We start from the raw sequence: 140,759 nt of genomic DNA, 5'->3' as shown, positions 1-140,759 counted from the left end.
CACGACAAATCGATCATATGTTGCACCTAGCGGTTATTAATAAAAAAGGGTTATTGTTATTGAGAGGATGAAAAGAAAAAGACATAACTTTCCGTTCCGATTATTCAATATGAAAAATGTTTCATATATAAATAATAAGGAAATAAATGATAAACTCAATTTATAACCACAATTTTAATAACTGATTGTGACTTTTCACCATTTTTGTTTTTGAATTTATTTTTTAAATTATTTATTATATAATAAAATGGTTATTATTTTATTAAGGAATTTGAAAAGATATATTTTTTTAATTTATAAAATAAAAAAGTAAGCAAATTTGGATTAATGATTTGATGATAATTTTTTTTTAAAAAAGTAAATTATATGTTGCAACAATTAAATTATCTGATGCAACAGGTTCACTATGGTTGCAACAGATGATATATCTGTTGTCGCAGATGATTTATCTGATGCAACCTATACGAGTCATAACTCAATAAAAGCGGTTCTTGGAAAGAACTAATTAATAATAATAATCTGAAAGTCATGACTTATCACAATATTTCTTAATTTAATTAGTTCATTACTTTTCACATTAATAAAAAATGTAATTAATAAATGGAGGTGAACAGTTAGATTATATGTTGCAACAGATATGTTATCTGATGCAACATATTTTATATTTGTTGGAACAGATAATATATCTGTTGTCACAGATGTGTTATCTGATGCAACAGATATAGAATCTATTGTCACAACTCAATAAAAATGGTTCTTTGAAAGAACTAATTAATAATAATAATCTGAAAAGTCATGACTTATATCACAATATTAATTTTCTTAATTTAATCAAAAATGTAATTAATGTATGGAGGTGAATAGTTGCGCCTTTTTGCCTCTCATTCAAATTCAATCCTCTATAAATAGGTCCCTTTTTACTCAATCGTTCATTCAAATACACTCTATTTATTTATTGCATCTCGTTTTTCATATTACACTCTAGAAGATAAGATTATGGTTGACCCAGTGTGGGATGTTGCTTTTCTGCAAGACGCCGTGAATGAACTTCGAAATCAAGTTTGTGATATGCAATGGAAATTGGGAGGAGTTAGATCAAGAGTGCTCCGCGAGATACGAAGGATGAGGAGGGCCTTGCTACTTCCGGTTGAAGATTGGCCGGCTGGCAATGATGATGCTGATAATAATAATAATAATAATTAGACTATTATTTTTCCTTTAGTCTATTATATCTATTTTTATTTATTTTTATTTAATAAATAAATTATGTTGGATCTTTGACGTTTTAATTCATATTTAATTTTCATTCTGTCTATTATCTTCTCAACAAACATGTTGACGTAAAAAGAAATAATTTAGAATCCAGTAGCAATAACAAGATTTATCTGTTAGGTTTGTGGCAGGGGTTAATGTGTTGTTCAAAACAGATTACTCATGTTGCAACAGATAAGAAGTTGATGCAACAGATAAATAGTCTGTTTCAACAGATGACTAGTTTGTTACTTTGCTTGGCTCTAACGTTTTAATTCGTACTCCCTCCGTCTCAAATTACCCATCCCAAATTGAGATGCCACATTGATTAAGAAAAATAATTAATAACATGTCTAGTTTACCATAACCCACTGATCAGTTGGTGGGACATTAGACCTGTTTGAAATAACCATTGTTTGCTATTCAGTTGAAATTTCATAAGAGAAAAAAGCTTTTAACGTCGGTCGGCGTATAGTCCCCCTATTAGACGATGTTTTCATTTTAATTTGAAGAAAAAGTTATTAATGCAAAGGGTAAAACATGGATTTTTTTTAATCTTTTCTTGATTAATGAAAAAGACAAGTAAAATGAGAAATCGAATTAGGAAATTTGGGATGGGTAATTGGACGTAAGGAATAATTTTAAATCTAGTAGCAATAGCAAGTGTTGAAAACTTATTAGTTATCTGTTGGATTTGTGGCAGGGGTTGATTTGTATTGTTTCAAACAAATTAATTATTCGTTGCAACAGATAATTAGTCTGGTGCAACAGATAAACATTCTGATGCAACAGATAATTAGTCTGGTGCAACAGATAAACATCCTGATACAACAGGTAATATGTTTGATACAACAGATAATACGATGATGCAACAGATAAACAGTCAGATGCAACAGATAAATCTTCTGATGCAACAGATTACTCATCTGATGCATCAGATGATTGATCTGTTTAAATTGTGGGCACTTATGCTGAATTCATAATCAGGGTTCTATCCATTGTTGGAAAAATAGAAGTGTACCCAGATGACAAATACGAATAAAAATCATAATTTTACTTACCAAAGTCACCTATGAAGTAATGTCAAAGTAGAAAGTGATGTAGTAAATAAAATTTGACCAAAGAAATTGGTCAAATCGCAGTAGTAGCGCTATACCACCACCACCAACAACAAATGGTCGACAAGAAGAAGATGAAGATGATAATGAAGTAGAAGATGATGATAATGAAGCAGAAGATGATGAATAAAGCAGCAGAAACAGAAATAATTAACAACAAAAATCGCTAAGAGAGAGAAAACAACTATGCATGAGAAGAGAGAGAAAGACGCCTTTTTTCCCTTCCATTTCTCATAATTTTAGGTATACATTGGGATCAAAATGTAAATTTAAAAACTTGTGAATTATTTTCAAACTTCCCCAACTTTCTTAATCCATAATATAGTAATTGTCACCTCCAACTAATAATGAAGACTTGTGTCACCTACACCTCATTTTAAAACTCTTTTGTCACCTGTGACCCAAACCCCCAGAGTAACATATATTATTTGAAAATTACATAAAAATTATTATAAATTATAATAATTGACAACTTAAATATCTAAAAATATATTAAAAATATGATTATCTAAATTCTATTTGGCCACATTAATTGAAACAAAAGATAACATATATTGGCACGGACCTCGACATCTAGTATACTCATAAATATGCTAATGAATGGAAACGGCTTAAACGCCACCCCTAGGCCATACTTGTCTCATTGGCAAGTTTTAAAGATCAAAAATTAAAACGTACTTAATTAATAATTAAATGAAAAACGACTCCAAGGACACCCCTACTTGTCTTATAGGCAAGCTTTCAAGATTAAAACTTATTAAACTTAATAAAATAAATGAAGAACTACTCAAACGCAACCCCTACTTGTCTCACAGGCAAAAAATTAAAAATCAAAACTTATTACTAAATTTTATTTATGGAGAAATAACACTCATTTATGGAAAAATAACAAAAATATATATTTAACTTATTATATTTACACAAATTTCATTCTTACAAGGTAATTATAAAAATTCCAACTAATTATGCATCGTCATTGGATGTATCGGAATCAAATTATGTATTTCGACAGATTCAAAACAAAAAAAAAATGTATTAAAAGCTAATTATGTATTTTTGCAAAGAAAAAATATATCTTCGTTGGATGTATTATGAATCTGGACAGACAAAAAAAATGAAAGTTAATTATGTATCTTTACAAAAAAAAAATATCATCGTTGGATGTAATTATGTATATTAATATACAACAACAATAACAAACCCAGTGTAATCCCACAAAGTGGGGTCTGGGGAGGGTAGAATGTACGCAGTCCATTCCGCTACCTCCAAAGAAGTAGAGAGTTTGTTTCCGATAGACCCCCGGCTCAAGATAGAGAATAGTAAGCAAGAGCGTAATGCACCATTAAGCATGATAGGTGGCATAACATAAAAGGAATAAGACATACGAAAAATAAAATAGAAATCAGAGCAATATGAAATAAGATAAATAAGCGCAATATGAAATAAGAGATAAGAAATATGGCATCCGAAAAGTACGACCCCCACCTATGGACACAGTCCTGGGATTACTAACCCAGCTATACATGAGCTCTTCTACTTCTAGCTACAACCCATGCACGCGACCTAGCCTTCTATCCTTATCCGCGACCTCCACACTTTCCTATCTAGGGTCATGTCCTCAGTAAACTGTAGCTGCTCCATATCATGTCTAATCATTTGCCCCCAGTACTTCTTCAGCCTACCTCTCCTCCTCCGAAAGTCATCCAACGCTAGCCTCTCACACCTACGAACTAGGGCATCCGTGCCCCTCCTCATCACATGCCTAAACCATCTCAGTCTTCCTTTCCGCATCTTGTCCTCCACCGAAGCCACTCCCACCTTCTCCTGGACTATCTCATTCCGAACTCTATCCCTCTAGTAAGTCCACACATGCAATCCAACATACTCATTTCCGCCACCTTCAATTTTTGAATGTGGGAGTTCTTGACTGGCCGACACGCTGCTCCATATAATATAGCTGGACGGACTGCCACTTTATAGAATTTGCCTTTAAGCTTAAGTGACACCTTCTTATGACACAACACACCGAGCCTCCATTTCATCCAACCTGCTCCAATACGGTTAGAGATATCCTCATCAATCTCGCCATTCCCTTGAATCATATACCCAAGATACTTAAAACTATCCCTCTTACAAATATCCTGGAAATCCAGCCTCACCACCACATCATCCTCCTGCCTCAAGTTGCTAAACTTGCATTCCATATACTCCGTCTTGGACCTACTCAACCTAAACCCCTTGGACTCTAGGGTTTGCCTCCAAACCTCCAATTTTTCATTCACACCCCCTCGCGTCTCGTCAATCAACACTACATCGTCCGCAAACAACATACATCATGACACCTCCCCTTGAATACATCGCGTCAACACATCCATCATAAACACAAACAGGAACGGCTAAGAGTTGAACCCTAATGCAACCCTGTCTCGACTGAAAAATATTCTGAGTCCCCTCCCGCTGTTCTCACCCGAGCCTTTCCTCCATCGTACATGTCCTTAATAGCTCAGATGTACACCACCGGGACCCCTTTTGCCTCTAAGCATCTCCAAAAAAAATCTTCCCTAGGGGCTTTGTCATAAGGCTTATATTTAAAATTAAAATTTCAATAATTATATAAAATATGAAGATTTTGCATAATCAACCTCCAAAATGTTGAAATTTATCTTGTTTGCCCATTTATTTCGGAGTCAAAAGCTGAAGATATACAAGAACTTGGGCCCATTTCTGTGTGTGGATCTAAAGGCCCGAATAAATTGGCAGAAGGCAAAACGGGTCAGAGTCGTCCGGGTGTGGAGCTGGTTCAATGGAAGAGGAGGATCGGAAGAGAGAAGCAGCGATAGCATCAGCAGCATGTCTACAACCCAATTACAACTCTAAAAAGGGTCTCAATTCTGCTCAAATTTCCAAATTTCAAGTAACGTAATCTCTTTATTAATTTTAGAAGATAGTGTATACATACAATACGGAGAGAGCACGGGTTCACATGCCCCGTGTTTAACTTGGCCCTGTTAAATCTTTGCTAAGAGGTTAGCAACCTTGTTTTGCTCTCTGTAGTTATGCGGGAGTTCTGCATATCCCAGTTGTTGCATTAAAGACCTGCATTCGCACATTATAGAGCTAAAAGATTTAGCATCTGTTTGGATGGTGGTTTCCCATGGTATGGTATGGTAATGGTTACTGTTGATAAAAATTTATTACCTCAACTGAGTCTTTGGAGATTTCTAGAGGCATCAAGTTGTTATTATCCTTTGCAATGTTGAGTCAGTGCATAAGAGCTAGTAATAATTTTGTAGAGTATTAGTACTATTTGGAATATCCTTCATGAAGCCTAGTAGCCATTCACCTTTATTGTTACGTATAGCTCCTCCTCCAGTACCTCCTACCCTAGGGTTACCTAAGGAAGAACCATCAGTATTGGGATGAGGAGTAGTTGATTGAATGTGTCGAGGAAAACCAAGAACTGTTCATTGGTAGTTTTCCAAGCTGTATTGGAGGTTTTACAGCGGAGTTGTAAAGCGTATAACTTTGTTGTGCTTTGCAAGGACGTTTGGTTGGTTCTATCTCAAATAGAGGGAAAAAAAAAACAACCTCTGGTTGGGTGAGTGGTAATTTCTCACTAATATCGTTGTAGGTTGATGGGTTTTGGCATTCACATCAACCTACAATGATAAACCACATATGCATTCGCTGATGTGTGGTAGGGACCTGAGGAAGTAGCTATAATAGAGGTCCATAATCTTGTTTGTAGCTATTAAAAGGAAGCTGAACTGTCGCTATCATCTTCACATGTCCAATTTAGACTTTTGCTAACAGCAATATCTAAAGCATGAAGTGCAGGTTGGAAAACATTGAGTTGTTTTTCTGAAAACACTAGAATCAATAGCAGGCCCATCTGCCTCACCTCGTTCATGTAACAAGTGCAATTAAGTATTTGCGAGCTTTTTAAGAATATGAAACTATTAAGTTAAAAACATATCATGTTATTATGCTCAGAATACTATGAGTAACAGTTGGGCACTTACTATAAAGTTCTCAATCTTTATCCACATTGATGTATGATCTCGTAAACGTTCTCTTTAAGTTGTGGAGTAAAGGTTACTTTGATTTTGGACTGTATAGTTGGTTACATAGATTAAATGTCCTGAAAAAGGATATTCCAAACTTGATTAGATTAAATGTCCTGAAAAAACTTGATTGCTGAGCTACGGGTTAGGGACTACATTAATCGAGTGTATGGCATTTAGATATAAAGATATGTGCTTTAGTTTTCCCATCTTAATTTGACTGGATTGATTGTTCAGTATCATATTGTTTGGATTTGCCAGGAGTTGCACCGAAGACGCTTAAAAATAAAAGCAAAATCAAAGGTCAAGGATAAATCAAAAGGTGTGTAGTTCAATCCTTCCACACTTTGTTTACGTTTTCAATGTTTTCTTTTCACTTTCTTTTTCTGTTCATATTTTCTATTGAAAGTGGATTTGTAGTTAACATTTTGATGAGAGATTTTCAGGAACTCTTGTGGAGACTGAAAACTATAATGTTAAAGATGTCTACGCCAAATGCAAGGAGATCATGGATGAAAAATTAATTAAAACAGCTGAAGATCCAAGGATTACTACCGCGGACCTTTCATCCTCTCAAGAAGACAACACAGTGTCAAAAAAGCGGCAGAAGTTGCATTGGGGGTATGATACTTCAAAATGTTTGCAATCATTACTTTTAGCACAAACCATTAGATTTAGTCCTCAAAAAAGAAAAAGATTAGTGTCGAAGCACGGTTAACAACATGTTACCGTTAGTGTTGTATTTGGTTGGTTATGTTTCTTTATTACTGATATTTTGATTTAGTATACTGTATGTTCTTATGAAACATGTGTTTTACCTACTGCAGGCTCGACACCAAGGAGCGATGGGAAAGGAAATCCAACATGTAGAGATATCATGGAATGCTGCTAGTATGCTGGACAGCTCCAAGGAAGACAGCGTCGTTGATCTATTCTGAGTTAAGATGAGGTCTGACTAAATCATCTAAGCTTGTAAACCCAAGCTTAAGAGTGTGAAGACGTACATTGATCCCTAGGATTATGAGGAAATGGGAACTCAGCCTCGTTGATCAATCAATTACTGATAAATATCTTTAATTCTTATGGTCTTGGCCCTTTCACTTGTAAATTCAGGCGTTTCATTTGTTAATACTTTTCTTGCAAAAAAAATATACCTGGAAATTCCGGCGAAGGAGACGTAGGTTGTTGTCTCCTTCCATTATGACGATGCCTGGCTCTATTTATGCTCTATAAATCTGGTTTGTATGGGACACAGACAACTTACATGGTACTACTGATTTTCAGAGCACTAGCTCCTCTACACTTGATTAGCATTTGATAAATTATCCAGCATCGAGCAATCTAAGTTTATAGGCTGAGGTTCAGTTTGTTCTCTGGTTCTTGCTTTGTCATTTATATAATGATTCATACTTTATTCTTTAACTGGGCGATATATACACACTGTGGATTTAACTTCCGAAAAAAATAAGAAGATATAAGCATCCAGTACCCTCTCGAACTATAACCAAAGTTGCTACGATATACTCTAACTTCACATGGATCCCTTCGAACTCAATTTTAGCGTATTTTTATCACCCTTTTGTGCTGACATGACACCTTTATTACATAAAAATGGGATCCACGTTAAAGGTGTCACGTCAGCTAAAGAAGTGCCACTTCATTTCAAAAGAGTGATAAAAATATATTAAAATTGAGTTCGGGGAGGTAATAGGACCCCTGTAATAGTTAGGGGTTACTAGATGCTTTACTCAAAATAAGAAAAAAAAAACCGTACACCATTTTTGTGCTTTTTGCCAGTTTCAAACAGCGCGAGCTAGTTCGATGATTTCACAATGATCAATAAAATCACTTGTTTGTCAATTTACTACGTATATGTCAGGTGATTTAATGAACTGAGAATACTGTATTTGTGTCTGAAGTTTCTTGTTAGTAGGTGTTGAGTGTTGTCTATGGTTTCAAATTTATAGTTTTAGTATTATCTTGTGGCTAGCGTCGTTAGTTTATTTTGCATACCGTATAAGCTTATATGCATGTATGTATTGTGTTTGTTATACTGTTATTGATTCGTCTATCGAAAACCTCTCCACTTCACCTGAGGTAGTGGTTTCACCTGAGGTAGTGGTATGGACTGCGTACACTCTACCCTCCTCAGACCCCCCTAGGTGGGAATACACGGGTATGTTGGTGGTGGTGGTGGTGGTCACGTAGTTATTGATTTGGTGTTAACACTCGTACAAATGAAATTTTTAGTCGTTGCATTTTTTAATTTACGCTATGAAATGGATTACCAATTCCAACGGGTAGATGAAAGTGATAAATAGATGATTCTGTGTGTTCTAGCCAAATCTTTCGTCAAATAGCACATATCATCAGCCATGTCTTGCAACTAACAAACAGCGAAGAGCTCACAAGCAACCTTGAAAAACATGGAGATGGATTCCAAAATACTCATTTATACGAGGATCATCTTCCATAACAGTTGCATGTTTTTACAATGTTGCAAGATTCATGATGCCGGAGTACAAGACAATCAAAGAGATAGCTAAAAAGGGTAAGTTATACAACTGCAGTCTCGCCATAATAGACTCTCAATGTGGAGAATCTCTTCAAAATCCACTCCACTGGATGGCAGAAGCTGAAATTACTCTCAGCTGCTCGTGTTGTACCACTCAAACTGCTGGACTTAACTCACGCTCTATATCCTCCAGTGACCGCCCCTTTGTCTCCACGACATTACCAGCTATATACATGACAGCAAGAAGACAAACGGATGCAAATCCCAGGTACACCGTACTGATTCCAAATTTAGTTACAACGCTCAAGAAGTACAGGCCAATAAAGAAGTTCATAATCTGTTCAAGGAGAAATACGAGGCAGTATCAATAAGTAAACATGGAGTGAATGAGTGTTCAACTAATCTGTAAGTGCTGCAAATATCACCACAGTGAAGCGCAACAATCAATTCCTACCTTTTCATATTTATCTTCTTAGAGCTCATGCTGGGAAAATAATAATCAAAAGCCAAAGATACTTCTTAAACAAAAGAAGTAAACGATAACACTTAAAAAGTCGGAACCAAGGGACTATTGTCTTCGGTGCTCCAAGGATATGCATATCCCCAAAGCACCCTGGCATGTTTTGTTACCCAAGAGGTGTGGCATTGAGAAATATGCTCAAGAAGATATTTGAGCATACTTCTGTCAGCACACATTTCAGCTTATTGTGATATTAATAAGACACTGACATAAAAGTATGCTTCCAGCTAATCATGGAACACCACAAATGATGTTTATAGAAGCCATAACCTTTTATTTGAAAAAAAAAAAAGAAAGGAATATTTGACAATGTAACACTTTTAGCAGCAAAAAAAGTACAAAGGTTTAACCCTCAGGGGTTGGCCTGGTGGTAATTGGCTTGAGCTTTGGGGTGCTCCCTTTCAAGGTCTCAAGTTCGATACCCACTGGGTGCAAACAATTTCTGAGGGCCATCGGACTAGGTGAAACCCTGAATTACCCGTGGTGCACTTGCGGGAAACTCCTTGCCGAGGGCCTGTGCACCCCCGGGATTAGTCGGGGCTCGAAGAGTCTCGGACACCCGGTGCAAGTCAAAAAAAAAGTACAAACGTTTCCAAGCGATAACTCACCCAATGCATCCCCAAAGAGAGAGCCACTGCTTTTGCCCTAATTCTGGAAGCAAATATCTCTGGAAGTAGAAGAGCAGGCACAGGACCAGCACCAAGTGAAAAGGACAACACGTAGCTGCAGAGGAAAAAGGTAATCAGAAAATAATACATTTCATTTGCATTCGTTACAAGAAAAATTCATTTGCACTGACAAATGGGAAAAAAGCTGCATAAAACAGAAGAAATTGCTTCAGTTGGAAAAAAAGTAACGATCTAACAGCAAGGAAGCACATAATACTTACAGGACAGTACCAAGAACAGCCAATGTGCCAGAATATGGTGCCAGGACCTTCCAAGTGAATGACAAGGAAAGCAACATCATTGATGCAGCCTGTGAAAAGAGAATATGATGAGGAACGGAAACAAAATGGATAGAGCAAGATATAGCTAAAAATAGATTAAATCAGAAACAAGCCAAATATCAGGAGGATAAGCGCATAATGTGCCCTCAGACCTCATCATATGCATGCATGGGTTGCAGCTAAGGAACCATCTTAGCATTGACAACTGGATGCAAAAAGCATGAGCTCAACTGCCAAGGATAATTAAGGTAAGATGTTACAACTGTCAGGCAAGCTACCCCAGAGAGCTTCATGTTGGAATTCTCTCTGCTAGATGATAATAGTTGGGGAATATTTCAAAAACCTCCCTTCAAGTACCTTTATAACACTAACTTTTCTTGTAGTTTGGACTATTACACTCACTCCCTTATTTGATGTTTTCATAACAAAACTTGTCCAGATGATACAAGATTTTTATTTACTTCCAAAAGTGCTCTTCCATGATAATTGAACGGATAATTTTCACAAATCCATCTACGTTAACCTCTCTAACACTTAAATTAGTAATTGTTTGAAATATTGCCTTCACTTCCTTATTGGTACCGAAATTGAATTCAACTAATAATTTGTTACACATTCCAAAGTTGCCACCTTTTACCTTAATTATTGGGTGTTATATTTGTAACACAAAGCTCCATCCAATTAAAAACGAAAATAATTTATGCTACCTACATTGGAAAAATAAAATTACCCGTGTGCTAAAAAATAATAAGAACAAAATTCAACATGAAAATTTTAAAAGGAATTAAGAGACCCCAATATATATATATATGATGCTAGAGCTACACTTCTTTAAGTATGTCACATTCAACTCATTTCCATAATAGACTGCCCGAAGTTCGTTCAAGAGAAACAGTGTTACTTACACTGAGATGTGAAATGGCTATCAGAGTCGTAGAAATATGTAAGTGTAAAACCAATTATCAGTTGATATCATCCTTCAATATGGGTATAATAAAGTGGAGAAAAGATGAAGATTTAAAACTGAAGGTACATAACCTCTGGACCTTAGCTTCTAATTGCATTCCATCTTGCTTCTATGAAGCGGAGAAATCCTAATTGTGCGAACTACCAAAATCTTAACCTATTTTATACATTCATATACTTAAAGTTAGTCTACTTATTGGGAGAATTATATGTTTCTCCATTTTCAGTCAAGGGTACACAAGGACATTTTGGAATATTACGAATACTTTTATCATTCAAATCAATTTTGTTACAGAAAAATTAAAAAAGGGAGGTTATTGTAAAATCTTAAACTACAAGGGAGGTTTAACTTTGCAAAGGTAAAACTGGTGAGAGGCATGTGAAAATTTCCCTTATGGTTATGATTCCAAGTTTTCACATAATCATCTTAGAAGACCAAGACTCACAAGGAGGATAATCAAATTCCATGACCTTTGACGTTTGGATTAGAAAACAGTTTGGTCCTGTATATTCTGGCTTCCTTCTAAAAGAAACCAATCTTTGTGTTAGAATTTTGCATTTGGTTGTGGAAAAATTGGTTATGTGCTGGAAGAATTACTTTCTCGAAACACTGGCTTAGCCGGTTTTGGTTTCCTGGAAACAAAAAGAGTGGCTGTTTCTTTTTTAAAATCAAAACAGTTATCTCCCAACAGCCCCGAGGTAAGAGATTTAGGTATTGCTCTAAGCAAGGATTTATGTTTTCAATCTGTAATAACTAATACGCAAATGATTTGTGTTAGAATAAGAATAGGAATAGCATATTGAATTCTACTTGGAAAGGGATTGTAATATAGTGTTAGGAAATAGGATTGGAATGTAGTGTCTATAAATAGGGTCTCAATGTAATAATTTAGAGACAACAATTCAATAATATTTTTCTCCATTATTTCTCACTTCTCACATGGTATCAGAAAAGGTTAGAAATACCAGACAAGATAACTCAGTCACCGTGCGTCAATTCCGGTGACTGATTTGGGTCAATTTTTATTTTGTGGTTTGTGTAAAAAATACACCACCACCAAAAGTATCAGAAAGATCAAGCGACAAAAAGCATGACGAAAACCGTCGGAAAATTACCCTCCACGCGCCGCCACGCGCCAGCCAGAATCCAGAAATTCCGGCGAGATCTGCGTCACGCACCGGCGTGTGAGCCCATATCCGGTCGGTTTTTGAGTTGTTTCTTATTCTTAGAGCTGTCAATATGGGTTGGCCCAGCCCATCAAGGCTAGCCCACTCGGGCTTTGAGTTTGACGGGCCAAGCCGGACTGGCCCATCAAAATGGTGGGCCCAAAAACACCAAGCCCACACTATCACTCTATGGGTTGCGGGCCTCACGGGCCAGCCCGCTTTTTTAGAAAAACATTTTATAATTTAATTTTAGAATGTTAATAAACATAAATATTACCAGACAATATTACATAGTATTAATACTTATTAATCAAGTCTCCAACGCCCCAAAAAATAATTCTAATAGCGAAATTAAATAAGTTTTGACATGATATCCTTCGAACCAAATAAAAATACTAATAATCAATCTAAATAGTTGCATGTATTTGACTTACGGGCCGGTCCACGGGCTAGCCCAACCCACACGGGCTTATCTGGGTCGGGCTAAAAAGCCCTGTTCTTAAATGGGCTGCAAAAACTGAAGCCCAACTCCGTCAAATTACAGGCCGGGTCGGGCCGGCCCAACGAACCTGGCCCATATTGATGGCTCTACTTATTGTTGGGGTTGCCGGTCTATTCTGACTCCGACCACTTGCTCCTTTCCAGATTCCGACAATTACTTTGAGATTTCGACTGCCGGAATTATCAGTTTTTTTTTTCGGAGATTTTTTTTTTTTTAGAAATTCAGATCTGGTTCTTGGGATTTTCAAGTCAAATTTCCAAGATATCTTTTGGGCATAATATTTTTTTTGGCTCCAAAAATATTGAAATTGGAAGTTCAAGTCCTATGATTAAATCTGAGCCCTTAATGAGAAGATCAGAAAATCAAACATCACAATCCATGAAGAATCGACGAGGGGAAGGTCGATTTGGAAAATCTCTTCCTAGGTGTAGTTATTGTAAAAGGCTTGGACATACTCGTGGCATATGTTATTCTAGACCTAAGTGTAGTTATTGTAATAGGCTTGGACATACTCGTGGAATATGCTATTCTTTGCATGGTCGACCAACTAAAAATGCTCATATTGCTTAGTCCAACACCACAGGTGATCAACAGGTGTATTTATCTCACAAGGAATATAATGAGTATCTTTAGTATCAAGCAAGTAAGCATATATTTCTATCAATAGCCTCAACTGCACAATCTCCTACCTTTGGATCATGGGTAGTGGACTCAAGTGCTTCTGATTATATTTCTGATGATAAATCACTTTTGTCTGATATTGTTTATTCACAATCTCTTCCAGCTATTACTTTAGCTAATGGAATTCGAACAGAGCCAAAAGGAGTTGGACAAGCCAAACCCCAATCTTCTGTCACTCTAGACTCTGTTCTTTATGTCCCTGGTTGTCCTTTTAATCTTGCATCTGTTAGTCGTTTGACACGTGCCCTTGATTGTAGTATAACATTTTTTATGATTCTTTAATAATGCAGGACCACAAAACGGGACAAACAATTGGCATAAGCCATGAATCACAAGGCCTTTACCATCTTACCGCTTCAAATTCCTTCACAGCATGCTCCGCTACAGATCCTCCCAACCTTATTCACAAACATTTGAGACATCCTAGTCTATTCAAGCTACAAAAGATGGTGCCTAGTTTGTCTAGTCTATCCTCATTAGATTGTGAGTCGTGTTAACTTGGGAAACACACCCGTGCTACATTTTCACGTAGTATTGAGAGTCGCTCAGAGTCTAGTTTCTTATTAGTTAATTCTGATATTTGGGGTCCTAGTAGAGTCAGTTCACCATTAGGATTTCGTTACTTTGTTACTTTCATCAATGATTTTTCAAGATGTACTTGGGTTTACTTAATGAAAGATCGTTTCGAGTTATTCTCTATATTCAAAAGTTTTTGTGCTGAAATACAAAATCAATTTGGTGTTTCTATTCGTGCTTTTCGTAGTGATAATACCTTAGAATACTTATAATCCCAGTTTCAGGAGTTTATGACTCATCAAGGAATCATTCACCAAACATCATGTCTATACACCCCTCAGCAGAACAGTATAACAGAAAGAAAAAATAGGCATCTCATTGAGACTGCTCGCACTCTTCTCATTGAATCCCATGTTCCACTGCGTTTTTGGGGCGATGCGGTCCTCACATCTTGCTATCTCATTAACAGAATGCCATCATCTTCGATCCAGAATGAGGTTCCCCATTTCATACTATTTCCTCAGTCACATCTCTACTCTATCCCCCCTCATGTTTTTGGGAGCACATGTTTTGTTTGTAACTTAGCCCCAGGAAAAGATAAATTAGCCCCTCGTGCTCTCAAATGTGTCTTCCTTGGTTACTCTCGAGTTCAAAGAGGGTATCGATGCTATTCACCTGATTTGGGTCACTACCTTATGTCCGCTAATGTCACATTCTTTGAATCTCAACCTTACTATACATCTTCTGATCATCTTTGTCCTCTATTTCCATTCCTAAGACTACAAGTGAAGCACTTTCCCTCAGCAGAACGGTATAACAGAAAGAAAAAATAGGCATCTCATTGAGACTGCTCGCACTCTTCTCATTGAATCCCATATTCCACTGCGTTTTTGGGGCGATGCGTCCTCACATCTTGCTATCTCATTAACAGAATGCCATCATCTTCGATCCAGAATGAGGTTCCCCATTTCATACTATTTCCTCAGTCACATCTCTACTCTATCCCCCCTCGTGTTTTTGGGAGCACATGTTTTGTTTATAACTTAGCCCCAGGAAAAGATAAATTAGCCCCTCGTGCTCTCAAATGTGTCTTCCTTGGTTACTCTCGAGTTCAAAGAGGGTATCGATGCTATTCACCTGATCTAGGTCACTACCTTATGTCCGCTGATGTCACATTCTTTGAATCTCAACCTTACTATACATCTTCTGATCATCTTAATATCTCTGAGGTTTTACCTCCAGTCTTATCCACACCAATCTTTGAGGAATCTACGGTTACTTCTCCATCTCCAGCCACAGTGCCACCACTTTTGACTTATCACCGGCGCCCATGTCCAGTATCAGTCCCAGATGATTCATGTCCTGCGCCTGACGCTTCCCCTACTGCGGACCTGCCTCTTCCTAGTCAAGCAATTGCACTTCAAAAAGGTATAAGATCCACTCGTAATGCTAACCCACATTATACTTTCTTGAGTTATCATCGTTTGTCATCACCTCATTATGCTTTTGTATCATCTTTGTCCTCTATTTCCATTCCTAAGACTACAGGTGAAGCACTTTCCCATTCAGGATGGAAACAGGCTATGATTGATGAGATCTCTGCTTTACATACGAGTGGTACTTAGGAGCTTGTTTCCCTTCCTGCAGTTGTTGCTCAGGGGGAGTCTAGTAGCCTTGTATGTCGATTGCGCAAGTCATTCTATGGTTTGAAACAATCCCCTCGAGCCTAGTTCGGAAATTTTAGCACAGTTATTCAAGAGTTTGGCATGATTCGTAGTGGAGCTGATCATTCAGTATTTTATCGTCATTCTGAACCAAATCTGTGTATTTATTTGGTGGTTTATGTTGACGATATTGTTATTACCGACAATGATCAAGATGGTATCACTAACTTGAAGCAACATCTCTTTCAACATTTTCAGACTAAAGACCTTGGCAGATTGAAATACTTTCTAGGGATTGAGGTTGAACAGTCCAGCTCAGGTATTGTTATTTCTCAACGCAAGTATGCTTTAGACATTCTTGAGAAAACAGGAATGATGGAATGTCGATCCATTGACACTCCTATGGATCCAAACGCTAAACTTCTACCAGGACAGGGGGAGCCACTCAGTGATCCTGAAAGGTATAAGCGGTTGGTTGGAAAGTTAAATTATCTCACAGTGACTAGACCTGACATCTCTTTTCCTGTGTGTTGTAAGTCAATTTATGACTTCCCCTGTGATAGTTACTGGAATGCAGTTGTTCGGATTTTACGATATATAAAGTCATCTCCAGGTAAAGGACTACTCTTCGAGAATTGAGGCCATGAGCATATCATTGGATATACAGATGTTGATTGGGCAGGATCACCCTCTGATAGACGTTCTACATCTGGATATTGTGTTTTAGTAGGAGGTAATTTGGTATCTTGGAAGAGTAAGAAACCGAGTGTGGTTGCTCGATCTAGTGCCGAAGCAGAGTATCGAGCAATGGCTGCAGCAACTTGCGAGCTGGTTTGGATCAAGCAATTGCTGAGAGAATTAAAATTTGGAGAAACTGGTAAGATGAAATTTGCATGTGATAATCAAGCAGCCCTTCATATTGCATCTAATCCAGTGTTCCATGAGAGGACCAAGCACATAGAGATTGATTGTCGCTTTGTCAGAGAAAAGATACTCTCGGGAGATATTGTTACAAAATTTGTGAAGTCAAGTGATCAACTTGCAGATATCTTCACCAAGTCCCTCACCAGTCCTCGTATTAATTACGTTTGTAGCAAGCTTGGTACATATGACTTGTATGCACCAGCTTGAGGGGGAGTGTTAGAATAAGAATAGGAAAAGTATATTGAATTCTACTTGGAAAGGGATTGTAATGTAGTGTCCTATTAGGAATAGTATTGAAATGTAGTGTCTATAAATAGGGTATCAATGTAATAATTTAGAGACAACAATTCAATAATATTTTTCTCCATTATTTCTCACAATTTGCATCACATTATGACAGGGTATATCATTGCTACTTGCTAGTACTAGAGATGGATAGAATTTCTGGAAGTACAAGGTCATTTAACAAGCATATATTTGCTTGTTTCTTTTCCCATGAAGATTTTGCCTTTTTTCATATGTATATACGTGTGTGTGTGTGCGCGCACGCACGCACATCCAAATGGCTACCAAAACTTTCAAATAGAATAAAAGTATTAAAAATAATACTAGGAGTGGGGAAGGGGAAAAGGGGGAGGGGATTACAAGGTGGGGAATCGAATCCTCACCAACAAGGTGAAAGTTTGGATAGCCAACCAACTGAGCTACTAAGATTCTACTTTAATTAATCACCTAAAAGTAAAATTATGGCAGTTCAACTGCAAGTAAGGTGTAATGTTTTCGACGTAGTAAACTGCAGCAAGGATTAAAAATGACTTACCATTCCAGAAAAGCTTATCAGCAAGAGACTCTTCCTTCCTTGTTTGTCCATCAAAGAGGACGCCACCATTGTCCCTGGATAAATATGTATCCAATTAGAAAATATATTTTCTAAATTTAGCCATAGAAGTTTTAAGAAAATGAAAGAGCTTGAGGAGAAGACTAACCAAAGACGTTGGCTGATCCAACCAGAGCACTGGCTGCTACATCAGATGTAATTCCAGCACTTCGGAACACTGCAGTGGAATAATAGACAACAGCATTTATCCCGGCCAACTGCTGGAACAAGAACATAGCTGCACCAATGCTAACAACTGCAATGACGACAACAATTAGACCAATTTGGTGGTACAATTGTCATATTTTAGTTGTACAATATGGCACAGAAATATCAGGAGCTGAAAATATCAAATACACTTGCAATGATGGAAGACTGATGATAGCACATTAAGAACAAACTTAGGTGGAGAAATGTGTGCGCACAAGCAAAAACCACACAGGCTTTTATTGTTTGTACTTGTAGAACAAATTAAGTTGTCAGTAACAGTTCTCTTCCAACCAAGAAATTATTAAGGTTACAAATTGCGGAAGACAACAGAATTTAATGTCCATTACTCTACATTTTTGACCATACAAACCGAAAAACAAAACAAAGCAAAACAAAGTTGATTACGGAGGAAAAAGCAGACACATCCCAGACTAAAACCTATGCTTCAGTGATCAAGGTTTTGGAACTTAAGCAAAATAACTGAGACGCTTTTCTTTAATGCAGCAGAGCAGAACTACACACCACTGTCTGAAGTTCCTAATGATCACGGTGCAGGATAACAGCCAAAAGGCAGATGCTAACAATATGACAACATGTACAGAAATTTGAGTTCACTCTTAAGCAATATGCAGGACACTGTTATAGCTAAGGATATAAGAACTGAGCATCAGGTACTTATTAGACACACATCATCAACATTATATACAATACTGAATGATCAATTCTTATACAACATGCAGGAAACTATTAGACCTTAGGATATGTAAGAACTGAGCATCAGACACTTATTAGACACACCATCAACATTATCTACAATACTGAATGATTAAAATTCTCAAAGGTGGTAAGGTCGGCGTACATCCTACCCTTCCCAGCCCCCACTTGTACCTACAATACTGAATGATTAAAATCCTCAAAGGTGGTAAAGTCGGCGTACATCCTACCCTTCCCAGCCCCCACTTGTGGGATTATGCTGGATATGTTGTTGTTGTTTACTGAATGATCAAAGATATACCTTTCCAGTAACGGCTACTAAAAAGATCAAGCCACCCAGCATCTGGTTCTGAAGAACCCTGAGAAGCATCTTCCAGATCACCCATAACCTCAGCAACTCTTTCTTTACCATATAGCCTTTTAATAGATGTCTCAGCTTCAGAAATTCTCCCTTGCTGCAAAATAGAAGTGGATAGTTTAACTAAGACTATAAAGGGTCGTTTGCTTTTAAGAAAAGTTACGCGGGGGCTAGTTATCCATGTATTATTTGTTATTGACAGTTTGGTTTGTTGTATTAAAATAATATGCATTGCAAAATCTCTAAGAAAAAGTATTACTTGCACAAAATAGTATGAAAAGGGTTTGAGGGACCTCACGGGTGTTTTAGTCATTTTCATTGTTTTATCCCGGGATAACTTATCCCTATCCCAGTACTGTTATCCACCCTCTGACAGGAATAACTAGTCCTCGTTCTAATTAGTAATTCTGATATAACTTATCCCATAATTAGTAACGAAACAAGGGATAAGGCGGTACTAATTTTTATCCCAGGATTATTTATGCTTGTCCAGCATACCAAACGACCTCCAAGTCTCTGACATAGATTGTAGCAGTAGACAGGATACCCATACTGAGGATTTCAAACTAGAAAAGAAAGATCTTATGGAAAAACCTGATAGAGCCACCGAGGACTTTCTGGAGAAAATGCCATTCCTAGTGCAAGTAAAACAGATGGAATAAGTGATATACCAAACATTGTTCTCCACCTGACATATGAATGGCGAGACAAGTAAATTAATGGATTTAAAACCAAATCTTTAATCATTAACACGAGAACTGCAAAGGTTAGACAATGATTAAATATTATCAACAGAAGATTCATGAATTACAAATATTGAACTGCGTTCACAAATGAATAAGGTTCTACAACTAGTAGTTGCCAGACTTCAGACAAGACGACAATACAACTTCCATCAAAGAAACTAAGCAACAAACCTGACACTTTATTATCTGAACAGGGAACAAAATAAATAAACTTAAACTTAACTCACCCCACCACTGAATGAAGCTAGAGAAATACACCATTAACTGAACTAAAGTGAATACTGTATTTAAGTAGTAACATTATCAATAGAAAGATTCATGCACTACAAAGAATGAAAACTACCTAAAGGATAAAAACAACAGAAAATAAGAACAGAGAAATTAGGCACCGAAGTGTTAAACTCTGCCATCCACCACCACTTTGATCTCAAACAGGTCCAGAATTATATTAGGACCACCAAATGGGTATCCCATCGGTTCTGGACTAATCAGGCCCAGATAGAACCATTCATGCCATCTTGTTGGAATCTTCTTCTGTCAGAATCTTTTGGAAGGCCTATGGATGACTTCATGTACCAATCATTTAAAAGTTAAATTTCAAAACTGTTTTCTTCTAAGAACATACATAATGGGAAATTACCACAAAGGATTTCCAGACAAAGGCAATCCAGCCACTAATGCAGCAAGAATTCCAATGCAAATGAATAGCTGATTGACAGTTCCAAGTGTGCCGCGAATTTCCGTGGGTGAGATCTAAGCACCGAAAATTTGTTAGGATCCTATGAAAACAAAAGTAAAACCATTGAAATACTGTATAACAGATGTGACTTTGAGTGAGATATACACCTCGGATATGTAAAGTGGCACAATAGCAGATGAGATGCCAATGCCAATTCCAGTAAGTAAGCGACCAATGATCATAGCCTGAACACTCTGTGCAGTGGTACTGAAAGTTTTGACATCATATTAGATGATTGCATTAATGGTAATGAGCTGACATTGTATCTTTGACTATGGTAAGGTACGTACCATAGAAACGCACCAACTGCAAGTGGAATTGCATCCAATATAAATGTCTTTGTTCGACCAAATTGATCAGCCAGAGCTCCCCCAGTAAATGAACCAACAAAGGCGCCAGCAAGAACTGTGCTAACAATCCATCCTAATAAAAGCAATCAACTAAAAAGCTGGTACTCTTATATCTAGATAAGAAATCAAAGGAAGTAAACTGTAAGAAATATTACAACTGAACAAGGCTTGCCATATAGTTGCTTTCCCTAACACAGCCAAAACATTAACTCTGTGACAGAGCAAAAGCTTCCTAAAGAAGCTGACCCTCTATCCAGCAGCTCGGGAATCAGCAAACTAGGATAGTAGTCAATTGAAGCTATATTTCACATTAAAAAACATTCATTCAAAACTTGCCTTGAATAACAGTGTTCTCGGCAATCCCAAGATCCTTAGCTAGGTACTCAAGGGCACCATTGACAACCCTGAACCAGAAGAATGACAGTTATCATGGAACTAAATAGCACAGTATAAACCAGAGGTTACATGTATAAACTGCAGGGATTGGAATATACTGAACTAAATATGCTTATGGCTTAGAATATGCCTGAACTAGAAATGTTTGTCCAGTCTGATCCAAAAATTCAGTAGGAATCTAACTAGGACTAAACTAATTCATTTACTTCACTTTTGGAAACCTCCCCTATCACATAACAACTGTTCCATTCCGCTTTCAAAGGGTTCTCCAAAAATTGTGTCAACTTGATTAAAAAGCAATTTTTATCATTCAACTTACCATATTCTCGATAAGTTGTTATCGAGAAGGTACCACTGCCTACTTTAAGGTTCATAAAGTTGTTTGCTCTATTTAGGTCCAATTTCTTATTTATATAAGACAAAAATTCAGTCCATGGAAAGAAGAAAAATCAAAAAGTTAATAGGGAATGCAAACTACAAACGAACTTTGAGTTTCGATCACGAGAAAACAAATATTTATCTTATTCAATCAAACAGCTGAACCGAGATCAAGTAAGCAAATACTATGACTGCACTTTCTTTGGTTAAGATTTGGGTCCAAACCAGTATTAACAGTCTAATTCCAATTAATGTGTAAACCAAACCAAACCTATGGACACACCTATGAGATGTATAAACATGTTGGTGGAGAGGCAGCTATGATAACATATGTAAGATAAAATATCACTAAATGAACGTTCTTCAATCATATAATGGCATACCCTAGGTGATATCCAAATAAAATTGCTCCTAGACAAGCTACACCCACATAGGGAAGTACTGATCCAGATGATTGCCCTTGAACTTTAAGAGGTGCTGCATCCTCAATATCCTCTCCTGTCACACAGCAATAGACATGATTGTTATTAAGTTCATGCACCATGCAGGACCTTTGTTGTTATCCTATTCAAAGTGAGGCAGCCAGGTTGCAGCTTATTTAAGTTTCAATAACTTTCTTCGTATAACATACTCTGCTGATGCATAATGCACATGGCAAAACAATGAAAATATTCTTTTTTTAAAAAAAATAAAATATGAACACAATCTACTCGACAGAAAGCTCAGGTGAAAACGTGAAGTTTAACTACATGTTTTGGTTGGTCAGGAAATGAGATCCAAAACTAAGAAAAGCTAAAGAGAGAAAAGAGAGACTTTTCACTTGCTTCCTGCCCACATGATAAACTTAGCAATCTTTAACCATCTTCCATGCACTAAAACCATCTGCCGGATGTGACATCTCTCACTTGTAATCTGCATGCAATCCACCAATTCCTAAGGTTGACCACTCTCACCAAATTACAACTAACCGTACCACCATGCCAGTAGGGCAGTACCGTAGCAACTTCGCACCCAACTATTATCCACTTTTAGTCTACCCATCCTTTCCCCTGTACCAACTCGCAAATATGGTGATATACTGTTGGAGCAGACAAAAGGGAACCAGAAATCCAAACTACCAGTGAACAGTTTTTAGCCACCTTATGTTAGCACAATACCAGAATTTGAAATCGAGCCAGCGTGGAGCAGTCCCACAAACATATCTATAATGAAGACAACAATGAATTGCCCTACAGTTAGTTTAATCCAATAGAGTGAATCTTACAGGCAAGATACTGAGACAAGACTAAACTTAACCCTAAACTCGCTAAGGAAGAAAATCTTGCACGATAAGTTTTACACGTCTCACACCCATGGGTGCGGACTAGTAGACAATGAAGTGGGTTGAGATTCACGAGGTCTCATGTTCAGTCCCAACAGAGACAAAAAATATGAGGTGATTTCTTTGGACTGTCCTAGACTTGGTAGGGAGATGACAGATGTCACAGAATTAGTTGAGGTGCACCACAGCTAGCCCGGACACCACGGTTATCAAAAAAAAAAAAAAGGTTTTACACGTCTCTAAATATGATACAAAAATGTCATGTTTCTATTATGGCACAAAGAGATTCAGAAATCCACACATAAACAGAGCCCAAAGTTGAAAGCTTGACACCCCGAAAACAGTCTGATTGATACGCGTCTTTCCATATAAATCCTCTGCATCAAAAGGTACAATCCTGATTCAATATACAAATACGAAAAAAGATAAATGAAACATGTACCAGAAGCTCGAACCCTGTGTGATCTGGGCTTTGCAGACGAACCAAAAACACTTTGAACAGTCCTCCGAGCACGACCAAGTTCGATTCCCATAGAAGCAGAATCCATATTGACTCCAAAACAACTACTCCTCTCCGTCATCCGGAAACTTTTACCAGCTAAATTCCTACTACGAAAATCACAAACGCTTTGTAAAATCTGGCGATTCTGAAAGCCAAATCCTACGTTGCCTTTGACTGTGACAGTTAAAGCTTGCATTTTCGAAAGCCTTCTTATGCTTACCTGTGAAACAAAAAGTACATATACGGAAAAGTCAATAAAATAAAGCGCAATAAATAAATGAATAGTACACAATCGCCCATACTCTACACTACTATTAGCGAAACATGGTTCATTTCATCATCTACACTGTAGGAACTTGAATCGGGAAATCAACACCAGATTTGAAGCAAAATCAGAATAAATCACAATACAAAGAGCTGATTTACATGAAGAAATCAAACAAAAATGGCAATGACATTGACAATCATGAAAAAAAATAAGATGGAAGATTGGAATAATTACAGTGGAATTTTGGTAAGTAGAGTGTGAACGGTGAGATATATTTTTCTTTGAGTTGGCTTCGATGAATTACTTTCGTTAAATTTAGAGTTGAATGCAGTAGTAGTTACAAAGTGGCATTGGGGAGGTTCGATGAATTCGAAGACAGTTGGGAATTATTGTGATTGATTTGGACTAAACTGTTCGCCTTACCTTTTTATTTTTAACTCATTAAAGCTCGCTTACTAGTTAGTTTACCAACCAATTAAGTTGATGGACCATTCTCTTATTTCCTGTTATTCTCCTTTTTTTCCTTCTTGTACATGGCAAAAAATGATTAAAATTCTGATGATTTATGTCCTTGTATAGTACTGACTGGTCTCATTTCATTTTATTTGGCATCTTTTAATATTTATCATAGCTATTTATGTTATTGATTATTTTTCTTAGAGAAAATGATTTATAAAAATCATAATTGATTAAGATTTAAATTAAGAGAAGAATGAAAAGGGCAAAGAAGAAAATAGGAAGAGGGGTGCTTGTTGGATTGCAGATTAGATTTGGTTTGCGTAGGAGAGATTGCACTACACTACACGGCCCGCACGTGATGTGTTCTCTTCTGCTATGCTGATTCATCACATATATGATTATTATTCGTTTCACTGCTATATCCACCTCATCTATGGCCCAGACCCGGCCCCTCCCATTTTCAAAGACATAAAGGGAGGGACCATGTAAATTTTCATTTTTTTGGCATTTACTTTTAAATTTTTATTTTTCTTACAGTATAAATAAAAATAATTTAGATTTTCCCTTTTTCTTTTATCAACTGTCTTGTACTAGGGTGTCTTTGGTAAGGAGGGAAATACTTCTATTTTTGCTTTATTTGATTGATTGAAATTTTGAAAAAATATTTTCTTTTTACAAAATGCATCTTCTAAAATTAAAAAAAGAAAATACTCTTCTAAGACAATTAGGAAATATGTGTTTCATAAACTTCATTATACATTGATTGTATGTGAATTTTCGTAGAATTGCATTTAGTGTGTGGCCTAGTGATTCAATGAAGTTGAATTAAGCACCATAAGATCCCAAATTCAATTTTCAACAAAGAAAAGCATTCTCATATATACATTGGGTGATTTTTCCCATATGTTCTATCCTAACTTGATATTTGTTGTTGATCGGAGGTGACAGATATTCTGTGAAATTAATCGAGGTGTGCATAACCTTACTGGATAGAGTTATCTGATACATATGGGATGGTTGGAGGAGACAGATTTTTATGAAATTAATCAAAGTACGGACCAACTAATACAAACATCATGATTATAAAAAAAAAATAAAAAATTGTAAAATTATTTTCTTCTTCTCAAATTGTGAATAGATATAAAAATTATTTTCTCGTATTTTTTGGCCCTCGGAGTTAATGTTCACTTTGTATTTTGTCCATCCATCATCTATTATTGTGAAATGTTATTTCACGGTCCAACCAAAAAAGAAACTGCATTCAGTGTTAACTTGTCTAATTATTTATCAGTAATCTGGATTATTTGTCTAAAATATTAAAGAATCAATTTTTTTTAAAAAAAGTTCAATAATAATAAAAAATATTTTTGGGAGGAGTACTTACATGGTATCCGTAAAATATCATCTCTCTGACTCTATCCAAAGCTTTCATCAAGAAGCATAAATGGTGGTGCCACTGGCGGGCAAATTGAGTCTGCCTAACAGTCCTTCTTCTTAGCTTCAATCGTTTTCTCCTTCCTTTCTTCCTTCCTTCCTTCCTTCCTTCTTTCCTCTATCACACAATCAACTTAAGGTATGTTAAAGATTCCTATTTTATTTCCCTTTCTTCCCCAAGTTATGATTTTGTTTTCAATTCTAAGAATACCCATCATGTTTTATCAATTTTCTTTGTTAATTAGGTCAATGTTGCATGCAGTATATGCCCCCAAAACTTGCAGTATATCATATTCAAGAATCCCTTGTTATCAAAAGCCTTTAGCCCCAGTAAGGCTTAGAGTGTCAGCTTCACTTCCTGAGCAGTCTAATGGGGTTAAGGTTGAGTACACTCCTTGGTTGATTGTTGGACTAGGAAATCCTGGAAACAAGTATCATGGGACTCGACACAATGTAATTTACATATACCCCATAGCCTTAGTTTTTGTTTGCCTTAGTTTTTGTTTTTCCTTTCAAAGTTCAATTTTTTTTGTGTATGAATAATTGTTGTTCGTGTTTTTCCATTGTGGGGTTTTGTTAATCAGGTTGGTTTTGAGATCATTGATAGAGTTTCTCACGAGGAGGGAATCTTGTTAAACACAATACAGTCGAAAGCGTTGATTGGGATAGGTGGTTATTTGAATCTGCTCATTGTAATTATTTTTTTTTATTACCAATGTTGAGCTTTGACGGGTTCTATGTGATGTGCTCGGTGCAGGTTCTATAGGAGAGGTACCTGTTGTATTGGCGAAGCCTCAGGCCTACATGAATTTCAGTGGAGAAGCAGTATGTATACAGTAGCTATTGTTGTTTAGTTACTCAGTGTGTGGATGTGTGTACACGGACTTTTCCATAACCATTAATCTGCCTCGTATATATATGTGCGTTCAACATTGTGGAACTCTACTCAAGAGTCAGTGGACTTGTTGCCACTTTATAGATCAGCTTCTACTTGCAATGAACTGACACGTTGCCTGTTATGCTTGTGCATCTGCTTCGTAGAAAGAGTTGAAGCATGTTAGGTTCCTTGATCAACTCTCTGACTGCCTTAACATGAAAACCTTGGTGGACCAGCATTGCCAGTTAATCAGATGCCATCTCCTGCATATTGACCCTTTGCATAGGATGCTTACATTAATGTTTTACTGAAACTGATAGAAAAATTCACAGTTAGTCCCCTATCAGAATAGCAGTTCGGACATAGTTTCCTTCCATTTTTACTGAGTTTTTGTTAAACCATCTGGTTCTTTTGAACACTGGCCTTAGAATGGTTGAAAAAGAATCTTCTTTATTGATACTTCTACTTCCTAAATATTACTATTCCACAACTAGCTAACAGGCAGGCATTCTAGAGCAACTGAGTTCTACTTATTTTCTCTTCAACCTTTTATTTTGTTTGTCGTTTCATGTTTCACATAATCTTGTTTGCTTCAAAAAATTTGACGAAGGTTTCAATCATAAAAATCGTCAAATTTGCAAAAATATTTTACAAACCAAACACCAAGAAAGAATTTTTTTTCCTGTTTTTGCAAAAAGTGGAAACTTTTGAAAGATAATCAAAAGTAGTTTCTCAGTTTTTGCAGATGCAGTTGGTTGAAAACAATATTTGGAAAAAGAAATCCAAAACAAGTTGTTCAAATTTTTGAAGCAAATAGGAACTTGCTTATGTTTTTCACACGCATTGTGGAACTTTTGGGACCTTCTTTTTCTTGTGAGTTTGTCATTTGCATTAGAAGATTTTTATGAAGGTCATTTGTTTTAGAAGATAGCACGAGGTTGGATGTAGTTATTTCCTCTAGTTGGCTACATAACCAAGATTAAACATGAACGAGAGAAATCATGCTGCTGATGATTCATTAAAGTTACATGTATGATATGTGCATAAAAGATGCTTTGGTAAAAGCTTCTGGCTGTTCCTTAGTATGTCATCTGAAAGGTGCTTCCTGTATTATATCATATAGGTCTTACTTTCTTCTTTCCCTTTTTATTCTCTCATAGTTTCATAATTTTGCATCTTTTATAGTTCTAGCTTTTATTAACAAAAGTAACAAAACAATTTTTTCTTCTCTCTTTCCTTCTCCCTGTTGATTCCTTTTCCATTTAAGGTTGCTCTTATCTTTCTGGGAGGGGAGGACTCCGAATTCCTCTTTGTTATATATAGACCTAATCCAAATGTTACTTTTTATATTCTACTAGGTTGGACCGCTTGCTGCATATTATCAGGTGCCATTGCGTCACATCCTTCTGGTATGACTTTTCTTTTTCAGTTTTTGATAATCGTAGGAGATAACTTTTCTTTGCCTTTTTTAGGGTTTAGGTTAGTGCTCTTCATTGGATAATACCATGTACATATGCTCCAAATAATCTTTTCCCATGATTTGAAGTGTACAATGTCTGTACTCATCCTTGTAGGTTTACGACAAGATGAGCTTACCCAATGGTATTTTGAGGCTTCAGCCTAAAGGAGGACATGGCCATCATAATGGGTATTGTTCTTGAGTAGTCAAAATCTAAATGATACTGGATCTCTGATTGTACTGTGTGTGATATTAGCTCATTGGTTCTTTCTACTGCCCAAGTTATTAAAAGCTCTATTCAGTCAGAGGAATATTAAAAAATTTTACATTTGATTTCTTGTTTATTTGGCAGGGTGAAAAGTGTGATGGAACATTTGGATGGTCGCCGTGAATTTCCACGATGTTGCATAGGTTCCTCCTGACTGCTTATCATTTGTTGTGAAAGCATAATAATTACCAATTGAAACTGTGTGTTTGTATTCTACACAATTGCTCTATGAAATTCTGAGCTAAAAAGTATTTTTTTTTTCATGTATTTATTGTAGGCATTGGAAATCCACCTGGGACCATGGACATGAAGGCCTATCTTTTACAAAAATTCAGTGATACGGAGCGAAAACAGGTACTTGCGCTTCTTGATGCTAGTCAAAGTACTATTCATGTTATCTCATCATGAAAGGTATGCCAATGAATGGGTCAAGTCGTCTCTTAAACTTCATTATCATAAAGCTCCCATATATTTCTGTTCTTGTAAAATAAGTAAGTCATCAGAAGAAGGTGGTGCTGGATATAACTATTTATTTCTGTCTTGTATGTATGCATATGATGTGTTGCAAGGAGCTGTCAATTTGTTTCTCCTTACCCTTCATTTACCTCCGTCACTCTCCCTGCTTATCCATTGAGAAAAAAGTTATTTAAGCTAAGCAAGAATAGCAATGTGAGCTCTTGATGTTCAATAATAGTTTTGATGTTTCAATCTCTTGTTGTACCCGAACAGGTGGACGCAGCACTTGATCAAGGAGTTGGGGCTATCAGGACGGTAGTATTGGAAGGCTTTGGCACTAGAATCTCGCGATTTAATATAGGGCAGAAATACAAGTATCACAAAGTTTGATGTAATGAATCTAGAGTGAATGTATGAAAGACCACAATAGTTACATAGTAACTCAAGTCTAACTAGTTGAGCGTCTCATGCTGATCATGCAGCGTCTGTAAACACTTGTAGAATAGACTTATTTAGAGTTCCATTTTGCAAAGTTGTTATTGAGCATGTTACAAATGTGTATCCACATCTTATAAGTAATTCTTGCTTTTCCCTTCTCTTCGTAACATGGAGATTGCATGTAACCTTGGAAGAACCTCTATCAATGGATAACAAGAGCCCAGAACTTGTGCTGCGCAACTAGATCCTCATCTATGAGTGGGTTGTTTGGAAATGCAGTTCAACTAGGTGGTTGAACTCCATCCAATGCTAAATAAGAGCGAAAGAGTGATATAGCAAACAAGCATCGGGAGGAAAAGATGCAACAGGATTTTGGAAAAGGAAGAAAATAAAAGAATGATTGAAATTGTTGATGATAATGCTTTCAGTTACTTCTTCCATTTGGGGTTGTAAGTTCATTTGCATTATATATTATGATGTCCAAAGTGGCTTACACAACACAACCTAGAGCTTGTGTTATGCATATCTAGATTTCGACTATTGGTTCTTACTATTATTACACGAGGAGCTATTTAATATATTTTGCACTTGATGAGAATAACCTAGAATACTATTTTGCATTATAAATAACAATTGACTGACATTTTGTCTTTGCAGCTATTATTAGTTTCATGATTTTCCTGGATGATATCGGTTGAAAGTAGTATATAAAATCAACAGCAATTTAGAACAAATGGCACAAAAATCATGCTACTCACTTAAGTGGGAATATTGTAATATTGGTATATCCATCCACATGTGATGCTGAAAATTTGCCGTCTCATTTGCAAAATTTTATACGAGGAAGAAAAGATCATTTCTCTGCCTTGGAATTTCCTCCTCATTTGGCATAGGATTCCAACGTTCAAGGGAGTTAACATAACACCACCAAAGAGTGACACAAGGGTCATCGGTTTTGGCTCAATCAGTGCCTGATTTTTCATCAGCATAGAGGAAGGAGAATCAAAAGCCGCCACCTACTATGCTGCCGATGTTGAAGGAGAAGTAGCTAGTTAGCTACTCCCCCTCCGTCTGGTGCAAAAAGTGGCAAGTTTTATGGGGTGTTGGAGGTAGCAAAGTGGCAAGTTTTATGAGGGTGTTGGAGGTATCAAGTCTACGTGGGACTCCTTGCCCCACCGAATTGGATTTGCCTACACTCAGTTTGAACTCTGACCCACTTGCCCCACTGAATGGGATTTGCCTACACTCAGTTTGAACTCTGACCCACATCGACAGGGCTGATATAGGAGCGGCTCTGATACCATTCTGTCACGACCCGACCCGAGGCCCTGACCGCGATGGGCATTCCGAACCACACAGGCCCGAGATGCCCATGTCTCTGCCCAACCCACTAGTGATATTATCCGCTCTGGGCCCAGACCCGCACGACTAAGTTTTCTTACTTATATATTTTGCTGATGTGAACTCGTTGCTAAGTTGGGGTGTTACACAGTCATTCTAGAGCAACTGAGCTCTACTTATTTTCTCTTCAACCTTTTATTTCGTTTGTCGTTTCATGTTTCACATAATCTTGTTTGCTTCAAAAATTTTGAAGAAGGTTTCAATCATAAAAATCGTCAAATTCGCAAAAATATTTACAAACCAAACACCAAGAGAGAAATATTTTTTTTTTCTGTTTTTGCAAAAAGTGGAAACTTTTGAAAGATAATCAAAAGTAGTTTCTCAGTTTTTGCAAATGCAGCTGATTGAAAAACAATATTTGGAAAAAGAAATGCAAAACAAGTTGTTCAAATTTTTGAAGCAAACACGAATTTGCTTATGTTTTTCACACGCATTGTGGAACTTTTGGGACCTTCTTTTTCTTGTGAGTTTGTCATTTGCTTTAGAAGATTTTTATGAAGGTCATTTGTTTTAGAAGACAGCACGAGGTTGGATGTAGTTATTTCCTCTGGTTGGCTACATAACCTCTGATGATTCTTCTCTCTTTCCTTCTCCCTGTTGATTCCTTTTCCATTTAAGGTTGCTCTTATCTTTCTGGTAGGGGAGGACTCCGAATTCCTCTTTGTTATATATAAACCTAATCCAAATGTTACTTTTTATATTCTACTAGGTTGGACCGCTTGATGCATATTATCAGGTGCCATTGCGTCACATCCTTTTCGTATGACTTCTCATTTTCAGTTTTTGATAATCGTAGGAGATAACTTTTCTTTTGACTTTTTTAGGGTTTAGGTTAGTGCTCTACATTGAATAATACCATGTACATGTGCTCCAAATAATCTTTTCCCATGATTTGAAGCAATGTCTACACTCGTCCTTGTAGGTTTACGATGAGATGAGCTTAACCCAATGGTATATTGAGGCTTCAGCCTAAAGGAGGACATGGACATCATAACTATTTATTTCTCTGTTTTGTATGTATGCAAGGAGCTGTCAATTTGTTTCTCCTTACCCTTCATTACCTCCATCATTCTCCCTACTTATTTATTGAGAAAAAAGATATTTAAGCTAAGCAAGAATAACAATGTGAGCTCTCGATGTTCAATCAATAGTTTTGATGTTTCAATCTCTTGTTGTACCCGAACAGGTGGATGCAGCACTTGATCAAGGAGTTGGGGCTGTCAGGACGGTAGTATTGGAAGGCTTTGGCACTAGAATCTCGCGATTTAATGTAGGGCAGAAATACAAGTATCACAAAGTTCGATGTAATGAATCGAGAGTGAATGTATGAAAGACCGCGATAGTTACATAGTAACTTAAAGTCTAACTAGTTGAGCGTCTCATGCTGAACATGCAGTATCTGTAAACACTTGTAGAAATGACTTATTTCGAAGGAAAAAGAACACTGTTTTAGCATGTTAGAAATGGGTATCCACATCTTATATGTAGTAGTACTTACTTTTTCCTTCTCTTCATAACCTTGAGGTTGCATGTAACCTCAGAAGAACCTCTATCGATGAGCCCAGAACTTGTGTTACAGAACCAGACTGCTGATCCTCATCTATGAGCGTGTTATTTGGAAATGCAGTTCAAACTACGTGGTTAAGTCCATCCAATGCTAAATAAGAGCGAAAGCAAACAAGCATCGGGAGGAAAAGATGTAGCAAAATTTTGGAAAAAAAAGGAAAAAGGTTAAAGAACGATTGAAATTGTTGGAATGGAGTGAATGGGAGAGTTGATGATAATGCTTTCAGTTACTTGTTCCATTGGAGGGTTGTAAGTTCATTTGAATTATATGTTATGATGTCTAAAGTGGCTTACACAACCTAGAGCTTGTGTTATGCATACCTAGATTTCTACTATTGGTTCTTACTATTATTTACACGAGGAACTATTTAATATCTTTTGCACTTGATGAGAATCTTTGCATATGTTGCATTATAAATGACCATTGAATGACATGTTGTCTTTGAAGCTTTGCAAGACAATTTCTCATTATTTATCACTTCTTTAATTGCGGCGTTATTATTATTATTATTAATGACATGATTTTCGTTGATGATATCGGATGAAAATAATGCAAAATCAACAACAATTTAGAACAAATGGCACAAAAATCGTGTGTGGGAATATGGTAATTTTGGTATATCCATCCACATGTGATGCTGAGAAATTGCCGTCCCATTTGCAAAATTTTGTACGAGGAAGAAAAGATCCTTTCTTTTCCTTGGAGTTTTCCTCCTCATTTGGCATAGGATTCCAACGTTAATCATCATATGCTAATTTCATTCCTTTGATTCGTAGAATCCCAAAAATATACTCCTTCCTTCGTATTTTATTCGTCCCAAATTTTCTAATTTGATGTTCCGTTTTACTTGTCCTTTTTTTACTTATCAAAACAAGATAATTTTTTTTTTTATATTTTACCCTTTGCATTAATTACTTCTTTTTTAAATTAAAATGTAAATATCATTTAATAGAAATAGTATAATAAATTAACCATGTTATTTATTATTTTTTTAATAGCTGTGTCATGGGTAAAATGGGAGGGAGGGTCCTAAAATCTTTCATTTAAGTTTGACTTTTGGACCCACCTTTTTCCAATAAGAACGTTAGAAAAGAAAACCAAAAGAGAGAAAAAGTAGAGTTAAAAGAAAAGAAAAAAAGTGGTAACATATCCAAGTCCTATTGGCTTCATTTTTTGACCGTTATGGAGACTCAAAAATCTTTTGAAAACAACAAAAAATTTCACCAAATCCAACTTCAAACACAAAACTCCACAAGCATTCACTGTCTAGGCACAACATTCGCCATGGCTGGGCGTGGGACCAGTGAATCTTCAATTCAAACTCAAACGCTTCATTCTCTGTACGCAGCACTCGACCCCAAGTCCTTAATTCTCTCACAATTTTCAAATTCTGATCAACCCCAGTTCCTTCAACTCACTACTGATTGTTTACTGATGGAAAGAGGTCCTCGTTACAAAGCGTATGCTGATCTTAGAGAGAAAAAACTGCGAATAAAGCACATGAAACAATCGATCCCCGAAGAAGAGGAGGAGGAAATGGATTACCAAGCGGAGTTTGTTGTTACTCCTCCGAAGAAACAGGTGAAATTTCAAGGGAGTTTTGTAACACCACCAAAGAGGACAAAAGGATCATCGATTTTGGCTCAATCAGTCCCTGATTTTTCATCGGCATTGAGGAAGGAGAATCGAAAGCCGCCACCTACTATGCTGCCGACTTTGAAGGAGAAGTCAGCTACTCCGCCTCCGTCTGGTGTAAAAAGTGGCAAGTCTTATGGGGTTGTTGGGAGTATTGGAGGTAGCAAATCGGTCAATTCAGCGGAGAAGAGGATTGGGGGTTTGATGACTAGGAAGAGTTATGCTAATGTGGAGGAATTGAAGGGATTGACGTCTGTTGCAAGGAGTGCCATTAATGGTGATAACAGAGTAGGAAGAACTAACAGAGTTGCTGGCAGGACTCTTCTTGGTTACAGACAATTATGATTCTCACCTTCTGAAGAATGGAGGAGAATCATTCTTCATGTGGTTTTGATTCTTCAATCTTTTTTACATTTGATTTGTTGACAAGGTAGTTTGGTGTAACCGTTAAAGTTGCTACCATGTACGAGGATGTTTCAGGTTCAAGCTATGGAAACACAATCTACTTACAATACACCCTTGTGGCCCAGCCCCCCCCTGCACATAGCGGGAGTTTACTACACCGAGTGGTCCGGTCCTTTTTACTTGCTTGAAAGATTGGTCTTTGATTTACATTTTCTTTTTACAGAAGATTGATTTTATAAATTTGTCTTAAGTGTTGTATAGAGCAATAGGTTTGAATCGGACCGACTCATTGTAACCTACTGGGAACTATAGAAAGTAATTTGCTTATGGATTGATGAACATTGAATATCATAATAATGCATATGCATCCATTTAGGCTTATTGGGTTTCCCTTCAAATTGTTCTTACATTTCAACCATTTTTCATTTTGTGCTTGTAATGTTCTACTTCAAACAATGTTCACGAAGGGATTGTTCTTAATGTTCATCATAAATGCAAAAGCGCAAGTAGAATAAGTAGAATCAGATGCAGAATCAATGATTTGTACAAAATACTTTGCTTGACATTATTGAGGCAAGGAGTTATCACATGAGAACAGCACTGATAGGATAGGCTTGCAACAAAGTCTCAAAAAGAGGAGCTACTAACAGTTCCATCCAAATTTAGCTAGAACTATAGAGGTCTAAAACAACTTCATCTACTAATTCTTGGAATACTAGACAACAGCATTTATCCCGGCCAACTGCTGGAACAAGAACATAGCTGCACCAATGCTAACAACTGCAATGACGACAACAATTAGACCAATTTGGTGGTACAATTGTCATATTTTAGTTGTACAATATGGCACAGAAATATCAGGAGCTGAAAATATCAAATACACTTGCAATGATGGAAGACTGATGATAGCACATTAAGAACAAACTTAGGTGGAGAAATGTGTGCGCACAAGCAAAAACCACACAGGCTTTTATTGTTTGTACTTGTAGAACAAATTAAGTTGTCAGTAACAGTTCTCTTTCAACCAAGAAATTATTAAGGTTACAAATTGCGGAAGACAACAGAATTTAATGTCCATTACTCTACATTTTTGACCATACAAACCGAAAAACAAAACAAAGCAAAACAAAGTTGATTACGGAGGAAAAAGGAGACACATCCCAGACTAAAACCTATGCTTCAGTGATCAAGGTTTTGGAACTTAAGCAAAATAACTGAGACGCTTTTCTTTAATGCAGCAGAGCAGAACTACACACCACTGTCTGAAGTTCCTAATGATCACGGTGCAGGATAACAGCCAAAAGGCAGATGCTAACAATATGACAACATGTACAGAAATTTGAGTTCACTCTTAAGCAATATGCAGGAAACTGTTATAGCTAAGGATATAAGAACTGAGCATCAGGTACTTATTAGACACACATCATCAACATTATATACAATACTGAATGATCAATTCTTATATAACATGCAGGAAACTATTAGACCTTAGGATATGTAAGAACTGAGCATCAGACACTTATTAGACTCACCATCAACATTATCTACAATTCTGAATGATTAAAATTCTCAAAGGTGGTAAGGTCGGCGTACATCCTACCCTTCCCAGCCCCCACTTGTACCTACAATACTGAATGATTAAAATCCTCAAAGGTGGTAAAGTCGCCGTACATCCTACCCTTCCCAGCCCCCACTTGTGGGATTATGCTGGATATGTTGTTGTTTACTGAATGATCAAAGATATACCTTTCCAGTAACGGCTACTAAAAAGATCAAGCCACCCAGCATCTGGTTCTGAAGAACCCTGAGAAGCATCTTCCAGATCACCATAACCTCAGCAACTCTTTCTTTACCATATAGCCTTTTAATAGATGTCTCAGCTTCAGAAATTCTCCCTTGCTGCAAAACAGAAGTGGATAGTTTAACTAAGACTATAAAGGGTCGTTTGCTTTTAAGAAAAGTTACGCGAGGGCTAGTTATCCATGTATTATTTGTTATTGACAGTTTGGTTTGTTGTATTAAAATAATATGCATTGCAAAAGTTCTAAGAAAAAGTATTACTTGCACAAAATAGTATGAAAAGGGTTTGAGGGACCTCACGGGTGTTTTAGTCATTTTCATTGTTTTATCCCGGGATAACTTATCCCTATCCCAGTACTGTTATCCACCCTCTGACAGGAATAACTAGTCCTCGTTCTAATTAGTAATAATTAGTAATTCTGATATAACTTATCCCATAATTAGTAACGAAACAAGGGATAAGGCGGTACTAATTTTTATCCCAGGATTATTTATGCTTGTCCAGCATACCAAACGACCTCCAAGTCTCTGACATAGATTGTAGCAGTAGACAGGATACCCATACTGAGGATTTCAAACTAGAAAAGAAAGATCTTATGGAAAAACCTGATAGAGCCACCGAGGACTTTCTGGAGAAAATGCCATTCCTAGTGCAAGTAAAACAGATGGAATAAGTGATATACCAAACATTGTTCTCCACCTGACATATGAATGGCGAGACAAGTAAATTAATGGATTTAAAACCAAATCTTTAATCATTAACACGAGAACTGCAAAGGTTAGACAATGATTAAATATTATCAACAGAAGATTCATGAATTACAAATATTGAACTGCGTTCACAAATGAATAAGGTTCTACAACTAGTAGTTGCCAGACTTCAGACAAGACGACAATACAACTTCCATCAAAGAAACTAAGCAACAAACCTGACACTTTATTATCTGAACAGGGAACAAAATAAATAAACTTAAACTTAACTCACCCCACCACTGAATGAAGCTAGAGAAATACACCATTAACTGAACTAAAGTGAATACTGTATTTAAGTAGTAACATTATCAATAGAAAGATTCATGCACTACAAAGAATGAAAACTACCTAAAGGATAAAAACAACAGAAAATAAGAACAGAGAAATTAGGCACCGAAGTGTTAAACTCTGCCATCCACCACCACTTTGATCTCAAACAGGTCCAGAATTATATTAGGACCACCAAATGGGTATCCCATCGGTTCTGGACTAATCAGGCCCAGATAGAACCATTCATGCCATCTTGTTGGAATCTTCTTCTGTCAGAATCTTTTGGAAGGCCTATGGATGACTTCATGTACCAATCATTTAAAAGTTAAATTTCAAAACTGTTTTCTTCTAAGAACATACATAATGGGAAATTACCACAAAGGATTTCCAGACAAAGGCAATCCAGCCACTAATGCAGCAAGAATTCCAATGCAAATGAATAGCTGATTGACAGTTCCAAGTGTGCCGCGAATTTCCGTGGGTGAGATCTAAGCACCGAAAATTTGTTAGGATCCTATGAAAACAAAAGTAAAACCATTGAAATACTGTATAACAGATGTGACTTTGAGTGAGATATACACCTCGGATATGTAAAGTGGCACAATAGCAGATGAGATGCCAATGCCAATTCCAGTAAGTAAGCGACCAATGATCATAGCCTGAACACTCTGTGCAGTGGTACTGAAAGTTTTGACATCATATTAGATGATTGCATTAATGGTAATGAGCTGACATTGTATCTTTGACTATGGTAAGGTACGTACCATAGAAACGCACCAACTGCAAGTGGAATTGCATCCAATATAAATGTCTTTGTTCGACCAAATTGATCAGCCAGAGCTCCCCCAGTAAATGAACCAACAAAGGCGCCAGCAAGAACTGTGCTAACAATCCATCCTAATAAAAGCAATCAACTAAAAAGCTGGTACTCTTATATCTAGATAAGAAATCAAAGGAAGTAAACTGTAAGAAATATTACAACTGAACAAGGCTTGCCATATAGTTGCTTTCCCTAACACAGCCAAAACATTAACTCTGTGACAGAGCAAAAGCTTCCTAAAGAAGCTGACCCTCTATCCAGCAGCTCGGGAATCAGCAAACTAGGATAGTAGTCAATTGAAGCTATATTTCACATTAAAAAACACTCATTCAAAACTCATTGTAACCTACTGGGAACTATAGAAAGTAATTTGCTTATGGATTGATGAACATTGAATATCATAATAATGCATATGCATCCATTTAGGCTTATTGGGTTTCCCTTCAAATTGTTCTTACATTTCAACCATTTTTCATTTTGTGCTTGTAATGTTCTACTTCAAACAATGTTCACGAAGGGATTGTTCTTAATGTTCATCATAAATACAAAAGCGCAAGTAGAATAAGTAGAATCAGATGCAGAATCAATGATTTGTACAAAATACTTTGCTTGACATTATTGAGGCAAGGAGTTATCACATGAGAACAGCACTGATAGGCTTGCAACAAAGTCTCAAAAAGAGGAGCTACTAACAGTTCCATCCAAATTTAGCTAAAACTGTAGAGGTCTAAAACAACTTCATCTACTAATTCTTGGAGAATATGCCTAGCAACTTCAGTGCCACATTCAAATTCTTCAATCTCGAAATCGGTCCATTTACCCAAAGAATGGCTCATATCCCATTCTATTAGCTCGTCTGGGATCAAACCAACAAATTCTGTCCACTCTTTGACCTCTTCAATAATATCAGCAATCAGAATCTCTTTGGTCATACTTGATGGTAGTTTGGTCCAGGTTCTGAAACCAGAATCAGAGTATCGAGCAAATTTTGAGTCTAGGTACTCTAATAGACAATCAAAGGCGAATCCTTTAAGCTGATTCATTTGTTTTGGGTCGTTACAGCCAAGCAGCTGACTGAAAGTCATCCACAGAAGACTCGATAGCATTTCAAGTTCATTGAGGAGAAAATGGCTCACAGAGAACCCATCCTCTACAGGTAGAGCCTGCTGTTGAGGTGTAGTTCTAAATATGAGTTCAGTATTCAAAATGACCTCTTTTGCATAACTGAGTTTGCTTCCTTTTAACTGATCAATCTTGCTTAGCAATCCAGAAACGTTGTTAAAATGGTCAGTGATCAGTGCTCTGCAACTCCTGGTGGATAATGAGGTCTCACAATCCGAAAGATCTCTATCAGGTTCTGGAAAGAGTGGTTCATCATCAATAGAGTCCACTGATCCAGCAAGCACTTTGTCCTCTGGAAGTAAACAAGCATCATATTTATTAGAAGCATGAAATCCAAGTTCAGAGTTGTGTTACTTTTTTAATTTATGTATTTGAGGGAAAGAAAGGAAGTATGAAGTATGCAAATAGTAAAATGTCGAATCGGGGACCATACTTGAGCTACTATTGGGACTGCTGGAGAGGTAGCTGTCAGTTGAAAAGGCAGCTTCAAGAACACATCCCGGACTATGGTGATCAAGTGAATTCCCAACTAAATCTGTTGCTGCTGAATCTGGTATGGCCTGAGCACGAATTCAAAAGCAATAATAAGATTCAGACAAATAACAATAGGTTCATAACTGAAGCAAGACACACTAAGAAATTTTTATGCACTTGAAAAGCAAGGGCGGGGGAAAATGCTGAATAATAGTACAATAACTAAACCTTTAACTAACACTCTTTGGCTGAGTGAGGAAAGAAGAAAAGGACTTCTCAAAAGCCTAGTCTACGTGATGACAATCGAAAAAGGTTTCATTTGATCTTGGGTGTCAAAATTTTGTGAGGCAGCTGCTAAAAATTTTACTATCATGAATCAGGTGCCTAACCTGGGTATATAAACTTAAAGGAAACACAGATACACTGAGTTTTATGCATTAAGGAAGACAGTAAGAACCGTTAGCATCCTGAAATGCTATTTCCCGACTACTACTAGTACAGTTCCAATGGTTGCCTATGTTTCAAATTTAAGCCAAAAGCACTTAATATTCTAGCTTTGAGCCAGATGATACATGGCCATAAGAAGAAATATACTTATAAAAAACTGGTCACAGTAAATGATGTGGATTCCCTGATAGAGATGATGCTAAATTTGCGTAATCTGTAACTTTTGATGCACTAGGCTTTGCTTGATTTAGTCTTTCTAAATTTTATCAACCATTGGCTTTTTCTCTGTGCTCTGGTTACATATTATAAACCTAATAGAAGTGTTCTTCTGTAACATAGTGTGCTGTATAAGTTATCTTGACTGCACATGCACCTAGTACTAGTTTAGTATGATATGATGCACAAAGGCAGGAAGAGAACCAATTTCATCAAATGAATTTTATGACTATCCAGAAGTCCAAAGATGTTTACCCTCTTAAGAAATCATAGATAATTAAGTTGCTTCAGCTTTAAAAGGGAATATATTTCACAAGAGGTCATTCAGTATTTTATTCGCTGCAACTTCAGATAGCTAACATTTAAGTAACTGTTACCTGGAAATTCATGCAAGTATTTCTAGAAGATACATCACCATCATCACACAAATCTTCTTTCCTGCTAGGTCTAACGGGCGAACTGTCCAGATGAAATTGTTTCTCTTCATTTAAAGCCGTTATTAGCTCCTGAAGGATCGTTGCAGTGCTTTTTCTAGGTGCAGCGCCCCCTTCTCCGAACTCTTCTTCACTAGTCAATTCCTTTAGCTTTTGCTCCAGAAGTGCTCCTAAAATGTCCCCTTTCAAAGGAAAGGATTTATGCAAACATGGTGCTTCATCATTTCCTTTAAAGAAGGATCTCCCCCGAGTAGCATCAACACTTGAGTAATTCTGAGACTTCCTTTTTGTGACTTCTGCATGAGTGCCAGCTTTCTGCTTCATTGCAGATTTAAATGTAAATGAAACAACGTTACATCCCTCAGAACTATTATTGGTTGTAACACCCTCTCGCAAACATGGCAACTTTGGTTTAGTGGAGTGACTATCAACAGAACAAATTGGAAAAGCAACATCTTTTCTACTTGTTTTGTCAGAAGAGGGACTTGATTCTCCTCCCATATTCGCATTCACAAAACTAGAACTGTCTCCTTGTCTAGAGACATTATTCAATCTCTTCTTCCGCACCGGAGAGAAGGAATCACTTCTACTCGAATAAGGTTTTCTTTCCGTTTCAAACTTGCAGCCATCGGCTGTGGCTGGCATCCTCAATCGGGTAGATGCACCTAGCCTTCTGTTCTGTGCAACAAAATTTTTGGTATTATTCATAGATTCTGCAGCTGCTAAAATTCTGTTGCTCTGCAAACTACTTGGCTTAGACTTCATAAGGCCCCTCTCTCTATTCTGAGATGTTTGATTTTGTTTCTGATTAAGCACATGAGTGACAGGTGATGCATCCTTCTTCACATTGTTCCCTTGGCGGGTGCCATGCATCTCCATTCGACTTCTGCTAATAGATCTTTTGCCCAATATGAGTTCTGCACAGTATGATACATCATCTATTTCAGCAGTGGCGTCTGAGGACGAACCCTCAGAAACTCTCTCTAGTTGATCCCTGCTACTGAAAATGGGCAACTTTGGAATATTTCTTCCTGGACCGTGACAAGGAGGTCCAGAGTAACTAGAGATAGGTGACGAGACAGACGATGAGTGTTCTTCCACATTTGGTATACCGTTCTTACTATGAAGAAAATAACCACAATTTTTACATGAAGGCACAGATGTTCCTTTCAAAGTTTTTGAATCCACACAAGGATTGGGGCCTTCCAAATGATGAGGTGCTAAATCTGCTTTATCTTCCAAAGGGGAAAAATATCTAGTAGGATAAGTGAGAGCACATTTCACTCTACTCTTTTGCAAACCCGGTTCTAAAATCCTAGTTGCAGCGCCAATCAACCTAGATGCATTTCTACCAGAGACATTTCTAGGACTTTTTACTGGAGAAACCAATTTAGGCTGATGTTTCCTTGGCCTTGACAATACAGTCCTCAACTGCAATGCTTCAGCACTAAATCTGCAAACTGAACGTCTCTCGCTAAGCCCTATCTTCTGAAGCTTTTGAGGCCTCAATTCACGCTTTATTTCGGCCTTCTCGAAATCCATATCTTCTTTATCAGATCCGCCAGGTTGACCACCGAGTTTCTCTGCCACATTGCTCCCAATTTCAGAACCTGAAGCCTTTTTGGGCTTACTGCCTGATGCTGCTGGCATCGATTCCAAACCCATGAGCCTAGCAACCAAACTTGGAGCTTTCATTTTGCGCTTGCTTTCACAACATGTATTGGTCATTCCATTGTTCTTTACATTTGGAAAACCCCCACTGTTCTCATTAGCAATCTACATTGTTCATGCAAGAACCAAAAACAATTAAAACAAAAACTTTCCTGTCAGGTTTACATCTGAGACAAGAGGGAAAAAAAGAAAGCTAAATGTGGGAGTATAGTTCAAGAAATGAGTACCAAACGAATCTTTGGCTGCTTCTCATCCCCTCCAAACTTTTTTGAAGCTTGTTTCAAGCGATCTATAAGAATGCAGCACAAACAAAGAAAAAATTTAGCCCTCTAGCTAGAATCACCTTCAAGAAAGTAACCGTTCTGCTTAAAGAAATGAGTGGAATGTCGAAGTAGCTAACCTGGTGAAAGCAGTTTCTTTGGAAACAACTTCTTCTTGGCAAATCTACGGTTCCAATCAAAGAGCTGAAAGAAAATGCCCACACAACCACCAGGCCTTTGAGGTTTTTTCTCAGTAATGGCCAATGATGATGCTGTTATGGCTAAACTATCATTCATTTCTCTAGCTGAACTAACATTCATCCTTCAAAATCCCTTCTTGATTTTCTTCACCTTTTTTCCCACACTCTGTTGAATGTGATTCACATACTTTGGCTTCCCAACAATAAGATTCTATCAAACATTATCTTCACCATTAATTGAAAAAAAAAAAAAACCCACTGGCCCCCTCTGCCCACCACATCACTCACCCTCCTTGGCCCAAAAAAACAAAAAGAAAATGGGGAAAAAGAAGTTACATTTTCATGACAGAAACAAACCAAAAACCCAACAAGATATCAGAAAGAAACAAGAAAATGGCAATGAATAGTAAAACCCTGAGCTGTGTTCAATTATGACAAACTTTTCACAAGAAACCACAGTCAAACAAAGTAAACACAGAACAAGAAAATACAAACAGCAATACCCAGAATATCTTTAACTTACACCAAATGTGCTACTGTTCAAGAAAACTGCTAGAACTAGTAACAGTACACTCTAGTAAGCTAAAAAGGAAAAGAAAGGAAAAGGGTATTGACTGAATCTTGGATTACCAGATTCTTTTCCTTTTTTAATCTTCTTTACGGCAGTGAAAAGAGCAGAATTATTTGTACCCTACAGGCACATGCTAACTCACCCACGCAGAAAATAGAATAAAATTCTCTTCTTTAGGCTAGTGAGGAACCCCAGAAGGTGCTGTTGGAAGTGATGAAAACGGCTCATCCCTTTGCTTTATTCAGAGTGTGAGGAAAAAGGGATAAGTTTTGACGCGTAGCATAACAAAGAATGGACAAAGTAAGCAACCCCACGCTCTCTGTGGGATGTTCAACATGCCATGATACCCAACATCTTCGTTCATTGTTTTCAATATCATACTATTATATAAACGGTGTTTATTTTCTATTCATATTTACTCCTATCGATCATGAAAATTATAATTTTTTAGAGTCTAAGTTGAGTTGTATTTCATTATAAATATAAATTAAATTTATTTTTAAAATTTTATGAGTAAAAAAAATAAAAATATATCAAACTTGTATCATTTATTTTTACTTTTTCAAATATAATTATGAGATTATATTCAAAATTTTCATGTCAAGTACTTACAGTTCTATTTTTTTCACTAAAATAAAATAATTCTTTAATGAAAAATAAAAAAATTTCACGGTCAAAGGCTCCTTAACTGTGTAGTTATTTGTAACATTGTAGTTTCAATTTAAAAAGTATTTATAAAAGATCTGACATGATTAGTTTATTCTATTTAAATTGTACTAATAGATAGTAATCCTTTCGTTTTATAATAAATAAATTGTTAAATTTTAACATATATATTAAGAAAAAAATATTAAAAACATAAATTTAACATAACTTTTCATTTTTACCAAAAAAAAAAAAATTGACCTTGTAATATATTTTCAAAAGTTAATTGGTTGTTAAATCATAAGGGCAAATTTGAAAAAAAAATTCAATGATTCACTTATTTTAAAACATCAATAAATACCTCAACAATTCACTTATTCCGAAACGAAGGGAGTATATTAGAAGACCATTTCCTCCTCGTTTTGAAAGATACTAGGTAGGCGTTTGGCCATAAAAATTAAATTATTTTTTTTTGGAATTAGAGTTGGAGTTGTGTTTGGTTATGGCTTTTTAAAAGTTTTTTTTAGACTTTTAAAAGAAAAAATTTAAATATGATTTTATGCCCTCAACTTTTAAAAATTATCAAAATCACTCAACTACTAATTTACCTATTAACATACAACCAAATGTTGAGAAAATAATTTATATGCCTTCAATTGATAAAATAATTAACAACAAACTAATTATTATGATTGTTATTCTTCTAAAATTTGAATAAAAACATCACAAGCACGAGCTAAATAGGTTTATCTAACCATAATCGATTGAATAAAATAAATATATTTTGATAAATATGATTGATATATATAAATATATTTTATATATTCTTATATTTGTTGATGAAAATTCTTAATTACTTTCACTTGAATTAATTATTTTATTGAATGTGGTATTTTTAAAAAAAAATTACGAATGAATTATTTCTGAATAGGTTAGTTTTGATTTTTTTTCTTTTTCTTTATTAATCATATTGATTTTCCTTGAATATTATTGTATCGTAAATATCGATCGTTACGTTATGTTTGATATACAACTTTATTGACCACTTTTTAATAATTTATTAGAATCATAATACTCATTATATGACATATACAGAAAATTAGAATAGCAAGAAAAAAATATTAAATTTCTCACTTTTAAATAACATAATGTACTAAGCCTTATATTTCTATGATATAGTTCATTCAAAATAATGTTGATATATTTCTGCCATAGATTGTCATTTATTATTTTTTACTTCACGTTAGTAAATTTTGGTTAAAAGAAGAAAAAATATATTAGAATATTTGTAACAATTAAAAATGATGTTGTACTATAGAAAACAAATAATAGTTTTATTTTTTTTGTGGTTGGTTGTACGTTATAAAAGGTGTTTGTGAAAAAATTTAAAGATTGGGGTTATATGTAAGAATAATGAAAGTTGAAAATGAAAGTGGAAAATAGTGAAAACAATAATTTCACTTTTTTGAATCCAACTCCAAAATAATTTTCTGATTTTTCATAACCAAATACCATAATTTTCGGAAAAGTGAAAAAAATCAAAAAAAAGGGAAAAAAATTTATGGCGAAACGGGACTAGGATTAAGGATTCTCTGTCACCTATTTTGTATGCTGCATGAATTTATGGGATTTGTTCGATTGTCCCTTATTAATTTTAGATTTTAGATGATGAAAAAATTATTTATACACTGCATTCGGATCTATCCCGTGTATTGATGAATTGTGATGATTCCGAGAGTCATTGCTTATGAAAAGATTTTGCTATTGAGTGCATACATGAAAATAGGCTATGATTCAGAGAAGTGAGTGATTTTTGAATCTGTTGAGATAATTTTAAAAAAAAAATTTACTATTTTGATTTTGCTAATCATTGAAAATAGCTTAGGAATACCGACAACAATTCAGTGTATTTCCACGTAATAAAGTTTTGGGGATAAAATATACATAGTGCATATAGCTATTTCCAAAAAAGTATAGGGTCGTTTCCGATAGACCCCGACTCAAGACAGAAAATTATAAATAAAGTCGTAGTAAAACATGAAATAAAACGAAATAACAGAAATAAGACACCTACAAAGTAATATCTTATACTAACAAACTAAAGACACCCACCACCTCATATCCTCCTACTAGCAGCTCCAACCTATAGACACAACTCTAAGACTACCACCCCGGCTATCCCACAACTCTCTTAACCATTGGCTATAACTCACTCGCATGCACTAGCCTTTTAACTTAATTCACGCCCTCCATATCTTCATATCTTGGATCATGTCCTCAGTAAGCTGAAATTGTTTTATATCATGCCTAATCACCTCTCTTTAGTATTTCTTCGGCCTACTCCCATCGCATCTAAAACCATCCAAAGCTAGTCTCTCACACCTATGAACAGGGGCATTCGTGCCCCTCCACGTCACATGTTCGAACCAGCTCAGCCTCATTTTCCACATCTTATCCTCCACCGAAGTCACTTTCACCTTCTCCCGGATAGTCTCATTCCTAACTCTATCTTTCCTAGTCAGTCCGCACATCCAACACAACATCTGTATTTCCGTCATCTTTCAATTTTTTGAATATAAGAATTTTTGACTGATCAATACTTCGCTCCATCTAATATAACCGAACTAACTGTCACTCTATTGAATTTATCTATCAGCTTAGGAATGAATAATTAAAAAACCAGAATAGGTCTTATAAACTTCTGTTAATTCTAATAATGTATATCTGTCAGCTTTACATGTTAAAATTTTACACATAACATCCTACGCAACTAATAGCACTATACATTTGATTTAGGCTTCAACGAGTCAAAAACTCCAAAAGAAAAAATTATTGAGCTTTCTTTTCAGTTATATTAAACTTAACCATTTATCGTTCAACAAATTACAAAAGATTTCATCAAAAACTGTCTAGAAAGTGTAATTACATGTACAAAGCATTTCGTATGAGCAAAATTTATGAAAATTATAAAAAAATATTAGTAATTACTTTTACATCTCAAAACCCGACATACAAATCATGGGAAAATAACTTTACTAACTATTAGCACATTTGTTTTCTTTGTAAAAAATGGGTGTAAAAGGTGAGCTGTATTTTCAACCTTTGATCAGCACGCAGTACCGTCGAGTCTACGTCTGTCTGTTACATTGTGCTGTCTTGACATGGTGGTTGGGAACGTAAAATTTGAATAATGTACTACTGTTTTATACTACCCGCTGCGTGTACACACGCACTCCTTTGGAAGGACCCATATGGTAGTTGGATGAAGCGCGTGTGGTTGTACTTGGTAGTCTCGAGAGTAAAATAGAGGGACCTCGGGTAAGTTACCGACACGTGAATGTTCAAGTGCCGGCAATGATTTACCGGTCCAAGGATATTGCTTCACCTTCGACTATGTTGTTGTCTAATCTTTCTGTATTATGACAAAACTACCATTAATTAAATTGCTAAGTACATACTTACTCTGTTCCAAATTACTCGTTCTAAATTTTTTAATTTAATTTTCTCATTTTACGTATCTTTTTTCATTAATAAAAAAAAAAATCCATATTTTACTCTATACATTAATTATTATTTTTTTCCAATTAAAATATAAACATCATTTAATAAGGGTATTATGATAAACTAGATATGTTATTCATTATTTTTTTAATCAATGTATCATCTCAATTTAGGATAAATAATTTGAAACGGAGGAAGTACATATGTTAAACACCCATAAATCACCTTTGGGTCCCTAATAATAATTATTAGATCCCTCCACCAATTGTTTGAAAATAGTTCTTGTTTTACCAAGAAGGGGAGTTTTAGCATTACTAATAAAGTTGTTGTTATTTGATTCAAAGGTCACTATACGATCAATGAAAATATGACCTTGTAAAAATGCAAATTGAATATGATAAATCTTTGTCGTTTGAATTTTGATTGAATTCTACGCATAGCGAAAGCTTACTGCACATATTTATCTTTTTCTACAATTATCGACCTAATAAATTACTAACTCCCTTTAAGTGTATGACAAAAATAAATATTTCATTTTGCTTGTTCAATTGAGAAAACTAAGAAAAATTTATTATTCTTTTAAATAATTATGTAGAGCAGTCATAGTCAAATATTTAGAATTTTAAAATATTATTAATAAAATTAATTTAGTAAAATATATTATTACTAGGAAAATATTAAACGTTGTATCAAATTAACATCAATCAAGTAATATAAAATAGATAAGTAGTACGCTTATTAACTATTTCTTGTGATAATTTATTCTTATCAAATTGTTTGATATAATTTATTTCAATTTGAAGCTAGGGACTTTCTAAAAATAAAATAAAAAACATATTACATTATTTTATGATTACAAAAGAAAATCAATTTGAAATATTAAACATGATATAACATTTATCTGATTATTTTTTAGAAAATAAAATTATTTATGCTTGATTTATTAAAAAAACAATATCAATCAAAATGAAATAGGGGGAGTATTCTTCACTATTATCGTTTGAAAAAGAGATAATACATCAAAACACTCTTAAACTTGTAGCCAAAACTTACTTTAGACCCTAAACTAATTGGACAATTATTTACCTCCTTAACAACTTTTAAGTTAATTTTTTTCCACCCTAAAAAAATTATACCACTCTCAATACGGAGAGTGAAGTGCACGCGTCCCACGTAATTGTCAAATCAGTGCCACATCAATGTCATGTCATTGCCACGTAATAAGTTGTAATTTATTTTTTTAAAAAATAATCCAATAAACATATTATTTTTATATATTTTAAAAAAATAAAAAATATATTTGTACTTTATATATATATAATATATATTTTTAAAAATATATATATTATTTATATATTATTTTATATATATATATATATATATATCTACCCCCCCCCCCCGCGGCCCGTTCCTCCTCCTTCAACTCTTTAATAACCCCCTTTTCTCCTCCTTCTTTAATTTCTTTTTCACCATTAACACCATTTTTTACCACTAACACCAATAACTTGGTTCGAATTTAACAAGAAATTGATAAATAACTTATTCATATAGATTAAGCTATGTCTCCTCTGTCAACATTTAGAAATCAACAATTGCAAGTAGAACAAAATTTAAACTCATCCACAATAATTCCAGATCTACCAAACGATTTAGCAGCAAAATATTCGTTCCTTTGTTTCAATATGCCGTGAAAATACTTCCTACTTTATTTTTTTTTCACCATTAACATCATTATTTCAACCTTTCTCAAATGTTCCAATAAGCACATGACGAGAAAATGATAAATTGTCATACGTTATTTATCATCACAAATTGGATGTAGTCATCTGAAAAATTAAAAAAATAATGAAAGGTGGGGTTAATGGAGCTTAGTAATGGTGTTCTTGAAAATAAAAATGTAGCTTAAATGAAGAATATGAAGAAATGGGGTGGGGGGTACGAAGAAAATGAAGATATGGGGGTGTTGGGGGCGGGGGCGGGGGTGGTTATGAAGAAGATGATGATGGAAGTGAATTTTTGATTTTTTTAATCTAATATATATATATATAAAGAAAACTTGTAAAATTAAAAGGTGAGACCCATTATTTTTCATGTTTTTAAAGCAAATTACGCGTTGATTTTTAAAAAAATTGTCATGTCAGCAATTAGGGTTGAAAAAAATTTATTTGAAAGTTGTTAAGGGGGTAAATAATTATCCGATTAATTTAGGATCTAAAGTAAATTTTGACTACAAATTTAGGGGTGTTTCAATGTTATCTCTTTGAAAAATAAACTCAAAAGATTGACAACTAAAATGGAAAAGGACAAAGGATTTTTAAAAAATAAAATAAAATTTTAAACATATTACATTATTTTATGATTACAAAAGAAAATCAATTTGAAATATTAAACATGGTATAACATTTATCTGATTATTTTTTAGAAAATAAAATTATTTATGCTTGATTTATTAAAAAAATCAATATCAATCAAAATGAAATAGGGCCCTTTTACCAAAAAATAAAAAAGAAATAGGGGGAGTATTCTTCATTATTATAGTTTGAAAAATAAACTCAAAAGATTGCCAACTAAAATCGAAAAGGACAACTAAAAGAAAGCCTGAAAAGGTATTCATCATAACTAGTCAACATGTACTCACGTCAAATTGATTCTTGCTTATCAACATGGTGCACTAGATCAAACTACTTTATACTTAATTAGAGGTTGAATATTCGATTTTGGGTATGGAGAAAACTCTGTTGGAAGCGTTATCAATTTAATGGATCCTGTAACGCATAATTCAAATTAGTCGGAACTCCAATACAGATACTGAATGAAAAAACAAAAAAAAAAACTGAATCTCACATTCTACCACTTTATTTATTCATTTCATTCGATTAAGACACTGTTTTTGTTATTAATTTTAAAACACTAGTTTTCTAAATTTAAAATTGGTTAACTTATTTTTATTCATTTTATCTCTAATGATAAATTCTCACAAACATTGTAAAATATTTTATTATAAATTTTACAAGCACATAAATAATATTTTATATTAAAGATTATAAATCCGAAAGTTCTTTTTTACTTTTATAAATTTCATAATTTTTATTCATTCTATCTTCAATGATAAATTCTCACAAACATTATAATAGATTTGATTATAAATTCAAAAAATTTTACAATCACATAAATCATATAAAATATTAAAGACTATAAATTCTAAATTTTTTTTTTCTTAAAAAAAAAATTCATATTCATCAAACTGCATAAAATTGAAATGTATACATCGATGGAGACATTAGCCAAGAGTAGCATTTAATATGTTGTAACACGACAATACTTCAAGCTATGAAGTCCAACTCATTGCCAACATTTTTCTTTGCCCTTAGCTGGATGCTGAGTGAATTCACAATTGTTAGACAAAAGAATTAATAGAAAAAATAAAATAGAGAGAAGAAAAACACAAGGGGAGAGGAAAGTAACGCAAACGGGGTCCATCATCATGAGTTATGATGGGATGATAAAAAAAATGACAAAATTAGTACATGAATAACTAAGCCTTGAGTAATTAACACATGCTCAATTCATATATGTACAATTAATTTCTGCATTATTAATATAATTGCATGCTTCATATCGACCAAACGACACGTTAAGAAGGGTTTTTTAAAATCTTAATTGTGAGTACGGGTTTGCCTAAGTTATTCCTTAAGCCTCTCAATTGATTGACACTTCACAAATTTAAATAAATAATAAATTTGAGAAAAAAAAAGTACCTCAATTAATGAAATATTATATTTTAACGCGCAAAATACTTTAAAATAAATTTAATCATGTAATGATAAAGTAATATTTTCAAGTTATATATGTATATGTAGCAAACCATAAAAGAATTTAAGTGAAGTTGGGCCAAAAGAGTACTACATTTTTCTTAGGTTGCAGACTATGCTCATTTGGTCCTCAGTCTACTATGCTGGAATACTTGTATCATCACATAAGTTCTAATATCCTTTATTTAATCAGTAGCCAAATTTCTTTCTTGGGGGGTACATAACTAATAGCCAAATTTCTAGTGACACCAAAAGTCACATTGACTGACAAATGGATAACATTTTTAACTGACAGACAAATGGACAACAAGATATTTTACTAGGTGTCCTTTTTTATTTTACTACTTGTGACAATGTCCTGGTAAAATACTTAAGACTTGTGGCGAAGAGGTTTTTGCCATTCATCTGAAAATCTGAAGTTATTAAATACTTTATAGTATTTAATTTCAAGTGATACGCTGGGATTTGTGGCGAGACAAGTCTCTGCCAATTCCTTGAGACGGTGGGGTAACCCGTCAGAATTATCAGGGGCGTATCGAGATAGGGTTACCGGATTCACATGAATTCACAGTGTTTTGTTCTTTCTAAAAATATTTAAATATAGCTATGTGAATTCAAGTCTGAAATATTTTCATAATAGTGCATCCATCCTATCGAAATCCTGGATACGCCTTTGAGGATTATGTAGCCAAGCTCATATGCGTAAGCACCAAATTCTGATACGTAATTTATTTTTACTGAACTTTCTAAATGAGTGCAAACTTAAATAGTGACGTGAAATAAGCCTAGTTGTGCAAATCTCCTATTGAGGTAAGGATCTTTCGTTGTGCAAATAAATAAATCTTGGAGACTATGATGTGATAAGTGCAAACAGAATGGAAAATACGCTACAACAACACACTCAATGTACATCCATAAGTAGGTCTGGAAGGTGGGTTGAACATACAATCTTATCGTATTTTATGAAGTTAGAGAAATTATTTCCAATCTTATCGAAGTGGAACTATATCTCAATCTTCAAATCCCGTCGAATTAAAAAACTTTATTGATCAATTTTTAGTCCTCATTTTGAATTCTCAAAAGTCAAGAAAATTTGACTTAAAGTGGAGATTAAGTTCCCATGTTCTAATAGATTCCATATTGTTGTAACCACATAACTACCAGTTGCTATTAGTCCTGCCATCCCAAGCAAGAACAACTAAAAAGTAAACCCATTATTGTCAAAAAAGGCCAGAAAAAATAAAAGTAAACCCACGTAATTCATCAATCAATTTCTCATAAGGAACAATTAAATACATTTCAGAATAAGTCATAATTAACAAACTACAACTACTAAAACTTTTTGTCACAGCCTTTTGACAGAATCAAAAGAAATGGAACCAAATTCGAAGTACATAGAATCCCAACATGTGCAAGCAACCAAAAGCACCAAAACAAAATTTTAAAAGCAGAGAATGCGACACACTCTGATAGCAAATTTTACCTGTTTTTATTAAAAAAGAAGCATGGGGCATGAAAATGAATTTTGTCCATTCTCTGGCCCCAATTATTCTTTCCTCAATCTAAACAATGGTAATGTAATTGAAAACAGACTAATTAAGGAACATTTACTACTACTTAAAAATAGTACTCTTTACACTAATCAATCACCATTCAAGTCGTAGAAACAGTCTCGGGCAGAAATATAAGGTAAGGCTGCATGCGATAAAACCTTGTGGTCCGACCCTTCCTTTAATGCACTGGGGCTGCCTTTTACGGTGCATTAAAGCTCCGGTGATCACCTCTTCTTGTTCTTTTCCTTGCGACTTGAAAAGATAGAGCTCAAACCAAACAAATTTGAGTTGATTTTTATTCCACTGCTGTAAGGATTATTTGGAATCTTCCTTAAAGGAGGCTTTTGATAATAATAATGACCATTAGAAACTGATGAAGATGACTTCTGGTAATGCTGTTTGTGCTTCACACTTGGAGTTGAACCAGTTGAATAACTTCGAGGTAGAAGCGGTATAGGGCATAAAGTTCTTGCATAACTAGAACTACTATTACTACTACTTCCACAATTCAAACTATTACTACGCTTGAATCTCCAAAATGACTTTGAGTTCTGGTTTTCATTCGAACCAAGATTCCCACTTTTCGGCATTTCCATCAGATTTTCATTGGGGGTGATCGACGTCTTTTCTGCCTTGTTAGGTGGAAGAGTTGGCGGAATCTTTCTCTTCATTTCAATAGGGAGAATTTTGCCGTCAAAGAAAAGCTCATCGGCTGACGAAGATTCAAGATCAAAGCTTTGATGGAACACACAAAAACCAAAATCAGGACTAGAGGAGGATGAGTAATCTGTTGATCGAATATACGGTTCGACAGGCATTGTATCAGATTGAGAAATATCGTGAGAGAAAGAAATGCGAGGACTAGAATCATCTGAACATAGTTCAATTGCCATTGTAATTGGCTCAAAGAACAACCCGACAAGGAGATGGCGGAATCCAGGTGCAACACTGAACTTGAAAAATTCTTTAAGCACAAGTTGTAGAAAAGATTAATTTAAACAGATGAGGGGCCTAGCTAAGTTTGAAAAGTCCAAACCTAACTACTAATAAAAATTTGCAACCGTCAAAGTGACCCCATGCCCATGCATTGGGAAAACAAGTTTGATTAATTTATTTACTAGGGAAAATTAAGTGGTGGACTATTCTTTAATAGTACAATTCAATTTTGCTACACGAAAGCTTGGAGAATGTGATGAAATAAAAACAAAAAGTGAAGAAATGAGGACTCTTGGAGACTTCATAATTCAAACGATTTGACTGTCATGGATCTCTGTACTCTGATTCATAGCATAAGATTTGACACATCATTTTAACACGTTCAAAGTCGTACATTTGGACTTGTCATTTTTTGCACGACACAATCAAAAGTTTCTAAATTTGCACATGCGATGACATTTTTCCAATTGGAGAAGCTATGTAATGAAACATGACACGAAGTTCTATTACACAAAGCAATGAAACATGACACATGAAGTAATATTTCCCAAAGCTGTGCATGAGACATGGCTTGATGTGCAGGATTATCCATAAAGCTTAGTTAGGTTATTTCAAACAATCCCTACACACGACCGAACGAGCAGAAGAGGATTCTAAAAAGATGAAGCGACCTTTTAGTTTTAGGTTAGAAGTCCTCCAACTTCATATTTAAATTGTAAGTGTAACTTCTGACTTTAAGCCCTGTTTGGTCATGAAAATCATAATTTTTTGGAGTTAGAGTTGGAATTGGATTTAACCATGAAAATCATAATTTTCGAAGTTGGAGTTGTGTTTGACCATGAATATAAATTAAAGTTATTTTTGAAATTTTGTGAGAGAAATATGAGTGAAAATATAATTCTGAAATTGTGTTTGAAATTTTCATGGCCAAACGCATCTTGTTTTCACTTTTTTCACTAAAGTAAAATAATTTTTCGAAAAAAAAAAAGAATAATTTTTATGATCAAACGGCTGCTAAATATCAGCGATTAGAAATTGCCAACTTGAGACATTTGGATCTAAAATTACCCTTGGCATTCTATAACTTCAAATTCCGACATGACTATCTAGTACTTTCTCCGTTCAACAACATTTATTCAGTTTGAATAATTTATTATTTTTATTCATTTTATTCTTATTATTAAATATTATTTATCAGTCTACGTATTTTTCAAGAGATTAATTTTAGAATAATATAATAAAACTATTTTTATTATTTATTGTTTCTTAGTAATTTAAATGTCAAGGACAACTATTGTTGACGAGCGGCTACAAAAAAAGTTTTGCTCGTCAATGTAAAATGAGTGAGAGACAAAAGAGGGAGGTGGAGGAAAGAGTTGGAGCAGAATGGACCAAAGAAATAAACGCGGGAAAAGCGGAATGCTGATTCCAATTTCTTACTGCACCACCAAAATCCTGACCCAAATTAAGCAACAAAAAACTCTGCCGCTCTGTAAATCCACAAGTCGGAAAAAAAATCATCGGCGCCGCCGGCCAGTAGGAGGAGCTCCACCAACAACCGCCGTCTCCTCCTCCTTCTGGCTTCCTTCCACGTGTTTCTCTCACTCCCGTATATGCACAAAACGTAACCAATTTTCAACAAAAGCCTCTTCCGCCTGCCAATTGTGAGATTGAAAATTCAATTTGGATATACATATATGTAATTTAAGAAAAATGAAGGTGAATTGGGAGGTTGAGGAATGTTGTAACCACGATCAGACTATCTTCCTTGTCACCATTGGTGTCTACACCGTCTGCATTTTTATCGTAACCCTTCTTTCTCTTTAATATCTTTTTTCTAATAATGCTTTACTATCATGGAAAATGACACCTTTCTTTTTATAGACGATCCAATAAGTTTTTTCATTTCAATAACTCTGTTATTCTGTGACTTTTTTTTCATTTCAATAACAACTACTAGGTCACATCCTTGTATGTCAGACAATCTAATAATTGACAAAGCATAAGTTAGCTCATTTATTTTATCATTTGGAAAACTTACTTATAAATACTAGAAAGACACTTTTTTCCAACATACCAAGAAGGAAAGTTAATTGAGACGGGGGAGTAGTAAATTAATGATCCCTGTGGGTTTCCATGGATTTCTTCAGCAAGAATTTCAATTGGCTGACACCCTATCAAAACAAAATGTGGTAGAAGACACATGCTCTATTTCATCTTTGTGAATATGACTTCTGATATGGATAAGAATACATGTTAGAACTTTGAGTTGATAATTTCCAGAAGAGGAAAGAACTTGATGTGTCTATAAGGTTATAAAGCATCAGCTTGTCTTTTCCACTCGTTGCTGGTCTTCTTAAAAGTAATATAAAATGCCAAAGTTTGCATATATTCAAAAATGTAATACCATGTCATTTGCAAATAATCTAACAAGATTTCTTTACATATGCAACTTATCAAAAGTTATCCAGATAGAAACTAACCAATTGTTGTGGTTTTGCTGTGAAGTATTTTTTGTTTGCTTCTTCCTTCAAGATTTTCATATTCATTTTGCTTGTTTCTTTTTAACAATCGAAACAGTTATGGAGAACATTTATTATAACTCCTTTCAAGCTCATTACTGTGTTTCTTCATGAAGTAAGCCACGCGATTGCTTGTAAGATCACATGTGGTGAGGTAATCTCTCCTTGTCACTTCTGTAGATGTAAATAATTGAGGAATTTCATCAAAACCATCTGTACTTTAATACCAATCCAATTCCATTCTACAGAAGTAACAGTCTTTGGCTTCACTTCAATGTATATGTCTTGCAATTTAGTAGGATTTCGTTAGTTGTTTTGCTCTTTGGTGTTCGGAAAAAGAGATTTAAGATGTCAGTTGTTTCAGAACTTCTTAAGTCAGGCTTAAGATGTTGATATTTAATTTGAACTGTTGTTCAAGTCAAGTTGAACCTAGACATTGTTCCCACAGGGTACTTGTAGATGAGTTTGATGAACTTTACAACTTCTTAACTTGAGAAGCCCTTTTAGCGTTAATCTTGCAGGCCTTGTCCAGTTCCTGAATTTCTCAAGAAGTCCTATCTACTTTAGAAAACTTACTAATTCACTACGAGAAATTTAGAGAAAAATATTACGACAGGATAAGTAAGATTCAAAGAGAAAAGTATGCCCTCTAAAGTTAAATTGGACTACTAAAATGAGACAGAGCTAGTAATTCTCTATAGTGCAGCTCATGTTATAGAAATTTCATCTTCAGAAAGGTGCAAATGACTTTCAGATAACCTTCCATAAAGGAGAATAGAATTCTTAAAGGAATATGCTTTTAGAAATGTACTAACATGGTTCAACCATAGTCACTAGTCAAGTCAGAAAAATTATTTATACGACATGAGATTCACGCCAAATGTGTAAATGGAAAGAAGTGAAGCCTTAAACCTTGGTGTCATGTGGCTTGTGGTGACTGACAAGGCATGGTTCGAGTGCTGCTTCATGCTAGTTTGTTACATGCAGAAATGGTTTCCCAGACCAATACACGTTGATAATGTAATAAATAATTTTTACATTAGTCTTAATATATTCTGAACAACTCTTTTTCTGGTTTACTTGTAAGGTGGTCGGCATCAAAGTTCATGCCAATGAGGGGGGAGTGACACAAACGCGTGGTGGTCTTACTTGGGTGATATTGCCTGCTGGATGTAATTACCCTTGATTCAATATCAAATACTAGTATAAACACTTGGCTTGATTTTCTAAAAGACAAAATGAAGTATCTTCTTCAATTCCAAATTGATATGCATTTCAAGTTAGCTTCTCTGCTGTAGTTTGCTTTATCTAAACCTTTTCTTTCACTGACGATTGTTGTGCTCTTTCTTCTTCTTCTTCGCCTAAAGATCTGGGTTCATCATTTTGGGGAATGGTTCTCATACTCTCATCGACGTATGTTCTCTCTGCAATGATAGCTGCTGGTTGTTTTATTGCTGCTTTGCTTATCGTGCTCTGCCTTGCAAAAAATGTATGAAGCTTCATAAGAAAAACTTGCATTTTTTATGTTGAATAATGGTTGCACAATCAGGTCTTTAAATTTATTCTATCTCAAGTTTTACTTGTTACCTGTGTAGTCTAACTTGTTTCACTTTCTTGAACAGTGGACACTTCGCGGACTTTGCATCGGTTGGTACATTCAGGATCCTGATAAGTTTTAGTACTTGATATACAACTGCTATTTTGTCTTCAATCGTTGAATTACCACAAACTGTATTTTCCAGGTTTTATCATTTTCATTGGTGGAATTTGGGCTCTGCAAATTCAAACGGATGTTCGTTTGCTCCGTTACGTAATTCTTTTCATAGGTATGAGCTTATCTTCCTTCCTCTCTTTCTCTTTTCTGTAATGTTTTGCTGCTTATAAGGGTTCTCCATTTACTACAGGTGTTATGAACAGCTTGTTTTCCGTATATGGTATGAAGTATCCTTTCTATTTGTGAAATAAGAATTTTTCCAGTGAAGATGTGACGTGACCTAATGAATATGACAATGCAGATATCTATGATGATTTAATATCTCGAAGAGTGAACACGAGTGACGCTGAGAAATTTGCTGAACTTTGTCCTTGCTGTTGTGCTGGTCCTTTTTGGGGAGTCCTCTGGTTAGTCATAGTTTTAGAGTGGGGCTGATTCTTCTCATCATTTTGTGTTTACGTATTATTCACTTATTGTGGACAGTTTTATAGGGGAATGATATCTTTTGCATTTCTTTTTGGAGCTATGTACCTTGGACTTGCCCTTTTATCTTGAGGTATTTTCTTCGCTGCAAACTTCCTCTTTTTCTCTCTACGGTTTTATTAGTTCTCTCTGACGGATGTTTTTTGTTCTGAACCTGGTTTGTTCTTAGGTTCCCAGTGACTTATATTGTTCTATATTCTTCTTATCGACCAAAGGAGTTAGACTTATGTGCATTATGAAGCTTTTAGCTTTGGGTTTTTCCTCTGAATCTGTTGCTTTTAACCTTTTTAGGTCTTTTCGGATGGGTTTAATGGCCTTACAATATTGCAAAGCAGAGTTCTGTCATCTCATAAGTCTTTTGATTCTTCAAATGGCTGTTGTATAGTATATCATCAACCTTAGATGCTATTTGCACAGGGGTGCATTCTCATCATTGACTGAGTGGGCACATTTTTTTTATCCCTATTAGATGGGGTAAGTACATTTATGACTTGTATTTGTATAGCAAAATCAAATACCATGGTTTCCAGTTCAGCTGATTCCTGTGCCAGAACTTTTCCAGACATTTGTAATTCATGGTCTAATTAGACAAAATCTTGCTTCGAACATGGGGAGTTTGCTAAGAGAAAATTCAAGAGAAAGAGCCGATTATGTGGAAAATCCTACAAAGAAGTTATGCAAATACAAGCACTCTATATACAGGCATTCCAGCCCGTTTAATGAGGGGGGATGCTCTTTGTTTACATCCATTAGTTTGTAAATTGGGAAACAAAATTGTTTTTAGAGTTTGCAAGTCTTCATTTCACTGTAAATCAACGAGTACAGTGGGTTGTTTGATGCCTGTACATGACTTGGAGAACTTGGTTAGTTTTCCGCTGCTGCTTTGCTTGCACATGACTTTTAACAAACAAAAGTGTGACTTTGGGGTTATTCGAAGTAGTTGAAATCTCACCTGGAGTGTATTTCTCCAATTGATTCTTTCGAAATGCTACCTGCAAATTCTTCCATGATCTGATAATTTCATGTTTTAACATATCTTAGAATAGCCATAACTCTGTTTATATATTGGTTAAACAAAGGACTGAAACCAAGCATTCTTATTCTAACAATCATATTCTAGTCGAGAGATGCATCAAGGAACTTGTTCCATTTAGAAATCCTTGGGTTTCTCAGGGTCCTTGTTCCACCTTCACTCTCCAAGAATTGGTTACAACTTACAGAAATTTTAATGTAGCTTCTCATTATCGCTAGTTTGCTTTCAGAAAACGCATCAAATCAACTCTCAGATTTGTCGCAGCACTGGACAAATATATACCACTATGCAAAGAGAAAGGCAATTGGGACAGATAAAGTAGCACACACCCAAAAATATGTAACAAACTAATGCATGGACAAGTCATACAAGTTACAAAGATGTTGGACAATTGTATGTATGAGCAAAATTACTCCATAGTAATCCCACCTGTAATCTAGTAGGGAACCTACTAAACAAACCTACCACCTTACAACTGGCTTTGTTCATTCTACTACTAGTCGACAACCCATTGTATATAAGAGTGGTTAATGGCTACCTACAGCAACAACAGTGCACACTACTACTTAAAGGTAAGTTGCACTAAAATACTTGCAGGGGATCAGTTAACCTACTACTTAGCTAGCTGGTCATGCCAGTCAACATATAAACTTAGTGAGGTCAAGAATATTCCCTTTCACCGATTTGTATACTGCCAGCAAAACATTTGGGCCATGGACTTGGTAAAGTGGTCAAAAGAAAGCCTTCATCTTATAAATCTGGTATCATGATGCTTAAAAGTAACAATACACACAATCATATGTCCAAATCATCATCAGGGTCCTCATCTGAATCTGGCATCTCGTCATCTGAATCCCGAAAATATATTATTTCACCCCTCCCAGAATCCTCCGGTGTTTGTGGTTTATCAACTGAAGCTTGTTTCTCCTCAGTTTCGCTTTCATTAAGAGATTTGCGACCATCATAGATCTGAATGGGTTTACCAGTTCCTGAGAAAGGCAAACCAACAATTTTTACATCCAAACTGAAAGATGAACAAACCACAAGGGACGAAAAAGTATGTTTCTGGGCTGAGTTTTCATTTTATCTTCACCACCGAGGACTGAATCTATGATAACAACCTAAACTTGAAGGTCCATTCATACCTTGGTGTTCAAATGGGAGTACGACTTTCGCTCGGTCCAATTTCTCCTTCTCTGAAAGCTCTAAATTGAATTGCACCTATCACAAAAATTATTTTTCACATAAATGTAAAATGATCTGACTTGTAATTTCTCCCAAAATCTGTGGATGTATCATAAAAGTAGCCCACTGCAACTGTATGTTTGCATCATTGAAAGAAAAAGGAAAAAACTAATACTTTTATCAGTTTTGAACTGCAAAATATCTCACCTTGGGAACAAGACCTTGGGCAGTGAGTCCATCTGCAGATGAAACTTCTGTAAATTTGATGCCTGATCCCTCAACATAAAGCTCTTCCCTCTAAGAAAAGACTTTTAACAGTGTAAGATAAGGGTTCATACTATCCTATGGGAGGGGGTGGGCTGGGGGTTACAAGGAGGTTACCATCACTTTGACACGTCCATTTCTGCGTTTAAAACGAACATGAAACTTCCCTCTTTTAAAGCACTGTTCCACCATTGGGAGGTCCTCTGAGGTGTTTCTCTGTCCATTTGTTCTTTGAACTATTGGTTCCACATCTGCATGCATAGTGGACAAATATTCAAGAGTGGCAGCCACCTTGGCCTCATGAAGGTCCACATGCAACAAGCAAAATATGCATGAGACCTGGTCTGCAAGCAAAATAAATTAGTTAAGGCAACTCCTCCCAATGCATATAAGAAGAAGCCAGGAGTATTTTGGCTATGTTTGACGGCATAAACAAAGCTTGTTGACTTATTGTTTCAACTTTCTCAATGTGTTATACATCGTGCTTATGCCAGGTAGACAAAAATAACGGAATAAGCATCTCCAGAATAATATACATCCAGGAAAAGTAGGCAGTGACAAGAACAAATTACCATTTGCTATAGATTGAAGGGGCACCACATAGAAATCAGAACAAAGTTATTAAGGCAGCATGACATCTCCTAAGACTTACCACAAGGAGGGCTCTGCATACACCTAGCATAAAGAAAATTTTGGTGCCCAAATCTGGGAGATGCAGATATCATGAGTTTTCTAGCAGGAATACCCAGTTGTTCAAGTTAACATATAATTGTAGCGAGGAGTTTATAAAAGATGGAAGCCAAAGCTGGCATAACATTTGCACCACAGAATTTTCATTACTAAGCTACAACACATGATGGACAAAAACAACTGTGCCTACCATGACTGCGAAGATGACTTAAGATTCTTGCAACGGAAGGTGGAGATGAATGTCTTAATATCTCACTAACCTGGAAAAAGAATTACAGAGTTATTATGATGGTAAAAAGAGACCTGGAGGAAGCACAAGAAGGGAGACATTTGCTTCTTTGAAATGAACACTAATATGCAAATCTTCAAATTGAATTCTATGGATTTCTTAGTATTAAAAAGTTGTGCATGCCTAAATCTTACTGGGATTCAGTTAAGTCTCTTTCAACAACTGAAGCTTATAGGTAGTTCGCTTCTTCACTTTATCATCATAGCATTCAATTTTTCGTGTCTTAGTATCTATTTTATAATGATAAAACATTTAAATAGCTGATTCACTGCAAAGCTGTAGCCTTTGAAGTGATTAAGTACAGCTAAGGATGCTGATTGTCAAGCTTTTATGTGATTGATATTTCTTTAGAGAAATGAATAGAATAAATTTTTATCCTTTGGTAGAAATTGATGACTAAAGGCGTAAGTGCTTTTTGTAGGTCAGGCGTCCCATTTTGCAGAATAAAAAGAGCAGAGAGCCTTTTATGTGAGCAGGACCAAAATTGCTAACACGGCTCCTGAGAAGTTTCCTTCAACAAACAGTAACTAGGACAATCTACTTTCTGGTTGCTCACTATATAGTGATCACCACACATCTTCGCAACAAACAACAGTTTCCAAATGTGAAATAAAATCAATGAAGGAATCACTTGACACATAACTAACATCCATTTTCAGCTCATGGAACCAAAACTGACATTACGTAGCATTACCGAGTCAATTGCAACTGCAAATCTCCCGTTTCCCTCTTCAACAATTTCTGCAACAATTACGAATAATTTGAATTTTACCAAAAATAGGACAAAATTTATTATCGTAAACTCTGCTAGATTAACAAAAATGCTCAAAGGCCTACCTTTTCCAAGTTCAATAATGGAAGACAAAGCCTTGTCCAATTCTTTCAAGTTCTTACATAAACTAGTTTTCAATATGGTCTCTTCGTATGGATTTCTTACAGTTCCTCTCTCCATCAACTTGCTTTTCCATCCAAGAGGATCGGAATAGCAATCTAAAACTCTTAGCCTGATTTGTCAGCAAAATTCAGTACATACAAAAAAATCATGCATTTCATTCTCATAATTAAAATTCACTCACTAAAACAAGGAAAATTCTAACCATTTACTTGATGAAGTAACATCAAAACCTTTACTCTTCAACAATTCAACATAGAACGATGGAGGCCGGGATAAAGCAACCAGCACAACACCTCTGTATCAACCATAAGTCAACGAATTAATCAAGTTATCACATAAAAAAGTTTGATAACTATTCCCCCTCCGTCCGAATTTATGTGGCAACTTTCAGGTTTCGAGATTCAAAAGTCTATCTTTGAAGGTAATTTTTCATAAATCTTTTAAATATTTTGAATTGTCGATCATTGTAATTTATAATAATCTTTACTTAGTTTTCAAACGTATAAATTTTGTTTCATAAAATTTGAAGATTCCTTTCCCCAATTCACGGTCAAAATTAAACGGTTTGACTCTCAATTTCGAACTGTGACACGTATATTGGTACAGAGAGATTAGTGAATTTCGCGAAGAAGTGACTGTGAACTGACCGAGCTTGTGATTTACCGGCGAGAATGTTGGAAGTGAGTTGCGTAAGAATATGGTTGAAGACGAAGGAACCGAAAGGTGTGTTGATAGTATCCTTTATAGTTAGAGCGGGAGCGTGTTCTCCTTCGAATGCTCCGTCACGGAGAGCTCTGCTAATTGTTTCCGCCATTGTTGAATACTGCCAATTCTGGGAAAGGGAAAAAATGGCGGCGAAAAACCCTGGGGTTTGACGAAAGTATGAAATGTTCATTTTGGCCCCTTGGGTTTTGATATCATTCGCTCAACACCCAATCCTTTTTTCCTTTTTCTCCAACAGACCATTGCGAGTTAAAAGTCATGTTTGGCCATCAAAATTGGAGTATTTATTTTTTCTCCAAAATTTTACTTTGTTAAAAAATAAGTACTTAGCAATGAAAGTTTTAAATATTTTTATATAAATAAAAGAAGATTTTACAAGTTCTATCTTTTTTTTTTATTATTTGGTTTTTCAGCTTTGGCAAGTGAAGATAAACTCGCCAAATCTATGAATAGAAATTAAAAAATTTGGCTCGTTAAGTTTTTTTATCATAATTGAGTAATGCATGTCTTTTAGCAATTAATCATACAATTTTTTGAGTCGATAGTCCAAATATCCCTCAGAATAACAACTATTTATGAACTTCCACATTTTCTATCCTATAATTAATAATAGAAAGAAATTCAGCTGTTCATATCTACAGAGAGTAGAACAGACTAGCTGATAGACTAGTAAAAAGAGTCATCTCTACTGTACAACCATCCGTTTCAACTACTGCAAAACCAGCAATGGATACTACTACTTTTTGGTCTCCTCCACAGGATTTGTTGATCATTTTGGATGCTGATAAAAGATGAGATATTGTTACTAGGCGTGTTAGGACTTTAGGAGTTTTACCACCTAATGCATCTATAAATATTCCTACTAGTACTATGTTTAGTGAAAACGGATGGTCTGTAAATATTGCACAATGTACATATACTACGGTAACAGCGCTATCAAATTCCCCTCTGTAGACTTTTTGTTATGATGTCAATATACTATCCTACTTACCAAAAAAAAAATCAGCTTATAATGATGTAATTATATCAATTTCAAACATTATATATGCACTAGTAAATGTTGTAAATGTTAATAAAATCCAACACAATTTGAGAAAATAAGTAACATTCTCAACGATTCACAATTTTTAGCTGGTCTATGAACTACTTTACGAGGAGTCCAGAGCCTAAAAGGCAAATTTTTTAAAGTCAAAATTCCAAAAGGGCACCCCAATACTGAAAAATTTCAAAAGGGACGTTTACCTTGTCTATTATAAAGTTAACACCGTTAGTTCAAATGTTAGAATGCAAGGTAAGACTGTCAAACGGGCCGGGCCGGTCCAACCCGAAACCGGCTCTTCTACTTTAATCCGGATTGAGGGCCGGTTAAGGGCCGGGTTTGGCGCTAGCTGGGTCGGGTCGGGTCGGGTCGGGCCCAACAGTAAAAAATTAAAGCCCACCCGAACCCGATCCGCTTAACCCAACCTGATCAAACCCACCAAAATCCGATCAAACCTGGTTAAAAAAATGATCAAACCCGATAAAAAATATAAAAAAAAACAACAACTTTCTTTCAATATACATTACATAGAGTCATATACCCACCTATATACTTTATAAATACGTTAAATAATATATATACACTATATATATAGTATATACTACATTAGAATTTAAAAAATATATACACATATACACAATTAGTCAATTACTCATATATACGCATCATTCAATGTATATATACTACTACTTATAAAATATACTACATTATATATACATTACAATATATATAGATATAGTTATATACTAATTAATAAAACATATACACATGTATACGTTAAATATACACTTCTATAGAAGATATATACACGTGTATACTCACCATTCAATGTATATATACTACAACAACAACAACAACAACAAACCCAGTATATTCCCACCTAGTGGGGTCTGGGGGGTAAGATGTACGCAGTCCATACCTCTACCTCTAAAGAAGTAGAAAGGCTGTTTCCGATAGACCCCCGGCTCAAGGCACGAGATACCACTCAAAATGTATATATACTACTACTTATAAAATATACTACAATATATATACATTACAATATATATAGATATAGTTATATACTAATTTATAAAACATATACACATGTATACGTTAAATATACACTTCTATAGAAGATATATACTCATATATACGCACCATTCAATGTATATAGACTAGTACTTATAAAATATACTACAGTATATATACATTACAATATATATAGATATAGTTATATACTAATTTATAAAACATATATACATGTATACGTTAAATATACACTTCTATAGAAGATATATACTCATATATACGCACCATTCAATGTATATATACTACTACTTATAAAATATACTACAATACATATAAATTACAATATATATAGATATAGTTATATACTAATTTATAAAACATATACACTTGTATGCATTAAATATGCACTTCTATAGAAGATATACACACGTGTATACGCACCATTCAATGTATATATACTACTACTTATAAAATATACTACATTATATATACATTACAATATATATAGATATAGTTATATACTAATTTATAAAACATATACACATGTATACATTAAATATAAACTTCTATAGAAGATATATACACGTGTATACACACCATTCAATGTATATATACTACTACTTATAAAATATACTACATTATATATACATTACAATATATATAGATATAGTTATATACCAATTTATAAAACATATATACATGTATACGTTAAATATACACTTCTATAGAAGATATATACACAAATATACAAAACATATGCTACTTAATATAATCAATTAATAATATTTGGTAGTAAATTAATAATATATTAGAAGTGAGTTTTTTTTTAAAGTAGAAAACTAGAAATTTAATTTAAAATTTTAAATCGTTAAATGAAAAAATATAAAAAGCAAGGACTAAGGAGTGAAAGAATTTGGGGAATTTTATTAATTGCAAAATAATCCGAAATTTATAATTTACATGAATAAAAAATCTACAAATTATGCATCATTTTTTTCAATTCATCCATGTTTATATTAACAAGAACTTGCATAGGATAATCGAAGTCAACGGGAGCAAAATCATGCATTGGACTTGATTTTGCTGAGTTCTCCCGTGAAGACATAATTTCTTCAAGTTTCAGCTCGTCGCTCGGCTCCGGTTCCATTCCTTGGTTTCTTATTTCTGCTCTAATCCAATCCCTGAGGCAAACTAGAACATTCATTATATTGCTTCCCAATGAGTATCGGTTGTCTCCAAGCTGCTGCCGTCCCTGACTAAAGGCGTTCTCTGATGCAACGGTTGACATTGGAACATTCAAGATATCTCTAGCTAATCTTGAAAGCACAGGATATTGTGTTCCATTACTCCTCCACCATTCCAACGTGTTGATTCATCGTCTGCGATCCTCTGGTGCCGACCGAAGATAATATTTCAGCTCTTCCCGATAAGTTGATAAGTAAGTTCTCTCATCAACATTGTTCCAACAATTTAAATAAAAAAAATCAAGAAAACCACTATGTGTCGGCCTTTTAGAAGATGATGGCTCATCGGGAGGATGAGGAGCGACAATTGAAGTGATATTTGTAGGTATGGCTAAATCAAATATATCAGCTTAGTGATTATATAATTTTTCTATGTAATCTTTTACATCATTCGTAGCCGTCCACAAATCAGGTTGTACTTGTTCAGAATCATGGTTAGTATTTATTTCTAAATTAGTATAAATAAGAGTACTAAAGTGGCACATATTATTATATTTCATACACGGATTTAGCATAGCACCAACCAAGTAAATAGGGGGAATCGGAATTTTTTTAAAAAAAAATTTCGTAAACATGGCACTAACAGCTTCTTTATAACCTTCTTTATTTTTATATTCTTTGAGCAAACCAGAAATATCGGTTATATATGCCAAAATATTACAAACAGTAGGATAATAAGCATTGAACAATTCAACCGTAGCTACATAAATTTTTTTTAAAAACTTAACAAGATCATTAATTACAAACCAATCAGAATCATGTAGCATGCAATCAGCAGAATCATCAAATGAACCGCAATGTTGGTTAAAAGCTAGTGTGATAGAAAATCTATATTTATAACAAGTTTTTAAAAATTCATACGTAGAATTCCATCTAGTATTAATTTTCTCAGGCATCAAAATCGGTGTAAGTCCATTTTCTTGACATTTAATTTTAAATTCTCTAATTCTTGATCTACGATTATTTCCTTGAATAAAACCAATGGCAAGACGATTTTTTTCAATATAAAACTCAAAAAACTCAAGACCATTTTTTACAATTAAATTATATACATGACATGCACACTTAATATGAAAAATTTTCAGCAAGGGCGAAGATAGCGTAGATTTAAATTTTATTATAGCACTCTTGTTGTTAGAAGCATTAGCAAAAGCAATACATAAAATTTTATTTTCGATACCATAGTATCCGGCAATTTTAACAATAAAATCAGCAATAAATTGTCCAGTATGTTTACGATCTTCATCATATAAAAAAACAAGAATACGTTTTTGCATCACAAAATTACTATCCATCCAATGACAAGTAATGGTTAAATAATCATTTTTATTTACAGCACGACCAAGATCAGAAGTTAGAGACAATCTACATTGAAGATTTTTTAACAATGTTGATAAATAAAAACAATATTGTGAATGAAGTCTAAAAATATCAGACCGACAAGTAGTTCTAGGAATACCGTTAAACATAGGATTATAAATTGCTTGTATATAATGAATAAATGCATCAGAAGAAGGAAAACTGAAAGGCAAACAACCCAAAGTTATCATTTTAGCTATTTATTCCCGGTCCCTCAATTTATTATACTTCTTCGCTACGTGACCCGTTGCTGGGTCCATTCTAGTTTGCGTTGGCCCACCAACATCCCCACCACCTTTTGCAATATTTAACTCTCTTTTGTGATCTTCAGCTATATGTCTCATTAACGTACCTGTACCCCCTTACTTGCCTCCACTTCTATGCTTATATATTTGTTGATAAATATTGCATTGCACCTCATTATCTGATATACGTTCAAAAAATTGTCATGCAACACTAGTTTTTTTTACGAGGTCTTGGGACACTGGGAGAACGGGGAGGGAGATTAACCGATTCAGATCTAACGTTAGCATTTCCTACTGCGGGTGTCTCAGCAATATTTTTATTATCTTCGTCTAAATTAACCGCATCTACTTCATTTTCTTCTTCTATACCGTAATTTTCCTGAGCTTCTACATAATCCATATCGTGAGCACCTACACCTATTTCTTCCTCAAAAGGTGTACCAAGCGGTACCGGAGGCGAAGGCACACGAGTATATCTACTACTTGAACTACCTCTAGTAATTCGCTTTTTACCACCACTACCTCTTCCGGGACAAAAAATTTTAACATCTTTAGTAGCGAGGTTTCTTAATTTATCCATAATATAAATTAAATTAAACTAAAAATATTCAAAATACACAAATATAATAAAATTAAATATTAAACAATTAATACAATAAATAAAAATTAAACGTAATAGATGGAACGGCAATACCAAATTTTAGAAGTATCCGAAGGTTCCGACTTTGAAAACTTTCGCTCGTACTTTGTAAACGAAAAATTAAAAAATTAAAGTGAACACTTTAAGAAATTAAATATATTGAATATTTGAGAATTGAGAATTGAGATTTGAGAGAGTGAAAAAATGTGTGAAAAATGATTTGAAGTTGTAGGGTATTTATAGAATTTTTTTTGGGATTAAAAAATAATTTTTAATGTAATTTGTTTTTTTGAATAAATGGGCCCAAAAGGGCAATATAGCCGTTGGGCCGACGGCTAGTTTGGCCCAAAATCTATTTTTTTTAAAAGGTAACAGGGCCGAGCCGGTTAATCGGCAGGCCTGGACCAGGTTAATCGGGCCCAAATTAAAAAAAAATTAGTCCGGGACCCGAAATTCTAAAGCCCTTGGGCTTATCGGGCCGGGTCAAACTGGGCCGATTTATTATGTAGGCGGATTTGGGCTGGTTAAAACCGACCAGTTTGACACCCATAATGCAAGGTAAAATGGTGAGTTTACCTTATAAGGTAAAGTAGTGAGTTTACGTTATAAGATAAACTGTGTCCCTTACCTTACAAGATAAACTGTGTCTCTTACCTTACAAGGTAAACCGTGTTCCTTACCTTATTAATTTTCTTTTATATACCGTTATTTCGTTCATTTTTTCACTTCACTAGTTTCATCTATATTAGATGTGTTTATTTTTGCTCAAAGTCTACTTTCTCAATAAATTTGCACTTTAGGTATAATACTTTAATCACTTTTTTATTTAATATTTTTCAATACCTAACAAACAAGTATGCAGTATAATATTATTAATCATTTTTTTAGCTTACTAGTTTGTCAAATATTGTTGTTATCATATCAGCTGATTAAGCCTAAACCTACGTTAAGTTAGTATTGTCATGCATGTGTAAAAAGTTTGCCCTTTAGTTGTATGCTCAGAACTAATTTTAATCTTCTTTCTGTATAGATATGGAATATCAACACTTTGTGCATCCAGGACCATCACAGTATGACGCATATGCCACGCAAAATAAGTATCGGTCTGAGGCTATTTGGAAAGACACATTAAAAGGAGAAAAGACATATTTGATAGTGCGGCGTAATGATAATGATTTTTGGCAACATGTTAGAAATCATTCATTTCATCCTCGTCTTCTTAATTATTTTAATATTTATGGTTTTAGAGGCGTTATAGATGTTGGATTCGTTCCCTGTGATTTTTTCCTAATTACTGCACTTGTTGAAAGGTGGCAACCAGAAACGCATACCTTTCACCTGAGAACGGGTGAAGCGACTATAACCTTACAAGATATGAAACTCATCTTTGGAATGGTCGTAGATGGAACTCCCATTCTTCATCCAGGTATTGCTCAGATGTTGCCTATTAACAGGTAACAAATGTTTGCCGAATTAACAGGTGGGATACCTGGCCTAGACTTTTTTCAAGGAAATATTTTTATTTTAATAAGATTAGAGAAATATATGGCAAATCTAAATGAAATCTAAATGATCCTCGTTATATTTATCCGGATTACAAGTATGCTTAATTATTTTTTCCGCCTTCCACATACCACTAGAAACTGCTCTAAAGCGTATCATCCATTCACACCCCGATAAATGTTGCTTGCAAATAACCTTCCAACTGTCTCTTTTAGATCGATTACAAAGAAATCATGTACCCTTGATTAGATTATACTTTCTCACAACCGATTTCATTTGCTTTTTGTTATTGAATAACATATCTAAATGCAGATACAAAATATATATTAATAATAATACTGAATGACTAAAAAATTTTAGTTTACTAGTCTATGTATTAAAATACCAACCTGACTTAATATGTTCAGGATTATTTTAATTCCAAAGTGGAGTTCGAAAATAATTTCATTAACCATGCACCTCAACTCTTCTAGACTTTCTTCAGTATGATCTAAATATGGAATTGCTATGGAAGAATGATTGCCAGTGTAGACACCAACAAATGTAGACTCTCCATTAACATTTTCATCATTATTATCATCATCATCATCACCAGAAGATTGATCATCATCTGACTATTCATATCGGGAAGGTTCATCACTATCCAACTCCCCTTGTACATCGTCATTGTTGTTCACAATTTCTGTGAGTTGAGTGAGCGTAAATCCACAATCATTAAATCTGCAAAATGGATAAATCATTTCATTAATTATAAGGAAAAAAAATTACTTAATTAAATAAAATGGATTGTTCATTACCTGTCAATTACCTCCACCGATGAAGGATATTGTGGACCACTTGAATTAAAATTTTTCAAATTCATACTCGCATTGCTAAGTCCCCCCATATCAAAATTATTCACAAGTCTGGGTGAATTTTGATAATATGTTTCAAACCCACCATCAAATTGTTGTTTCATTGCCATTCTTGAAGAATCAATATTCGAATTCAAAGAATTTTGACTTACTCGCACATCAAACTCACTGTCCGTTGGTTGTTCAACAATAGGAGAATGTCCCACACACGCATACATGTCAAGCGTTTGTAAATTAAGGCGATTACCAAAAACTTCAATTGTGTGAAGAAATAAAGATAAAGAATCATCATTCCAAATAGGCATTTCACCAGATATTGATTGCCCGTTGGACTTAAAATAATTCGGATATCGTCCAGAAATAACCACATCATCTTCCGGATTAGTAATACTCATTTTACTCCTAAACAACCTTTTCAAACGATCATATTTGAGAGATAAAGGAAATAATTGAACCACTATAGGACGCCGACTATATCGCACCGAATCTCCATCATGCAAAACTTCACCACCCCAATGTAAATTTACTCTTACCTTATCCATTTTAAAGTAAGAAATGAATAAGGTTCAACAAATTTTTTAGTTATGAAGTTTAACATTTTTTTTGAGTTGATGCAAGAAATAAACCTCAGCTCACACTCTCTTTATATAGCATCGAGAAGTTGTTACAAGGTAAACATGGGATCCTACCTTACAAGGTTAACGACTCCATTTACCTTGTAGCTTTGCAGACACTTTCATATAGATAATATATAATGTAAACTCACCATTTTACCTTATAAGGTTAACTCATCATTTTACCTTATAAGGTTAACTCGTCATTTTACCTTATAAGGTAAACTTACCACTTTACCTTATAAGGTAAACTCACTATTTTATCTTACATTCTAATATTTGAACTGACGGTGTTAACTTTGTAATAGACAAGGTAAAAACCTATGTTTACCTTGTCCCTTTTAGAATTTTTCAGTATTAGAGAGTCCTTTTGGAATTTTGATTAAAAAAAACTTGTTTTTTAGGCTCCGGACTCACTTTACGAGACCTAAAGAATTGCTTTATGTGTCCCAAAATTACCTTTCTAATCTTGCAGAATACTACTTTTTTTGTTGCGACAATAAAACTTATGTATACGTAAATTACATTGGAAGTACCATAATTTTTAACAATACAAAGGGGTGATTAGGAATCATAATACAAAAATGAGTCTTCAAAGAGCAACGAGTATCCTATTTAAATTAAAAGAGGAAAATTTGTCCCCAAAATGTGTAATTTTAGCTAAAAAAAAATTTGCTAGCATGTAATTTTTGACACATATGTCAGACGGACAGCGTGGTGCACTAAGCTTTCGTTATGCATAGGATTCAGAGAAGGGCCCGACCACAAAGGTGACGTGATTTACTTGTGCTAAAGTTAATTAAGGCAGCGGACAAAAATGACGCAAGATTGGCAGTAATATGCCATTTTGAAAGTTAATTAGTTCAATGGATTTAGAATATTGAAAGTCAAGAACTCCGATCAGGTAAAATGTACCTGTCAACTGCTTCAATCTGTGTGAAACCTCACCAAACAAATTACTTAATCAGGAAAGTGAAAACAAACTAACTAATTTTTTTGAATTAGATGATCTATCTATTTGGTCGACATAATGTTGGTCTAATTAATGAAGACCCTATCTGCTTTGACCCTTAGGGTTCGTTTGGTAGGCCAACGATCTCATGATAAAATAGGAAATATTTTTATTTCGTGTTAATTAAGTCACTAATTAAGAGACAAGTGATAATCAGAGTGATCGAAAATTAAAATATATAGGTTAAACTGCAATCACTTTTAAATTCAGTACTGTCACTAAACTCCGAAATGTTTTCCACAATGTGCATAATCATAATGTATGAATGAAGGTAATATCCAGCGTGAAGCTACTTAATTTATTGTGATATTATTGTCTTCGAGAAATTCTTTCACATGTATTTGTAGCCTTTATATATATTATTACTGATATGTACGTGCTAAACATGTTTTAAATGGAACTCAGGAGTAATTTTATACCAGCAAGTGATTAAAATAGCGCTGTACTACTTAGATTAGCTCATCCCTGTACAAGTAACATTAATTTTACACTTGATGTAAGAATCAAACTGATAACGCATGCTCCTTTTAGAAAGAAACATTAGGGATGAAAGAAGAATATGTTGCTAAAGCAAAGATGTAATGTACATTGGCTGCATTTTATTTTTTTTAAGATTAAGACATCTGAATCTGAATAATGATTAAGATGTTGTTTCTACATCTGAATAATGAATGATTAACACTGTTTGTTTTTTTAACATCTGAATATATAAAAATTTATTTTTCAGATGTTATGTTGCTAAAGCAAAGATGTAATGTACATTGGCTGAATTTTATTTTTTTTAAGATTAAGACATCTGAATCTGAATAATGATTAAGATGTTGTTTCTACATCTGAATAATGAATGATTAACACTGTTTGTTTTTTTAACATCTGAATATATATAATTTATTTATCTGTAATAAATATGTAATTCAAATTTAAAAAGCAATAAAATATTATATGAAATTTTTTTTTAGATAAAAGATTAACTTAAACAACAAACATTATTTGAGTGGTAACTAAAATATTTAAAAATATAAATAAATAAATTATGTTAAATATAATTATTGAACTATCTAAATTATTAAAAAAATATATATCGATTAAAAATTATTGTGATAAGATGTAATTATAAAATAAATTACTACAACAGTGAGAGAGTTTTGAGGTGTAAGTTATAATTACTAGAATAACTCAATATTTTTAATAACAAAGTGAGAGGAAAATAAATAATTGTCAAATGAGAGAGGAAAATAAATAATTCAATACGTGAATTACTAGTATTATAATCCATTACATTATAATTCATTTGAAAATAAATTAAGTTATTTTAATTCATTTTACACGTATATAGAGAGGAAAATAACAAAGTGAAAGAGTTTTGAGGGAATATATCATGTTTTAAAAAGAGCTCTTTTTTATATCTGACTGATTCAGAGGATTTCAGACACATGAAGAGGCAGTTATAAAAATAAATAAATAATACACTTAATGAACTGAAGTTTGAACCATTCAAATTCAAATCTCCATTAAGTGCAAACAAATGAGGCCTTAGATTTGCCAGAATTATAAAACATCAAACAAGGTCTCTTAGGAAAAAATATATGTGGTTGGAAGAGATAACCATGAAAATATGATCCTTTCCACATCTATATTTATATCTATATCTATATCTATAATTTATAATCTATAATCTTTATAATATATTAAAAGTATAAAAACCTTTGTAAAAGTGATTTGAACTTTTTGTTCTTCATTAAAACACCCTCATTTAGACAAAACTGTATTTTCACAATTTTTTTAAATTTATTATTTTATTATTTTTATTATATTAACTAAACTCCTAAAATATATGGGCTTAACTAGACTCTTAAAATATATAGAAGGAGAATCAATTAATATTTTTCTTTGTAGTGAACAATTAGAAAAATACTCCTAAAATAGGTCCCTATTAAAGAAATGCTTCTCTAAATATTGAGATGCACGTTAAACTAAAGAAAAAATCGGTTTACTTACTGAAAAAATATGTTTGATGCTCATCTAACTTGATTCGGTTGCATTTCTAGATTGGTGGATGCTTAATTTTCTAACCCTCAATTTCTTCACTGTTTTTGTCAACATAATATAATTCAATGTATGTGTGTGTATATATATATATATTCTTTGTTTTCATTCAAGTCATTCTGTAGGGTCAAATTTTTCGCTCAGACAAGAATTATTTTCATCAAAACAGAAGATTTGTGATCACTATTATATTAGTTTGTTGTAGTTTACAGGTCGTAGATGAATTTACAAGTGGTAGATGAATGTCGGTCGGTTTTGAGGTATTTTTTAACGTAAAGGTTAGGTTTAATTGTACTGTTTTTATATCTCCATTTTGAGAAATTTTCTTGTGTAAAGGTAAAATTTAGTTATATTATTTTGATATATCTATTAGCGTATTATTTTGTTATAGTTTACAGGTGATAGATAAGTGTCAAACGACTTTGAGAAGATTTTTGTGTAAAGATTAGATTTAATAATATTGTTTTGATGTCTCTATCATCGTATTGTTTTATTGCAGTTTGTAGGTGGTAGATGAATGTCATCGACTTTGACAATTTTTTTTCGATAAAGGATAGGTTTAATTAAATAAATTCTTCAAAAGATGTTGAATTTAATTATTGTATTCAGCTTTATTATTTAAACAAATATCCTATTTAGTATAACGTTTAAACTCAATAAAGTGAGGTACATATGCGAGACGCGTGCACCTAAACTAGTACACCCAAAAGTGAGAGAATCATTCTTCTTAAAATGACATGGAGAAAAAGAGAAATGAAAATGATTAAGATAATTTCAAGAATTTATCTTATACTTCATATTCACATATACATAATTTCCTAACTGAATGTACGTAGAGAGAGAAAGTAATAGAATAAATCTTATTTATGATCAAGATTTGTGCAATTTTGCTGTATATATTTGTCTCATAAAACAGAGCCCGCCAGAAATTAGTCCACGTCATAAGTTGTTGTTTTAATTTTCTTTTTTTTTTTCTAAAAAATTAAATTAAATTGTTACTCTTTAAGGGTGTGTTTGGTATCAAGGAAAATGTTTGTCTTGGAAAATATTTTTCAGGAAAATATTTTCCTAAAAAACAAGTTGATTTCTTATTTGTTTTCTTATGTTTGGTTGATGAATAAAAAATAGTTTTTGAAAAATAATTTTTAGTATTTAGTTGGTGAATAAAAAAATATTTTTCAAAAAATACATTTTAGTGTTTAGCTAAAGCGTAAAAATACATTTTAGAATCCTTTTTTAAAAAATAAATTTTAAAAATTAAATCCATTTTTGGGAAGGGGTTAGTAGGCGGGTGGGTGGGGGTGTCAGAAAATTAAAATTGGCCGGGGGGGGGGGGGGGTTAGTAGGAGCTGGGAGGTCAGAGTAGGAGAGTGAGGGGGGAGAAAAAAATTTAAAAATTTTTAAAATAATTTTTTTTTTCTTTTTGAGGTTGGGGGAGTGGGGAGGAATGGGAGAGGGAGCTGGTAAGGGGGAGGGAGGGTAGAGGTGTGGGGTAAGAGAAAAGTTTAAATTTTTTAATAAAATGTAGTTAGTGTTTTTGAAAGGGGGCTGATTGGGGTAGGGGTGGCGTGGAGATAGGGGATGGACTAAGAAAAAATTTTGAAATACTTTTTAAAACAATTGAATTTTGGGGATGGGGATTTCAGACTCAAAATTAATCTTCTGCAGGTTTGCTCAATGTTCAATTTAAGTCGTTTATAGTATAAAATAATTCTTTTCAAATTAATACATATGGATCGGAGTTATATTAATTTTGTACTTTACTATGCATTTAGACATTTGAATTTCTAATTCTTTTTCCCTAACACAAATCATAGGATACATTTCATTTTTGTAGTGTCACGCCCATATAATACTATTAAAGTAAAAAATTAACCGCTGCATCAAATTGATGCGTAATAAATAAGATGAAAATATACGTTAATTAAACAGAATCAAATCTTTCTAGTTTAATTGCTCGTTTGGAAATCACGACATCATGTTAAGGTTCCTTGAAAATGTATGTTGCTAGCTAAATTCTGTTGGGAGCACTATCTCCATAATGGACCGTGCAACACACGATCTGAATTAGTTGGGCTCGAATGGAGAGACGGAATGGGAAACATGAGATCATGTTAATAAGGTCACCTTCAAGCCAATTCCAAATTCCAATCAAACGCCCACTTGAAACCAAATTCCTACTATCCATCGACGTGGAGCATTAGATGCACACTGCTTGCTAACTGTGAGGATTTTGTGTATGGCATCTGTCCATTGATGCTTAAATGCCAATACTTTGCCAACCATATTTCCTTATCATTTTTCTCACCTTTAGCATAAGCATATTTTAGCATCTCACATCTCAAGAAGGCACATTCTTCTATGTCTACATACTCACTCCACAAACATTTGACGTCACGTGATATTTAAGCTGCAAAAATCATTGCTAACCCAACGTTTGTTTCCCTTAGATATAGTTAAGCAAAGCACTATGAGTAATATAAAACGAACTGTTGTATGAACAAAACGTATACTAATCTTATCTTATTTAGTAGGTGTTTTATCATGAAAATTAAAATTTTTTGAAGTTAAAATTGAAATTAAAATTGTGTTTGATTATGGATATAAATTGAAGTTGTTTTTGAATTTTAGAAAAATAAGAGTAAGAATAAGTGAAAATAAGTTTTACTTTCATTTTTTCAAATATAATGTAAATATAACTCTAAATTATATTTAAAATTCTCATGAACAAATACCAACTTAATATTGTATTCAAAAAATAAGTAAAAGAAAATAACCAAACGTAAAACTCCCCACAAATCAAACGAAATCATGGATGCCGTGTGATGTTTCCTCTGTATTTGGACAGCTAACTAAGAAAGGAAATACTACTCATCGATTCAAAAATAATAGTATGTTTAAACATGAATGGATGTTATGTTTTAATTTCAATTTTCTATATAATATATTTAAGATTATAAAAAGAGAAATGACATTTTTTTTCCTCGAACTTGTCCTCCAAACTCTCTTTATCATTTAAACTAACCTTCTGTTTATTTACCCCCTTAACATCTTTAAAATTTATTGATTTCACCCTTCAAAATTGAATACCACTCTCACACCGGAGAGTGTGTTACAACTTACACTCGCCCACACGTCAGTGCCACGTCAATACCACGTAAGCAAAATATTTTTTAAATATATATAAAATAAAAATAAATATATATATAAATATAAATATTTTTTATATATATAAAAAATATTTTATATATATATATATAAATATTTTTATATATATATATAGAAAATATTTTAAATAAAAAATTACAACACCCTCCCCCTTTTCATCCTCTTCAAACCTGCAGATTATATACAAATAGAAGGAAAAATCATGAACAAGAAATTGAAGGAGGGGCATGAACGGACCTAGCTCTAACTTCCTCCACTTTCACTTTCCCATCAATCCTCCAAACTCAGCACCTCTGGCAACCACCACCGCTGTCACCACCACGATGGCTACCACCACCAAAATTACACTAAAGAATTTCATAAAGATCCTTGAAAAAAGGTAAAATATGTATTAAAATTAAAATGTATAAATTATGTAAATTTAAGTACAACCCAATTCAAGAAACACTAAAAAGATTGAATTTTTGTAAAAAAAATTGATGAACAAGAACAATAACAATAATCTTTATTTTGTTCATTGACGCAAAATTGACCCCCACATCCCTTGATTTCACCCGTAAACATCAGAAACAACATTCGAAATACTCCGTCCATCACAAAAATTCACTATTTCGGTGAACCATGTTGCAAGCATTTCAAGAAATTTGTTTTCTTTATCAAATGAAAAATTAATTTGAATTAACTTGAGCAAATTCAACAATAGACTATATACAAATACATGATCACAAAACCACATCAATACACAAAATCTCAAATTCAAATTCTTTCACATTAACCAAAACCCAAAATCCCCAAACTCCCAAATTTTCAATCTTCTACTCAAAATGTCTACAGAAATGGCATAAACAATCCCAAATTCATAGATGACATAGATGATATTCGCATGACATGAAATTCTTGGCCAAGAACCAAACCTGTTCATCAATTTTGAAGCCTTTTTTATTGTCGAAAAATGAAATTTTGAATCAATTAGGACTTGATAGGAAGAGGATTACGAAGAAACGGAATGAAGGTATGAAGAAATTAAGTGTTGGGGGTGTAGATGAGGAAGGGGAATGATGAAGAAGATGAAAATGTCTTCATGAAGAAAACATGCCCTTTCTTGATCTTCTTTTAATTATATACATACATACATACATACATACATATATATATATATATATAATAGCAATAAAGTGGTCCTTTTAAAAAATAAATAAAAATTCACTCGTTTTATTTTTTGGCCACGTCAGCTATAGGGGTGAATTTAATTCACTTGAAAGTTGTTAAGGGAGATAAATAAACGAAAGTTAAGTTTAAGTGTTAAAGTGAGTTTGGAGGACAAAATGTCTTTTCTCTTATAAAAATAAATAGTATTTTCGATACATTTAACATATTTTTAATTTAATATCATAATTTTTTTTTCTAAATTTTCTTCAATGAAATAAGTATTAACCATCCTTCAAGCTTAGGACCTGTTTAACCATAAATTTTCCCAAGTAAAACTTGAGAAAAAACTTGACAAATAATATTTGATCATACAATTCAATATTTGATAAACCTTTTTAATAAATAATTTAAATTTTTAAATATTAAAAAAAATATTCATTATTTATTGATCTCAACTAATATGTGTACGTAAATAATAATACAACTATATTTTTGTACGTATATATAGGTGGATGTTATATTAGTATTGTGGCTGCTTTATGCAACACGTGCGTGTATAAAACAATACAACTTATACAAAAAAAATTTAGTATATTTGATTTTCTTCTGTCTTCTAAGAAAATATTAGATATATTTTTTATTTTTAAAAATATAAACTTATGATTAGTTTAATAATTTTTAAAATTTATAAATATAAATTATATTTTTTAAAAAAGTAAAGTATATTTTTAAAATACTATATAGAAATATATGTTAAACTTTTACTCAAACTTTCATTTAAATATTATTTAATAATATTATTTAAAACTGTATGAATTAAATAGTGATGAAGCTTAAGAAGTTAAAAATAGAAAAAGAGTATTACGTATAAATAACTTAAAAGGCAAAATCTATACGCAACCGCTTTAAGTACGCACCATTTTTTATTTAGACATCTCAAGTGGAAATTGTTCCATTTTGGCACATCAAGCAGCCATCAAGTGTGTCACTTTGACACGTTTTGCTGAATCAACAAAATAATTTTAGTGCGTGAGTTACACGCGCCACTGAGGTGGAAAATGCCGAATAAAATATGGACACGTATCATTTTTGAAGGCCGCTTGAGGTGCCAAAATGAATCAATGTCCGCTTGAGATGCCTAAGTGAAAGATGACGCGTACTTAAGGGGCCTGGCGATGGATTTTGCCTTTAATAAATAAATAAAAAATAGCCCCACCCCTACCCCACCCACCCCACCAGTCCACCCACCCACCCGCCACCCCCCCCCCTTTTTTCTTAACCCCCCCCCCCCCTTCACCCCCACCCCACTCACCCCGCTAATATTTTCTTCAAGCACCCACTCACCTCGCCACTCTTCTTCCCCTCTTTATCTTCTTCAAAGATCCCACACTCCTTCCCCACCCCTGTACCCATGTCATTTTTAATTTTTTCATCGATTTTGCTTCGAGTTTTAATTTTTCTTCACTGATTTTAGTTGATTTTTAGATTTTCTTCATGAATTTAATTTCATTTTTTTTTTTCAGATTTGCTTCATCAATTTTGCTTCAATTTTTAGTTTTTTTAATTGATTTTGTTTGATTTTAATTTTTCTTCTTGAATTTAGCTTTATTTTTAAATTTCTTTCATCAATTTTGCTTCGATTTTTAATTTTTCTTCACTGTTTTTCCTTATTTTTTATTCTTCGATTTTAATTTTTTTTATTGATTTTGTTTAAATTCAATTTTTCTTCACTGATTTAGCTTTATTTTTAAAATTTTTTTCATCTATTTTGTTTGATTTTTAGTTTTTCTTCATTGATATTGCTTATTTTTTTATTTTTCTTCATTGATTTTACCCTTAATGATTAAAAAAAAGGTGCTTATTATTTAATTTTCACGAACCTTTAAATGCGTATATAAATTTCTCTCAATAATTCTTACCGTTAAATAAATTAAGATTGATAAAAATAACGGATAAAAATGTGAAAGAAGTATAGATTAATGGGCGTTGAGTTAATATATTATTTTTTGCAAGACAAACTCCTAAATATGTATCTAATTTTAAATCTTTTCTAATAATTTTCATCATTAAATAATCTTAAAATTGACAAAAATAATGGGTAAACATAAGAAAAAAGGTATAAATTAATGAAAATGAGTTAATATATTGTTGGTAGGCTAAATTGGGCACTACATCAGAAAAAAATGATTTTCACACGCCTTCACAGAGGTGCCATACACACATCTGACCAACTCAGCAAAAAATATCACAAGTATATATTTTATGGCTACTTAAGATGTCAAAATGAAACAATATCTATTTAAAATGACGCGTTTAAAGAGGACTGCTTATGGGTTTTGGCAAATTAAAATAAAGCAGAGTGGGAAAAAAGAAAAGTGCTGACCACATGATGACTTAAGGAGGAGGATCGATCTTCACCGACCCATGAATGGAAATTTCTCCTTTTTTGTATTCTATATTTCTTACATACAAATGCATACGAGAGTGACACCAATTCTTCGATAATCTCAACTTCCTTCATTCACTCACTGTCATCATCGTCACTTGTTTTGTCCACCCCCCCCCCCCCCCCCCCGGTCCGCCTTCAAAAAGCCTCCTCGAATGGAAAGTAGTAGCAGCAGCATTCAATTCCATACATTCTCTTTTTCTTCTTCCTTTATTTACATATTTCTACTTCTTTCTTTCTCTTTCCATGGAGGCTGATGCTCTCTCAATTACAACTATGCAAGACAGTTTTAAGGGGTTACTCAAGTTACTTGGTTCTGTCAAGAATTACGATTGGGGTTGTCCCGCTAAACAATCTTGTGTTGCACGTCTCTATAGCCTTAATTCTGGTGGAAATATTGATGAGAATCAGCCGTATGCTGAGTTTTGGATGGGGACCCACGAGTCTGGACCGTCGTACGTGGTGGAAGGAGGAGGAAGAACTGAGAATGGTTATGCTGATGGCGAGGGAGTTAGAGACAGGTGTACTTTGAAGGAGTGGATTGAAAAGAACCCTAGTGTTCTTGGTGAAACTGTTCTTACCAAGTGGGGTACCCAACTCCCCTTTCTCTTTAAGGTGGTTTCTTCACTTCACTGCTTGTTAATTTGCTCAAAGTTTTCATTTTTATTGTGATGTCAGTGCACTAGTGTTAAATAAGTACTGTGTTGTCGGCAAATTTTGATTTTGACTAGATTGTTTTTCTGAACTGCATTGAACTGTTTTTTTTTTTTTAACTTGAGCCGAGGGTCTATAGCTACTTTGTGGGATTATACTAAGTATGTTGTTGTCGTCCTTGTTGATATTTGGACTAGATAAGGAACCGGGTGTTTTCCCCCTTAACTATTGATCAATTCAAGGTTTTGTGTTATAGGTACTCTCTGTTGAGAAAGCTTTGTCTATACAAGCTCATCCGGACAAGGATCTTGCAATTCTTCTGCATAAGGAGCAGCCACTAGTATACAAGGATGATAACCACAAACCTGAGATGGCTTTGGCTTTGACCAAATTTGAGGCCTTGTGTGGCTTCACAAGTCTTGAGGTACTTCACAAGTTGTTCTTGTTTTTAATTCAATTCCTTGCAAAAAATTCCCATAGAGCTAAGCAACTTGTTTTACTGAATCTATGTAGTAATTGGTGGTGCAATCTTGAGGCACTAGAGCTGTAGTTATAGATCCTAGAAGATCACTTGGTTTGTTGGTTTAAAACCGTTAAAGAGAAATAACGCAGGAATTCGATTCAAAAGCTATCCGACTAAACAAAGATGGAGTTTGTAGAAGAGAATATGCAGTGAGATTGATTATTTTCTTGTAAAAGCCGTCTATGATTGATCATCAAAGATAGGACCTATAACTACAGCTCTAGTGCCTCAAAGATAGGACTCCTAATTTAACTAGGATTGTATGTAAAAAACAGGAGAGAAAAAAAATAAAGACGTGCATTCTTAAAGCAACTCTCAACACTCCTCCTTGCTTTATGAAATGCAAACTCTAATTTTCTGTCTGAGAAGCTCGAATTTGCTGACCAGTAAAGGCTTAGTGAATATATCAGCCCATTGTTCTTCCGTCTTGCAGTAGACAAGAATCACATCTCCATCTTTTTGAACTTCTCTCAGGAAGAAAAACTTGATTTTGAAGTGCTTAGATTTTCCATGAAACACAGGATTGTGAGAAATAGCTATTGCTGCTTGGTTGTCCACGAGCACTTTAATGCTTCCTGTTGTGTCCATATGCAGATCAATCAGAATTTTCTTCAGCCACAATGCTTGATTTATCGCTGCTGTAGCTGCCACAAACTCAGCTTCGGCAGTAGATTGAGCGGCAATGTCCTGTTTCTTACAACTCCATGAAAAAATCCCAGAACCAAGACTAAAACAGTGCCCTGGAGTACTCTTCGAGTCATCCTTGGAACCTCCACAATCACTATCAGAGTACCCAAAAAGCTTCACAGATTGACTCCTTCGAAACATGACTCCATAGGTGATAGTTCCTTTGATGTATCGCACAATTCTTTTGGCTGCCTTCAGAAGTACTTTACTCTGACAATGGATGAACCTTGACAGAATACTTACACCATACAACATATAACATATTGGGTCTTGTTGCTGTAAGATACATTAAACACCCAATGAAACTTCTGAAGTATGTTTCCTCCACCTTTTCGGCTCCATCATCTTTGCTTAGTTTCTCTTTTTGGTTCATGGGAGTATTCATCTCTTTGCAATTTTTCATTTTGAATTTTTTGAGAATTTCCTTCGCGTACTTCTTCTGGCAAATGAAAAACTCATCTTTTTCCTGTGTAATCTCCATTCCAAGGAAATAAGTCATCAGACCAAGATCAAACATTTCAAAAGCTTGCATCATAGCCTGAGCTTTGCACTGCTTCCTGTAATCAAAAGGTCATCGACATAAAGAGAAACAACAAGAATCCCACTGTTATTGCATTTAACATAAAGTGTGAATTCTGAAACACTTTTCTCAAAATCGAGGCTAAGCAAATAATCATCTATTCAACTATACCAAGCTCTTGGTGCCTCTTTTAGGCTATAAAGAGCTTTATGTAGTCGGTAGACTCTCTCTCCTTTTCCATCTACAACAAAACCTTCAGGTTGCTCGATATAGATTTCTTCTTCAAGAACTCTATTAAGAAATGTGGATTTGACATCCATCTGGTGCACTTTCCAGCCACGTCGTGCAGCAATAGTAAGAAGCAACCTGATTGTGTTGAGCCTAGCAACTGGAGCAAACGTGTCAGAATAATCAACAACAACAACAAACCCAGTGTATTCCCACTTAGTGGGGTCTGGGGGGGGTAAGATGTACGCAGTCCATACCTCTACCTCTGATGAAGTAGAAAGACTGTTTCCGAAAGACCCCCGGCTCAAGTCACGAGATATCACACAAACACATAGTACAGCACAGAAGCAGATGACATAACATAGATACGGCACCCATAAGGAATATAAAACAGAGTAAAGCAGGAATGCAGGAATATAAAGCAGAGGAAAGCACACAGATTCGTAATAAACATGGAACACGGAACACGAAACACTGAATACGGAATCATAACAGGAATACACCCCCACCAATTAGTTCCCTACACTAGCGACCCGAACTGGCCCTAATCCTCTGCCGTAATTCGCATCTTCCAGACCTTCCTATCTAGGGTCATGTCCTCGGTGAGCTGTAACTGTTCCATGTCCCGCCTAATCACCTCACCCCAGTACTTCTTCGGTCTACCCCTTCCCCGTCTAAAACCATCCAACGCTAGCCTCTCACACCTACGGACCGGGGCATCCATGCCCCTCCTCTTCACGTGTCCGAACCATCTCAATCGTGCTTCCCGCATCTTACACTCCACTGAAGTCACACCAACCTTCTCCCGGATAGTCTCATTCCGAACTCTATCCCCTCGGGTCAGTCCACACATCCAGCGCAACATCCGCATTTCTGCCACCTTCATTTTTTGGATGTGGGAGTTCTTAACTGGCCAACACTCCGCTCCATACAGCAAGGCCGGACGGACTACCACCCTATAGAATTTGCCTTTAAGCTTGGGCGGCACCTTCTTATCACACAGCACCCCCGATGCGAGTTTCCACTTCATCCATCCCGCTCCAATACGGTGCGAGACATCCTCGTCAATCTCACCGTTACTCTGGATCACGGACCCGAGATACTTGAACTTATCCCTCTTCCCTACCTCCTGTGCTTCTAGCGTCACTCCTACCTCATTCTCCCGCCTCACGTCTTTAAACTTACATTCCACATACTCTGTCTTGGTTCTGCTCACCCTGAACCCTTTAGACTCCAGAGTTTGCCTCCACAACTCTAATTTGTCATTCACACCCCCTCGAGTCTCATCTATCAGGACTACATCGTCTGCAAAAAGCATACACCACGGCACCTCCCCTTGGATACGCCGCGTCAACACATCCATTACTAACGCAAACAAAAAGGGACTAAGAGTAGATCCCTGATGCAATCCTGTCAGGACAGTGAAATGCTCTGAGTCTCCTCCCGCCGTCCTCACCTGGGTTTTCGCTCCCTCATACATATCCTTAATTACTCTGATATATGCCTGCGGTACTCCACTCACCTCCAAGCATCTCCAAAGCACTTCCCTGGGGACTTTGTCGTACGCCTTTTCCAGGTCGATGAACACCATGTGCAGATCCTTCTTCCTCTCCCTATACTGCTCCACCAACCTCCGTACCAGGTGAATTGCCTCCGTCGTCGAGCGGCCGGGCATAAATCCGAACTGGTTTTCCGAAATAGACACTATCCGTCTCAGCCTCACCTCGACCACTCTCTCCCATATCTTCATAGAGTGACTCAGTATCTTAATCCCCCTATAGTTATTGCAACACTGAATGTCCCCCTTATTCTTATAGAGGGGGATCATGGTACTCCACCTCCACGCCTCGGGCATCTTTGCCGTCCTGAAAATTTCATTGAACAATGCAGTCAACCACCTTACACCAGCCTCTCCAACGAACTTCCAAAACTCCACCGGTATCTCATCCGGCCCCGTCGCCCTACCCCTTCGCATCCTGCGGACTGCCTGTCTAACCTCGTCTACCTTAAAACGTCTACAATAGCTAAAATCCCGACACTCCCCTGAGTGCTCCAGTTCCCCTAACACAATAGCTCTGTCCCCCTCGTCATTCAAGAGCCTATGAAAGTACGACTGCCATCTCTTCTTTATGTGACCGTCCTCCACCAACACTCTACCGTCCTCCCCCTTAATGCACCACCTGATCGAGGTCACGACCCTTCCTCTCCCTAGCCTTAGCGAGTCGGAACAACTTTTTCTCCCCTCCTTTCCCCTGTAACCCTGCATACAAGCTCTCAAAAGCGGCCGTCTTAGCTGCCGTGACCGCTGACTTCGCCTCCTTCCTCGCTAGCTTGTACTCTTTCCTGTTTACCCGCTTCTCTTCTTCGTCCTTGCTTTCCACCAACTTAGCATACGCCTCTTTCTTGGTCTCCACTTTCTTCCCCACCCCTTCATTCCACCACCAATCCCCCCGATGATGTCCGGCCCGGCCCCTAGAAACACCCAACACCTCCCTTGCATTCTCCCTGATGCACGTTGCCGCCCTGTCCCACATATTATCCACGTCCCCCCTACACTCCCACACCCCCATTCCCGCCAACCTCTCCCCTATCTCCCACGCATTCACTGGCGTCAAGCCGCCCCACTTAATTCTCGGTCTACACTCCTTACTCCTCCTCTTTCTATTCTTCTTTATACCCAAATCCATAACCAAGAGCCTATATTGGGTCGAAAGATTCTCACTCGGGATGACTTTACAGTCTTTACACAACGCCCTATCCCCTTTCCTAAGCAACAAAAAGTCAATCTGGGTCCTGGCTATCGCGCTCCGAAAAGTGATCAGGTGCTCGTCCTTCTTCGGGAAGCCCGAGTTCACCACCACCAGCCCAAACGCCCTCGCAAACTCCAATAGAGTTGCACCCTCTTCATTTCTCTCCCCAAAACCAAAACCACCATGCACATCCCCAAAGCCTCCCGGTAGCGCCCCGATGTGCCCGTTGAAATCCCCTGCTACAACAATCTTCTCCGAACTGGGCACGCCTCTCACCACCTCCTCCAAAGCCTCCCAGAACCGCATCTTCTCCTCCCCCTCCGATCCCACATGCGGCGCATAGGCACTACACACGTTCAGGGTAAACCCCCGAATGACCAACTTAATAGTCATCAACCTATCGTTGATCCCTTTCACCTCCACTACCTGACCTCTAAGCTCTTCATCTACCAAGATGCCAACTCCATTCCTACGCCTGTCGCTCCCAGAGTACCACAGCTTGTAACCGTCCACATCCCTAGCCTTAGACCCTACCCACTTGGTCGCTTGGACACACGCAAGGTTGATCCTTCTCTTCCTAAGAATCTTCACCAGCTCTATGGACTTCCCCTGAAGGGTCCCTATATTCCAAGACCCAACCCTCAGCCTACCGTCGCTATCCACGCGCCCCCCACTACCCCCCCCTCGGCCAAAATCTGTGCATACCCCTTAACTACGCGTCTTGCCTTGAGCTTGTTAACAGAACCATCAACATTCAATTTTGTGCGGTAAACCCACTTCACACCGATGATCTTTCTATCTTGAGGCTTTTCCACAAGCTGCCAGGTCTTGTTCTTCTCAATCATTGCAAGCTCATCCTCCATTGCGGCTTTCCACTTTGGATCTAAAACAACCTCTTCAAATCCAGAAGGCTCTAAAATGGCCACAGAGAGCAACCTTGTTCCTCTCACAGGTTGATCGTCAATGTTTTCATCAAAATTTGGTAGATTGCTTGTGATCTGCTTCTAGTTAGCTTTTTCCCAGTCCCATTGCTCATTCTCCATAAAAATACATCTCTACTTACCATAATTTTTCCCGTATGAGGCTGAAAAATTCTGTAAGCTTTAGAGGTTATACTGTAACCATTAAAGACTCCAGGTTCAGCTTTTCCCGTATGAGGCTGAAAAATTCTGTAAGCTTTAGAGATTATACTGTAACCATTAAAGACTCCAGGTTCAGCTTTCTTGTCTAACTTGTCCCTCTTAACCTGCGGAATATGCGAGAAACACAAACAACCGAAGATTTTTAAGTTTTTTAAGGACGGCTTATAGCCGTATCACGCCTCGAAAGGTGTCTTGCCGTCAACTTCTTTGGTAGGCAATCTGTTTAGCAAAAAAACAGCAGTGTTAGCTGCTTCTGCCCATAAATATTTTGGTAGGCCTTTCTCATATAACAAACACCTCGACATCTCCATTATCGTCCTATTCTTCCTTTCACCGACTCCATTCTGTTGCGGAGTATATGGGTCAGTGAGTTGATGCTCAATACCTGCATTTTCGCATAACTTTTCAAATCGATCAGATGTGTACTCAGTACCATTATCTGGTCTAAGCGTTTGCATCCTGCAACCACTTTGATTTTCTACCAAAGCTTTGAATTTCCATAACACTTCAGGTACTTCAGATTTGAACCTGAGAAAATAAATCCAATACATTCCTGTCATATCATCAATAAATGCTATAAAATATTTACTTCCGTTATGAGAGGCAGTTTTATGTGGTTCACACAAATCAGTATGGACTAACTGAAGCTTTCTCGATGCTCTTCAGGTTACCTAGGCAAAAGGCATCCTGCTTTGCTTTCCAAATTGATATGTGTTGCAGCTTGTGTGTTTGTCCTCCATGGATGGTAGTCCTAGAACCATTTTTTTTTTCACTATGTGCAAGAGTGCCTTGTGATGACAATGGCCGAGTCTCTTATGCCATACATTTGCTGTCATCTCTTGGCTCGGATAGGCAGCCGACTTTTTCTCCATTAGATTAAACGAAAAGCTTTTTCCTCTCATCTTAACTTGGCAGATGTCTTGACCCTTTGGATCAAATATCACATTTCTTGTCCCCAAAATTAAGCTTAAAACCATTCTCCAAAAGTTGTCCTACGCTCAACAATTTTGATCAAGGTCTGGAACAAAAAGTACATCTGAAATTAACTTTGTACTTGAGCGGCTTTCAATAGCTATTGTTCCTTTTCCTTTGGCAGAAAGATAATCACCATTACCGATTCTGACTTTAGAGATTTCGGACTTGTCTAAATATTTGAAAATATCCTCATCATGAGTCATATGATTTGTACAACTGCTATCAATTAGCCAGGACTTGCTTGAGACGCTGCTTGTAAAACACGATGCGACAAAAAGTTGATCTTCTTCCTGTTCATTAACAACTCGAGCCTCTGCCTCTTGCTGCTGAGTTTTGTTCTTACAGATGATCGCTTCATGCCCAAGCTGATTGCACTTAGTGCACTTAGCATCAGGCCTCTTTCAACACTTGAAAGGTGCATGTCCGAGCTTGCCGCAATGCTTACAAGGAGGGTAGTTTCCTTTGAAACCACTTGTTTTGTTTTTGTTGCTGTGGGTTGCACCTTCTCCATCAGTTGGTTGGTGCTTCTTATTCTTCTTCTTAGAACGTCCATCATCGTGATGCTTGGCTGGTAAGGCACCTTCGACAGCTCCTTCTTGTCTCATAACACGCTGTTGCTCTTGCGCTTGAAAGCGCTTAAGAGCTCTGCAAGTGTGATCTTGGACAAGTGCTTAGTATTTTCTAAGGTTGTTATGGTAGCCTCAAATCTTTCAGGTGCCGTTACTAGGATTTTCTCAACGATCCTTGAATCATTGAAAGTGGAACCCAACAATGTGATGCGATTTGCTAAATTGAGAAGTCTGTCAGAGTACTCCTTTATGGTTTCACTTTCTTTTATCCTTTGCAACTCAAACTCACGTACCATATTCAACACTTGCATCCCTCGAATCCTTTCATCTCCTTCATACTCAGTCTTGAGATAATCCCATACCTCTTTCACTGATTCGAGAGACATGATAGGAGTGAAGATATTAGATGAAACTGCAGTAAATAAGCATGCCATTGCCTTCCTCTCCCTGTGAGTTCTAATCTGCGCCACCGTGGGATTGTCCGGCAAGGGAGCTATCTCGTATTCATCTTCAACAACTTCCCATAGATCCAAAGCTTATAATATATCCGCATTCTAATTGCCCAGATTTGATAACTTTCTCTATCGAAAGTTGGTGGTGCCATTGAAGAAAAATTTGCTTCTCCGTTCATGGTACCCACTGGATCAGATTGATGCACACACTCACAGGTCCCTTAAGATTAAAGCTCCAATACCAATTGTTGGTTTAAAACCGTATAAGAGAAATAACGCAGGAATTCAATTCAAAAGCTAGCCGACTAAACAGAGATGGAGTTTGTAGAAGAGAATATGCAGAGAGATTGATTATTTTCTTGTAAAAGCCGTCTATGATTGATCATCAACTTAGCAACTTAAATAGTTGCTATTACAACTAAAAATAGGACAAAGAAACAACCTATTTCTACCAAAATTAAAATAATTAATTAGTTTCCTACCAAAGATAGGACTCCTAATTTAACTAGGATTGTACGTAAAAAAACTGGAGAGAAAAAAAAAACAAAAAAGACGTGCATTCCTAAAGCAACTCTCAACATGGTTGAGACTAGCTTCTCATGTTTGAATCTGAGTATTTATCAGGCTCCAGCTTATTGGGAAAATATTCATTCTAAGAGCATGGTGGGGACTCTAAGCTGACTTTAGAGCTCTCTGACGTAATTATGAAAAATGATGTGAAATTTTTAAATATTGAAAGTTTGTTTTGCTGTCCTGTATGATTAATAATTAACTGGATCTTTTGTTTCCAACTGCTGGAATAAAGTAATGGAAAAAGGTCCCAGTTAGCTTCTTTGTCCTCCATAAATAAAAGACCAATTACTGATTGCTCTAGTTAGAACATGTGTATATTAACTAACATGCATATGTTTCATTTTTCTCAATCTGTTATATTATCCGTATTGCAAATTTTGGTGGGAGCAAGTCTATAAATATCCAGAAATGGGGGCTGGCCACTGGTGTACTTGATACTTCACCATGTGGTTGGTTCTCGCAAGCAAAAAACTTGCTTTTTGGCTTGAGATGAATGGATGTGATGATTTTTTTTTCAGGAGCTTAAAGTGATTGTTCAGACTGTACCTGAGATTGTTGAAGTGGTTGGTAGTGCGCTTGCAGAGCGAGTATGGTACTTGAACGATGATGATGGAGAGGAGAAAGTTAAATTAGTGCTCAGAAAACTATTTACGGAGATGATGTCAGCTAGCAAGGATGTGATCAAGGAAGTTCTTGCTAAGCTGATTAGTCGTCTGAACATAAAAAACAAGGTAAATCCTTAGTGTTCCGTGATTATATGAAAGTTGTTTTTTCCACCATGATTAAATGAAAGTTCAAGACTTTCCCTTATCTTGCAATTTAATCTCTCTATGTGCTTCTTCATGGTAGTGACTCATTTATGTGGCACAGTGGCAGTATGATTCTGGAAACTTATCCTCTTCATTGTCTTAGTTAATTGTTTGTGTCTTATTACACCTCTCTACCCATCTCCCAATTTAAAGACACTATCTTAATGTGCCCCCTGATTACATTTGTTTTGGATAACGATGGTGTTTGGACCAACTTTTGCACACTTGTGTGTTCCAATGGGTACTTGCTGCCACCCATTGGGTAACTTTGGTCACTGAGGCTTATAGATGGAAAGAGATCATTTAGTGTCTTTTGTTTCAGTTGCTTACACTTTGATGTTTTAGGTAAGGGAGCTGACTGACAAGGAACAGCTGATCCTAGGACTTGAGAAGCAGTATCCCGCTGATGTTGGTGTTTTAGCCGCATTCTTGTTTAATTACGTGAAGCTTAATCCTGGTGAAGCTTTATATTTGGGGGCAAATGAACCCCATGCATATGTATATGGCGAGTGTATCGAATGTATGGCAACCTCAGACAATGTGGTACGCGCTGGCCTTACTCCCAAGCACCGGGATGTTAGGACACTGTGTTCAATGCTCACTTATAAACAGGTACACCATCAGAGTCTATTAGAAGTGTCTTTCATTCTCCATGTTTAATTACCACTTCAGGTATAGTGGAAACTGAAGTTCATCTGATGGTGAATATCCTTCAGATAGAGCATACTATAAGAGCCCAAACTATAACAATATAGCACAATATTCATGTTCAAATCTTGATTGAGTCAAAGAAGTTAAACTAACAACACTAATAGAAATTGGTTAGCAACAGCTAGCGTACCACCCAGTACACCTAGGAGGTAAATATCTGGCGAGATTACCTAACATGCAAGCTTATGGAATTCCCTATCTCTGGTCTGAATCAATGTTTTCTGTTACAGGGTAACCCTGAAATTCTGTACGGTACGACAATAAATCCGTACACAACGAGATACCTTCCTCCTTTTGATGAATTTGAGGTGGATCGTTGCATTCTCCCCCCGCATTCAACTGTTGCCTTTCCTTCTGCTCCCGGTCCTTCCATATTTGTGGTCATGGGAGGAGAGGGAACAATGACCACATCAGCAGAAGTGATTGTTGCGGAAGGCGATGTTCTATTTGCGCCTGCAAATACCAATATTACCATCGCAACTTCCTCTGGTTTACACTTGTATAGAGCAGGAGTAAACAGCAGATTTTTTGAGGAATGATAGTTGTAAGCTTGTAGCCCCTTATGCTTACTAATAAAACAGTGAATTTGTGTTCCAGGGGCTGTTCCATCTCGTATTATTAGCATGCTTCTATTAGTGTAGTTTTGTAAGTAATAAACATCATTGGAAGAGTGGAAATTTTGTTGTACTTTGTCTCGTCTATTGTCTAATATTGCAAACGCAAGAAAATGAATTGTACTCAAGTATGTGAACTAGGACTAGTGGTTGCGTAATGACTTGTTAGTATCCAAATTCCATCGTATTTCTCATATCCATTTTAACCTTAGTTTTTGGTTGTGCACAAGTACTTGCTGATATAGTTTTGATACTACTACCAATATTCTCATTAAAGTGAAAGTTCAAAAGAAACCCGTAAATGTGAAAAATCCCCCAAGCCTGTCAGCGTCTTTTTTTCATGGTGGGACATTTTGTACAGGATTTAGCACCATCAGATATGGTTGATTTTGATGCACCATCAGATATACCCTCATCAAAGCCAAACTAAAAAGTTGCTGGCTTCGAACATATCCTAACAAAAATATTCATGTTACTGAACGTCTGAACATACTGATTCTGTTTTGTTAGTTTCTTGACTTTTATCTATATCCATCCTACAGATCTCCAAAAGCAATAAGATTACAAATACAATCCCATTCTAAACCTCTTAATTGTTCACATCTCGATTGAATCAAAGGCCATAGAAGTGATTCTCAACTAGTCAAGAAAATTAGGACACTAACAGACACAGGAGACAAATTTTCGTTCAAATTTGTGTCCCAGCTTTATTTTAAGTCGTTTAACCATGATAGGATCGATTGTGCACCCTTCCTCCATGAGCAATCTATCATTATATCATGAGCAACCCCATCAATACAGACGGTTGGCACGCCATAGAATCTTCCTGTTTCATCGAGTCCTTCTATGTCCTGAGAGAATCACAATCCATATGTTACTTTCGGAACACGAGAACTATTTAGCTCTCAGAGTTGCAAATACTTTTCAAAATTGTCCAAGAACTTACCACAATGAAATCATCCTTTGCTCCCACTATGAATACTTTAAATGCAGGATCCTCGAGTCGAGGGACAGGAAGAGATGCATTGAGCTTTCTTAGATCAAACAAAGGCATCCTTGAGCTTTCAGTCATTAGCTGTTGGTAGCTAAAAAGGAGAACAGAAAGAGCAAATGATGCCGTAAGACAATGTTGTATACATAGTTGATTCAATCAAGGTATTATTCCAACACATAAAAGATAATCTACCAACTTCCCAGCACAAAATGTTGACATAAAAATAACAATAACCATCTAAGTTCTAATTTGACTGACCGTGCAACCAGCTGATCCTCCATTGCTTCTGAAAAAAATGTTTCTTTACAAAGAGGTAAAGATGTTTGAAAAGCTTTGGCTGCCAGGCTCCGAGTTACCTGCTCGAAATATCAAATTCACCAATTTGAAAAACAACGATGCAGACAGTACAAAAAGAAAACGAATGAGATTTCACCCACTTAATGAGGATATAACCACTTTTTACCATCCATATTACGTAGAAAAAATTGTAAGAGGAAGAAGGGGCCAATGTTGCTTCAATATGTACATATAATAGCTTTGTAAATGCTACTAGCAAAGTCAATCAACTTTGATAGTTCATAGCTGAGGTAAGTCTGATATGGTTTCTTTAAACTAAATAGACAAACCTTGAAAGCAGCAAGAGGCTTGGAGAATAGATATCGCCATACTAACCCACTGCATAAAATAAAAGGGAAACAAATTATTGAGTGAAAACAAACTTTGTATGGAAGACAGGCTTTTCCAGTACCGGAAGTCACCTATTACCCGAAGGGGGTACCGAGCAAACAAGTGCCGCTCCAGAAAGATTGGGGAATAAACTTTTCTTTTCTGAATCAGAACCTGTAGTACCAAAAGACGAAAATGTATGAGTAGAAACAACCACTTTAAGGAACTTTTGGATTTACTCCTACTGGTATGAGATTTCGAAGAAATGACTTAAGAGTTTAGTGTGCTTTACGGTACAAGTGGGGCAAGCACCTTAAATAATACTTTAGGGACTAGAAAACCTAGGTCCACAATGTCACACATTAACGGACACATAAATTCTACCCCTTGTTCATATGTAAGCAAAATGAGGTAAATTCGACAAAAGAAATAATGAAATGAGATAAACTGATGAGGGCATCAACAAGGTGGGAGCACAGCACAAAGCTACACAATCCATTGAAGTAAACAGTAAAGATAAAAAGGCATATGATGTCTTTAATACCACGAGTGCTGCTGTGCTTAAACCAGTTTCTTGATTAAAAGAGATAAAATAGCAAAAGATCTTTGTTTTCATCTTATTCTTTTGGGCAAAATTAAGTGTTGGATAAATCAACCAAATAATGTTTAGAGTATACAATAGTTCACTCTACAGCTTGATCAACCAAGGCCTGCACAAAATGTCTCAAAAGTCAAACCGCAGCTACAAGTGAACGAAGACATATACTTCCCCCTTCTTAAGTTCCTGCATTGACCTTCCTTTAGAAGAACTTGAGTTCATAACAAGAATAACTTCCATTGGAACTAATCTATGAGGTACTGGGTAATCCCATAAATGTGGTTTGCCTTAGCAATGATTACCTTTTAATGCTTCTCTAGTATTTGCAATGTAATACTGAACAATAAGCCCCCCAAATGAATGTCCAAGCAATACTGGTGGAAACTTGATCTCTTTGTCGATGAAGTCAGCAATATCACTTGCATGTGTCTACTAAAAGCAGCAAAGTACAGAATTATAGGGCACCGAAAACCGTTTCCGTAATGCAATAAGAGAAACTTGAATGAGAAATGTCGTCAGCTTAAAGTCATTACTCTAGCAATTTCCTACCTTCCAATTGACAATCAACAAGAATCTAACAGAAAGAAATGTAAAATACCTGGAGGGTACCTGCAACTGCAGCAGCAGGTGAATCAGTTTCTCCCTGGCAATGTCAAAAAGATAAGATACATATTACTCTGTGTACCTTTGTTACCTGATAGTGTTGCATTGCTATTTCATCATTTAAATGATAATGAAATATCTTTGCGAAATAACTAGTGGAATCTAATTGAATAAGTACATTAACGTCAGCAAGAATTTCATTCGGGTGAATGTGAACTGGCTGAGATATACACGGCTTTCCCATTTCTTATGAAGTACTAAGAAAAACTTCTTACAAAATATATCAAAAGGTTTTTCCTAAGATAAACATTAGCTGGATCAATCAATCAAACTGCAAGTTAGTTCAGTCGGCGTTTAGATCATCAGTATTGGATTAGACATTATCATCAGTATTGAATTAGGCATACGCTTAAGATACATTCCATATTCATAATATTCTGGCTTTCAAAATACCATGATGAAGCTATTCTCAAGCAGATCTGGTTCTGGCAAATATGTTACTACCTCCAATTCATCCTTTTCAGTTTATTTCAAAAAGAATGTCTCTTTTTATCCTTGACAACTATTTCATTCCAACATTTCCATATGACACGTTTAAGACTGCAAGATTAACGAGCATTTTGGTATATATTTCACACATCTTTTCTTAGACTTTGTGCCAAGTTGAAACTAGACAGACAAATTGAAACGGAGGACAATAATCTTTCTTGATTCACTGTGTCTTGATTCACATATTCAACTCAAATGCATTTCAGAAATCATCAATATAGCTCAATTACCATGATGAAATCTAAGCATCGTGATTTCCACCCTACTCTACATCCTTTTATTAAATATAATTGCAGTTGTTGAAACATAGGAGTAGGTACCTGGCCAAGCAAGCTGAGAGCATAACAGTCATATCCATTTTGAGAAAAGAAGGGAAGCCAGTGTTCAGCCCAGCACCAAGCTGCATGAAAGCTTCCATGTACAAACACTAATGGTGGGTTTTCAGTACATGTTCTCTTTTCCTCTTCATCTGGTTGAAGTCCCTTTTGGAAGAGAACCTCCATGTTTAGACCAGAGGGAAGCTTGTGAAAAAGACGAGATTGTCCCTGCTTCACTTCATATGGAACCTTCATTTTGGCATCCCTCGTTAGGACAGCACGAGTTCTTGATATTCCTCGGTTGGATTGAACAACTTTGGGAAGAATCAAAGTACAGAGTGCGGTAGCCATTGTTTCTCAGTTTATCACTTTGGGAACTTTTTCCTTTGGTTTCTTTTATCTGTTTACCTAAATTAAATACTAGGAGTATTATTTTTGGTTAATTATGTATTTCATTAAAAAAAATTACTAATATCTAAAATTTCATTCAACCTTAAAATGATTGTCTACAAGGTTAGATCAATAATCACAGTGGTAATTAATTCAAACAGTAATCTTGAGAAAAAAAAAATACTTAGGACAGATGATAATTCACAAGTTAGTGATCAGACCTTTTTGTTCTTGATCAAATTTCTGGAAATGAACTTTTAACAGAACATAACATAGAATTTGAAATCACGACTCTGTACAACAAGATATTAGTAAATACTAATGAGAAACCCAATGAAATTTGAAATTGCAAAAGATGGTGCTTAATTTTGCACAAGTAAATAACATTAAGTAGCCGCTATTACAAGATGCTAGTACTACTTAAAAATAACAGTCGTTTTTTTAATGTATTTAAATTTTAGCTACTTTACTATTGTCTTTTCCCGTCTCATTTATAACAAAAATAAATAAATTAAGTCACTTATTTCTGATTTACTTATCACTATCATTTTTATTTAGTTTCTATGTTTACTTATTATTTTTGACAAATCAAGAAAAGACAATTTTTTTTTTCATATTTTACCCTTAAAATTAATTACTTGTTTTTCAGATTATTTTTTCAATACATATTAAGACTAAACATCAATTAATATGGGTAATATAATAAAGACATTGTTTTCTTAGTAGGTATATCAAATCAAAATGTGAAAAGTAAATTCGAACGAAAGATGTATAACATAGTGATTTATACTGAAAAATAAAATTGTGCAATTTTTCTATAAATTTCATACATTCACATACTTTGAGCTACTTGATTTAAGTTGTAGCACTGGGAAAACATGAATTACTGAGGCAAAGAAATTTGTTATTGCATTACTTTCCATGAATTATTTCAGAAAAATATCTTAAAGTTCAGTTCAAAGAGTTCAAACTTGAATCAGTTACTGTATTTTAAATACTACTGATGTGGTTATGTTTTAAACATTACTCCCTAAATGGCAAGCCACTAAATTCGAAGTTCACATCAGAGCTGGACCATTAATTGTTGGCCCAATTAGTCAGACCCAATTATCCAAAGTCCAACAACATTCAGCCCAATTCTCCCCGGCGCCCCGGTTAGCAGATTGAGGGAGGTTGTCGCTTGCTTGTCCGAGATCAACATGGCCTTTCATGGACTTCGCACTCCATTCTTCCTTAACTATCAATTCCCATTTTCCACTAAATTCATTTTAAATCTGGCTTAATTGAAGCTTAAAGCAGATTAATTGTCCCAAAAATGATGTCTCCGAAGCCACTTTCTGAAAATCGAGGTTCATCTCACTCTACTACCATCAGGTATCCGCATGTTAATCTTCTACTTTGATTTTATAATTTTTCTCTAAAATTTACACGAGAAGTAATTGTTTTTCCCATTAAATGCATTCTGTTTACTTTGATTTGTCATTTCCTAATACTAATTGGCGTTTAAAATTAATCTCTTTGGAGATGATTTAAAGTTTAGGAGCTTATGTTAATTTTTCCCATTTCTAAGAAATTGGATATTTCTCTTTGGAGTTTCGAGGGTTTACCTAAGGAATGTACTCAATCAACGTTCAATTTATGCATTGTATTAACTGGTTAAGCGTTCGATTGTTTTTTACGTTTCAATTTATTTGTTTATGGAGGCAAAAAAGATTTGGAAGCATGCACATTTTGACCCTACAACAACAACTTACCGAGTGTAATCCCAAAATGGGGTCTGGGGAGGGTAAAGTGAGATGAACCTTAATGAGCATACTGTATTTTTATCTAAATCACGGCTTTCCAAGATTACCCCTAGGCTGTTTCCGATAGACCCTCAGGTCAAGAGAAAAAAAAAAGTCCAAATCAGTATCGAGAAAGAAATAACAGAAATGAAACATTCACGGCAAAATAAAATACTATAGATAACATGACAAATCATTCTGAGCAGAATCATAACAATGTAAAACAATACTAGAAGTATAAAAGCAATAAATAATAACCAAACTTAGAGGACAAGAAACTCCAAGAGTAATATAGTGTATTTTTTTTAATCTTAGTGAGTTATCTCCTTTTTGTTTTCCAGCATTTGGTTAGGCATACAGATGTTAAATTTTTGTAGTGGTAGATAGTTGGGGTTGGGATGATGCATATTTGTTTGGTAATAATAATTTTCATGAAATAGGAGAGATAAGGGTTATATGTTGATAGTAGTAAGTGAAATCTAGAGTGGAGTGGAAATGACTCCTATTATGGGTGTATATGAACTCCTGTTTGGTGAAACTTTTTCCCTGAAGCACAAAATTTAATTTTGGCAAACAAGCACAGCAAAATAATTTCACCAAGAAATGTTTTCTTTTCTTTATGTCGTACCAAAATAGGGCCATTGTTCTCAACAGCTAATTGAGTCTAAACAAGCTAGAGAATAAGTTAAAAATCCTGGAGTATATCCTGCTAAAAGCTGGTGGGAAATTTGGTTTTATGGAGAGGTAAAATTGGCCAAGCAGATCCATCAGCAATAATATGCTTTCATAGATGAGACCTTCTTTTTCATAATGAGCATACTGTATTTTTATCTAAATCACGGCTTTCCAAGATTTTTTTCGAGGGCAGTGTCCAGGCCAGATTGTACATACTCAAACTATTACATCGAGTACCTGCTACCTCCTATCAGCATAGGTATGGGGTAAATCTGCTACCAAGACTTTGACATATGGGAAGATATCACCTAGTATTTTTGCCTCCGTTGAGATTCAAACCTAAGACCTCATGGTTCTCATCATCGTGGCTTCCCAAGAATTTGGCTAAGTTCATAAATAGTCAGAAGCACAAATGGATAATCCTGTTATTTTATTAGCTTTGGAGTTCTTAAATTTTAGTGAAGCAAGTTTTCCAACACTCTTATGTGAATAAGGCTATCAATTGTTGATGAACATGGTGGAAACGTGGATTTATCAATGTAGTTTGAGTCATATATGTAGCTTTGCCTCCTGCACTGTGAGTCTTGCTCCGTGATACCTTAGAAGCTATTACTGATAAAATTGTCTTAATGTAGGCAAACCCCCTTGCAGATAATCCATGTTGTTGGGAACTTTATGAGAATATGGTCAGTTTACTCCATGTACCGTTATTTGTCTCAGACAGGGGCTTCAGTTGTTCTTTTCATGTTCTTCTGTCTTCTTCCATCATGCATTTGGTTTCTAGTAGCACAAAAGCCTTGGAAGGGAAGGGCACTTTCTAATACACAGGTGCAGTAGAGCTGTCATTTTCTTCCTTTAGTAAATGTCTAAAAGGTAATAAAAGGTCATTTCATTGTCATTTATGCATTTTTGCTGATAATCTTCCTTTTGATAGGTGGTACCTTCGGTTGTAAATGGTGGTATAACAGCTCTTTACTTCATCTTGTGGGGAAAGGGCCTTAAATCTTGTGGTCCTGTTCGGTAAGTTCAAGGTTGAGTGATATTTTACTGTCACTTTGTTCCTTTCTTGAATTTGGTTTTTGCATTGTCCCTTTTTTCTTATTCAGTAACTCTGGCACTGAGTATACCTCAAAATCCTATTTGTGTACCTTGCATAACCACATGATAGATTATTTTGGTAAGCAAATGCTTTAGAATATCATCATTATGTCTTGCCCTTGTGGCTCTCTATACATGAAATGTATGATGATTCTGCTTGGGTCATCCGTCTGAATTTTTTTTTTTTTTGCTGTTAATTATCTAGTACCTTCTTGCGATTAAAGATTCTTATCCAATCAGGGCCATATTGGGTGAGTATTCTGGTGCTGTTCTAGGAGTATTATCTGGGGTGCTGTATGGAAGGGGGGGCCGTGTTTGGAAAAAGGTATACTTCTTGTTCAACTGCTGTATTTATTTATTTGCTTTGGAATTAGTACAAATCCTTATACTTTCATGTGATATAATTCTCCGATTATTGAAAGCATGAGCTTGTTGTTGATCTGTCTCTTTTAAACTTAAGCATATCTTTCATATTGGACTCGCACTAGGAAACTTTAATTTCTTCTCTTTATGATCTAGTAGCTTTAAGAACTCCCACATTCAAAGATGAAGGTGGCGGAAATGTGGATGTTGCGTTGGATGTGTGGGCTGACTAGGGGGGATAGAGTTCGGAATGAGACTATCAGGGAGAAGGTTGGTGTGACTCCAGTGGAGAATAAGATGTGGGAAGTCCGATTGAGATGGTTCGGACACGTGATGAGGAGGGGCGTGGATGCCCCGGTTCATAGGTGTGAGAGGCTAGCTTTGGATGGTTTTAGGCGGGGTAGGGGTAGGCCGAAGAAGTACTGGGGAGAGGTGATTAGGCGGTACATGGAGCAGTTACAGCTCACTGAGGACATGACCCTAGATAGGATGATCTGGAAGACGCGAATTAGGGCAGAAGGCTACGGTCAGTTTGGGTCGCTAGTGTAGGGAATTACTTGGTGAGGGTATTATTCTTGTTATGATACCTTGTTTCATGCTTTATTACGAGTCTGTTTACTTTTCTCTGTTTACTATTACTTGTGGGTGTCGTATTTATATTATGCCATCTTGTTCCATGCTTTACTATGAATTTGTTTAGTATTCCGTGTCTCGAGCCGGGGGTCTATCGGAAACAACCTTTCTACTTCTTTAGAGGTAGAGGTATGGACTGCGTACATCTTACCCTCCCCAGACCTCACTATGTGGGAATACACTGGGTTTGTTGATGTTGTTGTTGTTGTTATGATCTAGTAGCTATAAGTCTATTTCATGGTAGAAAATGGGATTAAGCAATTTGTATTCTCTTACTTATTGGAAAGAAAAGCAGTTGGAAAATTTTCTACTTCACTCTTCATTTTCTTGGTTGGTCATTCGTTGCTATTTTCCCCGTCATCAGGTTGGTGGACTCCTTGCAATGCTTGCATCTTTCTACTTTTTATCACAAGGATGGGCGATGGCTACATATTCTCCATTTCATATCCTTTCTATATTGAATTCTTCTCTCTAACAAACTCATTCTACATTAGCATTTTGTTCTTCAATTTCTTTCTCTGTTTCTCGCTAGATGAATCTTATGAAGCAACCAACTTAACTAACAAATACCATTTAGCAATGCCTCTGATGATGAAGCACCTACTGAACAGCTAGTTGGAATGAAGGAAATGCTTGTTCCTATTCTTGCTGGAATCTTGTCAGCACTTCGGAGGGTGATTGCAAGACGGGTCTCACTTAAGGTTTGCGTAGTCTCATCAAGCTATTTGATCCATTCAACTTTCTATCTTCTGGTACTTAAAGGAGGAAAAGTAAGTTGGCGTTGAATATTTCCCATCCCATTTACACAGAACCAACTGAAGAGGCGACTCCATGCCATAACCCTTACATCTGCGACATGCTTTTTGTTTCCTGTTGCCATGTGGGACATGATTATAGTGAGTACAGTTTGATACTTTTGGTGCCTATGTTAAGAATCTCTGCTTTTTCTTCTTGTTCTTCTTCTTCTTTTAAACTGCTTTCCTCCTTCGTTTGGAGATATTCAGGGATCTAACAATGTAGGGCTGCCTTTTTCTGCATGGGCTTTTTCAAGCACCATCTTATTTGGGATGATATTGATATTTTACATTGATAGCATCGCAGAGGAGAGGTGATATTTTGTGATCTCTTTCTGATTCTTGTTTAATTTTTAATTTACTAACTCTTAACTGATTGCTATTGCAAATACTGTCTGGTCCTCTTCTGACTTTATTAATTAATGTTAGTGATTTTACCTGATTGTCTAAAGATCTTCTCCATAACTTTTATCTTGGCGGTGTACGCCCATTATTGGGAATGATTCATGACTTATTACTTTGCATGCATTTCCCCCTCTTCTCTGCTAGCATTTCATTTTTCCGTCTTTACTTTTTATGTCGTGGACCATTGCAAGGTAAGAACAACTGTTGTGGAGTTAATGAGTTCCCTTCCAGCTTGATAAGTACTTTTATCATCTTTGATGGAGCTCAAGTAAGAGAAACATATATTGTGGTCTTTGTTACGTCTTTGGGTATGTTAGATCCTATCACCACAAGTGTTAGCTTTTGCTGTTCTGACTACTTCTGTATATTCGTTCAGTTCATTTTGATTTTTTCACTAGACCTGCAAGTCAACAGTCTCATGTGGAAGTTCTACATTATTGTCCATTTGTAGGTTGCATATGGTTTTCTCTTCTCCAAGGCACTTAATGGTTGCAGGAGGATGCATCATTGTCATGGAGATAGTATATAAAATGGACTTCTCGTTAATCGGCTTTCTTGTTTGTGCCGCCATCTTGGGAATTGGTATGATGCAATCTTCTTTTTTCCTTTCTCTTTTTTCGGGTTGGGGAAGGGTAAGGTCTAGGTACGTCCTACCCTCCCTAGATCCTGCTTCTAGGGTTAGGTTATACTGGGTATGTTGTTGTTGTGGGGAAGGATGGGGTTCATCTTTTCCAATTTGTTCCTGCACAGCTGTTTCTGCATATTCGATTGCTTTGCTAATTGAATCTGTCAAATGATGAATTGGTGAACATGAATAAGTTCTTAGACCTCAGTTTACTCGTCCATATCCTCTTAGCCATGCTATAGATAATGTATTTGCTTAAAACAACAATATACCCAGTACAGTCCCACAAGTGGGATCTGGAGAGAGTGGGGTGTACACAGACCTTATCGCTACGTTTATGGCTGTTTAGGTATAGACCCTCGGTTCAAGAAAATCATTTTTCAGAACAAGTTTAAAAGAAATGCTAGAGTCAAGCGCGACGATGAAAATATGAAAAAAGGAAATTCTGACGACAGAAATAGTAAGGATAATCAAAGTAAAAAAAGATTCAACAGTAGCAATAATACTGGTAAGGGAATGGGTAAGTGCTCCAAATGCGCCCTGCTCTACCACTGCAATACCTTTTGTTGCTTTTATAGTCGCTATCGGTCATAAATTTGTTTCGTTGAATAAATCATATATTATCGCATCCTCCCTCAAATTTCAGAAAAAAAAAGTTATTGCATGATATTTACTTTGCCTGAGCCATTTATTGGTTAGTGAGTTGGTCTCACTTCTAAATCTTGTAGGCATATATGAAGCCACATCCTTGGATCGTTCTAGGAGAGATTCTTTCCAACGCTCAGGCTCCAATGGTATCTTGGACGATCAAATGGAAATGTCTCCACTTCCCACTTGATGTGAGCGACCATTTCTCAAAGAGTTTGGTTAATTTTTTTTCACCTTTGTTTTGCTATTGCCATGTCTCTTTCTGGAAGATGGTCACAAGGATATGCTTTTGGATAAATTAATGTGATTTGGATTCTTAGTCAATGAAGTTAAAGAAAATTTTCTAGACTAGCAATAGTGTTCTTAAGCTACAGAATTTATAATTAGAATGATGTTCTGGTGGCATTTTAGCTTTGCTTCTTTGAGAATTACAAGGCCACAATAAGTAGTAACGTAATTCAAATCCCGGTCACAAGAATACTGGTGCTTCTTTCTGAACTTTCATTGTTTTTGTTTGTCCAGGTGCAATAGCAATCATATTTTTGACTCAGTTATAGTGACAAGTGATGCAAATGAGGAGAAACGTGTTTTGTGGTATGCTCCTTATCGTGTCGTGGTAATTGGCCTGAAACAATTTATGATACTTTCCATGTTAAGCAAACATCGAGTGGCTGGAAGTGTGGAAAGCACCCCAGGAATCTATATAACAAGCAGAATTGTCCTGTGCCTATTTCGGTTGATGGTTGCCAGGTTCCATCTACATTGAATTTGTGTTATGATTTGATTTGTATGACCAACAGGGTTAGCTTAGCAAAATATTTGTACAAACAGGATATGATTCTTCCCATATTTTTTGGATTTCTTCTTTCCTTCTCCACCAGCTTTAGATTATTTGAATGAAAAATGAGAAAAAACTAGTTGTGAGACAAGCTAGTGAGCAACCCAAGCGATTCTTCAGCGGCCAAAATGAGTACAAACTTTCTACAAAGAGCTACTTTTTACGGATATTATAGAACAAATTTCACCTTGCATGTCACTTAGAAGTCAATTATAGGCAACGGCATACAACAACATACTCAGTGTGATTCCACAAGTGGGATTTAGCCATTCGGGGAGGGTGGGGTCTACAACTTTAAGCCATTGGGTGAGAGGAGGAGAGATTTTTTTTGGCAGGAGGAAGATTCATGGAAGAAACCTGACATTCCGCCATCTAAAGCATTTAGATTTACTGAAAATAAAGGTAAGCAGATATCAGTTTTCAACTTGCATGCTTTTGTTGTTGAATGAAAATTATACTTTCTTCACAGTTGCATTAGCCAAAAACATTCAAAATTGTTAATTCTTTGTCAATGAGTTCTAGGCACTGTTTTTCCTGCACTACTTACTACAGCTTTAGTGAGGAGATGAATAACAATTCCAATGGGGCAAAATAGCAAGCAGAGAGACACAGAATGACGCGTTTCCATTCCATTTTGCAAACCATCGTGATAAACCTGCCTGTTTCAGATAAAAAGCAGCATTAGAATAGTTTTTGACAAGGCACCTTACTCCTAAAAGCTAGCTCATGAACTGAGAAATGGCCAAGGAAATAATTTTTTTTTAAAATGAGGTGACAACAGTCGATTCCGCAATTACCTGGAGCATGGATAATACAACATAAAAGCCTAACATTGAGTAAACTAAGAATACGGATGAGTATAAGTCTCTATGATACCATATAAAGAAAGATGGACCTTGGCTCCAACAAAACCCCAAATGCTAACTCATAAGGTGAGGATTGCCTAATAGGCAACATGACAATACGTTATAGGAGACAACTACCCATTTCCTCAACTAACTTGGGACACTCTTAACACATATTCAATGAAGCGTGTGTGTGTGTGTGAGAGAGAGAGAGAGAGACCTTGCAGCAAAAAGATCTACAGCCAGTAGGTGAATCCAAGCAGATGCTAATGTCATCTCACTGGAGAACATCTTTGCTATACCAGACAGCTGAACAGAACGAAATGTCAACAACCAAATCACGTAATCAGCACAAGATGACAACTATCATATGTTAAGCACAAGAACAAACCTCGGGAAGCCAGTATTTACTAGCAAACATCAGCCGAATTGTATCAGGTGTCCAAGACAGGTACAACAGATATGCGTACAGAAGTCCGAGCACAACATATGGTATGGCACTTTCCATCAATTTTCTGGTCTGCATTAAGTATTTAGTTATGCCCTCTTACAAAATATCTTGGAAAGGCCCAAAATCAGTATCTTACAATTAGATGATAAATCAATGCCACTGAAATCATGCCCCCATCAGTTCTACTTTTGTGCATGAAAAAGGGAGAGAGATATGTCTTCCAAAAAAAGAAATAAACGAGAGGTTCTTAAGTTGATAATATAACCAGAGAGCTTACTCTCTGGAAAATGGAAAAAAATAGAATGTTGTTTTACATAACTGAGATAACTTACAAGTTCGGCTTTAGGTGCTGCAACCATGAGGGTGTAAAATGGAAGAACGGCTGCTGTTCCTAGCGTAAAAACACTACTAGCTACTTGAGAACTAGGCAACCCTGTAAAAATAAGACACCAGTTGTCCCAAAAGTCCAAATAGATGATACGGAAATCTTTGCAAAGAGAGGTTTGTTCAGATTGAATATCAATGATTTGTTCTTCGATATACCACCCAACAACTCACATATAAAAATAGATTAGCTATTTAACTAAGGTTAACTATTGGATTGGCAAGAAAATCCTCTGATCTGAAGCATTAATATTCGTTGACTAATTTACAAATAATGACAGAATAGAACATGTATTCTTTTCAAGAAAAGAACATGCGTTGTATTCATCATGCCTGAAATGCCGTCTGCGACATCCATAATAGATTAAGCGGAAAAAGGTTATGATAATTCATCCCATCAATCTTACTGAGAAGCTACAGACCAAAAGCTATCACACATTTGCCACACTTCCTTCTACATGAAAGTAGGTCCGCTTTGTCTAGTTGAAAGTGTTAACGTTCTTCACCATGTTTCAAGTTTAATTCTGTTAACACATGTGTTGGTATCGAGATGTCATAACTACCTAAAGTGCATCATTATGTGATGACTGTACATTAAGATTCCTGACTGTATATAGCGAATGCCCAATAATTATCCAAAGAGAACCAAAAAAAGGTAGCAAAACATGAATTGAGTACCAAGGATAAATGATAAATACTAACAAAGCAGTGGGAAGAAAAGATTACACATAGCAGACACCCTGCAGCTTCTTCCTTGTGAAATATTTTGGAGGTTAGGCTGACGCATTACTGTTGATCCTCCGAGGAAACTCCATTCATTTCCATGCTTGATTCCTCGTTTCCGAACTCGATAACTTAAAAGGTCAGGGTCTATTATTTCAAGCGTGGGGGATGGAGTCTGGTTCCTCCTGACATAACAACATAGGATATGTGATGACAGAGCAGGTGTCCAGCTGGTCATCTACAGTAAGTAGTAAAGATTGATTACTTCTAATACCATAATAGTTTAGTAGGGTGGCATTTCATTAGAGTGTTAAATGAGTAGGAAAACCTCATTTCTTTTTTTCAAATTACCAAGTATAGATTAATTTTATTGAAGATATGTTGCTAATAGCATAATTCAATGGTCCCAGATTGACATTCAATTTGCTAAGCCTCCAAAGACTAACACCTCATTCTTCAAAGCTTTCCTTCCCAAACACCCCCTAATTCCTAAAGCCAAAAACATCTTCAAATGATAGAAAAAGTTCATCTAATCTCTTCTAATTGCTTAATTGTTCTGTACTAAGCGAATCTAGAATTTCTAGAACATGGGTGCACCAGTAAAAAAAAAAAAAAAAAAAAAGAAAGAAGGAAAAGTATATTAAATGAGAATTGATCCCTAGCCCTCTACATAAATAACTCAACATTTAACCTTCTTGTAATATGGGGGCCAATGGATAATAATATTATACTATTATTTTAGAAAATATATGTACATAAAATACCTTGTTTTATGGAGAGACCACGGGTTCACGCGCCCCATATTTTAGACTATAAATTTGCCCCTTCACTATCTACTTGAAATCTTCACTAGCGTTTTAACTGCTCTCAAATGTGACAATTCAGATCTAACCAAAAAGTATTACTAGTAAACAGTATGTTTCAGTATGGAAATTCAATTTAAAAATTGAGAACAATAAACACCAATTTAATTACCTGCACAAATGAAGAATTTTTCAAGACACAACATATATTACAAACTAATAAATATAGAGTAGCAGAAGAGCATACCTTGAGTGAGAATTGGGAAAGACAAAAGCAAGTAGAAGTTAAGGCCATGGCTGATTGGTATGAGAATTGCACAATAACTTGGAGGAACAAAAACAACAAGAATTAAAACATAACAGCCTCCTCATTCGGTGTAGATATACAAATTAAAGAGGATGGCAGTAATGGGAAAGTGTAATTTTAGCAAGGAACAATACTACTATCTTTTTGGAAGAAACAGTGTGTGTGTTGGAATAAAGAAAGAAAGTGGGTCTAAATTGGTCATGATGACAAGTACTGAAATCTACTTTTTCACAGAGTGAAAACTGAAAAGTGAATGAGATTTCACCGAATCCAAACAGACAAAGACACAACTCCCTATTGGATGGAAAGTTGTCCTACCACTTTTGTCTTTTTTCACTATTCAAAACTCAATTAATTGAAAGTATGTGGATTGTACAAGGTGGCGCACATGCATAACGGCTACATATAGTATATTTTAGTCATTAAATGATTGCTATATAGTAATATAATGTAAATTACCATCTCAATTAAGGTTAGATAATTTGATTTGATATTGTATATTTATATGACTGTGTTTTTACCAGAGAAATAAACCATCATAAATAAAACAAATGTGGACCATTATAAGGAAAGGAAACATGCTGGATTTACAGAACCATGAGATTTTCTTTCCATTGGTCCAACTTCTGACAGGCTTATCCTTTATTCTTTCTCCGGATTATCTTTGTTCTCCTAAGATTTTTAAGTAGGAAAAAGAAAATTTATAATTAGCAGTAGAGGTGTTTTTAACTTGCCACAGCCACAGGCAAATGTTTTCAACAGACCTGAGAATAATATCTTTATCATGTCGAACGCATTGAGAAATTAAAGAAAGCTGATTCTGTCCTCTCAATAGTTAAAAAATTGTTTTTTTCTTTCACGTACAACTCAATAAAAGTCCTTAATTAGTAAAGCTATAGAGGAATAAGGAGGGTCATATCCCTTAGTCTTTCAATAATGTAAAGAGGGTGTTTCTACCATGGAAATCTTACAAAATAAATTAGCTTAATTGCTTTCAGCTCTTCCCCTTTTTACCCCACTTAAACAGAGAAAAAAACCAACAGAAAAACAGGATCACTGCAGAAATGGCTAGGGGCTGGTATGTTGGTCCAGCCATGAAATAATGTCACCAAAAACTCGAAGTATCATTTCATCCGACTCACCCTCGAGCAAGGCATGACAAGCATCTTCGTAAAGAAACAGCTTTTTGTCCGAACTACTTGACCTCTCATACAGCGCTTTGCTAACCGATGGATCAGTTACTACATCACTCTTTCCGTGCAAGATTAACAATGGCATAGATACCTGTAAAATAATACCATTATCATTATGTAGATAACGATTTGATATACAATGATTACAAACGCATATTGCACGAAAGTTGGAATTAAGTCATGCTAATTACAAAGATCCTGGCAGAAGGAGCAGTATAGTTGAGGCCATAAAACACAGATGTTACTAATTTTTTACTACTAGAGACACCGGATTACCGTAGAATCATATCCATATTTTTTCCTGTTCCAATTCACCTCGGTGCTGGCACTAACAATCACCATCAGCAAAAGAAGTTTATCATTAACTATGCAAATAAGAAACTCAACTATCCCCCGATTCCCTATAAGGTTGCTTATGAATCGTTTCTATCTGTTCTTCTCTATTCAAGTAAGTTTCGTTCCAATACAAACTAATCTAGGTAAATTTCCATTTATTCAAAAGAAACTCCATGGTGCTTCCCTCGAAGTGATTTTAAGTCTACCTCCACTTGATCACCTTCAACCATTATATTATCATATGTAACGAGGGTGCATTTAGTGGTCTATGTAAGACATGGTCACACTCTAGGAAACCTTCTCAATGTTCTCACAAGTTGTCCTCTGTATATGCTACTTGTGACAACTTCAGATGTTATTATTTCTAATCTTTCTAATTTTATATGACCACATATTTATCTTAATATTTGCATTTCTACGACATTCATTTGAAACTTCCCGTTCATTCCCATTTAATATTAGTGATTGGCTGATTGCAGAACCATTCAATGGAACATATCTTTCACCATGTTAGGCATTTTTATGTTGCATAACACGTCCCATAGCACTCACTCAAAGTTTAAGTCAGCAAGGGAAAAGATTTTCTAGAGGGGAAGTTTTTTCAAGAAAGAATCAAATTCTAGCAAAGTTGTTACTTTCCTCGATTAATCAGTTCTCAAAGTGATAGTGGGAAGAGTTTTGTGGATCCAGGGTCTATCCTTTGTAAAGAGATTCAAGTATTTTGAGAATACTAACCTCCTGGAAAACAAAATCTGCTATAGTTAATGTCTGGTGTTCATTTTTTACGATTTCAACAAAGCAGGAAAAACAAGTCAGGTTAGCATCAGGAGATAAAGAGCTTAAAATGGAGTTAAAATGTGGAATGTGACATCCTTTTTGCGAAGGATTTGCCCAAGTTAATGTTCCAGTGGGTACACTCTTGCACTTATTACCCATCCCTTCCCATCTGAAGTACTGTTCTTTTTGGCAGAAAGAAAAGTTCTGCAGGTTGATCATAGTTATGGACAGTTCTTGGCACTCTTTATCAAGCTAAATGAGGAGACCGTTCGCTAAACTACAAGAGCTAAAGATACAACACCTTCTAGAATAAATTACAAAGTCGAAATAAAAAGCTTTTTAATATCAAGAAGAAACTTGAACCTCATTAAATACTGCCGACAGAAGCCGATTTACGATAAAAGAAAACCTTTGTTCTTTACTACTCATCCATTATTCTAATGTACATGTATTTATATACGGAAAAAAGAAAACCTAGAGATTTTAGGCATATGCATACATGTAGGAGATAACAAAGAAATATTCCTGTAATAAAATTTCCTACAATTACGATCTCCTCCAATCATGGGATTTTGATCAATCTCTCATCGTCAATAGATAAAAACAAAGGGAACTACACACCGACCATGGAGCAGCTCCAACAAATGGAAATTATTCACATATTAACCTTTAAACAGTTGACATAGTGATGAACTTTTATACAAATTCAAAGAAAAGTTGAAACACGTGACATACCTTTTCTAGTAGTCCCTCTATCTCTTTTGTGGCATTCAGCAACTCCAGGGCGGTTTGTAAACGGGGTTTATGTTTGTAACAGAGGACATTATAGGCGGTCTGCACACAGAAGACACAGGTTACATCTTATATGAGAAACGGGCGGCGTGTATCTGTGCATCTAATTATGATGCTCAACAAATCAAGATAGTCCTACTGGAAGCTATTCAACATCATTTAATGCAATTGAGATAGGTAACAGTGACTTTCCTGGCACAAGCACTATAAGCTTCTGATATTGTAAAACATCACTTTCCTGATCTCCTGAAACCTATTACTTTTCAGAGCTAATTCATTACAGAAAACAAAGAGATACGTACCAGTTCCCTCTTCTTTGCATCTCTGACTGCCAACTCTCCTAAATCCTGTGTTGGAACTAGCTTCTGTGTTGGAAGCAACTTTGCAACACCAATTAAAATTTGTGTTACTAACCATGATGGAACCACGTTATCTGCAAGCTATATGATAAACCAGTCATCAGTTTATATGAATAAGAGGTAGCAGTAAGAATTGAAAAGCATTTCCAGAGATATACTTTGCACATAGGTGCAACAAGAATAGCACCGTTCCAAGCATTAGGTTGCTTCCGGTGCACCTTCAAAGCTATTGCTCCACCCATGGATTCCCCAAATAGGAAGCTTGGGAGATTACGGAACTCTGGCTTTTCTGCAACCAACTATTAACTGTCAATTTTTTCACCGATAGAGTGTCAAGAAAATAAGAAAATGCAATGACATTCAACACCAAGTCATCATGTTCGTGCTTTCTTGCTTGATGCTAGTCAAATACCAACATCTACACGGAGAACTAGCAACTTGCTTTACATAGATAATATTTTACATTTTTATCTAAAATGCAGGACACAGATTTTTCCGGCATGAAATATGTATATAGTCTATTTACTATCTAGCACACTGAAGTCGACAGATAAAGATCCTATGAGGGTAACAGCAACCAGGTTCAAATAAGGTCAATCATATCGTATGCTACACAATTATTTAGGTCATTCAGATGACCAATATTAACAGGCCCTCATTTTGCTCTTCAAATAAGTCTCCGCCCCAAAAGAAAGATTATTTCAGTTTACTTATATATTCCCACGCGATAATCTCTGCTTACTGTAAATGGAAACTTTCTGCCTCTCACTTTTTGTTGATTTTAAAGTTATATGCTTCACAAGTTGAATTAAATTTATTTAGATTATGAAATCTAAAAGTTGTTAAAACTTAAAAGGTACCTTTATATCTAATTCTGGACAAACTTCTCTTGACAACTATGTAGTTTTAAGTTTACCCTTATACTTTATTCCGTCAAACTAAGACTAAGAAAATGACCTGAGAGAGTGTCTGACATATATGAAGAGGAGACACTAGACTAATTTATTATGAGAAATTTTTATGTATAAATTAGCTTGTTAGTTTCATACCCAAATGTAAGTAGTTTGAATCCAATTTCTACATATTATGTGTGCCGTGACCCACTCGGAAGGATCCATTTAATGATGAAGTAGGTTATCGGTTATCCAATTGAGCCATACCTTTAACTTTTGAGTAATGCTCAATGACGTCATCAACCAGCTTGTCAAAACTTGGTATGTAGCCATGAAGACCTTCTGAAAGCCCAAACCCGGGGTAATCCATTGCAACAACTCCATAACCTAAAGATGCTAATTTCCTTGCAATGCCTACAGATCAGGATAGTTATTAGAAACTTTTTTGTAAAAAGTAACTTGTCTGAGACTTTAAATGCTTTTGCAAGCCACAAACCTTCAGCAAAAAAAGTGCATGAATCCCCATAACCATGACAAAAATAGACAATAGCTTTTGGACGTGTCTCCGGAAGCCAACTTTTGGAGAAGATTTCAAGCCCTCGAGAATTAACCTCATAAGACTGCCACAGAATGTTGCAAAATTATACAATGTAAAACACATAAATATTATGGTTACAACATCCAAATATAAAAAACTTGTACACAAAAGAGACTCTTCTTGCTTTGCCTTAGTACAAGCAAGGGAAAAGCACTAGTACTCGAAGCATCCTTGAGGGACCAAGTCATCTTTCTCAAACTATCCCCCAAGTTTAATGAGTATGATTTATAAGAATGTCTACGTTACTGATAATAGGTCATAGATTTTGGAGCTTATAATCGTATGAACGAAGCATTTCACCATCCAATATGAGTAAGAAATAGTCTCATAATCAGAATAGAAGGTTGACAGTTATATAAGGAAACTAAATCCCAATTTAATTCTTCTTATGGAATCTCATCTCTCCTATGCTAATCTCAGTTCATCAAATAAGAAGTGAGCAAATAACATTTACTAAATTCAACACAAAATTCTCGCATTAGCTCCGTTTGTTTTTGTTTTCATTTATTCATTTTTATAAGTTATTAAAATCATCTCTCATTTTGAAAGGAAAAGTAGGAAGAAGCCATAACTTATTAGACTACTAAGTACAGAATAAACTAACACGAATGACGTTTTAGTAAGGAGTAAGGAAAATCAGGCAATAAGGCACCAACACGTTTCCAACAACATTAGAAAAAAGGAAATAAGAGCATAAGCTTTACCTCCGTCATCTTCAATCCAGCATGTGGCACCTGGTGCAAAGATAGACGAAGCAATCATTAAAAGAACATAAAAGATCAGTAAGAACACGCTACTTCCATGTAGGATATCACGCCCATTTGGGAACATTCATTCCTCCATCGCAGTAGACGACAAAGGCAAGAAATGTATACAAGTCTCAACCGTAAATGCTTCCAAAAGCTATAACAACCTTTAAAAACACGACATAAGCTTACAGTAGAAGGTGCATTTGCCAAGATTATGTACATACCACAATTTTCTCCAGATAAATGCTTATTTTACGAAAGATTAGTAAGAAACACGTTACTTCCATGTACGTAGGATATCACAGCCATTTGGGAACATTCATTCCTCTGTTACTGTAGACGACAAAGGCAAAATATATATACAAGTCTCAACATGAATGCTTCCAAAAGTTATAACAATCCTTACAAAGACGACATGGCAAACTTACAGTAGAGGGTGCATTTCGCAAAGATGACATACATAAAATAATTTTAACCAGATAAATGTTTTTGCTTACTTTACGAGAATATACAAGTGACAAGTATCTTTTCACCTTTCCAGGAACTGGATGATGACGTACAAAAATCTCCAACTTACTTTACGAGAATATACAAGTGACAAATGTCCTTTCACCTTTTTAGGCACCGAATGATGATGTACATAAACCTGCAACTTATTTTATGAGAATTTACATATCAAATGTCCTTTCACCTTTTCAAGAATCAAATTATGATGATTGACAAACAAAATTAATTGCTATCCAATCAGATGTAAGATGGAAAAAAACCAATTTTGTTGATGGTATTTTCAGTTTCTTAAAGCCATAGGTTTTCACCTGGATTTTGAGAAAATGTGCCATTAATGTATTGAGCTCTAATTGGCAGAAAGAAAATAATCAATCTTGAAATGCCTTTGAACTACTAACAGTATTTCAAAGTGAATTAACACTTATAGAGAACTTCTTGAATCTAGATGGTCTACAATCAAGTGCGGATTCAGTATTCACTTTGGACCATTGTTAGTTGTCCAAGGGCATCTCAAGATTGACCACTCCCTTTATAGCCAATTAGTGGCCAGTACATTAATTTCACATTTTTCCTGAATTCAGGCGAACACTTATTTTTGACTTTAATAAACTGAAAATATGGTTTTTTTTCCATCTTACATCAGATTTTTTAACTATTAATTCTGCTTTTCAATCATCATTCAATTCTGAAAAGGTGAAAGGACATTTGATACATATATTCTTGTAAAGTAAGTTGAAGATACGCCATCATTCAATTCCTGAAAAGGTGAAAAGACATTTTTCACTCGTATATTCTCGTAAAGTCAGCAGTTATCTGGTTAATATTGTTTCATTTACGACATCTTTGCGCATTTGGTTCTTGAATAGCTGAAAGAACATTTATCACTCGTATATTCTCGTAAAGTAAGCATTTATTTAGTTAAAATTGTTCTATGCACGTCAACTTGATTTGCAAATAATTACATGTAAGCTTGTTTTCCATCTTCCTAAAGATTGTTATAGCTTTTAGAAGCGTTGACAGTTGAGACTTGCATACTAATCTCTAACTACATACTTGTTAAATCCACCATCGCATTATATGAGGCGGTGTGTTCAGTATGACTGAAAGCATTTCCCTCCGAAAATGTGTTCCTTATTGTGTGCTTATCTTGAAGCCTGGAAAATATTTTCTCCGCACATTATTTTCCACCAGAAGAGCCGGAAATGACTTCACTCACTTATTGGCGGAAGTAATTTTCCTTTTACAAATATCCTAAATCTTACTCCACATCACTTGCTTCCATTAACGGTTTTTTTTCCTATCAACCTTTAATATTCAAATTTATGTCGAAACATTATTCTCATACCTTATCCTATACACCTTGCAAAATTACCATATCACCAAACTCTATATCCAATCATACACTAGAAAATGATTCAAACAAATCATTTTTCTGGGTAAAACATTCCATGACATGGAACTCCATAGCAAAGGCACTCATTGTTTGGCATGCGGAATGGGATAAACAAGGATATTCCATGGGCTGGGATACCCAATGGGATTCTATATGGGGTTGTGTGGTTCACGGAATAAGGTGAGATATTCCAGGATTACGCATGGGATAAAAGTTATACTGCGTTTGGTTCATAGTAGAAATTTATCCTAGGATAAATTAATTTATACCGTCTACCAAACGCAATGTTAATTGTATCCCAGGATTAAATATCCAACTTTATCGTATCCAACTTAGGATTATCTTATCCCATCTCTCAGGTGGGATAAATTAGTTCCGGAATTATAATCCTGGTAAAACAATCCCTGTGGAAATATTTATAACCGAATGCAGGATAAAGGGCTATTATTCTTATCCCTCATATCAAACGGCCATCTAGATCACATTACACAAATTTGCAGTCTATAAAGCAAGAATCATTTTAAATTTTTTTTAGTATCCCACATAAATACTTGAGTACCTTTGCAGCTTCCACCCTAGACCAATATATACCCCAGATCAAGAAAACATGAATATCAATCATTTACATGCAATAAGAATCCAAACTTTGAAACTAAAAAATTAATCTTTTCTTCCTTATTAAATTAACAATGACAAACAATGATTAAGACATTATATATACCTTAAATAAGATATGATCAATTGAAAGCTGAATATCTTTAAATGCCTCTCTAGCACAACGCCTGGCCTCCACGTTGTCCATATCTGCATCTAATATCTTCTGCAATTCCTCACTAATACCTGGAAATTTCACCTGATTCCCCATTAACAAACCTCTAGGTAGAAAGAAACTGAAAAAAGCCAAGGAATCTTAATGCACATAGGAGTTGATCATGACTGGCTTTATAAAGTAGTAGTCAATTCAACAAAATGTATCACGTATGTAACACCTTTCTAGAAGGTGTACAATTTAGAAGAAAAGGTATTGGGATTATATACAACTTTGACGAGAAAATTATAAATTAAAGGTGTATGAAATCAGAATTGAGATGTGTGATTTTCTTTATTTTTTTGGTTTACTTTTCTGATTACTGACCAAATTGAGAAATTTTAGGAGGTTGGCGGAGGAATAGGGAGTGTGACAGACATGCCTTGCCCTAATATATAGAATGGATTACTTAATAACTTGAATAGAAATTATCAAATTAATACGGACTTGAAAGTGAATATCAAATACAAAGTAAACACAAATTTAAGGATGGATTTTTTTTTAATTAACTAAATAAATAAAGTTTTGACTTTTAGAACAAATGGGATGAAAAGATGCTCATAAAGTTTGCTCCTATTCCTAGTCAATAGTATATCTTTAGTAAAATTGTAATAGGTTTTTAATAAAAATTAATACAAGATTAACATGGAGAGGAATGGAATAGAGAAAGAAAGAAAAAACTCACCTTTAATATTTAAATCATAGTGAGAAATATATGATGTGTTTCATTTTTCTTAAAGTATAAATTTAAATGCCAAATATTAGAATATCGTAATTGATTTGAAATTCATAATAAAAATTCAGTATCAACAAGAAACTTACAATAACAATAACAACTACACCTCATTTTTCCAAATAAATTATGATCAATTACATCAATCATCACCTATAAGTAGAAGAAATGAATTGTAATGTTATCATTACAATAAGATATGAATTAATGTTTAATCATTAATTAATATTTTTATTTATTACAGCTATAACTTATATAAAAGTTAATTTTTAAGTATTTCTTTACGTTGAGTCCTACAATTATATTTATTTAGTACTTAGTAATGAAGTTATTTTTTTTTTTCCAAACAAGGTGTTTATTCCTAGGAAATCAAGTTTAGCCAAAATTTTGTAAGGAAAATTATTTATTTTTACTTCTTCTTTTCCATCATCACCGTCCACCATGGACCCCTTTTTTTTTTTTTTCCCGTTGTTGCCGATTAAATCAATTTTCAGTCCGATTTATTTCTGATTCTACGATGAATTTTGCTACTAATCCTATGATTAATGTTGCTTCTGCCAAACCTCTTCGAGTAAATTGCAATTCTAAATGTCTTATGAAAATTCCCATCTGGAGATTTGTCATTTTTTTTTGTAGACCATTAAATGGTTAATATTTTGTATTTTATTTGGGCTTTTTTTAATTGTGGAACACTCTAATCAAGTTGATGCCTTAGGTTGAAAATCCGGAGCAGATGTATATTTGGATTTCCTTGTCAAAGAGGTACATTTGAATCTCTATGAATTTGAAACTACTCTTACTGCCTTTAGTCTCTTTTGTTAATATTGATGATCACGAAGATTACTGGAAAATTAGAAAAAGGAAAGATTTTCTTATTATCGATCAATGTTGACTTCATCTAAATTTTTAGGGATTGAATGATATAACCTTGTATAAAATTTAATTTGACATTTCAATGTGAGAAGGGAAATATAGAAGAAATGAGGGTTTTGGTAAGGTTTGGAACCTTACCTAAACAACATATCCACAGGTAGAGTCTGGGAAGTAGGATAGACTATATGCATACTTATGTCTATGTTGTAGAGATAGAGATGTTGTTTCTGATAGATCTATATGTTATATGAGGGATATAGTCTCTATTATTATAAGTAATTGTAAATGTAGAAAGCATCATTTACATCTGCTATAGGTTGTTTATTTCAAGCTAGATGCAATCTTACATGTGCGAGACTACTGTATATGTATCAAAAATCTCAATTAATGAAGCATCTATTTAATTTGAGTGGCATATACATGTATGAATTACGAGCTAATAAGGTCATAAATCTAGTCTCTAGCAGCTCAAGGAAGTTTTTTAGTCCTCAAGGGAGTTGTTCAGTGAAGTGTTGCAAACTGCCTACCATGGTTTCTGCAAATTAAAGTAGCTTTGATGCTTAAGTTAATGAATATAAGTCTTAAACATTGACAGTGTAAAGATTTATTAGAACCAATCATAGTAGATTAGTTCTTGCCATTGTCTTAGTGCAATGCTGGGATCTAGGGTAAGCATCAATACGTGGAGTGCTTCTGCATAAATCATAGGGAAATAGAAATATAGTAGTTATTGATGTGTAAATGATCACGCAATGTATAAACCCCTACACCCTGTATCCTCAATAGGTGTTCAACCATTTGTTCTCGTTACCTTAAATGTTTATAACTGTCTTCTTGATATCAAACTTCAACAATGTACTAAATGTGCTGCTCTACCAGAAACCATGAGTTCACCTGTTTGCTTACCAACTGCTCACTTACCTTTTCTGTCCTTTCTACACCTATATCTGCCGGTGTTTTTTTTTTCTTTTCGTACCACTGCTTCAAATGTACGCTTCTATTACATAATGAAAGTTTAACTTATATGCAATGCATTGATGGTGTAAATTTTTATTTAAATATACATAATCCTCTTTCTGAATTGACTATTCATGGTAATTCCTATATGGTTTAACAGGATGGCACAGCTGCAATGCGATCAGCATCCCTGTTGTCATCATCCCCTCATCCCCGGGTGATGAATCCTTTAACTCATGACGTGTACTTTGCTGATTATGGAAAGCAATTAATCTATTTATCATCATATATCACCAGTTCACCTTCGTCGAGTTGTAAGGGAAGGTCATGTGCAAGGGCAAGACTAGTACTTGGGCAAAAAACTCAAGCACCAGCTTAGAGTTGAAGGCTTTGATTGCCTAAACTCTCATCTGGTTGCTGTGGTTTGAATCTTTCTTAATGAACTGTAAATAACTGGGACTTTATCATCTGAATAATCAATATAGAAATTTGACTATAAACATGTTAGAAAGGAATACATTTTGCTAGAAAAATAAAATAAAAAGGAAGACATCTTAAGCAATTTTTCATGTAAAGGGGTTTATAGTTGATCAATTTTGTTTATTACCTAGTGTAATAAATGCAGTCGAGTGGGTTTTTACAAGTTTTGACAATTTGAAAATATATATTAATATTGTACAATGTGGATTCTTCTCCACCCATATCTTCAGATTGTAATACATTGCCGTCTTGGTAGGTAATTAGTTAAGTTTGATTTGTCCAATTAGCAGTTTTTTTATTCTTGGTAATTTAGGTTTTTCTCCAAAGGAGACATGACGGCACTGAATGAATGTCCTAGTTAAGTTTCATTTGCCCTATTAGCATATAAGTTTCTCTGCGTGATTTTAGTTCCTTATATCTCCAAATCAACAAAACAAGGTAGACAAATGTTATCGCCTTTGCGACACTGGATGTCTTAGTTAAGTTTCATTTGCCCGATTAGTTAGCATATATAGGTTTACCTTTGTGATTTAGGTTCCTTTTCGACGTAAGTTAATTCTATCAAAGAACAAGAAGCTAAGAAATTACGGTTCTTTTCGCGCTCATTTAACGGCCCCGAAAAGAGAAATTAGGGACTCAACGTGATGCACCAATTTCTAAATAAGACTCGATCAACCTTTCCTTATATGAAATTGCTTTCATAAACTAACCTTGAACTTAGATTCATGTTTCATTTTGAAAAAAAGAAAGATCTTTTTAACTAGTGTTCATTATTAAGGTTCCAACAGTCACAGTTACAACTTCATTCTACATCACCACTAGCCACAGATCTATTATCTCCATTGTATATTCCAATAGGAGTAAAATCAAAAAGACTGACGCCATGCATGCCCTCCAAACCGAACTACATACCAACAAACCGTTATCTCTAAGCTAAGTTGTAAAGACTCAAAGACTGATACAAAACTGACACCTACTTAGTAAAATTCTCTAGAACTTTCACTCTTGACACATGTATGGTATGCAAGCCCACAAAACTCTAAACTAGGTAGCAAAAAGTTAAAAAAAAAATTAAAGCAAACTTTCACATAGCAAAGTACATACAGGTGCCCAAAATGTGGTCGGTATGTTTTTGGAGACTTCTCCACCTTATTTCCTCTTGGGGGTTATAACTTTTAATACTATGGACTGTTCTTCTTTTTTTTTTTTTTGATTGAAAAAATATAAATTTTTTTTTTTGGATTTAACTTATATATTATATTATACACTGACATTGTACATAAAATAACTTATTCCTGGTAACCAGATTAGTTTATTCACTTTGACTAATTTTTGAATTGTTCAAGTCCATGAATTTGACTCTGATAACATGTAAGAAATGGATCTTGGATCTAATTTAACCTCAAAAACTACCAAGATTGCCCAATTCTATATAAGGAGATCAAATATCATTCCTTCTCCATTTTTTTTCCTCTGGGGGTTACAACTTTTGATACTATGGGTTGTTCCGTAATTGTATCACCTTCTTATTCTTTTATGATTGAAAAACATAAAACTTTATTGTAACACAAAATAACTTAATCTTGATGATCGGGTCAATTTATTCACTTTGACTAATTTTCAGAGCATATGAAAGAAAAATATAAAACTATCCAATAAATTTTGAATTTAACTTATATATTATATTACACACCAATACTGTAATATAAAATAAGAATCCTTGATGTTTGGATTAGTTTATTCACTTTGATTAATTTTGGGATTATATGAAAAAAATATTTCAGATTTAAATTATATATTATATCATAAAACGACATTATAACATAAAATAACTTATCCTTGATATCCGAATCAACTAATTCACTTTGACTAATTTTCAAAGCATATGAGGCACTTGTTATATCTCACTCTATTCACCAAATTTTGAATTCTTTTCTCTATTGAGAATTAAACTTTAAATCTCATTATTTTCAAACTTTAAATCTCATTATTTTCAACTCACTTCACGACGCACTATACTGCACTGAATAGTGCTATTACTATTTACTTTTATCCATCATAACAGATAATTTATCTTTATTTTCCATGTTACTAGCTTCCCACATTAATTCTGATGTAGTTATTTTGGATTTTTATGCATTCTCAGAGAAAGCAAACTCAACTTAACTTAATCATCTAAACTACTTCACTTTTTAGTAATGTTACAGCACTTTTAGACAACTCTTCACTGAATTTAATGCATAATAACTTGATTATTGTAACGGACAAGTCAAAAGGTAGAGTAGTTGCCAACTTTAATTTGCTCCTGTTTAGTTACTGTGTTCTTTCTAATTGCCTCAATATACAATACATGTACTCGGATTTAGTTCTGTTTTATCTCCATTTTATATTTTGAATGAGCGAAAACAAACACAAGCAAAATCTTAGTTGTTCAGTTGGTTAACTATCACGTTATATGTGAGGCTTCGATCCACACCTTGTAATATGATTTAATTTTGATTTAACTCCATTTTAAATTTTGAATGAGCAAAAACAAACACCAGTTCAATCTTAGTTGTTGGGTTAGTTAGCTATCTGAACTTTCACGTTGTTGGTAACTTGTAATCCCACTCACATACCCCTATTTTATTTACCAAAAAAACGAAAAGAACACCTTATTAATGGTGTGTGTGTTATGTGATGAGTCATGCATGCAAGCATATAATCCAAAACTGATAACGTTGCTTCCTGCACTATATATTCACTCCTTCCCCCACTCAATTGAAGCACCAAACAATCTTCTCTTTTTCTTCCTTTGCTTTCTTCTTTACTTTCTTTGTCCCTTTTTCCCCCCTATTCCCTCTATAATGGGGTCTGTCAGCAATGAGAGCGGTCCTAGTGAGGTGAAAATAGCGGTGAAAAACAATGATGAGCCAGTTCAGAAAACCGAAAATAGTTCTGCTGGAAAGAAGCCTGAGGAGGAAATCCCACCTTTGGATGTGAAAGATTATGAGGAGCTAGGTCTTATAATAGACCTGGATGCAATGGGGGGAGCTTTTTATGAAAATGCTAATATTGATTTTAATGCTATGTTTTCTGACTTTGATCTTATGTTCCCTGAAGATGAAACGAAGGCAATGGAAATTAATCTTCCTCATGTTGATGAAAAGGACATACTTGATCCTCCTCCAGTGGATTTTCCTATTACTAATCCCGCCTTGATGGAACTGCAAAAGTGGATGGACATTGATCCACCTGAGTTCAAATCAAATGGTGCAGGAGTGCCATCACTATCTGGGGATCCTAAGAGTTGGGACTTTGAACTCATGGAGAGGCTGTGGTATCCAAATAATTATCAGGAATACCTACGTATCTGCAACCAGGGCAAATAATCCCCCCCCCCCCCAAGTCTCTTCCAAATTCAACTATGATGCTACTAGTATACTAAGACAAAGTGCTCTCTATGTATGTGTGTGTATCGTTTTTCTCTGTGAACCTATCTTTTTTTTTTTTTTAATCTTATGTCTGTGCGTTAATATGTACACTTGAAAAGTCTATCTATCTGAGGCTTTTTAAGTAAGTGTAAGATATGTGAAGTTCAGTTATACCAAGGGTTGTAATAATGTTGTATCAAATCAAATAGATAAACAAGTACCTATTAAGTTTGTAAATTTTGGGGTTTGATTTTGTCCTTGATCTGTTGTTACTTCTATTTCCCAATTTGATAATGAGATAGTAGTAATTAATGAAAATCAATAAGATTTGTCTTTCTATGATTCTCAATTAAACAGGACTAACGAAAAGCTAGTGTAAGAAATCGATCGGGCTAGAGGCAACAACAAGTAAGGTATGGATAGAGTAGATCTATGATATTGGGAACTTAAAAAGAATTATGGAATGTAGTTAGTTAAGAGCGGTGATTAATTAACTTTTGTGCACTAAGTAGTGTCAAAAGAATAATGAAGTTACTGGTTAATTAACTTTTGTACGTCAGTCAACGATGCTAAAAGAAATTATGAGTTACTTCCTCCGTTTGCTTTTACTTGTAAATAATTTTCTAATTAGATATCTATTTTTACTTGTCATTTTTGACATATCAAGAGAGGATAACTTATTTTCCTATTTTATCCTTAGCATTAATTGTTATTTCTTCAAATTAATTTCAAGAGACAATGTAAACATCATTTAACAGGAATACTATGATATAATAATCATGTTATTAATTGTTTTTTAAATGGATATACCAAGTCAAAACATGACAAAGTAAAAAAGAACGGAAAAAGTATTTTGGAATTACTTAAAACCGGTGCCTAATTAACTTTTGTGCACCACTAATGTCAAAACATTAGGTAACTACTTAAATCAATGCTTAATTGATTTTTGTGCAATTATAGTGTAAAAAAATTATCAATTCATCAAGTCATTTAAAAGATATTTAATTTCTCATATATAACCTTCAATAAAATGTGAAATTCAGAATTTTGAAAACTAAGGAGAAGAAATGAGGTTTGAAACCCTTCAATTATAAAGTGGAAGACATCTCCAGCAATGAGTATGCGATGAGTGCATTTATAATTTTCTACTTGCTAATATAGGGAGTTGGATAGGTTTAAGGGGAGGAAAAGATGACTAGAGTTGTATATATATATATAATATTATTGTTTATATTAGAAGTGCCCAAAGCTAGAAACAAGATTTAGAGTAGAATATTCAAAGTTTTTCGTCGAACAAGTAAATATAAATATAGAGAAAGTCTTTCCTCTTCGGAGAATGATATTAGGGTTTTCTAGAAGAGCTTGTTTCATTTTTGGAGATGAGAATTAGAAGAACGTGAAAAGCTCAACTGAATACCTACTAGAACTATATAGACTTCACTTGTCTATTACTCGATCTTAAATAACTATAGTTAGAAAGATCCATTCAATAGCTCGAATATAAAAAGAAAGCTTTCTCTTCAAGACACAGGGGTACTGAGGTTTCGATTGCGGCATTAAGTAATTAGGAGTTGAAGGAAATCATCTTTCTTTAATTAGAAAGCTTATTTACATTAATTTTGTAAAATTTGGGGTTTAGTTTTGGATGAATTAGATAATTTTGTCATTCTTTTGTTACTTGTATTCCCCAATTTGACAATGAGATAGTAATTAATGATAACCAATAAGTTTTCTCTTCCGACAATCCTGAAACTGAACTAATGAACAACTAGTATAAGAAATCGATTGAGCTAAGAGGCAACAAAAAGTATATATGGGATGAATAGAGAAGATCAATGAGATTAGGTGTTATTTCCTTCTACGGGTACGAAGAATCTGTATATGCAGAACAACAACTTCAACTAGAGTTCAAGTATAAACAAGAACACAATGAAGTATATCAAATACCCTCAACACAAGATCAAAATGACCTTTCCAAGAGTTGTATTTTATTTTTTCCAGAAAATAGATGAAACAGAAATGAATAAGGCCAAGTCGTCCGAATTCACGGAGTTTTCTTAAGGAAACAATTCCCCTCACTATACACGAGGTTGTGGAATTTTTCTTCCCAGGATAAAATGGCCTTCAATCCAAATATAGCGGTACCTCAAATATTTGGACTCGTCGAACGCACTCAACAGTTTGAATGATCACACAAAATTTTTGAAGACAAGAAGAGTATTTTTAATGCTGAAATTTCGTATCAAAACCTGTGGATAAAAGCAGGTTTATGTAGCCACAACATGCCTCTTCTGAAAAGAGGCAATGGTTCACTCCAAAGGTTACACCTTTGCTGTAAGTTCATGTCTGTTCACCATTCCAACCTTCTGTATCCTCAGTGCAGAACAATGTATCATTTCTGAAGCACCAGTTCGAAAACAATGCATCAGTTCACTCACTTGAAACAGTGCAACTTTGAAACAGTTACTGCAATCAAATAAAGTTTGTCCAAAAAGATAGATCTCATCGATCGATCATTTGCCAAATCCAAATTCAAATCCAAATTCGAAGCCGAAGCCGAACTGAGTGAGCGACGACGACGACAACGTGAGGCATCTATTATTTCTTGCCTCACTTGCCACGTGGAGTAAGTGTTCTTGATTATAAACACTTTCAAGTTACCTTCTTCCACCAATATGGGAGAAAGAGTAAACTTTCTAATTTGGGAGTACACTTTCCATTTTAGTGTCTCCTTCCCCTCCACCATTTTATTCTCCATTTTTCCATTCACACTTCTCTTATATACTATGAACCCCACAATTTCCCACATGAATGGAAAATGACTATTTTTCGTAAAATTTTTACGGATAAGTATGTGATCATCAAGCAAAGACTGATTGCATCTGAATAAGTGGGTTTCCCTTTGAACTTTCCGTAGTGAACATGCATCGAATGCACTCGGTCAATCGGTAGATTTGATATCTTTGAACCGTCGAGCTTTAATGTACACCTAAATAATACATGTCACATAACCAACCTTTTACCATTTATGGTTTTCATGATTTTGTTCTTTTCAGCCATGAACACGTTCCGATTTCATGAGAGCTTAGAGAATAGGCCTTTACTAACATTCTCTTTGAAGCGGCTTCCACTTCCCCCTCACATAGGTGATTTCTAAACGTTTAATCCTCTAGATTAAACTATTTGGTCTAATCTGCCAAATTTAGATAATCATTAAAAGACTTTTCACCTTAAGTCTTATCCTTGTTTACTAAACATTGTCTACATTATGAGAATGAGTTGGGTAATTGACAATGTTGAACTTGTCAGAGACAATTTTGTCTGATCTCGTTGAACCTAGCTCTTGGGATCTCCAGTTTGCTAGGTAGAGTTACCGCCATGCTGACTCATCCTAGGCCTTAAACCCATTCCCTTGGATGTTCTTTCTACTCCTTCTCTAGATAGGCCTTTTGTAAGTGGATCCGACATATTATGCTTTGACTTTACATAGTCAATAGTGATAATTCCACTAGAGAGAAGTTTCCTAACGGTATTATTTCTCCGTCGTATGTGACGAGATTTACCGTTGTACATCATGCTCCCTGCCCTACCTATTGCCGCTTGACTATCACAGTGTATACATACTGGTGCCACTGGTTTAGGCCAATAAGGAATATCTTTCAAGAAATTCCAGAGCTATTCTTCTTCTTCACCGGCTTTATCTAATGCGATAAATTCAGATTTCATTGTAGAGCGAGCAATACAAGTCTGTTTGGATGATTTTCAAGAGACCGCTCCTCCACCGATAGTAAATACATATCTACTTGTAGATTTTACTTTGTTCGATCCGGTGATTCAATTTGCATCACCATATCCGTCAAGTACCGCAGGATATTTATTATAATGCAAGGCATAATTTTGAGTGTACTTAAGATACCCCAAAACTTTTTTCATTGCCATCCAGTGAGTTTTGTTGGGATTACTCGTGTACCGACTCAATTTACTGATAGCGCATGCTATGTATGGTCGTGTATAGTTCATTATATACATTAAACATCCCAATACTCTTGTGTACTCCAATTGCGAGTCACTTTCACCTTCATTCTTTCGAAGTGCAAAGGTCGCATCCAATGGAGTCTTGGTAATACCGAATTCCATATACTTGAACTTGTCAAGTACCTTTTCAATATAATGAGACTGTGACAATGTCAACCCTTGTGGAGTTCGATGGATTCTTATACCTAAGATTACATCTGCAACTCCAAGGTCTTTCATATCAAACTTGCTCTCAAGCATTCGTTTTGTTGCATTTATGTCAGAAATGTCTCTACTGATGATCAACATATAATCCACATATAAACATACAATGAATTGGTGATTTGGAGTGTCTTTAATATAAACACATTTATCATATTCATTTATTTTGAATCCGTTTGTCAACATGGTTTGGTAAAACTTCGCATGCCATTGTTTTGGTGCTTGCTTTAGTCCATATAATGAATTGATAAGTTTACACACCTTGTTTTTCTTTCCTGGAACCAAAAAACCCTCAGGCTATTCCATATATATTTATTCCTCCAATTCTCTATTTAGGAAAACGGTTTTGACATCCATTTGATGGATCTCAAGGCCATATACCGCAGCCAAGGCAATTAACATTCGAATCGATGTTATCCTTGTTACTGGCGAGTATGTATCAAAGTAATCAAGGCCTTCTTTCTGTTTAAGCCTTTTACTACAAGTCTTGCCTTGTATTTGTCAATAGTACCATCCGCTTTCATCTTTCTTTTAAAGATCCATTTGGAACCTAAAGGTTTATTTCTGGGAGGAAGGTCAACCAATTCCCATGTGTGGTTTCTTAAGATTAAATCTATCTCACTATTGGCTGCCTCTTTCCAAAAGGATGAATCCGAAGATGCCATCGCTTCCTTAAATGTTTGAGGCTCATTTTCCAAAAGAAATGTCACAAAATCCGATCCAAACGAAGTAGACGTTATTTTATGTGTACTACGTCTTGGATTTTCTTCATTATGTTCATTCTCAATTGGTTCATCACGAGGTCGTTTAGACCCCCCACTAGACTGTTCATGTCTAGTTTTATACAGATAAATATTTTCAAAGAATTCAACATTGTCTGATTCAATTACCGTATTTTCATTAATATCCGGATGTTCAAATTTATGAACCAAAAATCAACATGCCTTACTGCTTTTAGCATATCCTATGAACATACAGTCCACCGTCCTAGGTCCTATCTTAACCCTTTTAGGCGCAGGAACTTGGACCTTTTCTAAACACCCCCACACTTTAAAATATTTCAAGTTGGGTTTTCTTCCTTTCCACTTTCCATAAGGAATTGATTATGTCTTACTATGGGAAACTCTATTGAGTATACGGTTGGCCGTAAGTATAGCCTCCCCCCAAGTTTTGCAGTAAACCAGAACCTATAAGTAAGGCATTCATCATTTCCTTCAAAGTTCGATTTTTCCTTTTCGCAATTCCATTAGATTGAGGTGACTATGGGGCTGTAGTTTGATGGATGATTCCATTCTCTACACATATTTGCGCAAAGGGAGATTCATATTCTCCGCCCCTATCACTTCTTATCATTTAGATCTTTTTGTCTAACTGATTTTCAACTTCAGTTTTATATTGCCTAAACGCATCTATTGCTTTATCCTTACTATTTAGCAAGTAGACATAACAGTATCTAGTACAATTGTCAATAAAAGTTATGAAATACTTTTTTCCATCACGTGATGGTGTTGACTTCATATCACATATGTCAGTGTGTCTTATGTCTAGAGGATTGGAATTCTTTTCAACGGACTTATAAGGATACTTTGCATACTTCTATTCCACACACATTTGATACTTTGATTTATTGCACTCAAAGTTTGGCAAAACTTCTAAGTTAATCAGTTTTCGTAACGTTTTGTAATTAACATGGCCTAAACGTTCATGCCATAAATTATAAGACTCAAGCAAATAAGAAGAATTTGAACTTTTATTTATTTCAACAGCCATTACATTTATCTTATAGAGACCTTCAATCAGATAGCCTTTTCCTACGTACATTTCTCTTTTGCTAATTACAATTTTTTCAGAAAAGGTTATACATTTGAATCCGTTCTTGTCTAGAAGTGAAACAGAAATTAAATTCTTGCGTAACTCCGGAATATACAAGACATTGTTAAGTGTCAAGACCTTTTCCGAAGTCATTTTCAAGCATATTTTCCTGTTCCTTCTACCTTAGCAGTAGCAGAGTTAGCCAAGTAGATCATTTTTTCTACTTGAGCCGGAGTGAATGACGAAAACAACTCTTTGTTGGAACGTACATGGAGGGTGGCACCAGAATCCATCCACCATTCGCGAGGATTCCCGCCAAGTTGCATTCTGAGAACATAGCACACAGATCATCGCATTCTTTGTTGGATTCAATCATATTTGCTTGATCCTTCTTCTTGCCTTTCTTCGGGGCTCGACAATCCATGGACTTGTGGCCAATCTTGCCACAATTGAAGCATTTTTCCTTGAATTTCTTCTTGTGTTGATGGTTTTCTTGTTCAGCTTTTTTTCTTTTCTTAAAATTATTTTGGTCATATTCTGAAAATTTGTATCAAAACCTGTGGATGAAAGCAGGTTTATATAGCCATAACATGCATCTTCTGAAAAGAGGCAATGGTTCACTCCAAAGGTGGTTACACCTTTGCTTAACAAACCTTTGTGCATCAACAATGTCAAAAAACCTTTGTGCATCAACAATGTCAAAAAAATCATGATATTACTTAAAATCGATTCTTAAATAACTTTTGTGCATAATAGTCCAACAAAATTAGGAAGTTACTTAAAATAGGAGCTTAATTAACTTTTGCACTCTATTAAGCGAGAATCATTTTAAATTTTTTTTAGTATCCCACATAAATACTTGAGTACCTTTGCAGCTTCAACCCTAGACCAATATATACCCCAGATCAAGAAAACATGAATATCAATCATTTACATGCAATAAGAATCCAAACTTTCAACAACAACAACAAACCCAGTGTATTCCCACTTAGTGGGGTCTGGAAGAATCCAAACTTTGAAACTAAAAAATTAATCTTTTCTTCCTTATTAAATTAACAATGACAAACAATGATAAAGACATTATATATACCTTAAATAAGATATGATCAATTGAAAGCTGAATATCTTTAAATGCCTCTCTAGCACAACGCCTGGCCTCCACGTTGTCCATATCTGCATCTAATATCTTCTGCAATTCCTCACTAATACCAGGAAATTTCACCTGATTCCCCATTAACAAACCTCTAGGTAGAAAGAAACTGAGAAAAGCCAAGGAATCTTAATGCACATAGGAGTTGATCATGACTGGCTTTATAAAGTAGTAGTCAATTCAACAAAATGTATCACGTATGTAACACCCTTCTAGAGGATTAGATTAATTAAATGAAGGAGAATATAGAAATTAATGTGAAATCAATTCATCATATCCTGTGCATTAAAATTCCTTTAATTAATTGTAATTACTAGTTTCTAATAAAATTTAATACGAGATTAACATGAAGAGGAATGGAATATAGAAAGAAAGAAAAAACTCACCTTTAATATTTAAATCACAGTGAGAAATATATGTTGTATAGTATAAATTTAAATATCAAATATTAGAATATCATAATTGATTTGAAATTCATAATAAAAATTCATTATCAACAAGAAACTTACAATAAAAATAACACCTACTCCTCCATTTTTCAAATAAATTGTGATCAATTATATTAATCATCACCTATAAGTAGAAGAAATGAATTGTAATGTTTTCGTTACAAAAAGATATGAATTAATGTTTATTCATTAATTAATACTGTTATTTATTTATTATAACTATAACTTATATAAAAGTTGTTTTTTAATCATTTGTTTACACTGAGTCCTATAATTATATCTATTTAGTACTTAGTAATGAAGTTATTTTTTTTTCAAAGGTTTAAGTCATCGACAGTGTAGTACCCCGTACGTTCTTAGCTTAGCTCAGTCCTTAGTAATGTGCCTATAGCACTTAGAACCTGAAAATAAAACTAAGAGTTGAGGGATTTAATCATTTTTGACTTCCTGTAAACTTCGAGGATTTTAAGTTGACCTTCCGGGCTCCGAGTTGATTATTTTTGAGTTGAATTACATTCAAGGGTGTAATTAGTATGTCTCGAGTGAGTTTTGAAGATAAGGTTTGGATCGCATTCGGACTAGTAAGGCAGCAGCTCACCGCATTAGGCCACGTCGCAGTGAGGAGGCCACCGCATCGCGGTGAAGATCAAATCTGTAATGGTCAGTTTACAGAGAGCCACCGTGATTGCACCGCGTTGCGGTGAATTTCATGATGAAGGGATCACCGCGTTGTGGTGACGTCCAAATCAGTATTTGCCAGAAATCAGTGAGTCACCGCGTCGTGGTGGGTATCGCGATGGCCCACTCACCGCGTCGTGGTGAAGCCGTAAATGACTCTCCAGTTCCGAACTTAAACTTCCAAAGGGCAACTTAGTCTTTTTTCAAGCCCCCAAATCATGAAAAACAAAAGATTAAACCTATTCTACGCATCTTATACCCATTATTCATCAAATTTCTCTCTAAGAAAACCCTAGGCTTCAACATTCAACTTCAAGAAATTCAAAATTTCGCCATTCTTTTTCAAAGATAATCCAAAATTCAAGGTTCCCAATTCAAGAACTTCAAGAAACAATCTTCAAGAGCATCAATAGGAATTCAAAGTCAAGCTTCTTCATCTATTTCATCAATTAAGGTATGTGGGTGTAACACCCCGCATTTTGGGCTAGAATGCAAACCGTCATTCCTATGCATAGCTGATCCAAAAGTCATAAATCGGATGTAAATATAGTGTGTTAATCAATTATGTAGTGTGGGAATATAATTGATCATGAATTGAGATCCTAGAGGTCCCTTAACTCAAAGTCAAGTTGAAAGTTTTCCTATCGTTTGAGTTTTAGTGAGCGTTGAAACTTGGGTCAACTTCAATTGACAATAACTACTTGTATATGATGAACTGGGTAGTCTATTATATATCATATGAAAGGTCTTTGCATCCTCTTTCCAACGATATTAATTTTTTCAAAATTCGATATCGAAGTAAAAAGTTATGGCTGTTTTACAGTGAGCTATCCGGACTGCCCAGGTGCGACAGCAAGGTCCGACGGACCGCCGCACATGCGATGGACCGTCTCCTAGACCATCGCAACTGAGGCAGTAACCCTTTTTTCTAGCCAAAAAGCGATGGTATGAAGTGACGGTCTGTCCCAGGTGCGACAGTCCGTCTCCTAAGCCGTCGCGGACCTCCGTTTAGCGATCTAAAGCCATTTTAACGGGGTTTTTGGGTCTTTTTACACCCTATTTAACTCATCATTCATCCATAACATTAAAAACTCTCTCTTCACTCTCAAAATAGGATCAAATTAAAGGTTTTCCCAAGAACAAGGAATCAAAAAGTCAAGCCTTAAGTCCAAGATCTTCAAGAAACAAATCAAGATCTGGGTTTCATCTATCAAGATCTAGGTTTCATCTTTCAGATCTGATAATCTAAGGTATGTGGGACTACTCTAAAAACCTTAAGCATAAGTTTAAATACTTTTATCAAGATTAAAGATCCCCAATTATGTTTTATAATGAAGTATTCTACATAATTTTCGGAAGGTATGCATCATGGGATTGTTTTGATGAAAATATATATTGTCTTGAATTACTTTTCATGAAAATTAATTTATAACTATATATGTATGGAATTTTGTGTATTTTGTAAGATTGATTGAGAGCATGAGTATAAATCCCCTCTCTTGTTGCTAATTAAAATATATGTATTTATTGTGAATGATGTGAAATATATGTTTTAAGATTTGAAAGTGATCTTCTCAAATATCATGGTGTTTGACATGGATTGTTATATTTAATGAGAGGGAGTTTCTTGTTACAATATATCCTGGCTTTAAAGGTAAAGAATTGCATGTGATTGATTAAATTAACATAACCACCCCATGTTTTGAATCTTGTAAAGAGAAAGTGTTCTTGAGGATTCAAATTAATGACTCTTTTGTGATGTTATGAATCTTGGGTAGTTATGTGCATGTTTTAAATATGATGGACTATGAATTTGATATTATATTGACTTGCAAGTCAGGGTATGATGATACCCGGTGGTGATATATCCTCAACAGAATAAATGAAGAATGTTTTAAATGCATGACAAATGGTTTTAAAGAACTAAAATTAGGCCTAAAGAGAGGTAGATGGTTACCCGAAGAAGGCGTTTGAGTGTAAGGGAAATAATCGAATTTGCCGATTCGAGTGACATGATTGGGTAAAGCCAATGTATACTTGTCCTTGAGACATTGGTATACTAGAATAGAAATTAGGACTCTTATGTCTGTGCGTTAATATGTACAGTTGAAAAGTCTCTCTATCTGAGGCTTTTTAAGTAAGTGTAAGATATGTGAAGTTCAGTTATATCAAGGGTTGTAATAGTGTTGTATCAAATAGATAAACAAGTACCTATTAAGTTTGTAGATTTTGGGGTTTGATTTTGTCATTGATTTGTTGTTTCTTCTATTTCCCAATTTGATAATGAGATAGTAATTAATGAAAATCAATAAGATTTGTCTTTCTATGATTCTCAAATTAAACAGGACTAACTAAAAGCTAGGGTAAGAAATCGATCGAGCAAGAGGCAACAAGAAGTTATGGATAGAGTAGATCTATGATATTGGGAACTTAAAAAAATTATGGTATGTAGTTAGTTAAGAGCGGTGATTAATTAACTTTTGTGCACTAGTAATGTCAAAAGAATTACGATGTTACTCAAAACTAGTGATTAATTAACTTTTGTACGTCAGTCAACGATGCTAAATTATGAATTACTTCTTTTGTTCGTTTTTATTTGTCACGAATTTTCTAATTGAATTTTTATTTTTACTTGTTATTTTTAACATGTCAAGAAAGGAGAATTTCTTTTTTGTTATTTTACCCTTAGCATTAATTGCTATTTCTCTAAATTAATTTCAAGATAGAACATAGCATCATTTAATAGGATAAGTATAGCAAAATAACCATGTTATTAATTATTTTTCTTAATGAGTGTGCTAAATAAAAATGTGACAAATAAAAACGAAGGAAAAAAAGTAGTTGGGAGTTACTTAACCGGTGCCTAATTAACTTTTGTGCACCACTAATGTCAAAACATTAGGTACCTACATAAACCAATGCTTGATTAACTTTTGTGCAATAATAATACAGCAACAACAACAAATCCAGTGTATTCGCATATAGTGGGGTTTGGGGAGGATAAGATGTATGCAGTTCATACCACTACCTCCTGAGAAGTAGAAAGGCTGTTTCCGATAGACCCCCGGCTCAAGACAAGTAATAATAAACAAATCCGTAATAAGCATGGAACAAGATGACATACCATAAATACGATACCCACAAGGAATAGTAAACAAATTCATAATAAAGCATGAAATAAGATGGCATAACAAGAATAATACACCCACCAAGTAAAATCCTACTCTTGTGCAACAATAGTCTAAAAAAATTATCAAACCATAAAGTCATTTAGAAGATATTTAATTTGCAATATATAACCTTCAATAAAATGTTAAATTCAGAATTTTGAAAGCTAAGGAGAAGAAATGGGGTTTGAAACCTTTCAATTATAACGCGAAAGACGTCTCTAGTTGCATCGATATAAATATAGAGAAAGTCTATCCTCTGAAGAGGGTGACATTAGGGTTTTCGAGAAGAGCTTGTTCCGTTTTTGGAGACGAGAATTAGAAGAACGTGGAAAGCTCAACTGGAAACCTAGTAGAACGATATAAGCTTCACTTGTCTATTAATCGATCTTAAGTAACTAAAGTTAGAAGGATTCATTCAATAGCTCAAATATAAAATGAAGATTTTCTCTTTGAAAGGCAGGGGTACTGGGTAAAAACTTACACGCACTCGGTGTATACACCAAACTAATGTTCTTTACCATGGTTATGTAATTAAATTAAGTAAAATGCATATTGATTAATTAATCATGGTTAAGTAACATGAACTTTAAATTCAAACACATGACATACATGTATTGATTTGATATATACACCGGGTGCGTACAAGTTTTACCCATACTGTTACTTGAGGATTCTATTGTGGCATTAAGAAAATAGGAGTTGAAGGAATCACCTTTCTTTAATTAGAAAGTTTATTAACATTAATATTGTAAAATTTGGGGTTTAGTTTTGGATGAAAGTTAGATAATTTTGTCATTCTTTTATTACTTGTATTCCCTAATTTGACAATGAGATAGTAATTAATGATAATTAACCAATAAGCTTTCTCTTCCTACAATCCTGAAATTGGACTATAAGAAATCGATTGAGCTAAGAGGCGCAACAAAAAGTAAAGGGATGAATTGAGAAAATCAATGCATATAGCCACTTTAGAAGTGGTGATTAATTAACTTTTTTGCGCTAACAATACAAAAAAAATATGAATTTACTTGAAATGGTGATTAATTAATTTTTGTGCATCCATTAATAGTGTCAAAAAAATTATGAAGTTATATAAAACCGGTGCTTAATTAACTTTTGTGCAATAATAGTGTCAAAGAAAATTCTATATGTAGCTACTTATAATCGGTGCTTAACTAAAATTTTTGAACCAACAATATCAAAAAGATTCAGAAGTTACTTAAATCGGTGTTTAATTAACTTTGTACACCAACAGTATGTGTCAAAAAAACAATGAAATTACTTAAAAGTGATGGTTAATTAGCTTTTTGCATTAGTAGTGTCAAAAAAAAACTATCTAATTGTTGGGTTCTATATGTGTTTAATGGAAAATGGAGAAATTAAGTGGAAGAGAAAAATTGAGTTTACACCAAAATGAAAAGTGTACTCAAAATTGAAAAGTTTACTCTTTCTCTCACATTGGTGGAAGAAGAGAACTTTAAAGTGTTTATATTGTGAAACACACTTCCACATGGATAAGTGAGGCAAGAAAATACAGATGCCTCGCGCCGTCGTCATCGCTCGCTCGGCTCGGCTTTAGATTTGAATCGTTTGATGAGATCTATCCTTTTGGACAAACTTTATTTGAATTCCGAACAATGTATATATGCATGCAGTAACAGTGACGCAGGAACTGATGCTACTGTTTTATGTGAACAGTTACACAGAACAGTTGCACTACATTGAAAATGTTGCATTGCTTCAGAACTGATGCATTGTTTTCTGGTTTTTAACTGAATTGATGCACTGATTGAACAAACAGACGCAACCTTTCAGCAAAAGACACACTGATTCATGGAAAGATATAACTGTTCAAGAAAGGATGCAATCTCTGATGAACAGACATGAACTTATAACAAATGTGCAACCTTTGGAGTGAACCATTGCCTCATTTCTAAAGAGGCATTTTATGGCTATAAATAACCTAGTTTTCATCCGCAGGTTTGATATAGAAATTATAGAAATTTCAGATTATAAACTCTTCATCTTCTCTTGAAAAAACTATTCTGCGTGATCATTAAATAGTTCAGTGCGTTCGTAGAATCCGCCTATTTGAGGTACCACTATAGTCGGATTGAAGGCCATTTTATCCTGGGAGGAAAAATTTCACAACCTCGGGTATAGTGAGGGGAATTATTTCCTTAAGGAAACTCTGTGAATTCAGACGACTTGGCCTTATTCATTTCTACTTCATCTATTATTTCTGGAAAAATAAATACACCTCTTGGAAAGATCATTTTGATCTTGTGTTGAGGGTATTGATATACTTCATTGTGTTCTTGTTTATAAACTTGAACTAGATGAAGTTGTTGTTCTGCTATACAGATTTTGCATACCCGAATATATTGTGGAAATAACAATCTTAAGGAAATAACGTTTACAAAATCTGTATTACTTGTTTTTGGAGATTAAAGCTTAAGCCTTCTACTCCGCTTGAATTTAACTAGTGATTAAAAGACATAAAATCTTCATCAGAAGTTAAGGTTCACTCGGTTGACGATTCGAAGTAATACAAACTTCATCGCTAACTAGAAACAAGAAGAAGAGTTTCAAGTGATTTAACTTTATAAATAGTATTCTGAAAAATACTAAATTTTTCTGTCTTGTGGTGACAGGAAAAATGACAACTGAAAGTCAAATGCATGACGTGGCTATGACTATGGTGGCAAACAATATTGCTTCATCAATCCGCATAAATGCTCCGCCAACAATGGCACCGGCGGAGAAGCTCGAAAAATTTTTGGGCATTGACTTCAAACGGTGGCAGCAAAAGATGTTCTTTTACCTCACCACTTTATGTCTACAACGGTTCACTGGCGAAGACGCTCCTGAGGTGCTCGAGGGAACCTCGAACAAAGACCGCTTCGTTATTATAGAAGTTTGAAACATTCGAACTTCCTTTGCAGGAACTATATTCTGAGTGGTCTCCAAGACGACCTCTACAATGTCTATAGTGGAGCCAAGACATCAAAGGAACTGTGGGGGGCACTTGAACGGAAATATAAATGGAGGATGCGGGAATTAAGAAATTCCTTATTGCACGATTCCTGAATTTCAAAATGATAGATAGCAAATCTGTTGTCTCTCAAGTACAGGAGTTGCAAGTCATCATACACGATCTCCTAGCAGGAGGTTTAATTATGAATGATGCTTTCCAAGTAGTAGCGATAGTTGAGAAGCTACCACCGTTGTGGAAAGACTTCAAAAACTACTTAAAGCATAAACGCAAGGAGATGACCGTTAAAGATCTTATCGTCCGACTCTGTATTAAATAAGACAATAAAGCTACTGAAAGAAGGTCAAAGGGAAATTCTACAATTAATGGAGCACATATTGTAGAAGATGATCGAAACAATTTTAAGAAGAGAAAGAAAGCTGAACAAGAAAGCAATCAACTCAAGAAGAAATTCAAGGGAAAATGCTTCAACTGTGGCAAGATTGGCCACAAGTCCACAGATTGTCCAGCCCCGAAGAAATGCAAGAAAAAAGACCAAGAGAATATGATTGAGTCCAACAAAGAATATGATGATCTGTGTGCTATGTTCATGGAATGCAACTTGGTGGGGAATCCACGCGAATGGTGGATGGATTCGGGTGCCACACGCCATGTTTGTGCAAACAAAGAGCTGTTCTCATCATTTGCTCTAGATCAAGCAGAAGAAATGCTCTACATGGCCAACTCCGCTACTGCTAAGGTGGAGGGAATAGGAAAAATTTGCTTAAAGATGACTACCGGCAAGGTCTTGACACTGAACAATGTGTTATATGTTCTGGATTTACCTAGGAATTTAATTTTTGTTTCACTCCTAGATAAGAACGGATTCAAATGTGTAACCGTTTCGGGGAAAATTGTAATTAGCAAAGAAGAAATGTATGTAGGAAAAGGCTATCTGACCGAAGGCCTTTATAAGATGAATGTAATGACTGTTGAAATAAATAAAAGTTTGAATTCATCTCATTTGCTTGAGTCTTATGATTTATGGCATTAATGTTTAGGCCATGTTAATTACAAAATGTTACGAAAACTGATTAACTTAGAAGTTTTGCCAAACTTTGAAGTTTTGCCAAACTTTGAGTGCAATAAATCTAAGTGTCAAACGTGTGTGGAATCGAAGTATAGGAAGCATCCTTATAAGTCCATTGAAAAGAATTCCAATCCCTTAGACTTAATACACACTGACATTTGTGATATAAAGTCAATAACGTCATGTGGTGGGAAAAAATATTTCATAACTTTTATTGACGACTGCACTAGATATTGTTATGTCTACTTGCTAAGTAGTAAGGATGAAGCAATAGATGCGTTTAGGCAATATAAAACTAAAATTGAAAATCAGTTAGACAAAAAGATCAAAATGATAAGAAGTGATAAGGGCGGAGAATATGAATCTCCCTTTACAAAAATATGTGTAGAGAATGGAATAATCCATCAAACTACGGCCCCATATTCACCTCAATCTAATGGAATTACAGAAAGAAAAAACCAAACTTTGAAGGAAATGATGAATGCCTTACTTATAAGTTCTGGTTTACCGCAAAACTTATGAGGGGAGGCTATCCTTATGGCGAATCGTATACTTAAAAGAGTTCTCCATAGTAAGACACAATCAATTCCTTACGAAAAATGGAAAGAAAGGAAACCTAACTTGAAATATTTTAAAGTGTGGGGGTATCTAGCGAAGGTTCAAGTTCCTATACCTAAAAGGGTTAAGATAGGACCTAAAATGGTGGACTGCGTGTTCATAGAATATGCTAAAAGTAGTAAAGCATGTCAATTTTTGATTCATAAATTCGAACATCCGGATATTAGTGAAAATACGGTAATTGAATCAGATAATGCTGAATTCTTTGAAAACATTTACCCGTATAAACTTAGACATGAACAGTCTAGTGGAGGATCTAAATGACCTCGAGATGAACCAAATGAGAATGTACATAATGTAGAAAATCCAAGATGTAGTACACGTCAAAGAACATCAACTTCGTTTGGATCGGATTTGGTAACATTTCTCTTAGAAAATGAGCCTCAAACGTTTAAAGAAGCAATGTCGTCGTCAGACTCATCATTTTGGAAAGAGGCAGTCAATAGTGAGATAGATTCAATCTTAAGCAACAATAAATGGGAATTAATTGACCTTCCTCCCGGAAATAAACCTTTAGGTTCTAAATGGATCTTTAAAAGGAAAATGAAAGTGGATGGTACTATTGAAAAATACAAGGCAAAACTTGTAGTAAAAGGCTTCAAATAGAAGGAAGGCCTTGATTTCTTTGATACATACTCGCTAGTAACAAGGATAACCTCGATTCGAATGTTAATTGTCTTGGCGGTGGTATATGATCTTTAAATCCATCAAATGGATGTGAAAACTACATTTCTAAATGGAGATTTGGAGGAATGAATATACATGGAACAACCTGAGGGTTTTGTGGTTCCAGGAAAGGAAAACAAGGTGTGTAAACTTATCAAGTCGTTATATGGACTAAAGCAAGCACCAAAATAATGGCATGCGAAGTTTGACCAAACCATGTTGGCAAATGGATTCAAAATAAATAAATGTGATAAATGTGTTTATATTTAAGACACTCCAAATCACCAAGTCATTGTATGTTTATATGTGGATGATATGTTGATCATCAATAGAGACATTTCTAACATAAATGCAACAAAATAAATGCTCGAGAGCAAGTTTGATATAAAGGACCTTGGAGTTGCAGATGTGATCTTAGGTATAAGAATCCATCGAAATCCTCAAGGGTTGGCATTGTCACAGTCTCATTATATCTAAAGGTACTTGACAAGTTCAAGTATATGAAATTCGGTATTGCCAAGACTCCATTAGATGCGAGATTTGCACTTCGAAAGAATAAAGGTGAAAGTGACTCACAGTTGGAGTACGCAAGAGTATTGGGATGTTTAATGTATGTCACACCCCTTTTTCACGCACTCCAAGAAAAA

The 140,759-nt window shown here is 35.2% G+C and overlaps 14 protein-coding genes and 2 long non-coding RNA genes across 33 annotated transcripts; 6 read left to right on the top strand and 10 right to left on the bottom strand.

Annotated features, from left to right (window-relative positions):
- Nucleotides 1–5,020: 5,020 nt before the first annotated feature.
- LOC107860067 lies at nt 5,021–7,733 on the top strand. The gene is made up of 4 exons (XM_016705283.2): nt 5,021–5,283; nt 6,695–6,755; nt 6,880–7,054; nt 7,261–7,733. The coding sequence occupies exons 1-4, from the start codon at nt 5,173–5,175 to the stop codon at nt 7,301–7,303; spliced, it is 390 nt and encodes a 129-aa protein (XP_016560769.2). The 5' UTR covers nt 5,021–5,172; the 3' UTR covers nt 7,304–7,733.
- Nucleotides 5,278–6,743, bottom strand: LOC107860068. The gene is made up of 2 exons (XR_001671477.2): nt 5,568–6,743; nt 5,278–5,465 (listed from the first exon to the last, which is right to left on the bottom strand). It is a non-coding gene; the product is annotated as an uncharacterized LOC107860068 (long non-coding RNA).
- Nucleotides 7,734–8,866: 1,133 nt separating the features above from the next.
- LOC107860061 (plastidic glucose transporter 4) lies at nt 8,867–24,278 on the bottom strand. 3 transcript variants are annotated; one of them, XM_047407270.1, is made up of 14 exons: nt 24,120–24,278; nt 23,369–23,648; nt 21,989–22,103; nt 21,168–21,235; nt 20,772–20,904; nt 20,589–20,688; nt 20,383–20,495; nt 19,591–19,684; nt 18,940–19,093; nt 17,824–17,970; nt 17,658–17,731; nt 10,358–10,446; nt 10,077–10,191; nt 8,867–9,285 (listed from the first exon to the last, which is right to left on the bottom strand). In XM_047407270.1, exons 2-14 carry the CDS (start codon nt 23,622–23,624, stop codon nt 9,103–9,105), a joined length of 1,641 nt encoding a protein of 546 aa, XP_047263226.1. In that variant the 5' UTR covers nt 23,625–23,648; nt 24,120–24,278; the 3' UTR covers nt 8,867–9,102. The 3 variants fall into 3 exon arrangements, with proteins under 3 accessions (XP_047263226.1, XP_016560764.1, XP_047263227.1); XM_016705278.2 differs by lacking the exon at nt 24,120–24,278 and adding an exon at nt 23,931–24,072; XM_047407271.1 differs by lacking the exon at nt 24,120–24,278 and adding an exon at nt 23,731–23,930.
- A 235-nt stretch (nt 24,279–24,513) lies between these two features.
- On the top strand, nt 24,514–29,200 carry LOC107860063 (chloroplastic group IIB intron splicing facilitator CRS2-B, chloroplastic). Its single transcript, XM_016705280.2, has 9 exons — nt 24,514–25,728; nt 25,835–26,042; nt 26,174–26,258; nt 26,347–26,414; nt 27,825–27,875; nt 28,041–28,114; nt 28,278–28,336; nt 28,471–28,547; nt 28,923–29,200. The coding sequence occupies exons 2-9, from the start codon at nt 25,839–25,841 to the stop codon at nt 29,037–29,039; spliced, it is 735 nt and encodes a 244-aa protein (XP_016560766.1). The 5' UTR covers nt 24,514–25,728; nt 25,835–25,838; the 3' UTR covers nt 29,040–29,200.
- A 4,139-nt stretch (nt 29,201–33,339) lies between these two features.
- On the top strand, nt 33,340–34,035 carry LOC107860062. The gene has a single exon (XM_016705279.2). The coding sequence runs from the start codon at nt 33,340–33,342 to the stop codon at nt 34,033–34,035; it is 696 nt and encodes a 231-aa protein (XP_016560765.2).
- A 600-nt stretch (nt 34,036–34,635) lies between these two features.
- On the bottom strand, nt 34,636–38,060 carry LOC107860064 (plastidic glucose transporter 4-like). Its single transcript, XM_016705281.2, has 6 exons — nt 37,683–38,060; nt 37,500–37,599; nt 37,294–37,406; nt 36,502–36,595; nt 35,842–35,994; nt 34,636–34,875 (listed from the first exon to the last, which is right to left on the bottom strand). Exons 2-6 carry the CDS (start codon nt 37,572–37,574, stop codon nt 34,825–34,827), a joined length of 486 nt encoding a protein of 161 aa, XP_016560767.1. The 5' UTR covers nt 37,575–37,599; nt 37,683–38,060; the 3' UTR covers nt 34,636–34,824.
- LOC107860060 lies at nt 34,636–43,486 on the bottom strand. 4 transcript variants are annotated; one of them, XM_047407267.1, is made up of 6 exons: nt 42,503–43,486; nt 42,330–42,391; nt 40,375–42,207; nt 39,294–39,420; nt 38,446–39,152; nt 34,636–34,757 (listed from the first exon to the last, which is right to left on the bottom strand). In XM_047407267.1, exons 1-5 carry the CDS (start codon nt 42,681–42,683, stop codon nt 38,446–38,448), a joined length of 2,910 nt encoding a protein of 969 aa, XP_047263223.1. In that variant the 5' UTR covers nt 42,684–43,486; the 3' UTR covers nt 34,636–34,757. The 4 variants fall into 4 exon arrangements, with proteins under 4 accessions (XP_047263223.1, XP_047263224.1, XP_047263222.1 ...); XM_047407268.1 differs by having other exon boundaries at nt 34,636–34,792; nt 38,481–39,152; XM_047407266.1 differs by lacking the exon at nt 34,636–34,757 and adding an exon at nt 37,685–37,815 and having other exon boundaries at nt 38,432–39,152.
- Nucleotides 43,487–52,561: 9,075 nt separating this feature from the next.
- LOC107861342 lies at nt 52,562–53,696 on the bottom strand. The gene has a single exon (XM_016706682.2). It carries the CDS (start codon nt 53,535–53,537, stop codon nt 52,869–52,871), a length of 669 nt encoding a protein of 222 aa, XP_016562168.1. The 5' UTR covers nt 53,538–53,696; the 3' UTR covers nt 52,562–52,868.
- Nucleotides 53,697–54,864: 1,168 nt separating this feature from the next.
- On the top strand, nt 54,865–59,270 carry LOC107860059. Of its 4 annotated transcripts, XR_001671473.2 has the most exons (11): nt 54,866–55,386; nt 56,161–56,256; nt 57,190–57,274; nt 57,470–57,591; nt 57,725–57,749; nt 57,845–57,928; nt 58,007–58,036; nt 58,118–58,223; nt 58,308–58,372; nt 58,591–58,773; nt 58,862–59,270. XR_001671473.2 is itself a non-coding variant. In XM_016705275.2 (10 exons), the coding sequence occupies exons 1-9, from the start codon at nt 55,294–55,296 to the stop codon at nt 58,369–58,371; spliced, it is 705 nt and encodes a 234-aa protein (XP_016560761.1). In that variant the 5' UTR covers nt 54,866–55,293; the 3' UTR covers nt 58,372; nt 58,591–59,270. The 4 variants fall into 4 exon arrangements, 2 of the variants coding, with proteins under 2 accessions (XP_016560762.1, XP_016560761.1); XR_001671475.2 differs by having other exon boundaries at nt 54,865–55,386; nt 58,300–58,372; nt 58,591–59,270; XM_016705275.2 differs by having other exon boundaries at nt 58,591–59,270.
- Nucleotides 59,271–59,651: 381 nt separating this feature from the next.
- On the bottom strand, nt 59,652–63,631 carry LOC107860058 (elongator complex protein 5). The gene is made up of 9 exons (XM_016705274.2): nt 63,303–63,631; nt 62,858–62,950; nt 62,598–62,764; nt 62,455–62,501; nt 61,662–61,731; nt 60,899–61,125; nt 60,725–60,814; nt 60,478–60,553; nt 59,652–60,321 (listed from the first exon to the last, which is right to left on the bottom strand). Exons 1-9 carry the CDS (start codon nt 63,548–63,550, stop codon nt 60,128–60,130), a joined length of 1,212 nt encoding a protein of 403 aa, XP_016560760.1. The 5' UTR covers nt 63,551–63,631; the 3' UTR covers nt 59,652–60,127.
- Nucleotides 63,632–76,791: 13,160 nt separating this feature from the next.
- LOC124896065 lies at nt 76,792–79,212 on the bottom strand. The gene is made up of 3 exons (XR_007052482.1): nt 79,028–79,212; nt 78,351–78,481; nt 76,792–77,355 (listed from the first exon to the last, which is right to left on the bottom strand). It is a non-coding gene; the product is annotated as an uncharacterized LOC124896065 (long non-coding RNA).
- Nucleotides 79,213–81,552: 2,340 nt separating this feature from the next.
- LOC107860056 (mannose-6-phosphate isomerase 1) lies at nt 81,553–92,991 on the top strand. Its single transcript, XM_016705269.2, has 5 exons — nt 81,553–82,323; nt 82,619–82,786; nt 91,300–91,512; nt 91,936–92,202; nt 92,532–92,991. The coding sequence occupies exons 1-5, from the start codon at nt 81,955–81,957 to the stop codon at nt 92,838–92,840; spliced, it is 1,326 nt and encodes a 441-aa protein (XP_016560755.1). The 5' UTR covers nt 81,553–81,954; the 3' UTR covers nt 92,841–92,991.
- Nucleotides 92,992–93,365: 374 nt separating this feature from the next.
- LOC107860057 lies at nt 93,366–97,423 on the bottom strand. 2 transcript variants are annotated; one of them, XM_016705272.2, is made up of 9 exons: nt 97,254–97,423; nt 96,646–97,050; nt 95,772–95,816; nt 95,476–95,602; nt 94,668–94,749; nt 94,536–94,584; nt 94,168–94,265; nt 93,862–94,000; nt 93,366–93,766 (listed from the first exon to the last, which is right to left on the bottom strand). In XM_016705272.2, exons 2-9 carry the CDS (start codon nt 96,991–96,993, stop codon nt 93,623–93,625), a joined length of 1,032 nt encoding a protein of 343 aa, XP_016560758.1. In that variant the 5' UTR covers nt 96,994–97,050; nt 97,254–97,423; the 3' UTR covers nt 93,366–93,622. The 2 variants fall into 2 exon arrangements, 1 of the variants encoding a protein (XP_016560758.1); XR_007052481.1 differs by having other exon boundaries at nt 93,753–93,766; nt 93,862–93,990; nt 97,254–97,378.
- A 480-nt stretch (nt 97,424–97,903) lies between these two features.
- LOC107860053 lies at nt 97,904–104,932 on the top strand. The gene is made up of 11 exons (XM_016705253.2): nt 97,904–98,406; nt 100,127–100,319; nt 100,426–100,511; nt 100,830–100,914; nt 101,950–102,028; nt 102,156–102,286; nt 102,395–102,481; nt 102,590–102,693; nt 103,236–103,366; nt 104,138–104,248; nt 104,580–104,932. The coding sequence occupies exons 1-10, from the start codon at nt 98,348–98,350 to the stop codon at nt 104,245–104,247; spliced, it is 1,065 nt and encodes a 354-aa protein (XP_016560739.1). The 5' UTR covers nt 97,904–98,347; the 3' UTR covers nt 104,248; nt 104,580–104,932.
- Nucleotides 104,933–105,111: 179 nt separating this feature from the next.
- Nucleotides 105,112–109,070, bottom strand: LOC107860054 (protein ABA DEFICIENT 4, chloroplastic). 9 transcript variants are annotated; one of them, XM_047407260.1, is made up of 8 exons: nt 108,349–108,921; nt 107,278–107,536; nt 106,524–106,624; nt 106,328–106,408; nt 106,132–106,260; nt 105,961–106,049; nt 105,443–105,554; nt 105,112–105,285 (listed from the first exon to the last, which is right to left on the bottom strand). In XM_047407260.1, exons 1-8 carry the CDS (start codon nt 108,394–108,396, stop codon nt 105,283–105,285), a joined length of 822 nt encoding a protein of 273 aa, XP_047263216.1. In that variant the 5' UTR covers nt 108,397–108,921; the 3' UTR covers nt 105,112–105,282. The 9 variants fall into 9 exon arrangements, with proteins under 9 accessions (XP_047263216.1, XP_047263218.1, XP_047263219.1 ...); XM_047407262.1 differs by lacking the exon at nt 105,112–105,285 and adding an exon at nt 108,063–108,185 and having other exon boundaries at nt 105,309–105,554; nt 107,278–107,483; nt 108,349–109,070; XM_047407263.1 differs by lacking the exon at nt 105,112–105,285 and adding an exon at nt 108,063–108,159 and having other exon boundaries at nt 105,309–105,554; nt 107,278–107,483; nt 108,349–109,070.
- Nucleotides 109,071–109,212: 142 nt separating this feature from the next.
- Nucleotides 109,213–117,173, bottom strand: LOC107858306 (caffeoylshikimate esterase). The gene is made up of 8 exons (XM_047407258.1): nt 116,727–117,173; nt 114,061–114,090; nt 113,255–113,378; nt 113,026–113,172; nt 112,024–112,154; nt 111,809–111,946; nt 111,450–111,548; nt 109,213–109,692 (listed from the first exon to the last, which is right to left on the bottom strand). Exons 1-8 carry the CDS (start codon nt 116,868–116,870, stop codon nt 109,477–109,479), a joined length of 1,029 nt encoding a protein of 342 aa, XP_047263214.1. The 5' UTR covers nt 116,871–117,173; the 3' UTR covers nt 109,213–109,476.
- Nucleotides 117,174–140,759: the final 23,586 nt, after the last annotated feature.

The sequence above is a fragment of the Capsicum annuum genome, chromosome 2 (genome assembly GCF_002878395.1).
Source record: "Capsicum annuum cultivar UCD-10X-F1 chromosome 2, UCD10Xv1.1, whole genome shotgun sequence".
Taxonomy (NCBI): Eukaryota; Viridiplantae; Streptophyta; class Magnoliopsida; order Solanales; family Solanaceae; genus Capsicum; species Capsicum annuum.
This window is presented reverse-complemented; position numbering and strand designations above follow the sequence as displayed.

What these genes read in the sequence shown, in the direction of transcription:
- LOC107861342 (XM_016706682.2), bottom strand. Translation starts at nt 53,537, where the DNA reads ATGGCAATTGAACTATGTTCAGATGATTCTAGTCCTCGCATTTCTTTC.
- LOC107858306 (XM_047407258.1), bottom strand. Translation starts at nt 116,870, where the DNA reads ATGGGGAATCAGGTGAAATTTCCAGGTATTAGTGAGGAATTGCAGAAG. An exon ending in GCATTACTCAAAAGTTAAAG is followed by an intron (nt 112,155 to 113,025) that starts GTATGGCTCAAT and finishes AGTTGGTTGCAG; the next exon opens with AAAAGCCAGAGTTCCGTAAT. An exon ending in TAGAGGGACTACTAGAAAAG is followed by an intron (nt 109,693 to 111,449) that starts GTATGTCACGTG and finishes ATTATTTTACAG; the next exon opens with GTATCTATGCCATTGTTAAT.
- LOC107860061 (XM_047407270.1), bottom strand. Translation starts at nt 23,624, where the DNA reads ATGCAAGCTTTAACTGTCACAGTCAAAGGCAACGTAGGATTTGGCTTT. An exon ending in ACACAGGGTTCGAGCTTCTG is followed by an intron (nt 22,104 to 23,368) that starts GTACATGTTTCA and finishes GCTGTGTGACAG; the next exon opens with GAGAGGATATTGAGGATGCA. An exon ending in GTCCTCGGTGGCTCTATCAG is followed by an intron (nt 19,094 to 19,590) that starts GTTTTTCCATAA and finishes TCTATTTTGCAG; the next exon opens with CAAGGGAGAATTTCTGAAGC.
- LOC107860062 (XM_016705279.2), top strand. Translation starts at nt 33,340, where the DNA reads ATGGCTGGGCGTGGGACCAGTGAATCTTCAATTCAAACTCAAACGCTT.
- LOC107860063 (XM_016705280.2), top strand. Translation starts at nt 25,839, where the DNA reads ATGTTGCATGCAGTATATGCCCCCAAAACTTGCAGTATATCATATTCA. An exon ending in ATTTCCACGATGTTGCATAG is followed by an intron (nt 28,337 to 28,470) that starts GTTCCTCCTGAC and finishes TATTTATTGTAG; the next exon opens with GCATTGGAAATCCACCTGGG. An exon ending in GTGATACGGAGCGAAAACAG is followed by an intron (nt 28,548 to 28,922) that starts GTACTTGCGCTT and finishes GTACCCGAACAG; the next exon opens with GTGGACGCAGCACTTGATCA.
- LOC107860059 (XM_016705275.2), top strand. Translation starts at nt 55,294, where the DNA reads ATGAAGGTGAATTGGGAGGTTGAGGAATGTTGTAACCACGATCAGACT. An exon ending in TTACGTAATTCTTTTCATAG is followed by an intron (nt 57,929 to 58,006) that starts GTATGAGCTTAT and finishes CATTTACTACAG; the next exon opens with GTGTTATGAACAGCTTGTTT. An exon ending in CCTTTTTGGGGAGTCCTCTG is followed by an intron (nt 58,224 to 58,307) that starts GTTAGTCATAGT and finishes ACAGTTTTATAG; the next exon opens with GGGAATGATATCTTTTGCAT.
- LOC107860056 (XM_016705269.2), top strand. Translation starts at nt 81,955, where the DNA reads ATGGAGGCTGATGCTCTCTCAATTACAACTATGCAAGACAGTTTTAAG. An exon ending in GTGGCTTCACAAGTCTTGAG is followed by an intron (nt 82,787 to 91,299) that starts GTACTTCACAAG and finishes TTTTTTTTTCAG; the next exon opens with GAGCTTAAAGTGATTGTTCA. An exon ending in GTCTGAACATAAAAAACAAG is followed by an intron (nt 91,513 to 91,935) that starts GTAAATCCTTAG and finishes TTGATGTTTTAG; the next exon opens with GTAAGGGAGCTGACTGACAA.
- LOC107860058 (XM_016705274.2), bottom strand. Translation starts at nt 63,550, where the DNA reads ATGAACATTTCATACTTTCGTCAAACCCCAGGGTTTTTCGCCGCCATT. An exon ending in GTTACTTCATCAAGTAAATG is followed by an intron (nt 62,765 to 62,857) that starts GTTAGAATTTTC and finishes CTGACAAATCAG; the next exon opens with GCTAAGAGTTTTAGATTGCT. An exon ending in AAGTCATCTTCGCAGTCATG is followed by an intron (nt 61,126 to 61,661) that starts GTAGGCACAGTT and finishes TTTTGCTTGCAG; the next exon opens with ACCAGGTCTCATGCATATTT.
- LOC107860054 (XM_047407259.1), bottom strand. Translation starts at nt 108,396, where the DNA reads ATGGCCTTAACTTCTACTTGCTTTTGTCTTTCCCAATTCTCACTCAAG. An exon ending in TCTTTTCTTCCCACTGCTTT is followed by an intron (nt 106,625 to 107,277) that starts GTTAGTATTTAT and finishes TTATTTTTACAG; the next exon opens with GGTTGCCTAGTTCTCAAGTA. An exon ending in CATTGATTTATCATCTAATT is followed by an intron (nt 106,261 to 106,327) that starts GTAAGATACTGA and finishes TACTTAATGCAG; the next exon opens with ACCAGAAAATTGATGGAAAG.
- LOC107860060 (XM_047407267.1), bottom strand. Translation starts at nt 42,683, where the DNA reads ATGAATGTTAGTTCAGCTAGAGAAATGAATGATAGTTTAGCCATAACA. An exon ending in AGCAGCCAAAGATTCGTTTG is followed by an intron (nt 42,208 to 42,329) that starts GTACTCATTTCT and finishes TGAACAATGTAG; the next exon opens with ATTGCTAATGAGAACAGTGG. An exon ending in CAGTCCCAATAGTAGCTCAA is followed by an intron (nt 39,153 to 39,293) that starts GTATGGTCCCCG and finishes GTTTACTTCCAG; the next exon opens with AGGACAAAGTGCTTGCTGGA.
- LOC107860057 (XM_016705272.2), bottom strand. Translation starts at nt 96,993, where the DNA reads ATGGCTACCGCACTCTGTACTTTGATTCTTCCCAAAGTTGTTCAATCC. An exon ending in AGCCTCTTGCTGCTTTCAAG is followed by an intron (nt 94,266 to 94,535) that starts GTTTGTCTATTT and finishes TATTTCGAGCAG; the next exon opens with GTAACTCGGAGCCTGGCAGC. An exon ending in CAAAGGATGATTTCATTGTG is followed by an intron (nt 93,767 to 93,861) that starts GTAAGTTCTTGG and finishes TGATTCTCTCAG; the next exon opens with GACATAGAAGGACTCGATGA.
- LOC107860064 (XM_016705281.2), bottom strand. Translation starts at nt 37,574, where the DNA reads ATGATCATTGGTCGCTTACTTACTGGAATTGGCATTGGCATCTCATCT. An exon ending in TTGTCTGGAAATCCTTTGTG is followed by an intron (nt 36,596 to 37,293) that starts GTAATTTCCCAT and finishes TTCATATGTCAG; the next exon opens with GTGGAGAACAATGTTTGGTA. An exon ending in GTCCTCGGTGGCTCTATCAG is followed by an intron (nt 35,995 to 36,501) that starts GTTTTTCCATAA and finishes TCTGTTTTGCAG; the next exon opens with CAAGGGAGAATTTCTGAAGC.
- LOC107860053 (XM_016705253.2), top strand. Translation starts at nt 98,348, where the DNA reads ATGATGTCTCCGAAGCCACTTTCTGAAAATCGAGGTTCATCTCACTCT. An exon ending in GGGCACTTTCTAATACACAG is followed by an intron (nt 100,320 to 100,425) that starts GTGCAGTAGAGC and finishes TCCTTTTGATAG; the next exon opens with GTGGTACCTTCGGTTGTAAA. An exon ending in GATAGCATCGCAGAGGAGAG is followed by an intron (nt 102,694 to 103,235) that starts GTGATATTTTGT and finishes GTCCATTTGTAG; the next exon opens with GTTGCATATGGTTTTCTCTT.
- LOC107860067 (XM_016705283.2), top strand. Translation starts at nt 5,173, where the DNA reads ATGGAAGAGGAGGATCGGAAGAGAGAAGCAGCGATAGCATCAGCAGCA. An exon ending in GGTCAAGGATAAATCAAAAG is followed by an intron (nt 6,756 to 6,879) that starts GTGTGTAGTTCA and finishes AGAGATTTTCAG; the next exon opens with GAACTCTTGTGGAGACTGAA. An exon ending in CGGCAGAAGTTGCATTGGGG is followed by an intron (nt 7,055 to 7,260) that starts GTATGATACTTC and finishes TACCTACTGCAG; the next exon opens with GCTCGACACCAAGGAGCGAT.